The sequence below is a fragment of the Staurois parvus genome, unplaced genomic scaffold (assembly GCF_062004578.1).
Source record: "Staurois parvus isolate SC_StPar_1 unplaced genomic scaffold, SC_StPar_1.0 ptg000162l, whole genome shotgun sequence".
Lineage (NCBI taxonomy): Eukaryota > Metazoa > Chordata > Amphibia > Anura > Ranidae > Staurois > Staurois parvus.
This window is the reverse complement of record NW_028317958.1, coordinates 4,282,796-4,426,974: the sequence shown is the minus strand read 5'-3', so window position 1 is coordinate 4,426,974 and position 144,179 is coordinate 4,282,796. Positions and strand designations below refer to the sequence as shown.

The following is a 144,179-nucleotide window of genomic DNA, read 5'->3' as shown; positions in this document are numbered from 1 at the left end:
TCAGACTTCATAAGATAGCTTCAAACAGCAAAGTTGTTATGGAAGCCTTCTCTACTCAAGATCATGCCAGTGATTTGAAAGATCTAGACTTAGCGACAGACCCGATACCCATGCAACGCAGCCTAGGGCTCAGCTGGGACCTCAAATCTGACACCTTTATCTTTCAGGTCGACCAAGAGCAAAAGCCTTTCACACGACGTGGAGTGTTATCTACCATTAACAGTCTATATGATCCACTTGGATTTGCAGCTCCTGTGATCATCCAAGGTAAGACTCTGCTCAGAGAGTTAACCACAGATACGTGTGATTGGGATTCGCCACTTCCCTCAGAGAAAGAAGCACTATGGATAGCATGGAGAAACTCTCTACAGGCATTATCTAACTTACATATCTATAGGCCATATGCCCACTTCTCCCCTGCAGAAGTTCAGTCTAGGCAGCTGTGCATATTTTGTGATGCTTCGGTAAAAGCAATCGCTGCAGTCGCTTACCTTAAAACTATAAACATTAAAGGTCAAGTCCAAATTGGCTTTTTAATGGGCAAGGCAAAACTGGCACCAAGCCCTGAGATTACCATACCAAGACTGGAACTTTGTGCCGCTGTTCTGGCAGTAGAGCTGGCAGATCTCATTGTGTCAGAAATAGATATAAAACTTGTCAGTACAATGTTTCATACAGACAGCAAAGTAGTATTGGGCTACATTTACAATGAGACTAGGAGATTCTATGTCTATGTTCATAACAGAGTTCAAAGAATTAGGAGGTCAACACAGCCTACCCAGTGGTGCTATGTACTGTACCAACTGACCTCAACCCAGCAGACCATGCTACAAGAGCTGTTCCAGCAGCTCACCTTAAAGATACTACGTGGTTCACAGGGCCACCATTCCTCTACAAACCTGTACTTGACACCCTGGAGAAATACTCATTTCAGCTATTAGAACCAAATGCTGATGCAGAGATTCGTCCTCATATTTCTGTACTCACCACAAGAGTTTCTCACAAAGAGCTTGGATCCAAACGATTCAACAAGTTTTCTACGTGGAAATCACTGAACAGAGCTATAGCCGGCTTGATCCACATAGCCAGATCCTTTAGAGCCACACCTACAGGATCAGATCACTGCAAAGGTTGGCATTACTGTCACAAGGCCCATACAGTGGATGAGCTCGCACAGGCCAGAGACGTTATCATCCGTTGTATCCAACAAGAGGTTTATACTCAAGAATTTGAACTCATCCAAAATCAAAAGAGTGTTCCTAAAGACAGTTCCCTCAAGAGGCTTGACCCCTTCATAGATGCTAATGGACTGTTGAGAGTTGGGGGACGTATTTCAAATGCAAAGTTCGAGAGTAAAGAATGTAATCCCATAATACTTCCAAGCAATCACATTGCATCTTTACTTGTGCAACACTACCATGAGAAGACTAAACATCAGGGACGTTTGTTCACTGAAGGAGCTTTACGTACAGCTGGATTTTGGGTAGTGGGAGCGAAAAGACTTGTGAGTTGTCTTATTTTCAAATGTGTCACTTGCAAAAAACTACGTGGTATGTTTCAGTCACAGAAGATGGCTAACCTCCCTGCGGACCGACTCAGTATAGAACCTCCCTTTACTAATGTTGGTCTTGACGTGTTTGGTCCCTGGTCTGTCACCACACGGCACACTAGAGGAGGCCAGGCAAACAGCAAACGCTGGGCAGTTATATTTACATGCATGAGTATCAGGGCTGTGCATATAGAAGTTATCGAGTCTTTAGACACATCCAGCTTTATAAATGCTCTCAGACGTTTCATCTCCATCAGAGGCCCAGTTAAACTAATCCGCTCTGATAGAGGTACCAACTTCGTTGGGGCCTGCAAAGAACTGCATATCCCCTCAAACATTGACAGTGACCATGTAGAGAGATATCTTGCCGCCCAAGACTGTAAATGGACATTCAACCCCCCACATGCGTCTCACATGGGAGGCTCTTGGGAGCGTATGATTGGCATAGCTCGCCGGATCCTTGATTCTGTCTTTCTACAGCTGGGAACTTCGAGGCTCACCCATGAGACCCTCTCAACCTTCATGGCCGAAGTAGTGGCGATCATGAACGCCAGACCTTTGACTTCAATATCCAGTGATCCAGAAGATCCCTTCTTGCTCACCCCTTCCACTCTTCTCACCCAAAAAGTCGGTACAGCATCGGCTCCTCCTGGAGAATTTAGTGCTAAAGACTTGTACAAGTGTCAGTGGAGACGAGTGCAGACTCTAGCAGATACCTTCTGGGATAAATGGAGAAAACAATACATCTCTACTCTACAAGTCCGGAATAAATGGCAAACCAGCAAACCCAATATGGAGGTTGGTAATGTTGTTCTTGTCAAAGACTCTCAGTCAAGAAGAAATGACTGGCCTTTGGGACTGATAACCAAGGTGTTCCCAAGTGAAGATGGGAAAGTCAGAAAAGTGGAGGTCAAGGTCTGCAGACAACAGGAGCCCAAACTCTTCCTCAGACCCGTTACTGAACTGGTTTTGTTGCTCTCTCCAGGGGTGATTTAATGTGGTATCCTTTAGATACCAGACGGGGAGTGTCATGCCTTTAGCAATTTGTTCTTTGTTAATTAGGCATTATTAGTATGTTTTATCAGTTTGTAATTCTCTGTTCATTGTGTAACTGCTCCATCTAGTGGCTGTTTGTATACACTGCATCTTTTCACAGTAGAAGTTTGACCCATTTCAGCTTCCATAGCTTGTAGCCTATTAACTCTGATTACATCATCAGCCATGCTCATAGCAGCCATTTCCTCATCACAGACTCCATTCCTGTGGTATGCTGGTAGGATCCAACCCTCACATTCAGGTTCACAATAGCATCGTCGGTACGTCTACACACATGTCTATATCTTATGCATCTGTGTTTTATGTAACCTACATGTCTTACATGTGTTTATATGTGCATTGCCTTACTGTAATGTATAATATGCTTTGTCACATGGCAGACAGTGTTACTAAGCGCCTTATTTTCTGTTCCTCAGTTTCACCTCTTATATCTTTGCAATAAAGACAAAGTTGGACGTTGCTTCTTTGTCAACTCATTGCCGAGAAAGGTTTAGCTGTCTGTCAAGCTATGTACCTTCACACATAAGGAGGACAGAACAGTGAGTATACAATTTTCCATTTTGTGTACAGCGCTGCACGACTGCACAATTGCCAGTTAAAGTAGCTCAGTGTCAAATATCAAAAAAATGTCCTGGGCATGAAGGGAGTAAAAACTTCTGCATAAGTGGTTAAAATACCATCTCACCCTACATGCCAAAGTGCCAAAGTTATTAACATCGTTAGGACTATTTAAATAAAGCACCTAAAAATGATAAATGTAAAGTCAATGACCCAAAGCTGAGCAACGCAATACCCCTCTGTGTCTAATTTTATAATTACTCAGCAAAAAACATTGTTTCTTAGTTTCGTTGCAAGCAGTTTTGTAAATGGCGATCTCACTTATCATAGTACTAATTACTTTAGAAGTCTGCAAGCTGAAACTTAGTGGCAGAATGTGCTTGTTGGTGGTTTTTGGACGATCCCCTTTGGAAAACCACTAAATGAATAATTTTACAGTAAAGCAAAATTTGTTTAAAGTGTGCTTCTTTTTTACAACTAATTGATGAAATTAATGAAAAGGTTATAAGGGAGTTACAAAGAACTCCTAGAACAAGTGTCCAAAGACTTGTTTAACTCGTAAGATGTATGCAGAGCAGGGGTCCAGGTTTTATTTGCAGCATGCTTGTTCTGGGTCAGTGACTTAGAAATATATACATAGAGACAACTGGACCGGACATCTAACAGATTGAATTGTTTGGTTAAAATAATGTGTCTTCCCCACCGTGTGTGGAAGACTGACACACTTAAAAGATTGGAAGCAGAACTAAACTTTTATTTTTTGTAGCACCCTGCTAGATAGGATGCTAGTTAGGTTAGGGAAATTTAGTTCTTTTGCCCACCCTTGTAATCAGTGGAGCAGCTTGTGATTACTTTGAGCTGTTCTGATTTTCACTAGTTGTGGGTTTCACTGCTTCCCCCTGCCTTCTGGAGGATTCTGGAATGGGCTGGGAGAGTCAAATCCACAGCCTAAATATTTATATTATAATAATAGATACATAATATTTATGTGATCCTAGCCAATTTCTGGGAGAGGGCCCAGTGGGTGGCTGAAGGATACATACATAGTTTGAGGCCTGGGGCAGAGGGGTTCTTGTCCAGGAGGAGAAGTTACCACCTTGAAGGGCTGCTGCCCTTCTGGGCAGTCCAGCTGTGCTTTTTCATTTGCTCATTGAGGTCCCAGCAATGCCAAAGCTGGGGGGCTGTTCTAGTGCTCATTGGGAGAACTATTCTAGTGCTCATTTGTGATTACAGACCTGTGGGTAACATCCCAGTGAATGCATGCTGCTACCATTCCTTGTGAATCAGTGACAGTTTTTGCTGAAATTCAGACATTTTCTATGGAGTCCAAGAGTAGCTCAGTCCATTAGTTGACTGGTCTATGAAGCTTTGAGAAAGTGAGACGTGGCCTCGTGTTTCTATATTTGGTTAGTGGATTGTCCCACAACTTGCCTATACTCTGTCCAAGTTCAACTTCTAATAAAGCATCAAAATGAATAACTCTAGACTAGACTTTGTGCTTGGCTGCAGATACACTAGTTTGGGAAGAGAACTTTGGGACTATTCAGCAGGCCCTTTTGGGGGAAAGCTCTACATTTTTAAAGCGATCTCTGCTACATAATTGAAAAATATTTGCATGTATGGAAACCTGCAAATCTATTTGTCCTTTGATTTTTTTTGTAATGGTTAAAAATATGCTGTGCAGGTGCTGCAGGAGGACTCAATAATCTCTAAGACCACTGGGCTGAGCTTCACTGGTAGGGAGTCCCCCGGGGTCATAGATTATTCCTCACCTCTTCTTGAGTATGCCTGAGAAATGGGAACACTAGAGCTACCAACGGCCCATATCAAAGTTTTTATGGATCCCCACACCAAACAGAAAGTTAAAAAAATGAAAAAAACCCTTATTATCACATTCATGTGACACAGGCCCTGAGCTACAGCATATATTATTTTCGGCCATAACAGATTTAGTTTTAATGCCCTCTAACATTGGTGGCTAGGAGGACAAAAAATGTTCCCTTGAAATGATGGTCAGTGTGAGGAAGAACGCCTCTTTATGTTGAGAGTTAACCATTTCAATACCGGGCAATTTTACACCTTCCTGCCCAGGCCATTTTTCAGGTTTCAGCGCTCTCACACTTTGAATGACAATTGCGCGGTCATACAACATTGTACCCAAACTAAAATTTTATCATTTTCTTCACACAACTGGAGCTTTCTTTTGGTGGTATTTAATCACCACCAGGGTTTTTATTTTTTGCTAAATTAACAAAAAAAGACCAATTTTTTTTTTAAAAAAACATGTTTTTCTTTGTTTCTGTTACAAAAGTTTACAAATAAATAATTGTTCTTCATAAATTTAGGCCAAGATGTATTCTGCTACATGTCTTTGGTGAAAATAACCCAAATTAGGATGTATTTTTTAGTTTGTAGGAAAGTTATAGAGTTCACAAACTATGGTATAGATCTGAAAATTGATCAATCCTGAAGTACTGACAGCCAATCTAATTTCTTGAGGTCCAAGAATGTCAGAACAGTACAGATATCCCCCAAATGACCCCTTTTTGTAAAGTAGACAGTCCAACGTACTTCATAAGAGGCATGGAGAGTTTTTTGAAGTTGTATTTTTTTTGTCATAATTTTTCGGAAAATGAAAAAATGAAAAAAATTATTTTCACAATTTCCTTTTTTACATACTTACCAGTGCAGTACAGCATCATCATATAACTTGCATGGCGATGAACAGGGACACTGACTGGTGACAGTATGAAAAATATATATATATATTTTTTTTTTTTTTGTATTATTTTTTATTACATTTTTTTTTTAAGATTTTTTTTCATATTTTACTATGACCAAAGTAGTACAATGTTACCATAGTAACATTGTACTACTTTGGGGAAGTGATCAGTATTTTTTTTATTTTTATTTTTTTTTTACACAATTTGCTTATAGCAAAGAATTACTTTGCTATAAGCAAGCATTTACCTGAATGACATTGATTCATCCAGGGTTTTTTTTTTTTTTGTGCTTAGCTGTGATTTGGCCACAGCTAATCACATGACATGTGCATGTGACCTGCTGTGACCATTCACAGCTAGACACTAGTATACAATGGATGGCATGAATGAAGCCATCCATTGTATACAACAGTCACATGGTACCGGCAACAGGGGCCGGTACTCAGGTCTGTCATCGGCCGTGTCCGAGGTACATGGCCAGTGATAGATCGCGCCGCTGAGCGGCTCTGCATCCACGCAAACTGCACATGTGTGGAAGGACGCCAAATGGCGTATACCCCGGAAATCGAATGCATTTTTGCGGCCGCCAAACGACTATAGGCCGGGCGGCTAATGGTTAATAGATGCAAGAATACTCTCATAGGTTGGTGGTCTGTAGAAGGAAGAATTCTTCTCTACTTGGGTGGTCCGTAGAAGGAAGACTGCGTCTTTATGTTAGTCGCCAGTAGAAGGAAGAATTCATCTTTACTTGGGTGGTCATTAGAAAGAAAAATGCCCCCTTACTTTGTTGGTCAGTGGAAGGAAGAGTTCCTCTTTATATGGGTGGTCAGTAGAAAGAAGAAAGCTCCCTTATGTGTGTGATCAGTAGGAAGAAGAATGCCCCTTAATAGAAGAAAGAATAGGCAGAATAATGTTCCCTTATGTTGGTGGTCAGTAGGATGTACCCCATCCCTATACAGGTTGTGAGATATGTCCCTGTACATAGTGCCGGCAGGTGTTGATAGTGGACAGCTGTACAGTGAAAAAAAGTCAATGGCCACTTTCCTTGTACACTACTGTACACTGGGAACTTCAAGTAAACTGGCCAGAGAAGCCTTGGTGACTGCATATAGCAGTGGTGTCCAACATCAAAGGGCCCAAGGGCCACATTTGTATACACAAGTCATAGTTAGGAACTGCACTTAAACCAACCACTTTTTACAAATTTCACATAAAAATGTCAAAATCCCAAGGCTCATGCTCAAAAGAAAAAGCCAGTACAGGTGGTGACAGTATAAAAATTGTATATTGTATATTGACCACAAATCTTCCCCGCATCTCCAACTCTACTTTTGCCTTTTTTTGGCAGCTTTTTATGCATGATGGCACTTTTTATCCATATATCTCTATGTCTAATCAATCTCCTTGCAAGTTGCCCCCTATAATAGCATCTTTGTGATGTGTCTTGCTTGATAGCTATTCACAAGGTTTGGATAAGGTATCATATACACTCAAACACTCCCAGCTGCTGGCAAACAAATCACATCACTTATACTGTGGTACTTACATTCAGTCCAACACTGTGCCCTCAGAAAGTCTGCCCATTCACTAGATTTTGATGATAGATATCCATGGTTTGGCTAATACAGTGCATGGAAAAGAGGTTCTGGTAATCACCAGGGATACTAGCACCATGCTTACAACAAGCCCCTGCTGGGAACTATAAGGGTGTGTGTTTATGACATCCAAGCCAATGGTGAGTAGCTTAGGTGACATCATGCAGGTCAGAGGTTGAGAACCTACCATTGGCAGAGGAAAATGGTTGAAAAGATACCCACATCAAGAAGGGGAGGAGGAGCAAAAGAGCTGCAATTCAATACAAGACACAATATATTTATTTATTTCAGGTACTTATATAGCACCGTCAATTTACACAGCGCTTTACATATATATATTGTACATTCACATCAGTCCCTAACCCTCAAGGGGCGTACAATCTAAGGTCCCTAACTGACATTCATACATACACATACTAGGGCCAATTTAGACAGGAGCCAATTAACCTACCTGCATGTCTTTGGAGTGTGGAAGGAAACCGGAGTACCCGGTTCTGGCAGCTGTTCTGAACCAGGGTTTCCTCCAGGGGTTTCTAAGTTTCCAAGAATGACCTTCTTTTGATGGTGACTATATAATTTCAGGACCAACCAGGGGTGGACTGACAACTCATGGGGCCCCCGGGCAATAGGAGATCATGGGCCCCTGTGTCCTTGCCCAAACTCATAAAATCCTATGAAAAAGGTATCAGGGGCATCTCATGGGGCCCCCTACTGACCCCAGGCCCTTGGGCAGTGCCCGAGTTTCCAAATGGTCAGTCCGCCCCTGGGGCCAAAACCACTTGGCAGAGCCAGCTGCATGACACATATGATCTTTTTAGCTGTCTGTAAGGATGGTATTCTCACCACCAATGTAAAGGGCATTCTTCCCACTGACCATCATCGTAAGGGGCATTTTTCCCACTGGCCACCAATGTAAGGGCATTTTTTCTACTGGCCACCAATGAAAGGGGGATTCTCCCCACTGGCCACCAATGTAAAAGGTATTTTTTCTACTGGCCACCAATGAATTGGTTTTAGCAGGGGTTCTCCAAGACTTGAAAATTATTTCAAGGTTTCCTCTGGGGTAAAAAGATTGAGAAAGGCTGGCATTGAGGCCTGAATTCAGCTTTAAAATATCTATAGGCACAAACACTTATATATGTTGCATAGGTTCCTGATTTCACTTATATTACACCAGCAATGTGTATTTACAGACACTAACTTTCCTAGGATTACAACACTTGCCCAATTTAGCTGCAGTGTTGTCACCTTTTCCATCGCACTCGAGTTGGACTACAAGCAATTGTGCCAATGGTAAATGCGATACATTCTGCTGAAGGCATTGCAATAAAACCAAGTAATCAGGTGCCACTGGAGCATATGCACATCTACAGGATTTCCTTCACAGTACTTTTTGCAATTCCAAGTTCTCCTGGACCTGCCCCCATCAGCAAATGGGCAGCAAAATGAGTAGTAGTACAGTGATTAACACATCTGCCTATCACTCTACTCTCTCCTCCTATCAGCATGCTTTTTTCAGCATATGAATTAATTGTCTGCTTGTACTGTTCCTCTCTCTGACACTACAGCTTTGCTGTAAAAGCAGTGCAAAAGGTTGATACCAGGTCAAGTTCAGGTACGTTCAATGCTTGCATATAGGCAATATATGTAATGATGCATTAATGAACACAGAGCTGCTTTAATGTGTGACTTATATTTTTGCCCAGAGTTAAACTTTAAAGGAGATGCGATAAAACATGATGGCTAATGGATAAAGATCACACTAATACCTTGGAGTAAAATGTGTTTTTTATTCTTCACTTTTAAAAAGCAATCATAAAATGTTATATGATATGTATGAAGATATAATGATAAGAAACATACAATGCTGGTTATTATTTGATTGGCTCCAGCGTATTACATAATGTATCATTACAGCATATACTGTGTTATTGTCATTTATGTAGGCAAATACAAGAAGGAAGAAAAATGTAACACTATATATTTCTGTATTTAGAACATTTGCAATATGTCCATTGTGTAGTATCAATATGTTAAGCTTTCAAACATATCTAACTGGTAAAAAAAGGAATGTGAATTTTCAAAGGCCTCCAAACAATATATATGTAAAATCTGGTTCTCCAGCGTTCTTTGTTATTAAAGTGGATCTAACATCAGATGTCTTTTTTTGTGTTACATGCATTGCAAAAAATGTATTTAACGCATCCAGGAATATATTACGTTCACAGAGATTACTGGACTCCCCATGACAATGCCTTCATTTGATTTTTTTTTTCTCCAGAAGGACAGAACCAACTTTGTTCAAGCATCATCGATCGATGGGGCATTATTCCTCACACTGACCCCAAAGATTGGGCACTATAATTCCCACTGACACCAACAACGAAAAGTAGAAAAGACAAAAGCATACTCATAGACATGGCATGTGTGTAAAGCTTAGTATGATAATGGAGATGGCCACAACAATGGGCAGGGTGTTCCGACTGTCAATGTGGTCGGCTTACTGACGCGTTTCAGGGATGAATCCCTTTCCTCAGAGCAACTGACCAGCCTGCATGTGAATCGTTCTATAAATACTATGGCTAAAATCATTAAGAGCAATGCTTCTCCCCTTAGGCTCGTTAAAGGGGGAGGGGAGGAGCATTGCTCTTAATGATTTTAGCCATAGTATTTATAGCATGTTTCACATACAGGCTGGTCAGTTGCTCTGAGGAAAGGGATTTGTCCCCAAAACGCATCAACAAGCCGACCACATTGACAGTCGGAACACCCTGCACATTGTTGTGGCCATCTCCATTATCATACTAAGCTATACACACATGCCATGTCTGTCAGTATGTTTTCGTCTTTTCTACTTTTCAATAAACCTTGGATAATGCACTAGGTGTTTGCGCCACCTGTTTGCTCTTTTTCCAGTTGTTGACTTCCCCATCTGAGGAAGGTTGCATCCCCCACACACTATCCATAGGCCACCTTTTGCCCCGGTTGCCCTGGCCTTCCTTTGGCTATTGACTCCTGGAGCGCTGGAGGGCTGCATCCCCCACACACCATCCATAGGCCACTTTTTGGTTCCCCTGGCCTTCCTTTGGCTATTGACTCCTGGAGCGCTGGCGAGTACATACTTGACACCAACAATGGAACAGTATTCCTCCCGTTGACATCAATGATGGGGCACTATTCCTCCCTCTGATGTCATTGTTGGGGCATTTTCCTTTCTACTGACACCAATGAAGGGATACTTTTCCTTCCACTGATACCATTGATGAGGCACTATTCCTTCTACGGACACCAATGATAAACCACTATTTTTCTCATGGTTCTGTACTGTTTTTTGTAAAGCAGTCCACTACAACACATGGTACCAGGCATTATGGGGAGCTGTAGCTCATGTTTGTTGGAAGGAATAAATTACACCACATCACACCAATGCACAATATTAGAGTGAGAGTAGATAGACACTTCAAGAAGAGGAGAGAGATATGATGTCCAATGAGGTGGGGCTCTGCTAGGGAACTGACTAGCCAATTTTGCTATCAGGTTCAGAGGCACATTGCTGGCTTTGGCTGTCTGTTATATACGGATGTCTCTTTGCTAAATATACGGGGGGTGTCTCTTTGCTGTATATACAAGACATGTCTCTTTGCTGAATATATGGAGCTGTCTCCTTGATGAATATATGGGGTAATTGATACAGCTAATTTTTATCTTTTGAATGATTTTTTCCATTATGGGCGTGAGTGGGGCCTCATGTCTAAGTTTTGCCTGAGGCCTTACAAAACCTAGAGCCACCTCTGGGCATGGGTTAAAACATATAACTGGGCATGTTGGTGATAACGTGGCAAGAGACTAGTAAGGTCTGGATAGAGTGGATTAAATAGAGAGTCTACCAACTACTTTGTTTCATGAGTGCGCCTGGCAGACAGACTGATACTAAAGCTGGCTATACATGCATAGATTTCTTTTGTTCAGTATGAGTGAAAGAGATCTAACAGATTCCACCATCAGCGCTAAGCAGCAACAAATCTCCCCTGCTGGATATTGCAGTCTGAAAGTGGGTACCTATGTGGGTACCTATGGCTGTCAGAATACCCGAACAGCTAATTGGCTGCAGTCACGGTTTTGGCCAACAATTTTACACCAGGCTCCATTGATCGTTGGATCAAAGTTTGTTGAGCCAGGTGGAGCCAGCAGAGTCACTCATGGATTGAATTTTGGCTGATTTAGCAGGAAACGGCTGAGATTACATGGAAACACCAGGCACTTCCTTTGGACAATACATGATAATGTCAGACACGTGCACTGGATGTGTTCCATGACATCTCCTTTGCTTTAGCGCCCTTTACTCTCTTATGTCGGCCTTTGTGTATTATTCAAAGAAAAGTATTTCAACATTTAACTTCCAGGGAAAATCCCAAAAGAACTTTTGCAGGAAAAAAGTTCTAATTGTACATTTTTAAACCCCCCCCCCCCCCCCGATATGATTTACCACCTTATCACGGTTTGAAAAAAAGACGGCTGATTTTTTTGATGGGCTAGACTAAACCGTGACTTACAAATGAACTGCTGGTGTAAAGCCTCATTAATCACAGGATGAATCCCCAGGCCCCTAGCCTTACTAATTAATCTTCCTCTGCTGATATCTAGTCAGCAATGGCAGCACATGCATAGCACAGTACCGCTTTCCGCAATGCACAATGACATCTAGAAGTGAGAGGTGAGTGCACACACAATGCTGCGGGCCGTACATGCTCCTTCAAAGAGAACTCCATCCAAAGCTCAAATTAATGCTAGTATTGAATAATATCATGTTATTTCCACTTGCCTTTTGTTTGAAAGACCAACTCCAGACAATTCTCTTTTTTTACATTTCTGTCCGTGACCCCATTCTGGAGAATTTTCCTCACTTCCTCTCCCTGTGACACCCATGCAAGAAATGAGACACATGGTAGTCACCATAACACAGCACAGTGGCTAAATGGTTAGCATTTTCGCCTGGCAGTACTAGGGGTCGTTGGTTTGAATCCCAATCACGGCACCACCTGCTTGGAGTTTTCATGTTCTCCTTGTGCCTGCGTGGGTTTCCTCCAGGTACTCTGGTTTCCTCCCACACTCCAAAGACATGCTGGGAGGTTAATTGGCTCCTGTCTAAATTGGCCCTAGTATGTGTATGTATGAATGTAAGATAAGGACTTTAGATTGTACACCCCTTGAGGGTTAGGGACTGATGTGAATGTACAATATATATATGTAAAGCGCTGTGTAAATTGACGGCGCTATATAAGTACCTGAAATAAATAAATAACAGGAAGCCACAGGGCAGTAAAATAGAATGACCAGACATCCCTGGTTTCCAGGGACAATTCCCAATGTTAGGGGGCTGACTCCAGAAAAAAAAAGTCTCCAATTCTGTCCATGGTCTAAAGTATGTGGCTCCCATTTCTTTCCAGCTTTAACCACTTGCTGTACAGGGCAATGTTTTACCTGCCTAGGTTCACACCTAAGTGTTTTCTGCAGCATTTTGTGTTTTGCAGAAACACACTACAGTCTATTTAACATGATTTCATGGGGCACGTTCACATCTCCGCGTTTTCACCCAGTGCATTTTTTTAGAAAGGGCCAGGGACTTTTTTGAATGCAAAAAGTTGTGTTTTTGATTCTATAGACTTCAATGTAAACTCTGCGGAAAAGCATGTAGTGTGTTTTTGATGCATTTTGTTTTAAATCTGCCTAGTAACAAGAAAAATTGAAAACATTTTGAAAAAAAAACAAATATGCATCAAAAACAATGCAAAAATTAGTAAAAAAATGCAGGTGCAAAAACGCAACACAAAACGCAATGCAGAAACTGGTCAAACTCAAATTACATAGGTGTGAACCTAGCCTTAATTCTTCACATGCACGTTAAAATAAAAAATCAAAAAAATCAAAAGTTACTTAGAACTACCAAACATGTTTTCTGAAAGTGGGGGCCCTTGAGAATAAAATGGAATAATTTTTTATGTCCCATTATATTTACACGTTTGTTTCTCCAACACAACTGTGGAAAAAATACATTGAAATTAATTTTGGTGCACACAAACAAAATATAACACTTAATTTTTGGTAAAATATAAAATATGTGTCATTGAGTAACTAGATGCCAAACATGTCAAGATCCAAACTGCTTTTAAATGCGTGCATTTGGAGTGGTGCAGGCTTTTAAGGTTAACACAGGAGCTCAAATGATACATTGGGGTTGATTTACCAACTAGAGAGTGCAAAATCTGGTGCAGCTCTGCATAGAAATCAATCGGCTTCCATTTTTTGGTCAAAGCTTAATTGAACAGGCTGAAGTTAGAAGCTGATTGGCTACCGTGCACAGCTGCACCAAATTTTGCATGCTCCTGATTTAGTAAACTAAACCTATTGTCTCCCAGCTGCCCTCTTAAAAGTGATCCATGGTGGATTGTTTTTCAGAGAAGCAGGAAGGGTTGCCACAAATGTAAATGTGCCTTTAGCCACTTTTTTTAAGATTCATATGTAAGCTTTGGCCATAGATGTACCACAGATAAGAGGGAGGGGAGGGGTTAATAATACAACTAGGAGTACAAATAGGAGAAGAGGTAAAGGTAGGTTGGGGCACAGAGAGGAGAGTTGGTAAGGGTAGGTTGGGGTGCAGATAGGAGAGGGGGGTAAGAGAAAGTTTGAGCACAGATAGGAGAGAGGGGAGGGGGTAATACTAAGTTGGGGCACAGATAGCAGAGGGGTGTAAGGGTAGGTAGGGGTGCAGATAGAAGAGGGGGGAAGGGTAGGTTGGGGCACAGATAGGAGAGGGTGGGTTGGGCCCTAGATAGGAGAGGGGAGTGTGGTATGGGTGGGTTGGGGCACAGATAGGAGAAGGAAGAAAGGGTAGGTTGGGGCACAGATAGGAGAGGGGGGTAGGGTAGGTTGGGGCACAGATAGGGGAGGGGGTAATAATAGGTTGGAGTACAGATAGGAGAAGAGGTAAAGGTAGGTTAGGGAACAGAGATAAGAGGGGGTAAGGGTAGGTTGGGGGAAAGATAGGCGAGGGGGGTAAGGGTGGGTTGGGCCACAGATAGGACAGGGTTGTAAGGGTGGGTTGGGGCACAGATGGGAAAGGGGAGTAAAGGTAGGTTGAGGCACAGATAGGAGGGGGAAGAAAAGGTAGGTTGGGCACATATAGGAGAGGGGGTAAGTGTGGGCTGGGGCACAGATAGGAGAGGGGAGTGTGGTAGGGGTGGGTTGGGGCACAGATAGGAGAGGGGAGTAAGGGTAGGTTAGGGCACAAATAGGAGAGGGGGGTAATGGTAGATTGGGGCACAGATAGGAGAGGGTTGTAAGGGTGGGTTGGGGCACAGATAGGAGAAGGGGGTGTGGTAGGGGTGGGTTGGGATGCAGATAGGAGTGGGAAGAAAGGGTGGGGTGGGACACAGACAGGAGCGGGGGGTAAGGGTGGGTTGAGGCACAGATAGGTGAGGGTTGTAAGAGTGGGTTAGGGCACAGATAGGTGAGGGTTGTAAGAGTGGGTTGGGGCACAGATAGGTGAGGGTTGTAAGGGTAGGTTGGTGCACAGATAGGAGAAAGGAGTAAGGGTAGGCTAGAGCACAGATAGGAGCAGGGGGGTAAGGGTAGGCTAGGGCACAGATAGGAGCAGGGGGGTAAGGGTAGGCTAGGGCACAGATAGGAGAGAGGAGTAAGGGTAGGCTAGAGCACAGATAGGAGCAGGGGGGTAAGGGTAGGCTAGGGCACAGATAGGAGCGGGCAGTCAGGTGGGTTGGGGCACAGATAGGTGAGGGTGGTAAGGGTAGGTTGGGACACAGAGGGGGGTATGGATGGTTTGGAACAGCACTGGACAATGTGTACCATTAGTTCTCTTTGAAACATTGGACAGTATGGAGCACATTCATCCCTTTAAAAATCTTTTCATAGGTGAATATGGAAATATTTGAATTCTATACCTAGTGATCTGGTTGGAAGTGTCCTATAATTGTCACCTATTTGCTAAATGAGACACCACTAGCCATCACTAGCTCTCCTACCTCACATCTGGTCATATCACACAGCATATTTCGGCTAGCAAGACATATTTCCTATCGGCAGCCTCCATGCCAGCGCAGGCAGAGGAACGTCATTTGATCCCCGTAATATTATATGATTAACAGAGAAGCACTTGGATTTACATCTGTATTACAGCTTGTGTTGACTCAAAGTAAAAGTCATTACGTTCTTTTTTTTCCTACCAGAATATGTTGGCAAAAGCTGCTGCTGTTTTGGCTGCCTGTTTGGAATAAGTAAGATGCCAACGGCGTTCGTAACTGAGACCGAACTGATGTGAATTTACACACTGTGTGCTGCCAACTTCCCTTTTTTCATGTTTCAAAGAGGAGAAAGGGAGAAGGTAATGCATGCACGGAGCTGTATAATGCAGGCCTGTACCATTAAGGGATTTCCCCCAGACCCACCAGTAGACTTGCAAGTAATGAAGCGAGATGCGAGGCTGTAAAGTAGCTTATAATTCAGAATCTCGGTGCTGTAGAAAGACAAGAAACCGCCTATTTGTAGAGGAAACTGGTACTGAGAACAACTAGTATTTTCATATGGAGAGGTCAGCAATGGATACTTCTCTCAGCACATTTCCTTTAAAGTGGCCTTGTGACCCAATGAAAGAAGAGTTTCTAATCATAAAAATCTGCCTTAAAGGCTAACTTTACCTTTTGCAAAAAAAGAAACTAAATAAAATAAATGCATAAATGCTAGTGGAACCAATTGCCTTCAGAAGTCTCCTAATTAGTAAATAGAGTCCACCTGTGTGTAATTTAATTTCAGTTTAAATATAGCTGTTCTGTAAAACCCTCAGAGGTTTGTTAGAGAAGATTAGTGAACAGACAGCATTATGAAGGCCAAGGAACACACCAGACAGGTCAGGGATAAAGTTGTGGTGAAGGTTAAAGCAGGGTTAGGTTATAAAAAAAATATCCCAAGCTTTGAACATCTCACAGAGCACTGTTCAATCCATCATCTGAAAATAGAAGGAGTATGGCACAACTGCAAACCTACCAAGACATGGCCGGGCAAGGAGAGCATTAATCAGAGAAGCAGCCAAGGGGCCCATGGTAACTTTGGAGGAGCTGCAGAGATCCACAGCTCAGGTGGGAGAATCTGTCCACAGGACAACTATTAGTCATGCACTCCACAAATCTGGCCTTCATGGAAGAATGGCAAGAAGAAAGCCATTGTTGAAAGAAAGCCATAAAAATTTCTGTTTGCAGCTTGTGAGAAACCATGTGGGGGAACATGGCAAACATGTGGAAGAAGGTGCTCTGGTCAGATGAAACCAAAATTGAACTTTTTGCCTAAAAGCAAAACGCTATGTGTGGCGGAAAACTAACACTGCACATCACCCTGAACACACCATCCCTACCGTGAAACATGGTGGTGGCAGCATCATGTTGTGGGATGCTATTCTTCAGCAGGGACAGGGAAGCTGGTCAGAGTTTATGGGAAGGTGGCAATCTTAGAAGAAAACCTGTTGGAGTCTGCAAATGACTTGAGACTGAGGAGGAGGTGCACCTTCTAGCAGGACAACGACCCGAAACATACAGCCAGAGCTACAATGGAATGGTTTACATCAAAGCGTATTCATGTGTTAGAATGGCCCAGTCATAGTCCAGAGCTAAGTCCAATTAAGAATCTGTGGCAAGACTTGAAAATTGTGTTGTGGTGTGTTGTGTTATCACATAAAATTCCAATAAAATACATTTACATTTTTGGTTGTAACATGACAAAATGTGGAAAATTTCAAGAGGTATGAATACTTTTTCAAGGCACTGTAAACTTCAGGCAGACAACTAAACAAACAAATGCAATGCATATAATAGAGCTGGCAAGGCAGGAGACCTGATTTTTCTATACTGCAGGTCAGTAACACTTTCATGTAGGGGTGTATTTGCCGGCAAACAAGGCATTGACCTAGGGCGGCATTTTTCAAGGCGGCAACACCACCCCCAGCAGGAGTGACACAGTGGAAGCCAGTGACTGGGGAGCAGTGGAAGGAGAGGAACAGCAGAAGCTGGGATCCATGAAAGGCGGCTGGATGGTGTCAGACTCTCCTTCCCGGTCTCATCATGGCTTCAGAGGTGCCTGGTGGATTTCATTCTGTGAGCTGTGCCGGTGAGTGCTGGAACAAAGGAGGACACTGTAGAGCAGGTGAGTAATCCGCAACAGCCTGGGGGCTGCTGAAGGTACCCAATTGTCCAGGGTGGAGGGAGGTCGGGGAAGGGGAGGATTGGAGGTGGGGCGGCCTGGGGGAGGTGGGGCGACTGCTTTTTTTGTTGCCTTGGGCAGCTCAAAAACAAAAAACACAACTGCTTACATGTCTTCTCAATCCCCTGTCTGTGATTGGACAGTGAAAGGAAAAACAGCAGACTGAGGAGCTCATCCCTCTGTCACTCCTATCAGCATACTCCTTAAAACCCAATAGGGAAAGTTGCCCTCGTTTGCATCCTCCCCACCCTTAACAATTGGCACTTTTTAGGGGGGTGGGGGCAGCAGGTACCTGGTTTTGACAGTTACCTGCTACCACTTCCGGTCAGATTGCGGCAGCCATGGGTTAACGCACTTGCTATTTGCCTTGTTAAATAAGCCTGTTCCCAGCTAAATAACTTACTCCCTGATCTATAAAAAGTGAGGCACGCCAGGCTGATCTCTCTAGAACTCATACGCACGCTGTCGCTCAACTGTCGTCTTCTAAGTGATAACTTGGGGGCAGTAAAATTGAGAGGACCATCCATCATTATTCAGATTTCAGATGGCTGATAAGGATAAGAAGGTTTGTGATTAATGTACTTGTTTATACTCCCTGTACAGGACGCTGCAAGTGGAAGAACATACACGAGTAAACGCTCTTAGCAGGAAGATTTGACAAGCAACGGTGTAGCGGCTCTCAATAATCTGCTGTACTGGTCATTAATGATCACTAGCAATAACAAGGGAAGAGCTGACTCAATTAGTCTCAGTACAGCGACTTATCATTCTGGTCAAAATAAAGACAAACGTGGCATTCTCATGACCCAATAAAAAGGAAGTGAATGTGTGAGTTCTGTGCGTACATGTTCATTTATTCTAAAATTTATCCACAGTGTTTAGTATAGCCCATAGCAAAAAATAAATAAAAAATAGCAAAGGGCTGGTATGACTGGGGCAACAGGGGAATTGGGGTAGAGATAGGGTTAATTTAAAAGATGGTAGTGTAGGGGGGTACTTGGTGGTTTCAATAGGAGAGGAGGGGCTACAAGGAGGTTCTCCCAGGTGGGTCAGTAGTTTCCGGACATCTGGAAAAGAACCGTGGAAGAAGAACGTCCCACCTCCCCGCCCCTTGTATTGCATCCAGTTTCCTTGGTTGGTCTTAGCAGTGTGGCGGTTGGGGTCTTTGGAGGTGTTTTAAATTCTGCTCTGATTATCATATTAAGGGCCCATCTAAGGTATGGAGTCCCCAGTGGAATGCCAGTTAATGGTGGGTTAACTGGGAAGTTGAACTAAGAGATATCTGCAGAGGGTTTGGTTTGTCCCCGATCCGGTGTGGTGTGGCTGCCTACCGTGTAAGCAGTTATGCAGATACAAAAGTGGATGTTTGATATTTTGTGCCTCCAAAGACCGGCAACCTTAGGTCAATTGTTACTGTTATCATTAACATTGTTTCTGATTTAAGGAATGTTTGTTAGATATGGTTATCTGTTCATAAATGACAACTACAGCCAATTTTTCTCCACAAAAATGGTGTTGTGGTGGTTATTACAGTTGAGTCGGGGTCATGGGTTTGGGGCAGCATAGTGCTCACAATTACATAGGCACTGACATATGTTGTACCTTAGTCGTGTATTTCCAATAAAGGTATGTAATGACTTCCTCTAGGAGCCATCTGTGACTAGTAACGATCTTCCTCATTTGGGCACATCATGCACCTTATGTGTGCACATTCATGTGCACACGCATCTTTAATACCATCTTTCCTTTCCTTTTGGGATTTTTGTTTCTTTAGTTTTTTGATGCATAATTTTTTTGTTTTGATGCGTTGTTTTTCAATGCGTTACTTTTGATATATATTTTTTCTGCTGTTTTGATATATTCCGGTCTGAATATGTATGGTTTTTGTGATTTTCTGTAATTTTTTTTTGTACTTTATCCCAAGTAGACATGCATTTTTTGTATGTGCTTTTTGTATATATTATTTAAATTTTTATTATTTTAATTATTTACAAATGTGGCTTTTTAGCCCATATCTTCTAGGGATATTTACTCACTTTTATCTGTGTTTGTGAATGTTATTTCATTTATAGTTTTTTCATTATTCTTTTTCTCTTTCTTTCTTTCTTTCTTTCTTTCTTTCTCTTTTTATTCCACTTCGCTGTCCTTTGTCTTTTCCGCCTTTCTTGTTGTTCTCTGAGATCACTGTTTTTGATAAAATGGTTTTATATGTTTTGTACAATGTATTAGTAGGTGTATCCTCAGGATTCAGGAGTGCTGATAAGGACAGGTGTTCTTTATTAACTAATACCTATATAAGACCGCACTTTTGTTGTTTTCTTTGTTTTGATTAACCTCCCTGGCGGTGTAGCTCTGGGTAAAGTTTCAGTACCACAAGCGGTAACCCCGAGCTACACTCGGGCTTACCATGCAGCGCTGCTCCGCGATCCCTCGATCACTTACCTTGTCCTGCGCTCCTGCGATGTCCCTCCTGCAGTGTCCCCGGCAATGTAATCCGGCGGATTCCGGCATCTGTCATCTGGGTTCCCTCCCCTGCGAGCGTCGGGACGTACGGGGGACAGAACGGAAATTTGAAAATGACAAAAAGTGACATTCACTAAAATCACTAAAATCACATAGTAAAACATTACTGTATCAAACCATTTCACATACATTTTGTCCCGAGTGCTTTGTCCTGTGCCCTGCCTGCATTTTTACTGTTCTTTCTGCCTGGAAACTGAGAAACGTCCATGGCGTCCAAAAAGCATCCCTTTAGGTCAAAATCGGCTTTAGACCAGCTAGAGAACACCGATAGTAAATTAGAACTACTTGCAGAATTGAGTGATAATGATTTGTGGGGAAATTCCTCATCAGACACTGAAAACGATTTTGCGACTTTGCTCAGCGATGTGCAAATTTCAAATTTCAGTGTTTTTGGTTTGATTTTATTATTGAATTAAATTTAATATTATATTATTATTTTTTAGGATTATTTATTAAATTATAATTTATGATTTCGTGTTTCAAGTTTTATCATACCCGGGATGTTTACTAGACTCTTGTTCGGACAGATTTCAGTGAGTTATTCCTAAAAATGACAGGCCTACAATAAAAAAAAATACATATTTTCATGCAAAAAAATTTAAAACTTTGAGCACAGAAATATGGACATAATCAGACTGCTAGGGAGGTTAAGCAGGAGATCGTGTGAAACGCGTTAACAAGTCCTGTATTCATGTCCTGGTGTTTTGTGTGTCCTATGGATCAATAAATATACACTGTATTCATCTATCCTCGGGTGTGCAGCTGACCCTTCTTCCTATCGATCTTCTTCATTGCCCAGCAAGTCCTTGGTGACCAGCATGCAGCCCTCAGGGCGTCATGACCCGTCTTATATCCCTCACAACCGCAACAGTTAATAACACAATGTAGATGTGTAGTATAACGTTGCTTGAACCCTAAGGGCACCTTCATACTTTTGGCTTACTGATGCATTGCATTAAAGCACGAGTCCATGTGAGCTTTTTTTTTTGCATCCATTGTGTTGAGGGCTCATTCACATACAAAACTAGAGAAGCATGATAAGAAGAAACTATTTAGATTGGCCCAGAGTGCTGTAAATTTGAATACAGTAGAGATGAACTATAAATGTCTAGTAAGATGGTACTGTACAGCGAGTGTAGCACATAAACAACGATCACAACATTCACTGCTATATTGGAGGGGAGGTGGGTTTGAATGAACCATGGCACATATATGGTGGGATTGCCCTAATATCCAAGAGTTTTGCAAAGGAATAATTCAACAAATTCAGGTGATAACAGGAACAAGAATACCAAATAACTCTTGGGTGTGTATATTTCATAAAGGAGACTTCACGGTGAAGCAATATAAGAATACATCAATATTTCACTTAATAAATGCAGCTAAAGGGTTGATTCTGAAATTTTGGCAGAGTAAGGAAACCCCTAAAATAAAAGATTGGTTTAGCAGAGTGGAATATGTATATAGGATGGAGGAACTTTACCATGTTGGAGAAGATAAAACCAAAGAATTTAGAAAAACGTGGGAGGAGTGGATAATCAATAAAACAACAAGAGTTATGCAGAATTGAAAGGAATGTGAAGGAAAGAGAAAGGAAAAGAAGAAGAAGGAAGAGGAAGGAAGATGAAAGAGAAGTGGGAAGTCTGCGGTAAAAGAAGGAATGAGGTTAATTGAGGGTTAAGGTGACCGGGGAGAGGGGGGGTGTAGGGTTTTTTCTTTATTTGTTTAGTGTAAAAAATTTTGATATGGAAAAAATATTGTTGTATAATGTGAAATAATGCGTGTTATTTAAAATTAATAAAAGATATTTATTTATTTCAGGTACTTCTATAGCGCCGTCAATTTACGCAGCACTTTACATATATATTGTACATTCACATCAGTCCCTAACCCTCAAGGGGTGTACAATCTAAGGTCCCTAACGCACATCCATACATAAACATACTAAGGGCAATTAGACAGGAGCCAATTAACCTACCAGCATGTCTTTGGAGTGTGGTAGGAAACCGGAGTACCCGGAGGAAACCCACGCAGGCACAGGGAGAACATGCAAACTCCAGGCAGGTAATGCCGTGGCTGGGATATAATAAAAAACAAAAAAACAAAACATGAGCATAGAGAGCCATACACTTTAAAAAAATGATCATATGAGCAGGAGTGATAGTTTGTATATAGACACCCGTACGAATCAATGACAGACTGCAGTTGTACGCTGGTAACCGCACATCTAAGCATTTACTTAGGGACAGATGAACGTCCATTGATGCAACCTATCCTCGAGTACACAAGCAAACATATGGATGTGCAGCTAGTAGGCTACAGTCGTGGCCTGCCATTGATTTGCAGAGGGGGCTGTACACAAACGTTTGTCACTCCCAGGTGCAGTGATACTTTTGTTTATCACAGTGTATGGCTCTGTGCCTCTGTGAAGGAGTCCTAAGGCAGCCTAGTCAAATCAATGAGTTGGCAACGCAGCAAAATGTCAGAAAAAATGGCCGTGCATGATTTTTTTGCAATGCAGCACCACAATGCATGGTGGCGCCTTACAGTGCAGCAAGGTGCACTGCAATGCATGTTGGAGGTGTGTTGTGGCACTGCAGTGCACTAACACATACATAGTATGCTGTAATAAGATACATGCATTGCTTAAAACAATGGAGGACCTTTTTTTTAACACATTTAGCCTGGGTTCGCACTAATGCAATGCGGTATATTGCATGTGATTCGCACAGGAACTGCACCGGATTCCTGTGCAAATCACATGTAATTTGTGTGCGGTGCGATTGGAGCCATACGTTTGGTATGGCTCTAATCGCAACGAACCCGCTCCAAAAACGTGCAGGACCCTTTTTTTGGGTCCGCACTAGAATCAGATTGCATGGGTATTCACACCTTTGAGATCCGATTCTGAACATTGCACCACGTTTTCCGGACCGCTTTTGGGGTGTTGTTAACTTAACATACACACCAGCTGCGGTTCGCATGAACGGGGTGCGATTCTGATGTGGTGCGGAATTCGCACATAAACCGCTGTGAATTCCGCACTGCATCAGTGGGAACCAGGGCTGAGGCAAATTCACTTTGACCCTCTTGATAGGTTTACCAGATAATATTTTAATGAAAGCACTGATTTGAAGTGGCACCAAACAATATTGTTATTCTCCAAAACTAATCCATACACATCTACTACCTGCTATGTAATCTATTTATTATTCAATTATTTCTTACTGTGTTTCTTCTGCCTCCTTAAAATGTATGCTGGGCGTTTCTGAACCTCTCCTTCTGTTTGCTTGTGCACTTTAGTCGTAGTCATGTGTACTGCTCTGTGTCCCATAGTTCATAGTCTCTAGTCCAGTGGTGGTAAATTGGAAGAATAAAGAGGGCCCAATGTGTGGTTCCCAGAGGGCCGTACAATAGCTGCGTATTTTCCTGCATATTGTCAAGTTAAAGTGTTACTAAACCCACAACAGTAAAATCAGTCTGTATATGCAGTAAAGCATGCTTGTTATACTCACTGTGGAACCTAAGGGGTTAATCCTCTACATTGTGTAAAAAGGCCATTTGATCCTGTCTTCTCTTTTTTCTTTGGGAGGGTGCATGTGATCAACCCAGGGCCAATCAGCACTGTCCAGACAGAGGGTCAGGGGTCATACAGCCTCAGAGCAGAATGAAAACTCATCCTATAAGTTTTATCCAGTGCTCAGCTTGACACTGATAGAAGTCACAAAACTGCTATATACTGCTGATGAGAAAACACCAACACCAACTAACACCAACATTGGTGTCAGTGGATGCAATAATAACCCCCAACATTGGTGTCAGTGGACTCAATAGTAACACCTAACATTGGTATCAGTGAGTGCAATAATAACCCCCAACATTGGTGTCAGAGAGTGCAATAGTAACCCCCAACGTTGGTATCAGTGGACTTAATAATAACATCTAACATTGGTATCAATCAGTGCAATAATAATCCCCAACATTGGTGTCCGTGAGTGCAATAAAAAAAAACATCATTGGTGCCAGTGGACGCAGTAAAAGCCCCCAACATTGGTGTCAGTTGACATCAATTATAACCCCCAACATTGGTGTCAGTGGACGCAATAATAACCGCCATCATTGATGTCAGTGAGTTCAATAATAACCCCCATCATTGATGTCAGTGAGTGCAATAATAACCCCCATCATTGATATCAGTGAGTGTAATAATAGCCCCCAACATTGGTGTCAGTGAACGCAATAATAATAAGGGATCAAAGAAGGGACATGCCCACCATGGGAACCAGGTGGGATCTGATAGAGGCTACGGGCTGCTTGATGGTGTATGTAGAGCCTGACTCTCATTCTCGGGGATGTCAGGAGCTGTGAACATGAGTGTCTTTCTCTCTATCACCTGGGGGAGGTAGTGGAAGGCTCTCCCAGGTGGGGGCAGGGGTGCTGGTCAGTGTCCGCGGGGGCAGACGATTTTTGTCTTGCCTAGGGCAGCACAAAACCTAAATACACCACTGGGCTCATGGGTAACGTAATTTTAAAGGGGGTTGCTAATCGTAGCTTTGAGTGGGCAGTGGGTCTATGTGCACCGGCCCAGCCTGCCAAAGAAACAGACCATTTTACCGACTTTTTCTGTAAGGCTTTTTCAAATCAGCACCACTTATAATTGTCTTCCAATTATGTACTCCATTTTACAAGCACCTGCTGGCGGTAATAATATCCATTCAAACCTGGTCCTGCCATCCAAATTTGATTCACACGCAGGGCATTTATCAAAGCACAAAGCCTCATCTCCATAATAAAAAAAAAATCCTCCAATGTATGGCGACACATTGCAGCAAGTCGTTGTAAGCTGCTGGTAACTGATACATATAATGACCCTCCTTTATGGGCTGTGTCTGTCTTCTGCAAGATTTGTAGAGATCTGTCCCCATGTAAGAATTCCAGACCTCGGCAGATATTGCAGCTTCTGTAGCCAACTTGGCTTCTCAGTACGAGGATCCAGAACCAGCTGTCAATGCAATAATTGTATGAACGCCCCCCTGTCCAGAGCCGGTGTTATCACTCACCCAACGCTCATTTCATTAAAACACTTTGGCTGCTGTTTGCATCTCTCGTTGAGTAAATCTTAAGGGCCTCCTCTATTGTATTATAATGCCCAAATCGCTTAGTTCCGCTTGAAGCGAGACAGCGGGCGCCAAGAGATGGCACATGCCAAGGATTGTTATTTGCTGCTCAGATGCACATAGCAGGAGACCAGCTAGTTTTTATAATATGACTGATTTACTAAACAATGGGTGATTGTTTACTTTGGGGTGTATTTATAAAAAAAAAAATTCTCATAGCTGTTTGTGAAACTAAATGTAAGTTTGTTCTGTGCCAATTGATTGTTTTTCAGCTGCAATTCTAATGTGTGACTGCTGAAAATACTGTGTTATGGCCACTAGATGGCGCTGAGGAGCATTTAGATCCTGCAATAGTTAGCACCACCTAGTGGCCATAATGCAGTATTTTCTGTCTTCACCCTTCACCAGAGAATATAGCCTGAGAACATTTGATGTTTCCCCATTCATACAAAACAAATCTACATGCAACTTCGAAGGACAAAGAATTATTTAATTTTTTGCATAAGCAGAGTGGACACGGACCTGCCATCCGCCTGTGACACTCTGTTCAGCAGGGGATCAATGGACAGATTCCTTGCTGAGTGACTGGAGTGAAAGGGGCCTAATGTCACTTCCGCTTGACAGCACTAGGGTCATTGGTTCAAATCCCAACCACGGCAACACCTGCCTGGAGTTTGCATGCTTTCCCTATTCCTGTGTGGGTTTCCTCCAGGTAATTCAGTTTCCTCCCACACTCCAAAGACATGATGCTAGGTGAATTGGCTCCTGTCTAAATTAGCCCTAGTATGTGTATGTATGAATGTAAGTTAGGGACCTTAGATTGTACACTCCTTGAGGGTTAGGAACTGATGTGAATGTACAATATATATGTAAAGAACTGCATAAATTGACAGCACTATATAGTACCTGAAATAAATAAATTTGTTACAACTTGCATGGATAATCAAAGAAAATGCAGCTGAATCACAGATGTATACTGTAGGCTTGAATTTTTCTTTAACATGTCCTCAAGGTAGTCGAATTTCCTATACTGATGACCTTTTCCGTTTAACCCTTTTGCAATGTGTAAATCTGTTAAACAAACTGTCAGTGGTCAGGTGGAAGTGATTGGGTGGATCTACAGCTGCCTGATCACTTTCATGCACTATCATCCCACATCCATGTATGGGTGCCACTGAATAGAGGGGAGGGAGACCAGAAAACATCCATTTACTGATCCCCCCTACCTAGTAAGAACTTGGAAGTGATGTGCCAAGGACAGACTTCACTGTCCTTGGTAACTGTGTCCGAGGAAAAAGCTGATGGAGCACATTCTGCACTCCAGTAGGTTCAGTGAATTATATGGGAGACATTGGGGGTCTAATAGACCCCCGATGTCTCATTAAAGAGAACCTGTCAAAGCAAAAAAAAAATCTAATGAGAACACCCAAACACTTAAACCCCCCAAACATTTTTGAGGCACCCAACGTACACACACATAAATGTTGATTGTGCTGCACATGATATATCACTCCATACATGCAGGAGTGAGAGCAATCATTCTAGGGTTATTTTTCACATCTAACTCTAAGCTGATGACCTGTAGGGGCTTTTTAAAGCATTGCCTGTGGAAAGTTTAGGGTACAGAAGTTTGCAGCTGTTCTGTGGAACGCGTGTCATTTTAAGGCTTGCCATGTTGGCATGTTTATATTTTACCAAAAATTGGATAATTGTGTGTGCTAAAATGAATTGTAACGTATTTTTACTGACATTTTGCGCTTCATAAACCCTGACACCTCTATCACACTGCCACCATTTTATTTTCCAGGGTCTCTGCTTTCAGAATATATATATAATGTTTGGGGGCTTTGCATAATCTTCAGGCCTAAAATATTTTTTAAATGTTTGCAAAGAAAAATAATGCAAAAGAGGTCCTGGCAGTAAAAAGGTTAAACAAAAAAGACAATCAATTTTGCCATATTTAAGTATTTTTTTCAATGTCTAGAATGAAGCTGATTGCTCCTTTATAAATATGGGGACATGGCAAAAGTACAAAAAAACAAAACAAACAAAACAGGAAAAGTTGAAAAAAAAAGAGGATAAAAATGATGAAAAAAAGCACAGGGCCCACTTATTTTATCGATAGGTTTTTAGACATTTTGAAGATCACGGTTACCACTAGCAAGTCCCAAACTGTTTACAATTAACTTTAAAAATTAGCATTCGCCAGATTTGGGTAAATAATGCACTTTGTAATCAGTTCACTGTGTTCCCTGGGGACAGTGCCCTATAAAGTGCTGCAGGGCTTAGCAATGTATATTTAATTATTGCTAATTAGAAATGGAATTACAAATGTGAATAAAATCACTTGGAATCTAATCAGGTGTATGAAAATAGGAAACAGCTTAAATAAAAAGAAACATTAAAAAAAATGCAGTCCCTTGACTTTGTTGTCTTAGCTCACCCACAGTACAAGGCTGCCCCCTAATGGCCGTTCTGAGGTATTGCCTGTATTTGGAGGAACTGCAGAATGGCAGAAAATCATTACCTTATTATTTCACTGTAAGGAACACATCATTTGCAACGTTCTGTTTGCACAAGCATTTAGAGAAATTAATTAAAGTAACAGCTGACTGCACAGCAAAAAGCAATAACAGAACTTCAGTAAAGAGCTACAGATTATGACTTCTGCATTATTGGTATGTTCATATTAATTAATACATGTATTGTGTTGTTTTCAGGCAAACTATTCATTTAGACTGGATTTCCAATGCATGACAATCGGAGAAAACCCAGACTTGCGCCATGTGTTTAATGCAACGCAATACACTTGGTATGTATGTTGTGGAGCGTGGCAGTGTAGGTCTGTAGGCATCTATTGGACTGCGTGTTGTTACAAATGAATGGCTTGACATTGCACCATCCAGAGTACCATTACTGTGCGTTGTGGGAAGGTGCCGTAAAGTGCAAGTTTAACGCACATAAGTATGAAGGTGGAGCTATGTAGCCAAAAAAAGTAATCAAGAAGTAACCGGAGTCACTGGGGTCATCAAGTCCCACCACTTGTGTAACAGCGGACAGCCCCACTTGCAGCATGGTGCCAACCCCCACCCACCAGAACAACCAGCTACCCCTTCTACCACAAGATCCTCTCCACTGATGCTACTGGACAGGTGAGAGCTGTCCCACTGCCCCCCTCCTGTGATGCAGCCCTTCCCCATCTATCCCACTGCCCCCCGATCTATCCCACTGCCCCTCTCATGTGATACTGCCCCCCATCTATCCCACTGCCACCCTCCTGTGATACTGCCCCCCATCTATCCCACTGCCCCCCTCCTGTGATGCAGCCCCCCATCTATCCCACTGCCCCCATCTATCCCACTGTCCCCCATCTATCCCACTGCCCCTCTCATGTGATGCTGCCCCCCATCTATCCCACTGCCCCCCTCTTGTGATGCAGCCCCCCATCTATCCCACTCATGTGATGCTGCCCTCCCATCTATCCCACTGCCCCCCTCTTGTGATGCAGCCCCCCCATCTATCCCACTCCTGTGGCGCTGCACCCCATCTATCCCACTGCCCCCCCCATCCTGTAATGCTGCCCACCCATCTATCCCACTGTCCCCCTCCTGTGATGCTTCCCCCCATTTATCCCACTGCCCCCCCATCTATCCCACTGCCCCTCTCATGTGTTTCTGTCCCCCCCATCTTTCCCACTGCCCCCCTCCTGTGATGCAGCCCCCCCCATCTATCCCACTGCCCCCCGATCTATCCCACTGCCCCTCTCATGTGATGCTGCCCCCCATCTATCCCACTGCCACCCTCCTGTGATACTGCCCCCCATCTATCCCACTGCCCCCCTCCTGTGATGCAGCCCCCCATCTATCCCACTGCCCCCCATCTATCCCACTGTCCCTCTCATGTGATGCTGCCCCCCATCTATCCCACTGCCCCCCTCTTGTGATGCAGCCCCCCATCTATCCCACTCATGTGATGCTGCCCTCCCATCTATCCCACTGCCCCCCTCTTGTGATGCAGCACCCCCATCTATCCCACTCCTGTGGCGCTGCACCCCATCTATCCCACTGCCCCCCCCTCCTGTGATGCTTCCCCCCATTTATCCCACTGCCCCTCTCATGTGTCTCTGTCCCCCCATCTTTCCCACTGCCCCCCTCCTGTGATGCCGCCCTCCATCTATCCCACTGCCCCCCTCCTGTGGCACTGCACCCCAACTATCCCACTGCTCCCTCCTGTGGTGCTGCACCCCATCTATCCCACTGCCCCCCTCCTGTGATGCTGTCCCCCATCTATCCCACTGCCCCCCTCCTGTGATGCTGTCCCCCATCTATCCCACTGCCCCCCTCCTGTGATGCTTCCCCCATTTATCCCACTGCAACCCCTCCTGTGATGCTGCCCCTCCATTTATCCCACTGCCCCCTCCTGTGATGCTGTCCCCCACCTACCCACTGCCCCACCTATCCCACTGCCCCCCACCTATCCCGCTGGTGCCCTCCTGTGACGCTGCCCCTCATCTGTCCTGCTGCCCCCCTCCTGTGACAATGCCCCCCACCTATCCTGCTGCCCACCTCCTTTGACACTATCCCCCACCTATCCCTCTGCCCCCAATGTAGCTCACTGCCCCACTCCTGCGATGCTGCCCCCACCTGTCTCGTTGCCCCCCTCCTGTGACACTGCCCAGCTGCCCCCCTCCTGAGACAATGCCCAGCTGCCCCCCCTCCTGTGACATTGCACCCTATCTGTCCCACTGCCCCCCTCCTGTGATACTTCCCCCCACCTATCCCACTGCCCCCCACCTATCCTGCTGTCCCCCTCCTGTGACGCTGCCTCCTCACCTCTTCCACTGCCCCCTGTAGCAATCATGCACACCGAGATGGATGCGGTCATCCATCTTGTTAAGAATCTTCCATTTTGTATCATCTCTCTCCCAAATTAGGCTTCCTCCTCAAATTTCCCCCCTCCCTCAGGAATGTGGTCTGTGTGTGTTTGCTGAGTTCAAAAGGCAACAGGCCCCAGTGGGAGAGCTCCAGGGCTGTAAATCCCACACTAGCTAGGTGCCCCTCTGTCTGCAAGACCCTTGCTGGAGAAGGGGTCATCAAGTCATAAACCAGCCCTCACTGAGCTTCAAAAGACATTCCAGGTGGTCATAAAAACAGACTTACATTTTAACACCCAAAGTGTTAGCCCTATGTCAATATTTGCTGTGCAAAAAGGCATATGTAACGGGAGAATATATAGATTTTTTGTAAGTGTCTTGAGGTTTTTGTCTCTGTGAGATATATGTCTGTAGCAAAGTGATTATAAGCACACTGTATTTTGAGGGTTCAAGGATTGCAGCATATATGTACCCTAGGCTCGGGTTGTATTGAACCGTGTCCCTTTAAGCCAAACTCACTATTCAGAATGGTGTGGCCCCTTCGTACTGAGGGCCAGCTTTCCCCTCCTTAGGTGGGTACCCCAGATCTTTCATAATACTGCTTGAAGAATGCTAGTGTTCAACAGAGACTTATTGTAGAGATAAAGATTCATTTTAGGCAGATTGCTGTCACATATATATATCTAGAAGTATTACCAGAATGATATTTCCATCAAGGTGCGGTGTAATCTGCAGTGTATACCCCTCACTGTATTGATCTATCACATGGGCGATGGATGCGACCAGACAGCAGTCACATCTATATCTGACCACTCCTTCAATACAAACAGACACTTTTCTCATTAACCTTTTGGCTGGCAGTGATGGCCACACAACTGCAATATGATGTGACACCACCATTAATTGAGAGTATTTCTCTCTGTCTCTTTAGTGTTGTGATGTTAAATGTTTTCGCGACCTCCCAGCCCTGTCTGCACACGAAGATCAGATTCCTCTTAATAAACATGTCAAACAATTTGTGTGTGTATTTGTATATACGGTGTATACTTGTGTACATATATATATAAATGTTTGCATATTTTTTAATATAACCTTTTTTTGCATTTTTTAATACTGTGTATATATATATATATATATATATATATATATATATATATACACTGTATATATTATATATTTGTATATATAATTTTTTTGCATATTTTTTAATAGACATTCGTACTGTGTATAACTATATACTATATATATATATATATATATATATATATATATATCCTGTATATATAGTAAATAATTAAAATGGAACTCCAGCCAAAACCTTTTCTTTTTGGTTAAATAATGTGGTGGGTGGACACTTACAATTTGACAGTGCAGGAGGAGACAAGGGAGCTACCATACCGGGCAGCATCTTCTTGCTCATTTTCTGGCTTTAGAATCAAATGACTCCAATGCCTTCTGAACCACTAATCCAGAAACTGCATTTGGATCTGAGGTTCTGAATTCACTTGGCCTTGGTCTAGGTCAGTGAAAGCATTAAAGCCTCAGACAGCCAGGCCTCTAGCATTATTTATTACAAGTACTTATATAGCACCCTCAATTTACACAGCGCTATACATATATATTGTACATTCACATCAGTCCCCAACCCTCAAGGGGTATACAATCTAAGGTCCCTAACTTACATTCATACATACACATAGTAGGGCCAATTTAGACAGGAGCCAATGAACCTACCAGGATGTCTTTGGAGGGTGGGAGGAAACTGGAGTACCCAGGGGAAACCCACGCAGACACAGGGAGAACATGCAAACTCCAGGCAGGTGGTGCTGTGGTTGGGATATGAACCAACAACCCTAGTACTGCCAGGTGGACGTGATAACCATTTAGCCACTGTGCTGCCCTGAAAGAGGTCTGCAACAACAGCTCCTACGTATCTCTCAGCACAGGTTTCCTTTATAAAAAAAATGATAATTATTATTAAATCTTACAAACATAAAAAGCGGCCTGCAAAACTGTTTGGCCACCTTTTGTAGGTAGTGGTAGGGTTGCAGGGAGGGTTAGTGTTAGGTTTACAGGGATGGTTAATGTTAGGTTTACAGGTGGATTATTGTTATTACCGGGGGGAGTCAGTGTGATTTGTACAGGTTTGGGTACTGTTAGAGTTAAAGAGTTAAAGGGATAAAGTTAAAGGGATAATTAGTATTAGAGTTAAAATTGCAGGGAGGGTCAGTGTTAAGGTAACAGGGAGGGTCAGTGTTAGGGTTAAAGGACAGTTTATTGTGACAATTACTGGATGAGTTAGTTAGGATTAGTATTACAGGAACTGTTAGATTTACAGTGAGGGTTAGTGTTAGATTTACAGTGAAGGATAGTGATAGGGCCCTGTGCTGATCACATGCACTCTCCCAAGAAAAAAAAAAAACCTCTCTAGCAATACACACTAAACTGAGCATGTGCTACAGGTTCAGTCTTTCTTATCAGGAGATAAGACATGGACATTTGAACAAGAGGAGGCGCAGAGAAGACAGGATCAAACATCCTTTTTACACAATGCACAGGATTAACCCCTCAGGTTCCACACTGAGTATAACAAGCATGCTTTACTGCATATACAAACTGATTTTGCTGTTGTGGGTTTAGTAACACTTTAAATATAGTCCATGTTGATTGAGAGAGTGAAGTTCCACTTAAGGATAGTGTTAGGATTACAGTGAGGATTAGTGTTGGGTTAAGGAGAGTGTTAGTTTTAGTTAAGGTAAGTGTTAGGGTTACTGGGAGGGTTAATGTAGGTCACTGGCCTGGAACAAGTATGCAGGTCAGGATTTCTGATTTCCATTGTTGCTAGCTTCATCTAAACAGTTAGTTCTAATAATAATAATAATAATAATAATAATAGTAATAATAATAATAATAGTAAGAAGTATAATAATAATAATACAGCAGGCAATAGGAAACCTTTCTGAATAAGGGGCAGCTTCCACTTATAAACACTCCTGACAATTAGTGACTCTCTCTGCTGATTCATATTCAATACACATGCGGAGTTAATAAATACTATTTTATTTCCTCGTAATATTTGATGGCAGTTTTTTTTTTTACCGTGTTCCTACATTGTCATTGACTGGTCTCATAAAACTCATGGCTATAAAACTAAAAGGGCACACATTCCGAAACCAGTGGGAGACCACGGAACTACTGAAGGCACAGTCCTATTAAATACTGTGTGTTAATTATCCTGAGACACCAGCATGAACGATTTCTCAATGGTGTCCAGATTTCCTCAAGAATACATACAAATATATTGTTTTCTATGATACCCGCAACTGAAACTGCAGATAGATGAAACCTGATTGGAAAAAGATGATATCACGTTCTGTCCATCCTCCTACAAGGCTGTATTTACTGTAATCATCCTTGTGGGCCAGTGCCCAATTTATAAACTGTCCTACATTCTTCTAATGTTGTTTTCCTCTTAAGGTTGTAAACATCTGAAATGAAAAATGAAAAAAAAAAGCATATTCTTCCATAGTGTGTACTTGCCTGAATCCAAAGCATTGTGATTGTGCTGTGTCATTCCTCTGCTATCTGCATGAGTCCCTTTTTACAGGTGATGTTAACTCCAAGGAATCAAGAGGGGTGGGCTCCAGCACACAGCCTGGGATTATCAGCCTCAGCTGTGCATGTTACCTATGATCTGTGCAGGTGTAAGTGTTTCCATTACCTCCACTCAGGTCTCAGATTACAGTCAGCTCCCTGCTTTATGCTGTGCAGTGTGTGACATCAAATCCCTGACCCCTGTCTTCTGAAAATCAGAAATGCTATGTAAACTCTGTGCTTTAGAAGGCTATAGAGAAGAAAGTACAGCAGATAAACAGGTACAACTTATGTAGGAGGATTGTTTTTCATCTCTGTGTGTCACCTGAGGCCAGTCACTTCACTTGGTATATGTCAGGGTTTAAAACCACTCTAAGTTAATCTCTGTAACTGTGGTTAAAAAGGATCTCAATAGGGAAGGCAGTGCAAGGGATGTTAAGGGAAGTTACGAGGCTCTTTATCATTCAGGAAACATGAAACCATTTCTCTGTTTTCTTGTTTAGTGGTTCTTCATATAAAGCAGACCCCATGCAATAGCACATTTGAACATTATTTTTTCCATAACACAAGGGGTGGACTGTGTAGCCACCATATGCCTAGGGCTGCCTGGGGCATCAAACCCAAACCATCAGCTTTTATTCTTCTATGTGCAATAAAAGGTTCCAGTATGTGCACTTTTATTAGTGGAATATTGTACTGACAGCTCCTTATTGACCCACACTGGACCCTAAATGCTAGCAGAGTAAGGTGACAGTTTGGGATAGTCTTCGAGCAGTTAGTTTTAGGTATACTGATGTAGAGCGGGCAGACTGCCTCCTTGCCCCCATCCTAGGGGTACCTTGCACAGCTATGACCTCTCCTTGTTAGTGTGATATTAAGGGCTTTTGTAGACAATCTTTTCCACCTGATGAAGCCGTGTGACCTGGTGGCGTAACACGTAGGGGAGGGGCTCTGACGTCACAAAGCTTAAAGCGATGTACATCAAGTATTCAGCAACACTGACAAACTTTACTGTGGATTCAAATTTCACCAATTTTATGCGTTTTTAACTTGTAAGACATGTGAGTGCACCACTTTATTTAATAAATTAATTTTAAAGAGGATAAGGCACTGTATATTTTTTATCACATTTCATAGCTGTTACAGCTATGGAGAGAAATCCCTAAGGAAGCAAGGAGACCCCCTAGTGGGAAGAGGGATATTTTCTTCCATCTGTTCGGCTCCAGGAAAATCCATAAGGAAGCGAGGAGACCCCCTGCTGGAAAAAGGGAATACTCCGTCCTCAAGAAAAGACATCTCAAGAAAAGAGGGATAATCCTATCCATTTACCACTAAGTCCAATTAAAGGGACACAAGCTTTGTATGACCTCACTTAACGGTTTGGACATATACATCAGGTGAGAGCACAACCGGTGAAGGTGATTTTGTATAATTGGTGGACTGCACAGTTATTATTTCGTATCACAGAAGTTTCAAAGTCACGAACTTAATGAGGACAGTTTGGCAGCAGTAATATAAGTGCAGTGATATATATATATATATATTATTTTATTTTTTTTGTATGCTGGACTATTATTTATTTAATTTCTATTTAATATTCATTTAATCACAATTTTTTTATTCTAATTGGTAGTGGAGCGCGACAGTATTTCTGACAGTATAGACAATCTTTCTATACTGCATTCGACATGCTTTTGGAACACTTATCAAACACAGATCATCGAGATCCTATTGATGGTATGTCAGTGGTACACATGGCAGTTCAGATGCCACATTTGACCTGCTTTACATTGCACCAAGTTTCTTTGGACACAGCATGTCCTATGTATGTGAATCGCAGGCAAAGCAAGTTAAGCACTGCCTCTTCTTGTCAAATGCTGCATCATTGAAACACATTTGAATAGCAGATGCAACATTTGACAAGAACGTCCTGTGATATAAGTCTTAATGTATAGCCAATCACTGGGGTAAGAGAAGAGATTTTGGCTTGAGAGAATAGAAAGAACAGAAATAATAAATCTGATCCTGGGTTTGTACGAAATGTCACCATTCAAGGCAGCATGTGTATACACTGCTTTTCCTACTTGTGCCTCATTTCAAACAGAATCCCCAACAATGTGTTGGAATACAATGTTCATGTATTTTATGTGCAACAACTACATCAGCATCAGTATTCAGTAGAGATATATTTTTCAACCAGTAGATAGGAGTGGTTATACATTTGTAGCTGCATGCTCCATTTGCGCGGTAGGGCTGCGCAATATCACTTGTATATGTACGTGATTTGCATTGCCGGGTAGGGGTGGCGCTGCCCTACCCGCACCGCCATTGGCGGCTAAGGTTCTGGCTGGAGATTTCTCACCGTGTAGAACTGACAGGAAAGAGAACTGTGTGTAAACAACACAGGTCTCTCTCCTGCCAGCAAGGACATGCTGCTTTGTATTTCTCTGCAAAGAGAAATACAAAGCAGCATGTCTCTGTAGTAAAACAACACACAGCACACACAGTAAAACACACACAGCACACAGTTAACCCTTTGATCACCCATAAGTTATCCCCTTCCTGCCCAGTGCCATTAGTACAGTGTCAGTGCTTTTTATTACCACTGATCATTGTATTAGTATCACTGGGGATGTCAGTGGCAGTTACTCAGTTGTCACCCAGTGTCAGAATGCCCGCCGCTGTCCCGCTATAAGTCACTGATTGCCGCCATTACTAGTATAAAAAAAATATATTTCCAGTATATATACGGCCATTTGTAGACGCTATAACTTTAACGTAAACCAATTAATATACACGTATTGGGATTTTTTTAGCAGACATGTCACAGAATACATTTTGGCCTAAATTTTTTACGAAATTGGATCTGTTTTATAGTAAAAAGTCAAAAATCTTGCTGTTTATTTTTCAAAATTGTTCTTTTTTTGCTTATAGTGCAAAAATAGAAAATGCAGAAATGATCAAATACTACCGAAAGAAATCTCTATTTGTGGGAAAAAAGGACAAAAATTTAATTTATGTACAACATTGCATGACCGCGCAATTGTCAGTTAAAGTAACGCAGTGCCATATTGCAAAAAATGGCCTGGTCAGGAAGGGGGGTAAATCCTCTGGAGGGCAAGTGGTTAAATTCTTCTATGTCTTTTCTCATAATAAAGTTCCTGTTTCCAGTTAGCAGAGAAGCAGCAGATAAACACATATGGACTGCACTGTCTGTTCTGTAGGGCTATGAACAGAATCTCTAACACAATGCAATCTCCACAGTGGTCTAAAACTGGAAGTGGTTCAATTTTGGAACCATTAGGCCAATGCTAAAAAAAAAATCAGCCACATTAAATTATCTTTAAAATAAACAAATAATGACGTATTATTAACAACCTACCAACATCTTTAAAATTTAGATATACAAATTGTTGGTGGCATTAGGTTGTCTAGGTCCATTCAGCCATTATTGCAACTGAGAGCTACAGTCATGGGCAAAATATTGGCACCCCTGCATTTCTGTCAGATAATGCACCACTTCACCCAGAAAAATGTTGCAATTACAAATGTTAGGGGATTCTCATGTTTATTTCTTTAGTTTGTATTGGTAGTCCACAAAAAAGTGGAAAACAAAGAGCCAAATTTAAAACATTGCACGCTAAACCCCAAAAATGGACTGAACAAAATTATTGACACCGTCAATTTTAAATTTGGTAGCACACCCCTTAGAAAAAATAACTGAAATCAATCCCTTCCTGTAAACATCAATACGTTTCTTATACCTCTCTACTGAGACTTTGGACAACTCTTCTTTCTCCAACTGCTCCAGGTCTCTCAGGTTGGAAGGGTTCCTTTTCCTAACTACTGTTTTGAGATCTCTCCACAGGTGCTCTATGGGATTGAGATCTGGACTCATTGCTGGCCAGTTCTATACTCTCCAGCACTTTGAAACCATTTCTGGGTGCTTTTTGGTGTGTGATTTGGGTCATTGTCCTGCTGTAAGACCCATGACCTCTGATGGAGACCCAACTTTCTGACACTGGGCCCTACATTACACCCCAGAATTCTGTGGTAGTCTTCAGAATTCATAATGCCTTGCACCCCATCAAGACATCTAGAGTTTGAATCAGCAAAGCAACCCCAAAACTTCAGTGAACCTCCACCATGTTTGATTGTATTCTTTTCTTTAGAGGCCTCATTGCTTTTTCTGAAAACAGCAGAATGATTGGCTTTACCAAAAAGCTGTAGTTTTGTTGTTTCATCTGTTCAAAGCGCATTCTCCCAAAAGGATTTTGGCTCCCTCAGGTAAGTTTTGGCAAACTCCAATCTGGCTTTTTGATGTTTCTGTGTCAGCAGTGGGGTCCTCCTGGGTCTCCTACCATAGCGTCTAGTATAGTGCGAGCGGACACAGTTGTAACCTGTGCCTGTAGTCAGCTTGAATTTGTCTGGAAGTAGATCAAGGATCTTTAGCCACCATTTGAACAATCCTTCGATGAAATCTTTGATCAACTTTTCTCTTTCTTCCACGTACAGAGAGATTAGCTACAGTGCCATGGGCTGTAAACTTCTTGACGTTGTTGTGCACAGTGGACACAGGAACATTAAGATCTTTGGAGATGGACTTGTGACCTTGAGATTGTCTATACTTTTCCACAATTTTTGTTCTCAAATCCTCAGACAATTCTTTGCTGCTTTTTCTCTTCTCCATACTCCATGTGGCATGCAGAGACACACAACAGGAAAACTGAGTAAATTTTTCACCATTTTAACGTGGCCGGTGTGATTTCTATATTGTCAGCACCTGTTAATTGATACAGGTGAGTTTAATTACACATTACAGGAGCATCACAAACTTGGAATGCAATTATTTCTTACACATATGAGAAGGTGCCAATAACTTTGTCCAATCCAGTTTGGGTATTTTGCGTGGAATGTGTTAGATTTGGCATTTTGTTTCTCCACTTTTTTGTGTCATACCAATACAAACAAGTATTATACCACCTAATCAGTGCGGCTAAGGGGCTTATTCCAAAATTTGGCAGTTACAAGAGCCTCAAACAATGAGAGACTAGTTATTATTATTATTATTGTTATACAGGATTTATATAGTGCCAATGGTTTGCTCAGCGCTTTACAATATAGTGGGGGACAATACAGTAACAATACAGTTCAATACAAGAGGGAGTTGAGGGCACTGCTCCTTGGAGCTTACAATCTAGGAGGGAGGGGTGAGTGGTACAATAGGTAAAACTGTGGGGGATGGAGTGGTTGGAAACATAGAGGATACCAGTATTAGCAGAGGGCGGGATAGGCTTCCCTGAAGAGATAGGTTTTCAATGATCGCCTAAAGGTAAGTAGAGTAGGTGATAGTCTGATATATTGGGGTAGGGAGTTCCAGAGGATGGGTGACACCCTGGAGAAGTCTTGGAGACGAGCATGGGAGGAGATAAGGGAGCTAGAGAGTAGGAGGTCTTGCGAGGAGCTGAGTGTATGGTTTGGGTGGTATTTAGAGATAAGATCGGTTATGTAAGTTGGGGCAGTGTTGTGGATGGCTTTATATGTCATTGTTAGTGTTTTGAATTTTATCCGTTGGGCAACTGGGAGCCAGTGGAGGGATTGGCAGAGAGGGGTGGCAGATACAGAACGGTTAGTAAGGTGGATGAGCCTGGCAGCAGCGTTCATGATAGACTGGAGTGGGGATAGCCTGCGATGAAGTAGGCCGTTGAGGAGGGAGTTACAATAGTCGAGGCGAGATATAACAAGGGAGTGAATCCTCACAAGACCTCCTTCTCTCTAGTTCCCTGGTCTCCTCCTCCCATGCCCGCCTCCAGGACTTCTCCAGCGTGTCACCCATCCTCTGGAACTCCCTGCGCCAACCCATCAGATTATCACCTACTCTCCTCTCCTTTAGGCGCACCCTGAAAACCCATCTCTTCAGGGAAGTCTACCCCACCCCCTGCTAACTTGCCGACCTCCTCCACTCTTCCTACCACTCCATCCCCCACAGCTATCTCCTCCTGTACCACTATCCCCTCCCTCCTAGAATGTAAGCTCGAAAGAGCAGGGCCCTCAATCCCCTCATGTTTTGCATTGTATTGGTATTGTTCTGTCACATGTTCTGTCCCCCTTTGTAATGTACAGCGCTGAGCGAACTATCGGTGCTTTATAAATACTGTATAATAATAATAATAATAAGTAGCTTAGTGGTGTCCGGGGTTAGGAACGGTCGTATCTTTGAGATGTTGGTTAGATAGGGTGCAATATATAAACAGGATGGAGGAGTTATACCACACAGACAAAGGTAATATGGGTAAATTTAGAAAGGATTGGGGAAGATGTTCTGCTTTCAAGGCATCAGGAAAATATATGGACGTAGTGGGAGACCCAGGCATCTGATTGGAGGTAGGAGAATAAAGGAAATGTTTTGTAATGCAGTAGCAGGAATAGAAGGGAAAAGAAAGGTTGTAGGGAAAGAAAGAACAGTAAGAAAAAAAGGAAGAGTTGGAAGAGAGGATTGAGGAAAAAGATCATTGGTATCAAACGGAAAGTTGGAAAGAGAAGGAAATAGCTATATGGACCGGGGTAAATCGTTAGGGGGTTTGGGTGAGGCGTGGGCTGTGAGGAGATGGGTTTGGGAATTTTCAGGGGAACGTTTGTATTTTTGGATGTAAATTATATTTTGCTGTGTTTTTTGTAATGGAAAAAAAAGTTTAATAAAAGATGTAAATAATAAATAAAATAAATACCAATACAAACGAAAAAAAATAAACATGAGAATGCCTAAACATTTGTAATTGCAACAATTTTCTGGGTGAAGTGGTGCATCATCTGACAGAAATGCAGGGGTGACAATATTTTTGGTCATGACTGTACTTATTAAAATACCTGGATGTATGACTCCCAACTTTGTGTGTGCAGATAACGTGTGTGCAGATAACAGAAATCCATGTAGCTGAATGCAATTGTGCAACTTACAAAGATATTGGATTTTATTTTTCAGGATCAACAGGTGTTTTCTGAACCTAACCCCAAAAATAGACTACAGTTGTGGCTTCTACACCTAACAGTGGATATACTTTAATTCAAATCTTTACATTTCAATCAGAACTAAACCCATCGATTTAATAGTTTCAAAAAACAGTTACATTCCCAGCATTGTCACATTTGCTTGTGCCCTCAACCAAACTGTCAAACCATCAAATGGCCAGTGTCATAACTGATCATATTTGCAGTACCATAGCAGATGAAGATCAAACAGAGGCTAAAATGGCAGCTTCCTTGTCTGGGAAAGATAAGTGGGTTTAGTTCCTCTTTCATGTAAACAGATCTTTTACCGACTTTCTCTGAAGACAATACACTTGTCTAGGTGGTTTACATCAGCTATTTACCAGAATGCTAATCACACTAGATTGCCATGCCAGAAATGGATCTTCTGTGAATTTTGTGTTAGTAATATAAATATTATTTACATATTTGAATAATTGTATTATTTATTTAATTTATTATTTTATTACTTTAATTAGCATGTTATTCATTATCTTAGTTTAAAATGGCTGATTTCAATTTTGTAAATATTTACCTATAATGTTTTAATATTTATTGTTTTATATATGTTAATGTTTAAATGTTGTCGTCAGTATTGCAAATTGTCAAATTGAGTTATCTATCTTAATTTAAATAGTCTATTGTCAGTGTTTTAAATATTGTTTTACTCAACAATTCTTTTTATTCAGTTTAATATTTGTTTAGTCATTTTTATTCCATTTACCTTAATATTTTAGCATTTAATATTTGTTGTCTGTATTGCAAATTGTGAAATTGAGTTATCCATCCTTTTTTTTAACTTCTTATTTTCATTTTAGTATTTAGTATGCAAGTTACAAAACAGAGCTTCATGGGCACACCCCAGCTGAAGGCACTCACAATATAAAACCTAAAACAGCGGTTCTCAACCTGGGGGTCGCGACCCCTTTGAGGGTCGAACGACCCTTTCACAGGGGTCGCCTAAGACCATCGGAAAACACATATTTCCGATGGTCTTAGGAACCGAGACACAGCTCCTCTATCTGTCTCCAGGTGTGGGCGGGATGACATGCCGCCCCTGTCATCTGGACACACCCCCGGGATCAATCCTCGCCGGTGATTGGCCGCCGGAACTGTAGCTCAGGAGAGGCACACAGGCGGCCAATCCCCGGCGAGGAGGTGGAGCTTGGAGAGGAGGAGCCGAGCGGCTCCGCGAAGATCGAGCGAGTGAAGAGGAGGAGAGCGGCCGGAGAAGGAAGACAGCTGACCGGTAAGTGTCTGTACCATGGGAGAGGGAGGGAGGGAGCGAGCAAGCGAGCCCTGGAGCAGGGGTCAGCAAGGTAAGTATCATTGGTGTCAGTGGGAGGAATAGTGCCCAATCATTGGTGTCACTAATACCAATGATGGGGCACTATTCCTCCCACTGACACCAACGATGGGGCACTATTCCTCCCCCCACTGACACCAACGATGAGGCACGATTCCTCCCTCAAATGACACCAACGATGGGGCACTATTCCTCCCCCTACTGACACCAACGATGGGGCACTATTCCTCCCCCCACTGACACCAATGATGGGGCACTATTCCTCCCACTGACACCAACGATGGGGCACTATTCCTCCCACTGACACCAACAATGGGGCACTATTCCTCCCACTGACACCAACGATGGGGTACTATTCCTCCCCCTGATACCAGTGATGGGGCACTATTCCTCCCACTGACACCAGTGATGGGGCACTGTTCCTCCCACTGACACCAGTGATGGGACACTTTTCCTCCCACTGACACCAGTGATGGGGCACTATTCCTCCCACTGACACCAATGATGGGGCACTATTCCCCCCACTGACACCAATGATGTGGCACTATTACTCCCACTGACACCAATGATGGGGCACTATTACTCCCACTGACACCAATGATGGGGCACTATTCCCCCCACTGACACCAATGATGGGGCACTATTCCTCCCACTGACACCAATGATGGGGCACTATTCCTCCCACTGACACCAATGATGGGGCACTATTCCCCCCACTGACACCAATGATGGGGCACTATTCCCCCCACTGACACCTATGATGGGGCACTATTCCTCCCACTGGCACCAATGACGTGGCACTACGCCTCCCACTGCAAAATTACAGTTATGAAGTAGCAACGAAAATAATTTTATGGTTGGGGGTCACCACAACATGAGGAACTGTATTAAAGGGTCGCGGCATTAGGAAGGTTGAGAACCACTGACCTAAAAGAAAAAACACAGTAACAACTTACTGAGCATCCAAAACAGCAATAAAAAAAAAAACCAAGTAGTGCGAGTAGAGGAGAAACGATCAAAGGGACTATCATGTCCATCAGAGCCACTGCAGAAAATACATATAAAGCTACTACGTGGCACACTATTTAGGATACCCACATTCAATTACAAAATAGTAATGCCTGAGTTATTTATCTTAAATACAATTGTCTACTGTCAATTTTAAAATATTATTTACGGATTATTTATATTCAATGTAATATTTATTTTTTGTACTTATATATTACATTTTAATCTTCTTGATAATTCAGTATTTAATACTAGTATTTATTTTTGTTGTCAATATTATAAATTGTCAAATCGAATTATCCTAAGTCGAAACTTTCCCTGAAAACACTGGAAAATACACATGCCTGGGTGGCTCAAGGCATTTGTTAAGCTGAATGATCATTACATTGTTTAAAGTGTTACTAAACCCACAATAGTAAAATCAGTCTGTATATGCAGTAAAGCATGCTTGTTATACTCACTGTGGAAACTAAGGGATTAATCCTCTGCATTGTGTAAAAAGGCTGTTTGATTTGGTCTTCTCTGATCTTCTACTTTTTCCACTATCCCCAATCCATCTGCTGATAGTACAGAGCTCTAGGAGTCACTCTGCACATGCTCTGTTTGGTGTGTATGCCTAGAGAGTTTTTTTTTTCTTTGAGAGGGTGCATGTGATCAACACAAGCCCAATCTCCACTGTCGTGACAGAGGGTCAGAGGTTATGCAGCTTCAGGCTGAGAGCAGAATGAAAACTCCTCCTACAAGCTTTAACCAGTGCTCGGCCAGACACTGATAGAAGTCACAAGACTGCTATATACTGTTGATGAGAAAAGGTATTTAGCAGTTTATATTTACTAAAATGATTGCATTTCCATGTTTTGTGTACTGTGGGAGACCAGATATAGTGAATTCTGGGTCCTGGGAGACCAGATATAGTGAATGCAGGGTCCGGGGTTTAGTAACCCCTTTACATCTAGATTGCTAAAATAATATGTCCCTACCTCTGTAGATTAAATTTAATCTTGAAAATATAAAGCAGAATGCTAATTCATATTTATTGATTGAAGCAAAATTCTGCACAAATGATTGGTGATTACAACATTGTGCACCAAACAGAACAAGTCGTATACCTCCTATCAGTGTCAGCGATGTTACAGGCAGACAGTTTGTCAGAAGCAGTGAAGTGTGTGAAATTAATTATAGATGGATGTTTAATTACCTTCATTACTCAATTCAGTCCTGCCATGCGGGCATGTGATTGGAATGAATGATGAAAGGGAAGTCTTGTATTCTGCAGTCAGTGGACAATACGGTCAGGCTTGGGTAGGGGCCTGACATGATTGGGGACAATTCTGTCATTTTTGGAGCGGGAAGCTCTATAATGCTCTGGACTTAATTTAATTTTTCATCAAAATGATAACATTCAGGGCATCTCATGTTTGAAAAAATCCCAGTATTTGCCTAAACAGAAAACTTTATTACAGACTAGCTCCAGCTTAGACAAGGATTTACTATTACAAACCCCAGTAGCTTCTCAACTCTTAAAGAGGAAGAAGAAGAAGGTGTAAAGAATCCAGGACATTGTTGGACCCGGCCTGACTCAAAAACAGCTATACAGATCCACAGGCTACCTCAGCAGGGCAGCAGCCCCCTTGGAACCCTGCTGGGGGAGGAAGAACAATCTCTCCAGGGCTTCAGACAATTTATCACCTCCCCATCCACCTTCTGGACACTCCTTTTCAGGGATTGCCCAGGAGATAATTTATTACTAAACCCACAATAGTAAAATCAGTCTGTATATGCAGTAAAGCATGCTTGTTATACTTATTGTGGAAACTAAGGGATTAATCCTCTGCATTGTGTAAAAAGGCTGTTTGATCCGGTCTTCTCTGATCTTCTACTTTTTCCACTATCCCCAATCCATCTGCTGATAGTACAGGAGCTCTAGGAGTCACTCTGCACATGCTCTGTTTGGTGTGTATGCCTAGAGAGTTTTTTTTTTTCTTTGAGAGGGTGCATGTGATCAACACAAGCCCAATCTTCACTGTCCAGACAGAGGGTCAGAGGTTATGCAGCTTCAGGCTGAGAGCAGAATGAAAACTCCTCCTACAAACTTTAACCAGTGCTCAGCCAGACACTGATAGAAGTCACAAGGCTGCTATATACTGTTGATGAGAAAAATTCATATTCAGCGGATCATTTGAATCTCTTTCCCTATGCGCGGGAAGCTTCTTCTAGAGGCAGGGGGAAGCAATCCAACTCTCAGCCTATAAAAACTTGAACATGCCAGAACAAACAATCACTTTTTCCTTGACTACAGAAGGAGGAAAAGGCTAAATTTGCCTATCATACTAAACAAAATTCTGGGAATCCTCTGCAAAATGCAAGCCATAGTGCCTGACCAACAAATTTAGAAATGGTGGTGGGTGACACCATACATACTATGGTCAAAACTAGAGAAGAAATAGGTACTGACACCAACTTAGGCTTCCGCTACTTTATTCAAAAGTTGTAACAAAAATACACGATGTAAACAACACACCTTAATCCAATTCCTTGTTCCATCCCTCCCAAATTCACCCACCTGCCCCTGGATGTCCCCTTCCTCTTAAACACCCAGAGGACAAACACCCCCTAGACTAAAAGCCCCCCTGAACTAGTCCGCCCATTCCACGTGGGTCAGAAACCTCTAGGAATACTGGTAGCTGTAAAAATAAAAAAAAAATATTCTCCACAATGGTTCTGGCACCTAATCCCAGACCACCAAGGGCTCCCTCCCACACACTGCAGCGTGACAGTACTGGATAACTGTGAGGGACCAACTATCTAAGGCGACCCAAGTGCCTATTAGATGGAGATGGACGTTCCATAATATGCGGTCTTGACCATCCACAGTTGGGTGCTTGCAGGTATTAGATGAATACGGTAAATGTCTTAAATGTGATCACTCCCAAGGGGGAAAAATTCCCGTCAGTCCTCAGCAGTGTTGCCAATCTACCAGACTGAAATTTACTGACACGACACCCAAAATTTACTGTCACAGCCAAGTTTTTACTGACATTTCCAAAAGTTAAAACCATTACAGTTTTAAGTGCAAATTTCAGTATTTAGGCTTCAAACAAGTACAATATGCAATTAGCAATGTAATTTAAGGTAGATATTAAACCAGAAATCTGGGCAGAACATTTTTTGTACCATGCAGTGGGGCTGTGCCCGCACTACATGGGCCATCTACTCGTTTTTGTCTAGGAGTCATAAGAATGAAGATATACTTACTGAAATCGCCCAAGACTTCCACCCTGCACGCTAGCAGCCTTGTGAATGGACTGTTCCGATGTCATCAAACCCCTAGTGCATCATCCAAGGTTTATTTAAAAGTAAAAATGCCGAAAACATACTCACAAGCATAACATATATTTAAAGTAGAGATGGCCATAACAATGTCAGGGTGTCCAAGTGTCAGTGTGGTTGGCTTACTGACGCGTTTCAGGGACGAGTCCCTTTCCTCAGAGCTAGTTATGGCCATCTCTACCTTCTTACAAAGCTTTACATACATGCTATGTTTGTGAGTATGCTTTCGTCATTGTTACTTTTAAATAAACCTTGGATAATGCACTAGGGGTTTGCGCCTCCTGTTTGCTCTCTTCTAATACTGAAGTTAATTCATCTTTGTTTCTTTATGGCAGAGATCTTATAAAATGATATGGACAGCCCGCCGGTCAGTATAATAATCCTCAGTGTACTCTTCGGTAACCTAATGTTAGTTCTAAATGAAAACACAGCACACATGCCAGAAACACGCAGTCTGTCACAGCGTCAGTGTCACACAAGGCGCCATCCGTTTGACTCAGGAAATGTCTATGACGTCATCACGCTCACAACTCACTTTGTTGTGACTCATACAGAGCCTCCACCAGACCTGCCTCCCTCCAGCCGAAGTTCGCCGAACACACTTGGATGGTCTTGGAGACTCTTGGGACTCGTTGGGCGGCTCAGGGTTCCAGAACTGCACAATAGGAAGAAAGGTCAGCCGCACACTGGAGGATAGATGAATACAGTGTATATTTATTGATCCATAGGACACACAAAACACCAGGACATGAATACAGGACCTGTTAATGCGTTTCACAAGATCTCGTGCTTAATCCCAGAGTTCTGAGCTCAGCTGTTCTAGCCATTTCTCACTGGCACTTTTCTCCTGTTACGGGCAGGAGAAAAGTGCTGGGTTTTTACTGGCTGTCTGTAAAAATACAGATGGTTGGCAATACTGGTCCTCAGCAAAAGCTTCACACCAGACTGTAATAATGTGCAGACAAAAAAAGTCCCACTGATAGGTGTGTGTCTGGATACTTCGGCTCTCCGCAAGGCACTAGGTCTAGCCCGTGTCATCTATGAGCCTGTATGTGAGGCTTCTCTGATATGTGAGCCCAAGTGCAGGATAACTGCCAATAGGGGACACGGCTGACTTGACCAATAGTATACAAGTGCAGCCTACGCTAGGAGGAAGCCACCTTCCTTTTATTTTTCTTGGTCACAAGGGTGCTCCATAGGGTGAAGTGAGGGCTATTCCAACTTAGGGCCGGTTCACACAATAGAAATGCAGTCCAGATGCATTCCGGATGCATTTCTGCATGCGCATTTTTGGCGTGTTCCAGTGCATTTTTGATGTGTTCCAGTTCATTTTTTCCCTTCTCTTTGTCTTCAATTTATATAGGGACATGTGCATTCCAGTACGTTTTTGGTGCATTCCAGTGTGCTTTTGATGCGCTTTACCGCTTTCCAGTACAGATCTTTTCTGCACCCGGAACGCACTGCAACTGCAAGCACTGATGTGAACTATGACATTGACAACCATATAACCTACTTTCTGTGCATTTTGGATGCAGAAAAAAAAGCAACTGAAATGCATGTAGTGTGAACTGGCCCTAAGGCTAAGGCTTAGACTGAAACGCATCAGCTTTCTTCATGGTTTGTTTGGATGTCCCAGGTCACTTATCTTTTACCAATTAAAGTACTGAGAAGGATTGTTATCAGACTCCAGCTCTCTCTTCAAATTCATGCTTATGGGGGCAGGGGCAGGAGCGGACTGGGAACTAATGGGGCCCCCGGGCAATAGGGGATCATAGGGCCCCTGTGTGCTTGCCCACACTCAAACCACCCCCAAAACAGCCTATGAAAGGTACCAGGGGCATCTCATGGGGCCCCCTACTGACCCCGGGCCCTCGGGCAGTGCCCAAGAGCCAGAATGGTCAGTCCACCCCTGGGCAGGGGTTACAAACAGACCCGGGGACATGAGTTTTGACTTTGGCTCTAAAGGTTTCTTTAGACAGATGACAGTTTTCAGCTAGATCAGTGATGGACAATCTATGATTCACCTTCAGGCAGTAGCGTTAGCTTTGTAAAGACGCGTTAAAAATGCACATTTTCAGCGGTTTTGCATTAGCGTTTAGCTGCGTTTGCGTTGTTAATATTTTTTACACCACAAAAAAAATGTTTGCTCAAAAACGTCCAAAGATGCTAGTTTGCCGTGTTTTACCATATTTGTCTGCATTTTTCAGCGTTAAAGTGTTTTTACAGCTAAAAAAGCTCTTCTAGAAACCCACTAGTTCTGGGTTTTTCTTCCAGCCAAAAAATGCCCTTGCCAAAAAATGCCAATTAAAGTCTATGTGTGCATGGACACATAGGATAACATGCTGGGGAGTTTACTAGCTGTTGAAAAAATCGTCAAAAACAGCCGCTGTAAAAAAATTCAGTGTGTATGAGGACTTAAGGCTGACAGAGTAGAGAAATTTTACTGACACTATTGTTCTCCTTAGGATAAGCTAGAACTGGGACTGCCTGCTCCCTGTGAGGCCATGCTTTCTCCTCCATCTTCATTGCCCCTATAGGAACACTACCGGGGGGGGGGGATTAAGTTGCCCCAGGAATCATTAAAGTCCAAAAACATTTTTGTTTTTATATTGCAGCTTGCCAGCTTTCCTTATGTGTGGTGGATGCATTTGTTTTCTATTTTCAGCTGTGAATAACACATAAAATGTCCCTTTATGTCTACCCTAACTTCTCCATGTACATACCAACATCCTAGTCCCTATCCCAGGACACTGTTAAACCCACCCACAGTCTCCATTGCAGCCACTCAATTTTCAGATGGGCACAACCACATCATGCTCACTTTACAGGTTAAGCCTGCTTAGGTCCCAGATCTAAATAGAACTAGAATAATAATGTGTTGCACTCAATAACCTCACTAGCAATAACACCAAACTGAGCATGTGCAAAATGCCTACTGTTCAGTCTGTCTTGTCAGGAGATAAGAGGTGGTCACTTAAAAAGGGGGAGGAACAGAGCAATCAGGATCAAACAGCCTTTTTACACAATGCAGAGGATTAACCCCTTAGGTTCCACAGCAGGAGCGGACTGACCATTTAGAAACTCGGGCACTGTAGGGGGCCCCATGAGATGCCCCTGGTACCTTTTTCATAGGCTTTTTTGAGTATGGGCAAGGACACAGGGGCCCCATGATCCCCTATTGCCCAGGGGCCCCATGAGTTGTCAGTCCACCCCTGTTCCACAGCGAGATAACAAGCATGCTTTACTGCATATACAGACTGAGTTTACTGTTGTGGGAATAGTAACACATGAGACATGGCCCAGGACACAGCACCAGTTGAACAGAGGGCCAAGATGGCGGACTGTCCTGGCAATTTAGGGATAGTTGGCATCTATGCATGTTATCTATGGAAGGAGTCAAGACTGTTACACAGGCTGAACGTCAAACTTTTGTTCATCTCCATTACATGGTGGATTGAAGGGACTAGTAGTATACAAAAGAGAGATGACATTGTTTATGCTGCCTTTTCAGCGCACAGGAGGTGACAGCAGGTATCAACAGATCAACAGGTATTTTCTGTACTAAAAATGTTCAAAGCCTGAAAAAAAAGAAAACTAATGCAGCCACCACACATAAGGATTGGTAAACTGCAATATGCTACCTTTTCAGCGCACAGGAGGTGACAGCAGGTATCAACAGATCAACAGGTATTTTCTGTACTAAAAATGTTCAAAGCCTGAAAAAAAAGAAAACTAATGCAGCCACGACACATAAGGATTGGTAAACTGGTATTTTCTGTACTAAAAATGTTCACAGCCTGAAAAAAAAGAAAACTAATGCAGCAACCACACATAAGGATTGGTAAACTGGTATTTTCTGTACTAAAAATGTGCAAAGCCTGAAAAAAAGAAAGGAATGCAGCCACCACACATAAGTATTGGTAAACTGGTATTTTCTGTACTAAAAATGTTCAAAGCCTGAAAAAAAAGAAAACTAATGCAGCAACCACACATAAGGATTGGTAACTGGTATTTTCTGTACTAAAAATGTTCAAAGCCTGAAAAAAAAGAAAACTAATGCAGCAACCACACATAAGGATTGGTAAACTGGTATTTTCTGTACTAAAAATGTGCAAAGCCTGAAAAAAAGAAAACGAATGCAGCCACCACACATAAGTATTGGTAAACTGGTATTTTCTGTACTAAAAATGTTCAAAGCCTGAAAAAAAAGAAAACTAATGCAGCAACCACACATAAGGATTGGTAAACTGCAATATGCTGCCTTTTCAGCGCACAGGAGGTGACAGCAGGTATCAACAGATCAACAGGTATTTTCTGTACTAAAAATGTGCAAAGCCTGAAAAAAAAAAGAAAACTAATGCAGCCACGACACATAAGGATTGGTAAACTGGTATTTTCTGTACTAAAAATGTTCAAAGCCTGAAAAAAAAGAAAACTAATGCAGCAACCACACATAAGGATTGGTAACTGGTATTTTCTGTACTAAAAATGTTCAAAGCCTGAAAAAAAAGAAAACTAATGCAGCAACCACACATAAGGATTGGTAACTGGTATTTTCTGTACTAAAAATGTTCAAAGCCTGAAAAAAAAGAAAACTAATGCAGCAACCACACATAAGGATTGGTAAACTGCAATATGCTGCCTTTTCAGCGCACAGGAGGTGACAGCAGGTATCAACAGATCAACAGGTATTTTCTGTACTAAAAATGTTCAAAGCCTAAAAAAAAAGAAAACTAATGCAGCCACGACACATAAGGATTGGTAAACTGCAATATTCGAGGGTTCTTCAAAAAGTTTCCACACTTTTTTAAACATACTGTATATATATAAATATGGATCAAAGTGTGGAAACGTTTAGGAGACCCTGAAATGACATTTTTGGTGTTGTGATTAGATATGCTTTAAAGCTGCCAGACTGTACACACTTGTTCATCTGTTCTCTGCTGTGATAAGCTTTAGCTCAGAGCTATGTGGGTGATTTTCTAATCTCAGAGACTGGAAATACCGACAGATAAAACTGCTCTTTTGTTCTACTGCAGGAGATTCTTGGGTGATTAGTGATAAGTGTCATGAGCTTAGGTTTACAGGAATGTACTTGATTCAGAAAACCTGCCAAAAAATCTCCAAAATGAGTGACTGTTGAGTGATTAATCTCCCAGATCCATTTAACTCTATAGAGAACAGATCCATCGCTGATAGTTTCTGCTATGTCAGGGAATTGAGGCGGTGTGCACTTGTGAACATCTCTTCTGTAACAGCTCACATTAAATTGGTTGTAAACCCCAGGGGCGGACTGACAACTCATGGGGCCCCGGGCAATAGGGGATCATGGGGCTCCTGTGTCCTTGCCCAAACTCAAAAAAGCCTATGAAAAAGGTACCAGGGGCATCTCATGGGGCCCCCTACTGACCCCAGGCCCTCGGGCAGTGCCCGAGTTTCCATATGGTCAGTCCGCCCCTGGTAAGCCCTTATATACAGTATACCCAGTGAAGTGACTGACCTCAGGTGATACACAGGGACGAAACAAATCTTCCTATATAAGTTGTACCTTATGGCCTCAGGTGACACACAGAGATGAAACAGCGCAGGCAACTGTGAGTGAGGCAGCACAGTGACTAAATGGTTAGCACTTCTGCCTGGCAGTACTAGGGTTGTTGGTTCAAATCCCAACCACAGCACCACCTGCCTGAAGCATGCATGTTCTCCCTGTGCCTGCGTGGGTTTCCTCCAGAAACACCAGTTTCCTCCCACACTACAAAGACATGCTGGTAGGTTAATTGGATCCTGTCTAAATTGGCCCTAGTATGTGTATGAATGTCAGTTAGGGACCTTAGATTGTACACCCATTGAGGGCAGGGACTGATTGTAAGCTCGAAAGAGCAGAACCCTTGTGTATTGTATTGTTATTGTCTTGTGTCATGTTCTGTCCCCCTTGCGACTGTAAACCTTTTGGCGCTATATAAATACTGTATAATAATAATAATGTGAATGTATACTGTAATATATATGTAAAGCACTGCATAAATTGATGGCACTATATAAGTACCTGTAATAAATAAATGAAACACATCCTCCCACATAAGTTGTACCTTGCAGCCCTCTTTCATCTAGAGCTGTTCACAGTGCAGCATTTCTGAGCTTTGGAATGCAGGGGGTGGCGATCTGATGTCATGCACTGCAGGAAGATGAGTGTAATCTGAGCTCTGAATGGAAGAAATGTACACAGACTCATAGGGAAACATGCAAAGCTGAGGCTGTCATTCACCTACAGGAGGAGGTAGGGCTTTCTCCCAGGATTGCTTGGTGTTGGGATAAATGATCAGAAGTGACTCATGCAGATAGCAGAGAGAAAAGCCAGAAATCATGCTAGGTGCTTTGGATTGAGACACGTACACACTACAGAGGGATATGCTTTTGTAATTTATAATTTCAGAGGTTTACCCTTAAATTTAATTTCCTACATTCAGAAACACAATATTCAATCCTACATTCTGTCTTTCGACGCTGAGAAAGCCTTTGACAGTGTCAGCTGGGCTTTTTTTTACGTCTTTCCCTCCAACAAATTTGCCTAGGTCCCAACTTTATTACTAACGTTATGGCACTCTATTCCTCTCCGTCAGCATTGGTTTTAGTAAATGATACCTGCTCTGAGCCTTTAAGATCTCAAATGGAACCAGACAGGGCTGCCCCCATCTCCCCTTCTCTTTGTACTAGTCATTGAACACTTAGCACAGGCCATCAGACAAAACGATAGTATTATTATTATACAGTATTTATAAAGCGCCAATAGTTCGCTCAGTGCTGTACATTACAGAGGGGGACAGAACATGTGACAGAACAATACCAATACAATGCAAAACATGAGGGGATCGAGGGCCCTGCTCTTTCAAGCTTACAATCTAGGTATCCCTACTTTGACTGCTCACTATAAACTTTCCCTATATGCCTACGATCTGCTCCTATATATTCAACAACCCCACACCAGTTTGCCGTCTCTATTCCATGAATTCAAACGGTTTGGTGACCTCTCTAATTTTAGGCTTAATATCTCCAAAACTGAAGCCCTTAATATCTCGCTCCCTTCTGCCTCCCTCTGACTTTTACACTCTAATGTATCCTTTCATTGGTCAGACCAGGGGCGGACTGACAACTCATGGGGCCCCTGTATCCTTGCCCAAACTCAAAAAAGCCTATGAAAAAGGTACCAGGGGCATCTCATGGGGCCCCCTACTGACCCTGGGCCCTCGAGCAGTGCCCGAGTTTCCAAATGGTCAGTCCGTTCCTGGGTCAGACAATTCTCTCCAGTATTTAGGCACTGTCATCCCCGCTAGTATTTTAGATGTTTAGTCTCTCAAATACTTTTCTCTTTTATCTCAAATCCGTAGAGTTGATGTTTGGCATGTCAAACCTATTCCCTAGTTTGGAAGAATAAATGCCCTAAAGATGGACACACTCACAAAGCTTCTTTACCTTTTTCAAACCCTACCCATTGTACTTCCATCTTCCTTTTTCCACACGCTTTGTTTGCTTTCCTCTCAATCTATTTGGCGTAAACAAGTATCTTGACTTAAACTCCGCACTTTATATTTACCTAAACACGTTGGTGGAGCTGGACTTCCGGACTTTGAATGTTACTACATAGCCACAATCCTATAGCACGCTTACCTGACTAGTTTATGTACCCATATTCCAAGGCCTCTCCTTGAGACTTAAATATCCCCGTATGATCTATTATGGGGCTATGAACACTCCTATATGACCTTTTCAGGTCTTTGCCCCCTCACCTCAGCAACTCTACACATTTGGTACAAGCATAGGATTTCCCATGCCTTATCCACAGACCTTAGTCCCCTCTCTTCTGTCTTTGACAACCCAGCCTTTCCAGGGGGCTATGGTGTACAATCTGTAGGCAGCATCCATCGTACAACATGGCCTTAAGCAAGGCATCTTCTCTCCTCTCCCCAGGGGTGGACTGACCATTTGGAAACTCAGGCACTGCCCAAGGGCCCAGGGTCAGTAGGGGGCCCCATGAGATGCCCCTGGTACCTTTTTTATAGGATTTTTTGAGTTTGGGCAAGGATACAGGGGCCCCATGAGTTGTCAGTCCGCCCCTGGTCTGACCAATGAAAGGATACATTAGAGTGTAAAAGTCAGAGGGAGGCAGAAGGGAGCGAAGGGAGCGAGATATATTTAAATCCTCGCACTTCACTAGATGACCCCTAACAGACCTTCAATGACTGTACTCTCTCTAGGAACCGTTGTGTACTTATGTGCAAATACGTGCACTTACCGCTCATACTGGCATCAAATGGATTATTTAAGTGCAGCAACTGTACTAGGTAATTGCTGTCTGATCTATTCCCTGTGTTCCTGTGCCAGTTCTTGTACTTGACTTCTGTGATTGATCCAGCTTGTCTTGACCACACTTGAACGCTTCCTGCCCTGACCTCAGCTTGTCTCTGTACCCTGCTCTGCTGTCCTACTCATCTGCCTGCTCTATGATATTTTTCCAATCTAGGTGGCTACAGTATTTGATTTTTATGAAGGGGGAGTGCTGAGCCCCTGAAACGCACTGGCTGTTGCAAAATAAAAATCTTTTAAACAGGGACAGACTGACAACTCATGGGGACCCCGGGCAATAAGGGATCATGGGGCCCCTGTGTCCTTGCCCACACTCAAAGCACAGCCAAAAAGCCTATAAAAGGTACCAGGGGCATTTCATGGGGCCTCCTACTGACCCCCGACCCTCGGCAGTGCCCGAGCACTCGAATGGTCAGTCGCCCCTGCTTTTAAAATATCTATATAAGCTGGTGTAGTGCTCGCATCCTTTCAAAGCTTCAATGCTCCGTGATACTTACCTTGGACTGTACACTGACCATGCTCCTGCCTGCTTTCCATGCCAGATCTGACCGTGTTACTGACTTGGCTCGCCTGACCACATATACTGTCTTATCCGTCTGCTCAGCATCTCCTAACCAGCATGCTACTTACCTGGGCCCTGCCAGGAATCTGCCAGCTACTGCCCACCAGCCTATCCGGCACCCACTCAATTGTATTGAGATCTGGAGAATTTGGAAGCCAAGTCAACACCTCAAACTCATTGTTGTCTTCCTCAAACCATTCTTGAACTCATCAGACCAGGCCACCTTCTTCCATCGCACTGTGGTCCAGTTCTGATGCTCAGGTGCCCATTTTAGGCACCTTTGGCTGTAAATATGGGTCAGCATGGCCACCCTGACTGGTCTGTGGCTACTCAGCTCCATACGCAATAAACTGTGATACACTGTGTGTTTTCTATTGGAACCAGCATTCATTTTTTTAATCAATTTGAGCTACAGTAGCTCTATTGGATCAGACTACATGGGCCAGCCTTGGCTCCCCATTTGCATCAATGAGTCTTGGCCACCTACAGTATAGCCCTGTTGCCAGTTTGTCACCTTGGACCACTTTTGGTAGGTGCTGACCACTGCAAATCGGGAACTTGCCATAAGAGCTGCAGTTTTGAAGTTGCTTCGACCCAGTCACCAAGCCATTTATAATTTGGCCCTTGTGAAGGTCACTCAAATCCTTATGCTTGCCCATTTTTTCTGCTGCCTAATATATCCCTTCCAATTTCAGATGTCATTGTCACAAGATAATCATTGTTATTCACTTTACCTGTCAGTAGTCGTAATGGTATATCTGATCAGTGTAGATAATGTTTGGCTTTGTATTGTCTTCTCAATGAATATGACATCATTTTATAGATATATGATGTCGTGAAGTTATACATTCATCACAGACGCTGATGACCCACAGTGCGCCTGGAAATTTCTTTCAGTTTGACGTACATTCGGAGACAGTTATATTCTAACCTATCACGGGTCAATGGAAGCATCAAGATGCATAGGAATACATGATGAGGTCTTTCAAAGAATGAATGATAAATGCAACAATACTGGGCTAGTATAACGTGGATCCAGCATCAGATGTTTCATTTGAAGTGTATGTACAGTACTGTGCAAATGTCTTAGGCAGGTGTGAAAAAATGCTTTAAATGAAAAATGCTTTCATAAATAGATGCGCTCAAAGTTTATTTTTACCAATTAACAAAATGGAAAGTAAATGAACAGAAGAGAAATCCAAATCAAATCAATATTTGGTGTAACTACCCTTTGGCTTCAAAACACCATAAATTCTTCTAGGTACACATGCACACAGTTTTTGAAGGAACTTCGCAGGTAGGTTGTTCCAAACATCTTGGAGAACTAATCACAGATCTTCTGTGGATGTAGGCTGCCTCCAATCCTCCTTTCTCTTCATGTAATCCCAGACAGACTCCATGATATGGGGAGATCAGGGCTCTGTGGGGGACAAACCATGACTTCCAGAACTCCTTGTTCTTGAGTTCTCTGAATCCACTGTATTGCAGTGGCGTGCAGTGCGCACTGAAAAAAAAAAGTAGGACATACACAACTTATTTTCAAAACATAAAAACAGAGAGGGTGCAAACGCCTATCGCATTGTCTTTGACACTTTATTGAAGGATTAGGAAGACAAATGTTCTACTCAGCCATAGCTCTGAAGAAGGGGATTGGGTCCCCGAAACACGTCAGTGTTATTGTCATCCTGTCTGCAGTTGGAAGTGGAGAGCAGACTCTTACATTTTGTGGTTTACGCATTTACATGCCTTTAGCCCACTTGGCCTGCGAATATAACATTTGTCTTCCTTATCCTTCAATAAAGTGTCAAAGATAATGCGCTATGCGTTTGCGCCCTCTCTGTTCTTGTGTTTGTACAGTGTTGGATTTCCCCAATACGAGGAGGGCTGCACCATCACTAATTTTCAATTTGGGTTGCGAAAAGACTATGTGATATTTGATTTATGCCTCTACCTTTTTTTGAGAGCCAGAGTATCAAGTTTGAGTTCTTTTCCTTTTATTACTTATTTTCAGAGCAGCATGCTGCAGTACACTGCATTACAATCCCCTGCCGTGAAAAAGGAAGAATGAAATGTCGCTTTGTGACATTTCAATAAAGTTGAAAAAAAAGTTAATAGTTTAATGTGTCACTATTAACTTTTTTTCAACTTTATTGATGTTAGAAAGCGACATTTCATTCATCTTTTTTCACAGCAGCAGATTGTATTGTATATTGGTGTGATTCCTCTTATGGCTTGTTCAAGGACTGCCACTCCTTTGAAAAGCAATCCACACTGGGATAACTTTCCAGAAGTGATTGACAAACGGTGAGGAGGCGATATAGCGGGTGTGGCGGGGTCCCACCTGGACCTGTAGGTTTTTTTACTGCTATTGTTATCTTATTAGGTATTAATGTGTATAATTGATCTGGTTCTTGGGCAGGCGGCTTCTACACCCCAGAGGATCTCCACTGTCTCCTTGGCTTGTAGTGTAATGTAAACAGAGTTGAAATTGAAGCTATAATTTTACATGTTTATTCCATTAAAGGTCAGGGGAACAATTAAAAAAGGATTCAACGTGTTTCAGGGGTCTAAGTGCCCCCTTCATCAGGGCTTCACTTGCAATAAAGTGAACACACCAAAGGTGAACGGAACCTACAATGGTATTTTTCCCATTGTGAATAAAAAGCACAGGCCTAAACAGCAGCCCTGATGAAGGGGGCACTTAGATTCCCGAAACACGTTGGATTCTTTTTGAATTGTACCCCTGACCTTTAATGAAGTTGTATCTGGACCTCTTAGAAGTGGTGTGGTTCTTCTATTTCAAATCATTTCTCCTAGGTGACTCGCTTTATTATTTTGTCACCTATTCAACAAAATAATGTAAATTTGCTGCAATTGTAAATAAACACATTTATTTCTGAGTACAGAATTCATGAACATGTATGCAAATTACCATAAATAATAAAAATCGCTTTTTACCGAGGTCAGTGGTTCACATTCAGGGTTACTTCTTGTAAAATATATGGTCCAACAGGTATAAAATGTGATCTCTACAAACCAATAATTCAAGCATGACTTACTATAATGAAAATTGGAAGAGAATGAATGGAATGACATCTCCGCCCAAAACAGTGGATGGACTGTGGTAGGTTGTTATCATCTGCAGGCTTCTTAAAGCCCAACTCTGGGCAACTTGAAAACTCTCTTTTGCAGGGGGGCTGCACCTACACTGCAAAGGGTTAACTGCTCATTTAAAGCGGTTGTAAATCCTTACATATACCCAGTACAGTGAGTGGCCTAAGGTGAGATTAAACAAATCCTACATACGTTGTACCTGTTTATCTGCTGTTTCCCCTTCTCTACATCTGTTTAATTTCCAGAATTGTTAACATTTGTGTGAGCTATCAGAAAAAAGGGGTGGAGAGCTGAAATTACAAAAATGGCAGAGGGAAGAGACACAAAACTGAGGCTGTCAATCACAGGCTGTGTGCTGGCGCTCCCTGTTAATTTTTTTTTCTATTGGTGTCAGGAAAACTTGTCAGAAGTTATTTATGCTGATAGTAGAAGAACAGGACAGCAGACAGAAATTAAACTTAGTGCTCTGGATTGAGACAAGTAAACACTATAGAGGCTGTGTTCATGTTTTATATCTGCGGTTTATAACCAGTAAACTTGGGGGCATGAAAAAGTAGGTTTCTCTCCTGATCCTCCATTCCTCAACATTGCTAGATTGGCCCCCCGCAGCATCTTCTATCCCTTGCTCCAGCAGTCTGATGTCATAAAAGACCCATGACACCAAGGGACAGTCCATCGCCGAAGCATGGGGGGAGCGCTGTCTGCAAGGGGAGAAGAGGATCAGATAAGTAAAATTGCTTTTACTCTCCCCTAGAATAAAGCGGGAAGTTAATCTTTTCGGTGCAGAGAATCCCCACTGCAAGGGAGATTGTTAAAATTTCCCACAATTGGGCTTTAAAGTAGACCTAAACCCTTCTATTGTTTTCAGCCAAGGAAGCTGCCATCTTAGCCTCTCTTTGATCTTCAATTGCCGTGATGCTGCACATGGGATCGGTTATGATATCAGCCATTTGATGGTTGGACAGGTATGTTGAGAGGTATGCTGGCCATACACGGTTAGAAAATTGTTTAAAAAAACGGTTGGATTTTTAATGATCTGTCAAATGTGCATGCGATAATGCCATCATTGTATCAAAATATTTCCCACAATTATCGACATATTATCAATCATTAACAACATAAATGGTACATTTTTTGTTGATCGGTAGAAATGATGTTAAGATTTTCTGACCTCTGTGAACCCTTCCACTCGCCAACTGTATTTAAAAGAAAGATCTTTCTTTTCATTGCTTGTACGTTCCAACGTTACATTTTAACAAACGCATCTGCTGTATATTTTTTCAAACTGTTTTCCATTCCACTAATAATATCTAGAAAATTTTAACTAAAAAAATCCAACATGAGGGTTCCTTTTTTTGCCATAAAGCTTTGAATTTCAATTGAAATTAGCTCACTAGCGTTTTGAAAGTCAAATGATCCAGTGTATCGAACGCTTTTTTAACCACTTGGTAACCGTGCTATAGCTGAATGACAGCTACAGCATGGTTATTCAGTTGTGGGAGGGCGTCATATGACAACCTCCCAGAATGCACCCTCCCGTGCGCCCCCAGTGGCGCGCACCCGGCAATCTCCTTGATCACATCACCCAGACACAGCTGATCACATCATGAGGTAAAAGGCCAATCACAGCATTTTTTTACCACGTGATCAGCTGTGTCCAATGAGTAATGAGTAAATACAGTTGCCAGTTATCAGCAGCACTTTCCTCACGCTGGCCACTGAAATAACGTTCAAGTGCTAAATGCGCATTTAGATGCATTACACGTGCCAAGCGTTTTTATGTCAAGCTCTTGCATGCACTGGCAGTGGGGTTTTTCCTGCCTTTAAATGCCCCTGCAAGCCTATGTGTGCAAGGAAGCATAGGCTAACACACAGGAGTATTTAGAGGAAGGGATAAAAAAAAAAAAAAAGGTAGATGCCCCTAAGAGCAGCTGAAAAAAACCAAACATTCAAGTGTGCATGAAGCCTTGCACCCCGGTCACACCGATTGCAGACAATACGGTATGGCTTGCCATGTGATTTGCAACCCGCATGGCATGGCAAATCACATGGCAAGTCGCACCCGGTGTGACTGAGCTGTTAATCAACTAAATGTATCAAAACAAAAAGGTGTCCAAAGTATTAGGCTCCATGCACACTAGCATTCTTTTTCTGCTCCTAGAAGCGAAATAGATTCATCCTATGTGTCCATTCACACTACTTTAGGCTTTTAGCGTTTTTGGAGCTTCAGTGTCTAGGAGCAGAAAACAATTGTTTTTGTAGAGTTTTTTGGAGCGTTTTTCCAGCAGAAAAAAAACATTAAACGCTCCTAAAACTTTACTAAAAGCCTTTTTCTAGCTTTTTTTTTCTACATGTACTGTAAAAACGCTAATAAAACGCTAATGCTCCTAAACACTCCTATACGCTACTAAAAACGCTATTACCAGCGGTTTTTCATCCAGCATTTTTTCCAGCTTTTTTTAGCTTAAAAAGTGCTAGTGTGCATGGAGTTATTACCTTTAACAAGCAGCCACAGTCTGAGAAGAAAAGCCTGCTTCCTGCCAGCATGCTGCAGAGCAGGACACTTGCTCTCTGTGTGGAAGCAGTGATCTCTGCAGAAATCCGACATACCCCCTGTTGAGTCAGCACATGTTTTGTAAGAAAAAAATCTGTTTTGATGTACCTGGAATGTAGCTAATTAAAACTGAAAGTTCAGTTGGGTTTTAAAACTGATTTGTTACTCTGGGTTACTGTTCATTGCAAAATGTAATCTCTCTTTGTAGAGCCTTGTTGAATAAACTCAGTTCAGTATGTGTCAGATTTCATTTTGCTTCCCCCTCTACCAGGGGCGGACTGACAACTCATGGGGCCCCCGGGCAATAGGGGATCATAGGGCCCCTGTGTCCTTGCCCAAACTCAAAAAAGCCTATGAAAAAGGTACCAGGGGCATCCCATGGGGCCCCCTACTGACCCCGGGCCCTCGGGCAGTGCCCGAGTTTCCAAATGGTCAGTCCGCCCGTGCCCTCTACTTAAAGCGGAGTTCCACTCACCCTGTCAAAAAATAAAAGTCAGCAGCTACAAAAACTGTAGCTGCTGACTTTAAAAAAACAGCCACTTACCTGTCCCTCGGTCCCCTGGTGTGTCCCCCGCAGCCCATTTCACTGGCCGTCCTGTATTCCAGGAGGCCGGCATCTTTAATGTGGGCACTCGGCTGTGTCAGCTTGCGGCTTCATAGCCGGGTACCCACTGTGCATGTGTGAGTAGCGCTACACTTCATGAATGGTCCTGTAGTCTTCTGGGACCTGTCACGTGTCCCAAAAGACTACAAGGAGGGAGGGAGGACACCTTCCGCTTCCAATCGCCTAGGCGATCAGACCCGGAAGTGGGAGCGGGTACCTGTCATATTCGGGTACCCGCTCCCGCCCCTCAAAGGTGCCAATCCTTAATGGGGAGCGGGGAAGCAGTCCATAAAGCGGAACTTCCCCTTTTGGGTGGAGCTCCGCTTTAACGTGGTGTCATTTTCTCTGGCCACACCCATTCTATGACATCACACTTTGGGGGGGTGGCTTACATTACAGTACAAACCAGACTGCCAGCTGCAGCCCTATGAATCACAAAGGCACATCAAGCCTATAAAAAAGATTTTCTAAAGTTCTTCTAACACGTGTGGCCTGATCCATTGGCTTCATTTAGTGTCTCTGCTTTGAATTTCGTGGTTGGGGTTTCACTGCCGTTTTTTGGCTTTTCTTCAGTGGCCACTTGATTGTAGTCAGCGTTTGTCTGTCCAACACTTTCCTTAATTTCCAACTCTTTATTCTGTTCATTTTTTTCCGCCTTGGCCTCCTTCCTGAGCAATCGATAGTTGTAGAAGTTGCCGACCAACAGAAAGACACCAGCAAATACCATGATGGCTCCGCACTCTAAAAACATATACTTATAATCTCCTAGGACATCCACAATGGCACCTGCAAGGGAAGAAAATCGATATTTAGAATAATTATATTTTAAGGATTTTAAGGATTTACCTTCCTTTAAACCTCCTATTTTTAGCTCTCTGCTCATTAGTAGTCATTGGGGTCTATAAAAAAATGCTGTGCGTATATCGCAAGCATTCGCACAGCTGTCAATAATCGCTGTAATGTTTGTAATATGTTTAATTCCTATGATCGGCAGCTCCATCTAGTGGACATGATTCAGTTTTTCCTGAAGTATCTCAATGGGGAAAATACTGCCTTATGACCACTAGAAGGAGCTGACAATCATAGGAAGAAAACATTACACAAATTATGGTGATTATTTGTGCCTGCACATTTGTATAAACAGATTCCATAGAGCCACTAACATTATAGGATGGGTAAAAACTATACAGGAGCCCTAGCACAAAGGGGAAATCAGGGTTTTCTACCCACTATTGTTCTCCATTTTGCTGATGTACTATGAAATAGATATCAATTCACAATTAATAGTGTGCATCGATAACTCGTAATTTGTTACAAGGTGGTGATGCAAGTAGGGTTCTTTCAACACTTGTTTATATAGTCCATAAAACAGCAGTACAAAGTAAACTCCTGGCTTGATAAAGAACTGTTAGGACTCAAAACAGCGTCACACCAAAGGGTTTTGGCTTTCAGCTTCATGCTGCTGTATGGACTAAATGAAAAAGTCAATTGTGTAAATTGTGTAAGTGTGAATCACCTTCCTAAGACAAGATTTATAGGTTTCTTACAATCACCATTAAAGGAAAGTATGATCGTTTTAGAACCGCATTGCTGTTATATGTAGATTTGTGGTCTGTGCCTTCACCCCAAATTTTTTGTACTAACAGAAAAAGTACAGGAAATGCCATGTTCCGGTGAACAACCACTATTATGAGAGTCAAGAAATTCATGAATGGGATGTATAGGGTTCAAGAGAAGGCTGCTCTACAAGTGGGCAAAGATAAATAGATTAAAAAAAAATCAGTGGGACAAGATTGGCATCACCAAACCTGGATTTCACTAATGTGAAATGCTGGCAGGTTAATTGGATCCTGTCTAAATTGGCCCTAGTATGTGTATGTATGAATGTAAGTTAGGGACCTTAGATTGTACGCCCCTTGAGGGTTAGGGACTGATGTGAATGTACAATATATATGGAAATTGACGCCGCTAAATAAGTACCTGAAATAAATAAATAATGTTGAGCTCTGTGTACCATTACTCATCTGGTTATATAGTTTGCATATGGGTACTTTGATGGGTAGGTGATGGGCCCTTATCCCTTATTATAATAAAAATCAAACATATTATGTGAGCAGTATGGGAGGATATCATTATGGGACATGCCCGTGGAATACTAGCTTGTGCTGGCATCAGTGATGTTCTCCCCTTTGCCTTGATTCACATCACAAGAGGAACCAGTGATCTGACGTTTGTGGCACATGCATATAAAAGTTGATGAAGCTCTTCAAGCAAAACGTGTTGAGTCTCGACTTGGTCTATACTCGTGTTTATATGAAAAAGTTGAATTAAAAAAAGAATATTGTATAACTAATGACAGACTGGACAACCCAGAGAGACAAGTCATCTGAGACTTCTATTATATGCTATGGGTCTTTTTTTTTAATCATGTGTTGGTGTACACTATTTTATCATGATATTTTAACCATATTTGTTATAAATATACATTTTATTGAATACCTTGTGTTGTTAGCTTTAATTTGGCACCATTAAAGTCCCATTTTTTTCTATATTTGATTATTTTGGTTATATACAGTATTATTATATATATCATCATCATTACGTTATTTCTGTGCACATTTTGTAAATTACCTCCAATTGGTGGTCCTAGTAGAAGAGGAACACACTCTACCATTGTGACCAATCCAACAGCACTTGTAAATCGCTTGGCTCCAACTAGATCCATAAGGGTTTCAAAGAGCAGGGCACATACCATGCCAAAGCCTAAGCCAAAGAACACACAGTATGTGACAAGGCCCATGTAGGAAGTAGCCAGTGGGCACAGAAGATGGCATACACCATTAAATATTACAGAAAAACTGAAGAAGTACTGGATTCTCGGCCTTATCCATTTTGAGTTGGCTATAATTCCAGTTAATGGCCTGGCAAACATATCAACAATGGCGAGTATAGACAAGAGAAAAGCAGCTGAATATTCGTCAATACCACAATGTTTTCCATAGGGAGCAAGAAACACAATGGGGGCATAAAAGGCAATGAACATCAGGACGTTTCCGATGAGGTAGATCAAGAAACCTCGATGCTTAAAGAGTGTCAAGTCCAGATTTCTGTTAAACCGGGTTAGACAACTTTCTTTCTCCTTTTTTGAATCTGCTGTTTTTCCTGGTTCAGTGAGACCTATGTTAACTTTTTCTGGGTCTTTCTCCTTTTTGTTTTTAGTAGCCATTGGTCCAATGGGACGGTAGAGTGCACCTGCCACACAGCAGTTCAGAAGAAGGGCTCCCAAGATGAAGAAACTGCCCCTCCATCCATACTTGTCAAAAAGAAACTGATTCAGTGGAGCAAGGGTCGATAGCACAACAGGACTTCCAGCCATTGCCAAGCCGTTGGCCATTGGTCGTCTTTTCAGAAAGTACTTCCCCACAACGATGACGGAGGGTTGAAGGTTCATAGAGAAGCCAAACCCTACACAGAAGGAAAAATTACACAAGAAATAATGTCATTACAAAATGTAAATTGAAAAAAAAAGCATTGCAAGTCATCCTAGAGTATGGCGGCCACCCTGAGAAGGCCCTACCACCTTGCCTGCTTCATAGGACACACGGAGATATGGTAATATCATGATGTTGAGCAGGTACATAATTTGCAAGGTAGTTCACATCTGTCAATTTTTTTTTTTCACCATGACACAGTTACCCTTTAGTAAACAAATATAACACGTTTGTTATTTACAGAGGAGTCCCTACAAGCAAAGTTCAAGTTGACCTTCTCTGGTTTTAAACAAACAATAATATGTTGTACATATGGTGCAGCGCTAAAGATAAATAAACAATACAAAATAATACAGTAATAATAATAAAACTATAAAAAGATCCTAAGGGATCTAAAATAAAGTGCAAAGAATTAAAGTGCAACTTAGTGAATATAACAAAAAGGGTCACAAAATCAGACCCTGTATACAGTGAAAAAACCACAACCCAATCCCAAATTGGGATGATACATACCAAATTGTGTCAACAAGGTGGATTCCAAAAATGGGATAATCGTAAAGTGACAAGTGCTAAATCACAATATATATATATATGGTGTATACACAATACACACAGTGACAATAAAAAATGCAAAAACAATAAATATAATATATCCTGAAGAAGTCACGTGGGATATGTGACGCAATGTGTCGATACTCTACGTGGTGATGTCATTACGCTGGCAGCCATCTTGGTACACCTAAGGATACATGTGAATACACCCATGGTATGAGGTGGAATGCCAAATCAATACTGCAACAATGTGAGTATATTTATTCCATTTATCTAACAGTCTTCACCTCTGGATTATATACTATCACCACAGACAGGATCCTGCAAGATTTATGATATATATCTTGTGATCTGGACATTATAATTTACTGTGATCATTAATTACATTACACACTGCGCCTTCTATAACGGTTTTGCATATTACTCATAATACTTCAGTTGCCATTTGCACTATATTTCCTAGAGCTGCACCTTTTTATCGTTTGAATCTTTTTGAAAGGTCTGTTGGTTCCTTTTGGTGTTCTAGTGGCTTTTTACATTTCATGTGATTACGTTATCTACAGGTAGAGCTTGCTATACAATCTATACATATTAAAAAAATACCTCTATGTGTAAGCTTTACTAGAAGAATGTAGTATCAGCCAAGCACTCATATTGGGGCATTGTGCAATCATGTGCTACTTGTGCAGTTAACCCGAGGGGGAGTCATTTGTTCCACCTGGTGAGCAATCAATTGCTACTATTAGAGTCTAATCATTAGCTGTATTAATAGCAGAAACTACTAAAAATCCCCTTCATAGCTTTAGCCTTAAATAATGCCAATTTCATATACCCAACAACCTGGAGTTGTGTACAAATGTGAATTATGGAATAAATGGTATTTCAAGGACTATATTTTATAGAACTTTTGACATTTGCAAAAAAGTGAACACTTTTATCATTTAACACATTTTTGGAGGCACACTGGATTTATGAAATGTAACATGTTATGCAAATTTAGGTTGAATGCCAACCACTAGGTTGAATGCCAACTACCCGTTTAGGTAATAATCAATTAGAGCTCCCTATTATCCCATCATTAATTTTGCTCTGACACAAATCTAATTTATTATCATCTCATTTTACTAGCATTAATTAGTATGTGATCGCATCCTACTCAGCTCTTCTCTTGCTGACTTGCCATTAAAATGATTTGAAGTCACAAACAAAATTCTTTTTCGCAAATTTAACTCCTTTTCTCACTTAAAGCTGAACTCTAGGCAGATATAAAGGAGACAAAATAATGAAGCTCTGTATTCATTAATAGCATAATTACATTTATTTGTTTTAATGCAATAAGTATGAGTACCTGAATTAGACTACTCCGCCTAATCAGCCTCTTGGAGTCACTGTACAGCAGCGCTCAGACTGGGAGTTGAAAAAAACCTGCGATTTTGATGTGCCTCAAATTTGATGTGACTTTTGGTTGTGCTTTGGATGCAGTTTGCATATTTTATGGGGTCAAATTGCACCAAATTAACACAGGACCCTTTCACAGACTGTATTGCAGCTGTTCTGCATTGATGTGAATGGGTACCATTGGAAGCAGAATTATTTCCTATGTCATGCGATTCAGTGTGACCCTAGTTGCATCTGAAATCGCATTGGTGTGAACCAGGCCTTACTGTGCTAAAACGCAGCTGCTGGTCTGTGGTAGACTGGAACCGATGATGGCGCATTGCACAGTTTACTTTTTTTTGTTTTTTAATGAACTTTGTTAAAATGTAACAATGTGACATTTTATTGAGTTCTATTGGCTGCAGCGCAGTGCAAAGTGATGATTGTGACACACTGCAAAAAAATACTGCATGTTCTACTTTTTTTTCAGTGCACACCACTACAACCCGGGGGTGTGCACAAATACGAGTGCTTCACATGCCCTTGTAAATAAGGCCTGATACAACTGCAAGCACTTATTTTACACGGGATCTTCTGCTAGAACCGGACATTTTTTTTTTTTGGTCTAGCCTGCCCAGTCCTTCTATTCTATCCTAGGCCTCTATTTGGCTCCAGAAGCCTACTGGGATATCCACATCAAAGATCCCAGGAAGCATTTGCTTACACACAGAGGACAGAAAAGAATGGACCTGGTAATGTCCCATCAAGAGCCAGTTTCAAGACCCCGGATGAGACTTGGCTCCCATTGACATCATAGAAGAAGATGGTGGTGTGGGTCCCAATCAGGGGCGTATTTGCCACAAGGCAAACAAGGCACTTGCCTAGGGTGGCATTTTTCAGGGGGGGGGCAGCACACCCCTCCAGAAGAAGGGATGAAAGAAGGAACACGCGCACCATGGGAACCAGCTGGGATCTGAGAGAGGCTTTGGGCTGCTTGATGGTGTATGTAGATACTGACTCGTGTTCCCGGGGATGTCCGAAGCTGAGAAGATGAGCATCTCTCTAGCGCCGCGGGGCAGTAGTAGAAGGCTCTCCCGGTTGGGGGGCAGGGTTGTTGTTGGTCAATGTCAGGCTTTCTCCGCAGAAGGGGGAAGGGGGGGTTGTGTTGGTCAGTGTCTGTTGGGGGCAGACAATTTTTGTGTTGCTTAGGGCAGCACAAAACCTAAATACACCATTGGTCCCAATGAGTGACAGATCACAGCAGGGCAACGCTGGATACCCGGAGCCTGTGAGTATGTTATGTGTGCTGAATGTGTGAGTATGTTATGTGTGCTGAATGTGTGAGTATGTTATGTGTGCTGAGTGTGTTGTGTGTGAGTATGTTATGTGTGCTGAATGTGTGAGTATGTTATGTGTGCTGAGTGTGTGAGTATGTTATGTGTGCTGAGTGTGTTGTGTGTGAGTATGTTATCTGTGCTGAGTGTGTGAGTATGTTATGTGTGCTGAGTGTGTGAGTATGTTATGTGTGCTGAGTGTGTGAGTATGTTATGTGTGCTGAGTGTGTGAGTATGTTATTTGTGCTGAGTGTGTGAGTATGTTATGTGTGCTGAGTGTGTGAGTATGTTATGTATGCTGAGTGTGTGAGTATGTTATTTGAGCACAAACCATTTGGTAAGGTAAGAAGGAAATAAAAGTTAAAGTGATTGTAAACCTCAGGCATGAAATATGAACAAAGCATATCCCTCTATTGTGTGTGTCTGCTGCTTCATTCCTCTGCTATCTGCATGAGTCACTTCTAACAAGTTTTCCTGACACCAAGAGAAAAAAGGTGACAGGGGAGGGATCTCCAGCACACAGCCTGTGATTGATAGCTCCAGCTCTGCTCCTGGGTACTGTGTGAAGGGAAGCCAGTCCCTTTCCCTTTTCACCAATCAGATCTCAGAGCTCTCCTCCCTCAGCTCTTCAGTGTGTAATTTCAGCTCCCCACCCCCTGTTTTCTAAGATCTCAGAAACGATCAGGGGCGGACTGACAACTCATGGGGCCCCCGGGCAATAGGGGATCATGGGGCCCCTGTGTCCTTGTCCAAACTCAAAAAAGCCTATCAAAAAGGTACCATGAGCATCTCCTGGGGCCCCCTACTGACCCCGGGCCCTCGGGCAGTGCCCGAGTTTCCAAACGGTCAGTCCGCCCCTGGACACGATTTATAAATACTGCACTTTGAACAGATGTAAAGAAGAGAATACCGCAGATAAACAGGTACAACTTATGTAGGAGGATTTGTTTCATCTCTGTGTATCAACTGAGGTCAGTCACTTCACTTAGTATATGTAAGGGTTTACAACCACTTTAATCCTGGGGTCAGATGAGATTCCCCTTTATCGGGAACACAGACAGCAATAAAAACCTGACAGTGGTTCTAATCCTTCACAATGCTATCCAAATCTGCAAAAAAACATTTTGCCTTTAGTTCTACACAAATAGCAGTTGCATAGACAAAATAACCCCGACCATTAATGGCCAACATTTATTACATAAGCAACATCATTACCCTAATGAACATATAGATCTCAGAAATGCGCGGTACAATACCAGATCCGTCACTTGTTAATGTGAAAATCTGACTAACGTCAATACAGTTTCCTGCATGCGACTCCTTTCATAAAATGTACGTCATAAATCTGCCCATCGATTGTCCTGTCAGCGCTTCAGTGACAAATCCATAGGTTACAGCAGATTACATAGAGTAACCGAGGAAATAATGGCTCATTACCTGCAAGGACTCCGACGAAGATGTAAAGCTGTAAAATGCTGGTACTGAATGTGGCCAGGATCATGCCTACTCCGCTAAGGAGACCCCCTGCGATGACCACAGGGCGACTGCCATACTTGTTTACCAAGATGCTGCTGATGGGACCTGGATCAATGAGAGAAGAATGGAATACATAGATTGCTTTGCCAAGTCTGAAAACGCTGCTAACATGAAAACAATAAATGTGATTAATAGCATATCACTAAAGCAAATGGAAATAAAACACAAACAACCATCATAAAACCCTAATGCAAGGGAGGCTCTGATGGGAACCCTGATGTAAGGGGGCTCTGATGGGAACACTGATGTAAGGGAGGCTCTGATGGGAACCCTGATGTAAGGGGGCTCTGATGGGAACCCTGATGTAAGGGGGCTCTGATGGGAACCCTGATGTAAGGGAGCTCTGATGGGAACCCTGATGTAAGGGAGCCTCTGATGGGAACCCTGATGTAAGGAGGCTCTGATGGGAACACTGATGTAAGGGAGCCTCTGATGGGAACCCTGATGTAAGGAGGCTCTGATGGGAACACTGATGTAAGGGGGCTCTGATGGGAACACTGATGTAAGGGAGCCTCTGATGGGAACCCTGATGTAAGGAGGCTCTGATGGGAACACTGATGTAAGGGGGCTCTGATGGGAACCCTGATGTAAGGAGGCTCTGATGGGAACACTGATGTAAGGGGGCTCTGATGGGAACACTGATGTAAGGGGGCTCTGATGGGAACCCTGATGTAAGGGAGGCTCTGATTGAAACCCTGATGGAAGGGGGCTCTGATAGGAACCCTGATGTAAAGGAGGCTCTGATGGGAACCCTGATGTAAGGGGGCTCTGATGCGAACCCTGATGTAAGGGGGCTCTGATGGGAACCCTAATGTAAGGGAGCTCTGATGGGAACCCTGATGTAAGGGGGCTCTGATGGGAACACTGATGTAAGGGGGCTCTGATGGGAACCCTGATGTAAGGGAGCTCTGATGAGAACCCTGATGTAAGGGGGCTCTGATGGGAACCCTGATGTAAGGGAGCTCTGATGGGAACCCTGATGTAAGGGAGGCTCTGATGGGAACCCTGATGTAAGGGAGCTCTGATGGGAAACCTGATGTAAGGGGGCTCTGATGGGAACCCTGATGTAAGGGAGCTCTGATGGGAACCCTGATGTAAGGGGGCTCTGATGGGAACACTGATGTAAGGGGGCTCTGATGGGAACCCTGATGTAAGGGAGCTCTGATGGGAACCCTAATGTAAGGGAGCTCTGATGGGAACCCTGATGTAAGGGAGGCTCAGAAGGGGGCCCTGATGTAAGGGAGGATCTGAAGGGGAACCTGATGTAAGGGAGGGTCTGAAGGGGACCCTGATGTAAGGGAGCTCTGATGGGAACCCTGATGTAAGGGGGGCTCTGATGAGAACCCTGATGTAAGGGAGCTCTGATGGGAACCCTGATGTAAGGGAGGCTCAGAAGGGGGCCCTGATGTAAGGGAGGCTCTGAAGGGGACCCTGATGTAAGGGAGGCTCTGAAGGGGACCCTGATGTAAGGGAGGCTCTGAAGGGGACCCTGATGTAAGGAGGGCTCTGATACTTGTTTACCAAGATGCTGCTGATGGGACCTGGATCAATGAGAGAAGAATGGAATACATAGATTGCTTTTATTAGACTTTGCCAAGTCTGAAAACGCTGCTAACATGAAAACAATAAATGTGATTAATAGTATATCACTAAAGCATATGGAAATAAAACACAAACAACCATCATAAAACGGGTGATGAAGTGCGATATTGGCTCCAATTTATTCTGCTGTATATACTGTACTGTAAAAAAACGTGTGTGTTCATGATTCTATAGCTTTTTACTTTCACCAGTTATGCTATAGTGCAGGGGTCTCCAACTATGGCCAAGGGGCTATCCAGCCCACAGCTATAGTCAGGTTCTTCCTTCCCTTTGCACAGTCTTTCCTCAAGACAGTCAGTTTCTAGGACAGCCAGCATTCTGGCAACTTATAACATGCTTGCCCCAGTTCTAGGGTAGACCACTGATAGGGAATATGAAGTAAGGGGGCTTTGATGGGGATCAGAAAGTAAGTGGGGCTCTAATGGGCATCCTGGTGTAAGGCTGCTCTGTGATAATCCTTATGTAAGGGAGGCTTCGAAGAGGACCCTGATGTAAGAAGGGCTCTGAGGAGAGCCCTGATGTAAGGGGGCTCTAATGGGAACCCTAATGTAAGGGGGGCTCTGAAGAGGAACCTAATGTAAGGGAGGAACTGAAGGGGAACATGATGTAAGAAGGGCTCTGATGAGAACCCTGATGTAAGGGAGCTCTGATGGGGAACCTAATGTAAGGGAGGCTCTGATGGGAACCCTGATGTAAGGGAAGTTCTGAAGGGGACCCTGATGTAAGGGAGGCTCTGATGGGAACATTAATGTAAGAAAGGCTCTGATGGGAACCCTAATGTAAGTGCTCGAATGGTCAGTCCACCCCTGTAAGGGGTTAATCCTCTGCATTGTGTAAAAAGGATGTTTGATCCTGTCTTCAATAATTCTTTTCCACACTCCCGAATCCATCTGCTGATAGAACAGAACCTTGGGAGCAAGCTGCATATGCTCAGTTTGGTGTGTATTGCTAGAGAGTTTTTTTTTTCTTGGGAGAGTGCATGTGATCAGCACAGGGCCAATCAGCACTGTCCAGACAGAAGGTCAGGGGTCCTGCAGGGTCAGTAGGGGGCCCCATGAAATGCCCCTGGTACCTTTTATAGGCTTTGAGTGTGGGTAAGGACACAGGGGCGCCATGATCCCCTATTGCCCGGGGCCCCATGAGTTGTCAGCAGCCCCTGACCCCTTATGTTCCACAGTAAGTACAACAAGCATGCTTTACTGCATATACAGACTGATTTTACTGTTGTGGGTTTAGTAATACTTTAATTACTTACTTCCCTCTTCTCGGTAACAAGGGGGAAGAATCGTCCTGATCACACATCTTCCAACAAGCTGGAAAATATTACCCCATAGACTGCTTCCAACCCCAAGCATCATCATCATTAACACAGTCTATGATAGCTTTGTGTAGCCCGATCCTCACTGGAGTATCAGTTCATGCCATTGAATTTGTGAAGGAGGTACTGAGCAGTTTGAAACTAACCTTATTAATAAAACTTAAAAAAAAGTCAGATTATGAATGACTGAGACAGTCAGAAATATTTGCAGGGTGAATGCAGGAGAAATCAATTCAGTTCTTAGGTTTTTCAGATTGTTCTTACTTGCTTCGCTGATAGCAGCCGAGCATCATTACCCCCAGAATAAATGACTTCTCTGTTCCCTGTTCAGCAATTTGTACCAGAGCTGCCCAAATACACCGACATAGAGAGAAAAATGCCCGGTCGGCATCTCCAATAAATAAAGCACAATTTAAAAATATATAGCGAGGGGATTTCCATACCAAGGTGAAACCGTTCTAAGTAATGAGGAAATAACATTTCTCAAGAAAAGGATAAAAAATTCAGGGGACAATTTGTGTGGTGTTATACTGGTATTGTATGTCGTTTGGTTTATGGACTGCACTGCGCCTGAAAACAACTGCGGGAAACCATTACGCTTAAACAATGCAATCACACATTCTCCAGAACCAAAAAATGAAGGTGCTGAGCGCAGTAAAGTCCCAATTAGTTGTGTATAATGTACAAATAAAACTTCAAGGATTACTAGGAGAAACACAAGGTACAGCACGCTCCATTCCGATCGGTGTGTCATATAGCACAGGAAGAACAGAAACAGAATTATCATAGATCAGCCACAGATAATTCCTAAAAAGATGTACAGAGCTATATTGACAGACAGTAAATTCTGGAATAGGAGGCATACTGAAAGATATAAAACAAACAAAAAAAGATAGATTATATGTAGTGCTACCACATAGGGGACAATAGTTAGGATGGGTCCTCTGTTCTTTGCCTCAACCTGTTTAAGAACTTCTGCCTCCCTTACACTCCGGGCTGAGTGTCAAAGCAGGGGCGGACTGACAACTCATGGGGCCCCCGGGCAATAGGGGATCATGGGGCCCCTGTGTCCTTGCCCAAACTCAAAAAAGCCTATGAAAAAGGTACCAGGGGAATCTCATGGGGCCCCCTACTGACCCCAGGCCCTCGGGCAGTGCCCGAGTTTTCAAATGGTCAGTCCGCCCCTGGTACAAAGCATGCAATATCACAGAAAATCACTGAAAGCAATACTTAGTGCCCAGTGGTAGTAATATATCAGAGGAAACAGACAGTGAACCAGTTGATAAAGGCAAACTTGGTATATTATCACCTGATATGGTGGGTAAAGAAGTAAGCAAAGAAATGGGTGAACAATGGTAATAACGCAGTTTGGCATACAGGGTGGTTAGTAATAAGGACTAGGCATAAGATGATACTTGGCGTCAAGATCAGCATAGACAGTAGCAAGGCCACCTAAAGTGCAGCAGTGAGCAGTAATAAAGCTTGATTTGCCGAACACAGGAACTATACTACCAAAGTGCATTAACAACGACATGCTAGGCCTAGTCTGACTGGATGAGCACTGTCCATAGAAATTAAGGAAATGGGAGAAGGGAACAAAGGGGACTTGCAGGATGGTTTTACAGGAGGGGGCAGTCCTTTATGTTGTTTTCCTGCCAGCTGACGTTGGGGCCCTTTAAGAAGCGTTGATGCACTTAACAACAGTTATAGTAAACCAGCATGCAGTACAGGTGTGGTAATGATGCAGTAAAGGTGCAATATATATGTGATACAGGTGCACTTTTCCTGTGGTATACTTAATATCCTGCCTCCAGTTCCTGCTAGCAGTGTGGACAATGAGCAATGGGCCCTTTCACCAGTCCTTGTGGTTTGGCTATGGATTCTCACCGTAGGGGCCCCCCTCAGCCTCACCACAAAATGCCTCCAGAGATTCAGCAGTGGGAAGTAGAGGGTGAGAGTATGCTCTGGTCTCCATGCAGCAACGTTGCAAATGTGATCACTGTGGTCTGTGCTGCTCTGCTTCGGGTGTCTCTGCTGGTATGGCCTATCAGATCTGGTTAGTATACACCAGATGTGCTCTTAGGGCTGCCCTTGGCACCAAGAGGGAGAACCTAATGGAACAGTCTCAGAAAAGCAGCTCCACTCCTCCTTCTCCCTGCCCCAGTGTCTCTTGGGAATTACAGTGCACAGGATCTATAAGCGCCATTATCTAGCTACCGCCTTGAACTACAATGCCCATGATCCTCATCGCTCTGCATAGAGCTTTATGGGCTGCCTTGGATATTGCCCCCCCCCTACTGGCTGGAGGGGATAGTGCAGCATAACAGTAGATGGTGAAAAGAACAAAAAGCAATGTCACCTTCTCCACATTTCTGTAGTCTGGCACCTGGCTATATACACACACAGATAGAAAGAAATTTTGATAGAAGATATATAGATGGGTAGATAGATATATAATAAGATAAAAGATAGATAGATATACAGACACTGTTAACTCCTTCCTGTGAAGATGGGAAGTTCTGGGAAGCAGCACTGAGAGAGCTTGAGCAAGCAGCATTAGATGCCGTAAGTGCTGGGATAAGAATGTTAAATAGTTTACCAAGGAATGTTTATTTTATTGTCATCAATGTGTTAAGCTAAAATTCACTGAGGATTTAATTCTACTTTCATGCAAGGCTGGATTTCCTTACATCTCTGGAATACAGTGTATTTAGCTATTTGTAAACCACTGGCTTCAAATCCACAGACAACAACGTCTCCTGACCAGGGGCGGACTGACAACTCATGGGGCCCCCGGGCAATAGGGGATAATGGGGCCCCTGTGTCCTCACCCACACTTAAACCACACCCAAAAAAAGCTTATGAAAGGTACCAGCGGCATCTCATGGGACCCCCTACAGTGCCCGAGTTCCCAAAAGGTCAGTCCGCCCCTGCTCCTGACTGGTGTTATACAATGTCATGAATTGATGAATTCTTGAATACAGATAATAGGGTTTCTATCTGTCACTGTGTCTGTCTCTGGCCAGAATCACAGCATATTACATTATCAAAGTCAAGGCAGCTTCTCTATCATGTGAGTCAGATGAGCCATTCATCAGTCTGGTCGGGTCACACACTTAGTAAACAATTACTAAGAGCACACCAGAAAAAAAAGCCACATTATTGATCCCAGCAGGTGTCATTCTATTTCTATATTTCATTTGCTTCTATCTCTCACATGCAATATTGGATTATAAAATCCCTTACAATGTGATTCAATTTTTTATATTTGCTGGTATTAGCAATCAGACATGTGAAATTCGCAATATACATCGTAACCTTGTAGTTAAGCGGTAGGCGACAAGTAAAATCAATCAATAAAGTTCTAATTCAGTCCACTGCGAGGGAATTTAAAAAAAAAAGTAGCTTAATTTTCTATTTAACTAAATTTATAATAGTTACTGCAGCCAGATTCAGCAAACCTTTTACAGTCTGAGCCCATCCCCACACAAGTCAATGGCTGCACGTGGCCTTAACCACTTCAATGCCGGGCACTTTTATCCCCGCGCTGCCCAGGCCAGTTTTCAGGTTTCAGCGCTCTCACACTTTGAATGACAATTGCGCGGTCATGCAACACATACTCCAACTAAAATTTTATTCACACAACTAGAGCTTTTTTTGGTGGTATTTAATCACCGCTGGGGTTTTTATTTTTTGCTAAATTAACAAAAAAAGACTGAAAATTTTGTAAAAAGAAACTCCATGTTTTTCTTTGTTTCTGTTATAAATGTTTGCAAATAAATAATTGTCTTCATAAATCAGGGCCAAGATGTATTCTGCTACATTTCTTTGGTGAAAATAATCCAAATCAGTATTTATTATTTAGTCTGTAGGAGAGTTATAGAGTTGACAAACTATGGGATATATCTGAAAATTGATCAATCCTGAAGTACTGACAGCCAATCTAATTTCTTGAGACCAGAAAATGTCAGAACGGTACAGATATCCCCCAAATGACCCCTTTTTGCAGAGTAGACAGTCCAACGTATTTCATAAGAGGCATGGCGAGTTTTTTTAAATTGTAATTTTTTTGTCATAATATTTCGGAAAATTAAGAAATGAAAAAAATTATTTTCACAAATTTTTTTTTACATACTATCACCAGTGCAGTTCAGCATAAAACTGGTGTTGCGGTGATCAGGGGCACTGACTGGTGACAGTACGAAAAAAAATGTTTTTCAATTTTTCTTTATTTTATTATTTATTTCATTTTTTCTCTTTTTTAAAGATTTTTTTTCATATTGCCCCATGACCAAAGTAGTATAATGTTGCCATAGTAACATTGTACTACTTTGGGGAAGTGATCAGTATTTTTTTTTCCTATAAGCAAGCATTTAACTAAATGAAATTCAAGTTATTTTTGTTGTGATTAGCTGTGATTGGCCACGGCAAATCACATGACACAGATGGGCTGTGATTGGCCCAGCCTGTGCATGTGTTCGCTGTGACCATTCACAGCTAGACAGTTGTATACAATGGATGGCATGAAAGGAAGCCATCCATTGTATACAACTGTCATGTGACTTGCTGTCATTGGTCACAGCAGGTCACATGGTACTGGCATTGGGGCCGGTACACAGATCTGTCATCAGCCGTGTCCAAGGAACACGGCCGGTGACAGATCTTGCCACAGTGCGGCCCTGCAGGCACGCGCAAAGCACGATCCGGGAAGGACGTCATATGACGCCCTCCCGGAGGGACGGCTGGGCAGCAAGTGGTCAAATGACGACCGGACAGCAAGTGGGTAAAGTGGTTGTAAACCTCAGACATGAAATATGAGCACTAGAGTACTAAGTGTAATTTTTGCCTGCTGCTTCGTTCTACTATTAGCATGAATCACTGACAAGGTTTCCTAAAACCAAAAGAAAAAAAGTGATAGGGGAGGGAGCTCCAGCTGATTGATAGAATTAACTCTGTTGCTGTATGCTTTGTGGAGGGGGGTATGTCCCTTCCCTCCAATCAGCTCTCATAGCTCTCCTCTCTGAACTCTGCTGAGTGTAATCTCATCTCCCCCTTTTTTTCTGACAGCTCAGACAAGCTTTATAAATTCTGCACTTTAAACTGCTGTAGAGAAGAGAATACAACAGATAAACAGGTACAACTTATGTAGGAGCATTTCTTTCATCTCTGTGTATCATCTGAGGCCAGTCACTTCACTGGGTATATGTAAGGGTTTACAACCATTTTAAGTTTTTAAATGCCGATGGCTTCTGCATTTACATGAGCACCCAAGGGTGGTGTTTTTTCCTCTAAAGCACCATTTTTGCATTTGGGGATGTATACCATATGTGCCAGGGGCGGACTGACAACTCATGGGGTGCCCGGGCAATAGGGGATCATGGGGCCCCTATGTCCTTGTCCACACTCAAAGCACACCTAAAAAAGCCTATAAAAGGTACCAGGGGCATTTCATGGGGCCCTCTACTCACCCCGGGTCCTCGGGCAGTGCCCGAGTGCTCGAATGGTCAGTCCGCCCCTGATATGTGCATGCACGGGTAAATGCAGATGTGGAAGCCACCGACGCACACAAGCGTGAGGCAAGATACAGCCATTCACTTGTATAAATGTCTGTACGTGGCAGGCACTGGAAATTTTACACTAGAAGACTTTAGCATGTAAGGCTCCATGTACACTGCAGCTGATAGACTCACGTTTAGGAGCTTTTCTGTGTTTTTTCAGCAGCCTCTGAACTCTCCCTGATGTTTTCCTATGTGTCCATGTACACATCGTCGTTTACAGTCGTTTACAGGCAGTTGAGTTTACAGTCGTTGTTTTGAATGCACCAAACTTGTGTTCAGGAGTAGATTTTATCAGCATTTCAACCGCCAAACGCTTGTAAACGCGGCTAACCGTGTTTATAAGCATTTGGAATTTTTTGTTAACCCTATCATTTTCAGATGCTGTCCAGAGCCTTTTTTCATCACGAAAAATGCACGCAAAGCATTTTCCTGGTACTCAAATGGACCCGGTACGCCATACTTTGAAGTTTCTCATGAAAGAAAATATGTTAGACGCTGCTGCAATAAATTCTGCACAGAAATGAGCCGGAACACATCCAAACACCACAAAAAAAAAAGACAGCTAATCTCAACAAATACTGCTCTCTCTGCTTCTGTTCTATTTCTCTCAAAAGGTCTGAAATAGTTAATTTTTTACTGTTTTTCAGTGCATTCTGGGCATTTTGGAGTATCTCCTGAGGTTATCTTTAAAAAATGCTTCTAAACACAAACACTCCTAAATGCAGTATGCAAACGCAGCTAAACAGACTTTTTTTAACCTAAGTTTTCCAGCAGTCAGTTTCCATCATTCAGAAGTGCCCGTATAAAAGGAGCCTAAATGTCCATGGCATAAGGTGTTAAAGTGAACCTGTTCCTCTGCCCTATATGGGTGAAGAACAGTCTGGCTTTCAATCACCAGGGTGGCACAGTGGCTTAGTGGTTAGCATGTCTGCCTTGCAGTAAATGGGTTCAATTCCTAACCGTGGTGCCTCCTGCCTGGAGTTTGCCTTTTTTCCCCTTTGCTTGCGTGGGTTTCCTCCAGGTGCTCCAGTTTCCTCCCACACTCCAAAGACATGCTAGTAGGTCAATTGGCTCCTGTCTAAATTGGCCCTAATATGTGTATGTATGAATGTAAGTTAGGGACCTTAGATTGTACGCCCCTTGAGGGTTAGGGACTGATGTGAATGTTCAATATATATGTGTGAAGCGCTGCGTAAATTGACGGCGCTATATAAGTACTTGAAATAAATAAAGCTGGCCATAGATGGATCAAAATTGAGTCAGTACTCAAATTTTGATCCATATGTTGGTGCCCATGCAGGACAAAATTCGATGCTAGGTCAGCTTCTGTCGAATGTTGGAAATATTTTTCTCGATCAGCAGCTGTAGCCAATCAGCTGTGGCCACTGAATAGTATAGAGTCCTGCTGTCAGAATACAATATCCCAGCAGAGAGGACGCCTCCATTCACCTCGCTATTGTGGATGGGGGAATCCAGTTTATTATTCTTTCCTTCAGCACACAGGCAGTGAACTTTAGTCCTCTCTGTGATGTTCCAGAGACTAGGGTCAAGCATGACTAATCTTACAGATAACATTCACTAAACACCCAAAAACATGCCTGTAATGAGCCTGTATTTACCTTTCATCAGCTGCAAAGTTGGGAGTTTCACAAGTAATAGAAGTAAAACTTTTACAGAAGTCAAACTTACTTTCAAAGCCAAATGTCATGGAAGGTCAATTGAGCTATCATGTTATTGCCTTGACTTGGTTCAAGGTTCAGAAATGGACACAGCTTGGTTTTATATCTAATATTGTGTTCCAGCTGTTCTAGGAGAAACATACAAAAATTATTTTCCTTCTATGGCTACTTTTACACGGGGAGGACTCTGTTTGACTCCAGTTTGCTCAACAAGGGGATCTGTCCGCTAATCCACTGCTGATCAGAGGAGATCCTCTACTGTATAGCCGGTCAGATGCAAACGGATTGTCTGTCCTCTGACCCGGAAGGTGAACGGATCTCCTTCTATTTGTTTTTAGTGGATTGGATTACAGCTAGGCGGGTGTAAATGGACACAAGTTTACATCCACCGTTCTAAAGAAGAGAATGGAGGGTCCAGTCGGATCCGCCTAAAAAACAGGCAGGCGGACCCATCCGGACTGATCGTGTGAAAGGGGTATAAATGTTATTTGGTCAGTTTACAATTATTTAAGTTTCAGAGTATTTTTAGTTTATATTCAATGAACCTTTCGTGCCATGTTTCATATTACACTTACTGTATATTTAGGGCAGCACAGTGGCTAAATGGTTAGCACATCTGCCTGGCAGTTGTCAGGAATGGACTTGCCAGTGGTGGTGGGACTCACCTGTCTTGTGGACTGCAGTACCAGGGCTGGCCAGCGGGTGCTCTCAGCAACCAGAGGCTTACTCCTGCAATGAGCCATCACCTGAAGCTGATTACAACAGGTGTATTTAAGGAATGGCCAGGCCTGTGATCAGGGCCTTGGTGTATGTTTCCCATGGGCCCCTGTACCTGCATCCTGTCTGCTTTCTGCCTGATCCAGATTCTGCTTCGATCCCTGACTCTGCATGAACTCCACCTATCCTGACCTCGGCTATTCCTGACTATTCTTCTGCCTGCTCCTTGTGCCCTGCCTGCCCATTTGCTACTGACCCGGCCTGCCCGACTACGCTTAGTATTGTTTCTATTGTTATCTGTTGGAGGTTTGGGTTGGTTTGTTTGCACTGTGTTGTTGTTTAGTCTTGCACTGCGTCTATGTTTTGTTTAGTCTTAATAAATTGTCTTATTCACACTATACCTGAAGTCTGCGTTTCCCTGTGTCAGTCCACACAGTTCTGGTCATACCCGGATCCCTAACAGCAGTACTAGGGTTGTTGGTTTAAATCCCAACCACAGCATCAGCTGCCTGGAGTTTGCATGTTCTTTCTGTACTTGTGTGGGTTTCCTCCAGGTACTCCAGTTTCCTCCCACATTCCAAAGACATGCTGGTAGGGTAATTGGATCCTATCTATATTGGCCCTAGTATGTGTATGAATGCAAGTTAGGGACCTTAGATTGTACACCCCTTGAGGGTTAGGGACTGATGTGAATGTACAATATATATGTAAATTGACAGCGCTATATAAGTACCTGAAGTAAATAAACATTCCCCTATCCTAAAACAACCTCTGCACTTCAACCTGCAGTATTTTGTATATTTTTTAATTTGGTGCAGGTCTGTGTGGCTTCACTCTCTGGTCATCCCCTGTACTATGTCTGCAGACTCTGGTCATCTCCTGTACTATGTCTGCAGTCTCTGGTCATCTCCTGTACTGTGTCCGCAGTCTCTGGTCATCTCCTGTACTGTGTCTGCAGTCTCTGGTCATCCCCTGTACTGTGTCCGCAGTCTCTGGTCATCTCCTGTACTATGTCCGCAGTCTCTGGTCACCCCCTGTACTATGTCCGCAGTCTCTGGTCATCTCCTGTACTATGTCCGCAGTCTCTGCTCATCTCCTGTACTGTGTCCGCAGTCTCTGCTCATCTCCTGTACTGTGTCCGCAGTCTCTGCTCATCTCCTGTACTATGTCCGCAGTCTCTGGTCACCTCCTGTACTATGTCCGCAGAATCTGCTCATCCCCTGCACTGTGTCCGCAGTCTCTGGCCATCTCCTGCACTATGTCCGCAGACTCTGGCCATCCCCTGTGCTATGTTCGCAGTCTCAGGTCATGTCCTGTACTGTGTCCGCAGTCTCTGATCATCTCCTGTACTGTGTCCGCAGTCTCTGGTCATCTCCTGTACTGCGTCCGCAGTCTCTGGTCATCTCCTGTACTGCGTCCGCAGTCTCTGGTCATCTCCTGTACTGCGTCCGCAGACTCTGGTCATCTCCTGTACTGCGTCCGCAGACTCTGGTCATCTCCTGTACTGCGTCCGCAGTCTCTGGTCATCTCCTGTACTGCGTCCGCAGACTCTGGTCATCTCCTGTACTGCGTCCGCAGACTCTGGTCATCTCCTGTACTGCGTCCGCAGACTCTGGTCATCTCCTGTACTGTGTCCGCAGACTCTGGTCATCTCCTGTACTGTGTCCGCAGTCTCTGGTCATCTCCTGTACTGCGTCCGCAGACTCTGGTCATCTCCTGTACTGTGTCCGCAGACTCTGGTCATCTCCTGTACTGTGTCCGCAGACTCTGGTCATCTCCTGTACTGTGTCCGCAGTCTCTGGTCATCTCCTGTACTGTGTCCGCAGTCTCTGGTCATCTCCTGTACTGTGTCCGCAGTCTCTGGTCATCTCCTGTACTGTGTCCGCAGTCTCTGGTCATCTCCTGTACTATGTCCGCAGTCTCTGGTCATCTCCTGTAGCACATCCACAGTCTCTGGTCATTTCCTGTACTATGTCTCCAGTCCATTGGCATATATTGTACATTCACATCGGTCCCTAACCTTCAAGGGGTGTACAATCTAAGGTCCCTAACTTACATTATACATGCACATACTAGGGCCAATTTTAGACAGGATCCAATTAACCTACTAGCATGTCTTTGGAGTGTGGGAGGAAACAGGAGTACCCAGAGGAAACCCATGCAGGCACAGGGAGAACATGAAAACTCCAGGCAGCTAGTGCTGTGGTTGGGATTTGAACCAACGACCCTAGTACTGCCAAGTGGAAGTGATAACCATTTAGCCACCGTGCTGCCCATTGCTCAAATATATTGGAAACAGCCATACTGAACTCCCAATACATACAGTATTTTCCTGATCCACTAGCTGTTCTGTTGATCGTCAGTTGCTATCAGGTCGCTAGTTGCTAAATGAAATAGCTGAATCCATTGTGTATGAATGCCAGGTACAGGTTAATATTCAATAACAGCTTCATTTAGTTGTTGATCTTCTATGAGGCAGGGTCAGACACCTTGCTAATCAACAGCCCGCAGTTGTTTTCTCTGTCTGGCCTTTGGTGCCCAATCAAACCCGATGAAATAAGTTTATATAACAGTGCAAAGGTCAGACCATTCATTCCATGCACAATTGGCAGGCAGAGTGGTTGTAATGATCAGATTAATTCCTTGGGAGTATTAACCTTTTACCTTTCACAAACCGTAGGATGATCCCACTAAGTATCATATTAATAGGCTGCAGAGTTTTGTTCTCACATGCTGAAGAACGTATGCATTAGAATTAAATGTAATAGTACTTATCTTGTTTACTGAGGTGTATAATTATATTGAATTCATAGATAGCAACAATCACCAATCCCGAGCTAAGTGGACTAGTCACTCCATATAGGGGATCCTTCCAGGTAATAATAAGGACATGCTATTTAGACATAGAATGTCTTTTTAATCACTGAACCTATCCTTCGTCTTTCTTTAGTTTGGCCACCATGACTTTACCAGATAATTATTCATAAGAAAAACATGTCACGTATCATTGGCCAAGCTCATTACAGATTTCACACTTTATAAATCCTTTTTAATTTCTGCCTTGATGGAATTGGCCCTCCTATTAAAACTGAATTATGCTGCACGGGCTGTTAAATGTGTTACAAGATCAAGGAGAAGTACAGGTAGTACAAAATTTAAAGTAAAACACTGAAATTATGTAGGAAAAGGATAATCTAGTTGGCCACAGAATCATGTGTGTATAGCTAAGCTGCCTCTTGGGACAGATGCAAGTTGTATATTGAATTTACACTCTTCTGTTCTGTTCTGTTTTAACCACTTGCCTGCGGGGCAGTTTTACCCCCTTCCTGCCCTGGACAAATTTTCAGCTTTCAGTGCTATCACGCTTTGAATGAAAATTGCGTAGTAATGCAACATTGTACCCATATGAAATTTTTATAATTTTTTTTCACACGCAGGTGGTATTTAACCAGCACAATTTTTGCACTATAAACAAAAAAAAAATAAAAGAGCAAAAAAAGTTTTTCTGTTTCTATTATAAAATTTTGCAAGCAGGTCATTTTTCTCCGTCACTGATGTGCATTGATGAGGCTGCACCGATAGGCAGCACTGATGAGGTGGCACTGGTGGGCATTGATGAGGAGGCACTGATGACGCTACACTGATATGCAGCACTGATGGACACCGATAGGCAGCACTGATGGGCTCTGATAGGCAGCACTGATGAGGTGGCACTGGTGGGCATTGATGAGGAGGCACTGATGACGCTACACTGATATGCAGCAATGATGGACACCGATAGGCAGCACTGATGGGCTCTGATAGGCAGCACTGATGAGGTGGCACTGGTGGGCATTGATGAGGAGGCACTGATGATGCTACACTGATATTCAGCAATGATGGACACTGATAGGCGGCACTGATGGGCGACACTGACTGGCAGCGCTGAATGGCGGAACTGACGGGCGGCACTGATTATCAGTGCCCTGATGATCAGTGCCGATCTGTTCTGTGACATTTGCCGGTTATCAGCAGTACTTTCCTCACGCTGTGACAGTGTGAGGAAAGTGCTGCCGATAATCGGCAACTGTATTAACTCATTGGACACAGTTGATCATGTGGTAAAATGCCGCTGTGATTGGCCTTTTACCTCATCATGTGATCAGCTGTGTCCATAGGACACAGCGATCATGGAGAGTGCCAGATGTGTGCTGCTGGGGGTGCGCGGGAGGGCGCAATCTGGGAGGACGTCATATGACGCCTTTCCAGAACTGGACAACCATGCTGTAGCCATCATTTGGCTATAGTGCGGTTTTGGAGTGGTTAGAAAATGACTGTCTGGGTCAAGGGGTAGCAGAAACTGCTGGTGACATTAAATTAGGTATAGCACCCTCCTAGTTTAGCTAGGGGGAGCTAGATCCTAATGGTTAGACAGGGCCTGAATAGCAGCTCGGGTGTAATATTTAGAGCAGTCAAATTTGGGCCAGGAGCTAGAAGGCACTGCAGAACAGTCTTTAGAGCTGGAATTTTCCAGCTGCTTGTTGGACAATCTACTTGCTAGTCTTTTTTCTATAAAATAACTTACTGTCTATATGCAATAGGTATGTACATTTCCTGTATACAGAAGATTGTTCATGAAAATGGTGAGTGCTCTTATTTCTACAGTGTCTCTGTAAAGGGCCCCCACGTTATACTTCCCTGACCTCAACTCGCTTGCAGCTCCTTCCCCTCTCCAGCCGGTGAAACTACCCAGTGCTTTCTAGCCAATCGCTAGGCCCAAATACTTTCAAATGAAGGAGGAGATGGTGCCACTGCTCTCCTGGGTCTCCAACACTGCTGATTTCAGCACCATTGCTTAGTAAACACAATGAGGATATCAGACAAAAATACAGCTTTCAGAGCGATCGTCTAATAATCTGAACGTTCATGCACAGCTTTTGAGAGCCGATCATGACCATTACTGCGAAATTATCCAAAAGGACAAGCACGAAAATTTTTCTAGTATGATACCAGAACTAACGATTTTCATTTAATCAGTGCAGTATTCGTTTTTAAAAATTGAGTGACCAAGACTGCCATGATGAGAAATTAAAGAATATATTACATCACTTCCGAAGTATTCTGCCGTATGAGAATTTTTGTAACTTTAGTAACCTCTTCATTTTTTATATTAGACTAGCATGAAAAAAAACACGGATGATCATTGGTCTCATATTCTCATTGTGTGCAGGGCTGAAATAACTAATTGACCTAATTGATTATAATCGTTTATGAAAATAGTCGTCAATTATTTTCATAATTGATTACTTGGTCAGTCGATTAGTTAGCCTGCATACGGAATGCATTATTTGTTTTACATATCAGAAAATACAGTGCAGCACACATACAGCTCAGTACACTGCTCATACATGTCATTAAGTGCCTGAGAACTGAATGTGTGAGGAGCAATGCCTTGTTGGACATGTAGTCCTGGGCAGGAGACATAAGTGATACTAAAGGCAGTTTTTTACCTTGATATAGGGGCACTCTATACTAAACTTTGCGGCTTGTTATGAGCAGGGGCATATTTGCCACTAGGGCAGCATTTTTTAGGGGGGCAGCTGCCCCAGCCCCCTTCCAACGGAAGGGACACTAAGTACAGGGGCGGGCAGGGGGGAATAGTTCCCCATCATTGGTATCAGTGGGAGGAATAGTGCACAGTCATTGGTGTCAGTGGGAGGAATAGTGCCCCATCATTGGTGTCAGTGGGAGGAATAGTGTCCCATCATTGGTGTCAGTGGGAGGAATAGCTGCCCATCGTCAGTGGGTGGAGCTCCAATAGAAAGAGGTGGGGCCTAAAGAGGAAGGGGCGGAGTTTCCAGGTGAAAGGGTGGGGCAAATTTAGAAGCGGGGGGGTGCCCGATTTTAGTCTTGCCTAGGGCAGCACAAAACCAAACTACACCACTGGTTATGAGGGCACTCTGAAGGCAGGAGGAGCCAGAAGCACCTATGGAGGATCTCAGAGGAAGAGATTTAGGGCTGCTCTGTGCAAAACCATTACACAGAGCAGTTAAGTATGACAAGTTTGTTGTTAAAGAAAATAGATATATGTTGCCAACCAGGACTAGCGGATTGGCAAAGAGAAAGACAGGACAGAGCTCTGTGAATGTAAACAACACAGAGCTCTGTCCTGTCAGCGAGGATGTTCCGTTTTTTATTTCCTTGCAAAGTAGGGGATAAAAACCGGCACATACCTTAGTTAAAACAGCACACAGTGAATGCACCAAGCACTGTTAGGCACACAGTTATTGGGATTTTTGTAACCAAAAATAAGTAGCAGAATACATTTTGGCCTAAATTTATGAAGGAATTTGATTTTTTTATTTTTATTTCATATGGTTTATAGCAGAAAATAAAAAATATTGTTTTTTATTTTTTAAAATTTTCAGTCTTTTTTCGTTTTTATATTAAAAAATAAAAATCCCAGTGGCAATTAAATACCATCAAAGGAGAGTTTGTTTTGTGAGAAAAATGATCTAAATTTCATTTGGGAACAGTGTTGTATGACCAAGGTTAAATTTTACAGATTAACTAAATTATACACCACACTTTTTTTCAGGTTTTTATCTGATTAATCGAAAGAATAATCGGCTAACTAATCGATTATGAAAATAATTGTTAGTTGGTGTCCTAATCGTGTTTACGAGGCTTAAGTGTGTCAAGGGCCACCCTATGCATGGGCAAGTTGACAGTGTCTCTTTAATGAAATGTGAAGTTTTGTATACAATATCAGACAATCTTCCTTCCAACCAGAAGCGAAGTATCAATTGTAACAAATTCCATCCATTCCCCAGACTTTTGTTTGTTTTTTAATTTTTAATTCTATTGACATCAGTAGATTTAGATCTACCCCGAGGTTTAGCACACCATCTATGGCAACTATTTTCTGCTAATTACACAAACTTTTCCACTCCTGTGTTGACCTATACATAACAATTCTACTACCCCCAAAACAGAACAGCTTCTATATTGTCAAAACACTGCTAAGAAGAATAAAGGTGAATAAGTGTGCTGGTTGGTTCCTCAATTTGAGGTGGACGAAGGAATCCCTCACACCGGGAGATTGTTCTCTAATAGTAGCACCCCGTATATGAAGCAGCGGCTGCTCAAGAAAAAATTCACATGTTCCTTAGGCTGCATTTATACGAGCCTACCCTGATTGCCAGCCGCAGGAAAACACAAAACGCGGCAAAACGCGGTACCGCGATTTTGCGTTTTCCCACAGTCGACAGTCAAAACATTCCTATTCTTCTGCGTTCAGGAGAGGGAGGTTTAACTTCACCTAAATGCGGAAGCTCCTAAACTCTGCTAAAAGCCTATGTGTACATGGACGCATAGGCTTTTATGGAGTTGAGGAGCTTTGTCAAAAAAATGCCAAAAGCTCCTAAACTCGAGTTTAGAAGCTGCCCGTGTACATGAAGTCGATTAAATGACTTCTGTCTAGCTGAGATGGGCACACAGAGATGAAAATTAGATCAGTCCCTGTTGGACCGGATGAATTTCGATCAGATATGACCAGCTTGACTCTACCACACTTGGATGACATCTTGGGCAATCAAATATAGAACAGCAATAACAAGAGCAACAAACTGAAATTGGTGCTGTAAAACTAGCACTTGATAAAATGACAATAAACTTATTGGCCTAAACCCAGTATAACCCAGCGCAGAGCTTTCCCAGCCGACAGTGCCAGCATAGGTAGAATGAAACAGCATTCTTGCTTGAAAGGATTGCCCATAACTGTTCTGTAGGTTCTGAGATTATACCATCCCTAAATATCAGTACAGCCTGATTGATGTCATACACGGGACAGTCTGCCAGTTTTCCTGCTTCTCCTTGGCCTTGCACACTATTTGGTGGTCCTTCTACTGCGTGTGCATACAGTATATACACAATCAGGGGCGGACTGACCATTTGGAAACTCGTGGAGAAGTAAGGGTAGACATAAAGGGACATTTTATATGTTATTCACACCTGAAAATAGAAAACAAATGCATCCACCCAGGGGCGGACTGACCATTTGGAAACTCGGGCACTGCCCGAGGTCCCGGGGTCAGTAGGGGGCCCCATGAGATGTCCCTGGTACCTTTTTCATAGGCTTTTTTGAGTTTGGGCAAGGACACAGGGGCCCCATAATCCCCTATTGCCCAGGGGCCCCATGAGTTGTCAGTCCGCCCCTGTACACAATAGAAGGACAAACAAGTAGCATGCAAGGCCAAGGTAGTAATCAAACAAACCAGGGTAACTAGTAACCCAAAGTAACCCAACTAGTAACCCAAAAGGAAGTTTCAAAAGGAACCCTGGTTTGTTTGATTAGCACTTTGCTGAGTTTCGGTGACCACATTAATTTATAGAGATGGTGAAGTCAGCGGCAGAATGGCTTTGGGTATGATTGCAGGTGGATATGTACATCTACCAACTTTTGAGACTGACTAAATGTGGCCCTTGGCGTAATTTTATCTGATGTTTTTTTAAGGCCAAGGTAGTAGCAGGAAACATGGTGGTATATTGCAAAGCTGGCCTCCATGTGTATGAAATCATACCGTGCTATACTAATGACAGGTCCTCCATAGACCCTTCCCACCCTTCTACTATACAGAAGAAATACAAACAAGGGCCAGTTTCAGGTTATAGGGCTATCTGTTCAAAAGTTTAGTATAACACCCTTCCTAGTGGAAAGGAGCTTTGCTCAATCTCCCTGTAACCACTGCTAATGAAGCACCACAGAAAGGGCACCGGCACTGTGGGACATCCTCAACCTTATTATATAATGTAGTATTATTTATTTATTTCAGGTACTTATATAGCACCGTCAATTTATGCAGTGATTTACATATATATTGTACATTCACATCAGTCCCTAACCCTCAAGGGGTGTACAATCTAAGGTCCCTAACTCACATTCATACATACATATACTAGGGCCAATTTAGACAGGAGCCAATTCGCCTACCAGCATGTCTTTGGAGGAAACCGGAGTACCCGGAGGAAACCCACGCAAGCACCGGAGGAACATGCAAACTCCAGGCAGGTGGTGCTGTGGTTGGGATCTTTTATCATTCACAAAGCTCTGAGAAAGAGTTTCCACCGTTAAAATGCATTAGCTAGAACTCACACTTTAGACAGTGACTACACACAGCTTAACAGATCCTGAGTATCCAGTTGGTAGAGCAGGTCTCACCTTTGATGGCTTTTTGTGAAATATGCTATAAAATATTATTATAATAAAGTAAGCTATTACTATTACATTTTAATACTGCTATTTTTTAGAAATGATTGAAGACAAGATGTAGATTCTTTTAGGGTACTGCTTAAATACAGTTAACATTTTAGATGTTCCCTATAGGATAACGAGTCTTCACTTTTTGAGTTCCATCTACATTAACCTCCCTGGTGGTCTAACTAATCAATATTTTTGAATGTCAAAGCAGTACATTGTTTTGCATGGAAATTTGTTGTTTTATATTGCAGGCTTGTAATTCTTAGGAATAACTCACTTAAATCTGTCCAAACAAGAGTCTAGTAAACATCCCGTGTATGGTAAAGTTTGAAACACGAAATCATAGATTATAATATAATAAATAATTATAAAAAATAATAATATAATACATTTAATTTAATAATGTCAGTGTCTGATGACGAAGTTCCCCATGCACACTGGGTATTTTAATAACGCTGGTAACGTTAGCCCTGTAAAGTCATGTTAAAAAACTGAGTTTTTCAGTGTTTTTATAGCATTTTTGCATTAGCATTTTTTTTTTGTTACCCAAAAAAAAGATTTTTTTTCTTTTGCTCAAAAAACGTCCAAAAAAAGAAATTTTTCACTGTTAGAGCATTTTTACAGCTAAAAAACGCCTCTAGAAACCCACTAGTTCTGGGGGGTTTTTCCAGCTAAAAAATGCCCCAGCCAAAAATGCTGATTACAGTCTATGTGTGCATGGACACATAGGACAACATGCAGAGGAGTTTACTGGCTGTAGAAAAAAATGCCAAAAGCCAAAAACAGCCGCTGTAAAAATGTCCTGTGTGCATGAGGACTAAAAACTGGGAGCGGATTGGTTTCTATGCAGAGCTGCACAAGATTTAGTAAATCAAGCCCAATGACTTCAATTCACCAACACATTAGTTTTGGCAATAGCGTATTGTAGCTTAGTAAGTGAAGGCTCCCCTTCCCATCACAAATATGCGTCATGATTTAAATCTGCGCCTTACCTGTCTGTCTGTTTTCTGAAAACATGCCTTCACACTAATCCACTTTAAAACCTAATAATTCTTGAGAATGTAATAGAATTCCTCTGCAGCTGTAATATTCCTGAGTGACAATGGCTCCATTTATAACAGGTTTTGTGAAAGAACATTTAGAGATGCATTTCTCATGTATTAGAGGACAACTCCGGTGTAAACAAAAACATTTCTATAGTTTTAATGGCAGAAATGTACAAATCCCATAAAGATATCATATATACAAATCTGATGCTGGAAGGTATGTTAAAGCGGAGTTCCAGCTGATATAAAAAAAAAAAAAAGTCAGCAGCTTCAAAAACTGTAGCTGCTGATTTTTAAAATGCAGACACTTACCTGTCCCTCGATCCCGTGGTCTCCTCACCACCGCTGGTTTCACCGGCCGTCTTCTCTCCCTGGCACCTCAGACTGTCCAAGAGCTCAGTGATCCCCTGGTCCAGATCTGCAAGAAAATACCCCAGGACACCATCCGTCGGCTCATTAGGCCAGATGCGATTTCTCCTGCGCTCTAGGGCCAGGACCGGTGGCAAATGGAACCAACACCAGAACAGGCGTCCATCAGTATATTTCAAGGTTGTGCAGCTCCAAACCAGGGCTGGGGAAGCCTGATCGATACTGCAAAGTGAAACAAAAAACAAGAAGCGCACCAACCTTGCGCATTACCTCATTAACAGAATTTATTAATAGAAGATAGGTACTCACATACAGCGAATAAAATCAGGCATGTAGTCCTCAAAAGGGACTTCAAAGATAAGAAGCCAGCGCGAATCCCATCATGGTGGTAGACGCTCAGTAAAGCTGATGCGTTTCAAAGGCTATGCCTTCTTCCTCAGAGCTCATTAGGAGCATCCCCCGACCTTGTCAGGCATGTATACAAGCACCTCGAAACGCGTCAGTCATTTGGAGGCCTACAGTCCCCCAATAGCCACCATCTAGGGAGATTGGACCATGCTGTCTGTTTTGTGATGTGCCTTTGATTTTATTCTTTTGTGAGTATACTATTTTGTATTCAATAAATCTCATTTTTAGAGGGTAATGCATTAGGCCCGTGTGCCCTCTGTTTGTTTCTTTGCACACAGCTCCTTTGGATTTCCCTGGTCCATTTAGGGCAGCAAGGCTTGCATTCCAAAAAAAGTACTCCATGAGGAGTTATTGACATCGTGGAGCTCATCGTCCAGTGCAGGAGTTTCAGCATTCATTTGCTCATGCTTTTTTATCATGCATACAAGCACATGGGATCCATAGAGACTACTGAGTACCATTTTGAGTTGCTGCAATGCAATTTCAACAAAATGGACTAGCCTGCTGCATCATTTTTTCACTTTGATTTTCGGGTTGTCTTTAAATTCAGTCCTCTGTAGGTTGTTAATTTTCATTTCCATCAAACGATGGGGCATCCTGTGTTCCTAAACCATTACCCAGTCCATATCAGTATAGATATCCAGCATGAGATTTTTCCCCATTGAGATCTGATGTGTTTTCAAAGTGTTCCTTTATTTTTTCTGAGCAGTGAGCATATATATATATATAATATATATACATACACACACACATACATATATACCCACACCTTTACAACCACATTAATGGGCTAGTTTGAGTACTACCTGTCAAACTCTGCATCCCAAGTTAAAAAGCAAAGAATGGCTACATGTGTGTGGCCCCAGCCAGCTGTATTGGAGCAGTTCAGGTGGGTCGCTGGGGGTGGTCACCTCTTTTTACCCCCCCCCCCCCCCCCCATTCCTCCAGGCCGCTGTCTAAAAGAGAACAAAGATATCCTCACTTTACAGCATTTTTTCACAAAAGTTTGATCAGTACTGTACATTAAAGTGGACTGTGATGCAAAAGTACGGATCCTCTTGCCCACCCCTATTTTTTTTTTTTTGTATAAGGAGCAGGTACCCATTTCTGACAGTGACCTGCTCTGACTTCCTCAACTCTCACCTAGGCATCACACATCCCAGGAGACTGCAGAATCAGTCTCACTGCGCCCTGTGATCTCAAGCATATGAAATGGTCACAGGTGGCTTCCAAGATGGCGACTCTGGAAACCCACAGCAGAGAGAAAAATTGGCCATGGGATGACACCATGGACTAGTATTTAACTCACAGTATTAACAGCTGCTGACTTTCAATTTTTATTTTTTTTCCAAAGTTGAAGTTCCTCTTTAGCAAGTCATCTGGGGTTCTGCTTTAAAGCAGCCCTCCTCTTATAATTTTAGAGATTATGTAAAGCTTTAGCTCCAGGGAATCACCCAAATGGCGCTCGTTGAGAGATCAAGTTGTTGGTATGAGAAATATTTTGCTTCAAAAAAGTGTTATCTTCTTTAAAGAAATAAAAGGTCAAAGCTCAGCTCCACTGAACATAAGAAGGGCCAGTGTATGAAGCTTAATTTTTTTCATTATGTGTGGTAATCCCTTTAAATGGATTAACCTCCTCTATATCCACAATTACTTCCAGCTGTGGAAACATACATAAGACAAGCTGATTAACTTTCCACCACCCAGAGCCACACTGCGTCTGCTGGAACTTTTCCACCAACTTTACCACTAATCAATCGGACTGCTTGATACTCGTGTAATGTATATAGCGCCAATTAATTATTTATGCTTACAAATTAATTAAGAACTGTAAATCTGACCGCTGAGATAATAGTTTAGCCTAGAAAACTCATATGAGACTGCTTACTGCGGAAAATGCAACTGCCTACAGAAGTTCTTGAGAAAGAAAGTTTTTGTTTTAAAGGAATGCAGGCTGCTGTTGCCAACCTCCATCTGAAAATGCTAGTTGCCTTGCTGTTATGCTGACCCTTTGGCTTTCAAAACTTCTAGGGGTCCATTCCCACCAAGTCTATTGCATTAACTAATTTGAACAGAAATGTGCCGCGCTTCACAAAGGGTGTCAGTATGGAACCATCGAGCGTCGTGACGTCAAAGCCCATTCCAATCATTCCCCCTGATGACGTCACGACGCTCGATGGTTCCATACTGACACCAGCTGGACATTTTAGAATATTAACCACTGAAAATTATCCGGAGGACACATTTTGTGCACAAGCTGTTTATATACAGAGCATATGTGAGTGCATTTCTTTTATTAATAAAATGGTTTTAAAGGATAATACACAATGATCTGATTATTCCTCTGTATAAACCACTGTGGGAGCCTATCATTTGAGTGGAGAAGGACCCCAAACATCAGGATACCATCCCATCCATTTTGACCCATTCAAAGGGACACAAGCGTGCTATGACCTCACTTAACGGTTTGGTCATATATTTGAGGTGAAAGCACATGTGGTGGGGGAGCACAATGAATGCAAGTTTTCTCACTTAAAAAAATCAATAAAAGAAGCACGGGATATTTTATTATAAAAGGAACTGAGCACGGTTGAAGAAGCATATATATGGATTCTTCCTTATAATTTGTACTTTATTTTTATTATTTTTTAATGATTGCATCTTTTTTGCTATGGATATGGACATTACTACTAATTTTGGCAATTAGTTTTTTTGATCATAACATGTGTATGCATATTGGTTTTGCATATTGATATTTACTGTGGCAACTGTTATATTAGCACCTGGTTGCACTTATTATTTAATATTGATTTATTTTGATATATATATGGATTCTTCTTTATAATTTGTACTTTATTTTTATTATTTTTTTAATGATTGCATCTTTTTTGCTATGGATATGGACATTACTACTAATTTTGGCAATTTGTTTTTTTGATCATAACATGTGTATGCATATTGGTTTTGCATATTGATATTTACTGTGGCACCTGTTATATTAGCACCTGGTTGCACTTATTATTTAATATTGATTTATTTTGAGTAACCTTTGTGAAGCGTGGCACATTTCTGTTCAATAGTATTGGTTAGCACACTAGTATGAGTATGTGTTAGGTGCAGGCCATTCACAATTAGCACTTAGTACCAATTATCATTTACATAGCAGCTCACAAGCTTTCACTTTTTATTTTTCACTTTTTACTATTGCATTAACTGATTTGAGCTGATGTCCATCTGTTTTACATATGGTGTTGCTGTGCTTTTTTTTAACACATTGAACTGATCTCTTAGATTGTAAGCTCCCAGGATCAGGCCCTCCTAACCCTCTTGTATTGATCTGTATCATTGCTGTATTGTCTTCCTTTATATTGTAAAGCGCTGAGCAAACTGTTGGCGATATATAAATCCTGTATAATATTAATAATAATGATGTTCTGGCTTTTTTGTTCACAGCAGCAGCCAAAATATTTTTTCTTTTCTTAATGTAGTTCTCACCCCCAAAGGAGAGGTCCAAGGTCCTGAAAGTCCACCACCGCAGCATGGGGGAGAATCATTTGCCAGGGGAGCAGAGGATCAGGCAAGTAAAAGTGCTTTTACTCTCCCCCTGATAAAATGAGTAGTTAACCCTGGCAGTGCCAGCCCAGATTCTAAGAGTACAATACATGTTACCGCATGACAAAATAATACATGTAAATGGACTCTTAAGAAACAACAACCACCCCACTTAAAGTGTAAGTAAACTCTAACAATGAACCACTCCTATTTCCTCCATTTGGGTCTGTTAAATATACTGTTGAAAGTTGTTTTCTAATATTTTTTAATGTTTTTTACTATTTTTTGGGCAGCACAGTGGCTAAATGGTTAGCACTTCGGCCTGGCAGTACTAGGGTTGCTGGTTCGAATCCCAACCCCGGCACCACCTGCCTAGAGTTCTCCCTGTGACTGCATGGGTTTCCTCCAGGTACTCCTGTTTCCTCCCACACTCCAAAGACATGCCGGTAGGTTAACTGGCTCCTGTCTAAATTGGCCCTAGTATATGTATATTTATGAATGTGAGTTAGGGACTTTATATTGTATGCCCCTTGAGGGTTAGGGACTGATGTGAATGTACAATATATATATATGTATGTAAAGCGCTGCGTAAATTGACGGTGCTATATAAGTACCTAAAATAAATAAATAACTCTCTTCAATACCTGCAAAAAATACCTGTCCATTCTGGCAGAAATCTATTGCGCTCATAAATTCCTATACACTCTACCTGTGTTGCATTCTCATCAGTTAACATTGTTTCCAGTTCACTTTGGACTATAGAACAGCTCCCAGCTATGTTATTGAGATGGGAGGCAGTTGTGGTAGGGTTGCCACCTCATCCCTTTAAAACAGAATGCATATTAATTACACAAGTTATGTGGCTGATTTAAGGTGGTAATTAAAGGGATGAGGTGGCAACTCTAGGTGGGTGGGGGTCTGTAGTCCTGTCCTAGGGTGACAGTGCTGCTCCTCCATAGATATAGTGAGTGAGCACTGTCACTCTAGGACTGGAAGCACGTTATTTGCAGGATCACCAACTGAAAATAAAGGAAACATGTCTAGAAAGGTACTAATTCATTGCAAATATCTATTGACAGAGAGGGGTTTATTTACTAAAGCTGGAGAGTCCAAAATCAGACTCCCTTCTGCATAGAAACCAATCAGCTTCTAACCTCAGCTTGTTCAATGAAGCTTTGGCAATGAAACCTGGAAGCTGATTGGTTTCTATGCAGAAGGGAGTCTGATTTTGGACTCTCCAGCTTTAGTAAATAAACCCCAGAGTGTCCAGAAGAACACAACATGATGCCAGGGTGTGAATGGATCCTATATGGAACTTGGAAAAAAACGAAAACCAAATATACGTGGCAATATTAACAAGAATGCAGGAAGCATATGCATGTTCTACGTGGTCCCACAAACATTCTCCAACATTTGATCCAGCTTTATGTGCATATTCCTTTAATTCTGTAAATGAATTTTGCATTTCTCTTTCATCTGGTAGCAAGATGTTTTTTCAAACTTGAGTTGTAACAGTATACATTTGTCATAACCTGCAGATACAAGGTCAGTGTTTTTGTTTTTGGTTTGCAGGAACAGACAAGGCAAAATCTGATAAGCCAGTCAAACGTCTTTCGGAACTCTGAGTGGAATACATTAAAAAAAAAGAAAATGTTGTGTACTAAACAAAAGGACAGTGTTAGCCAGTGGTGGTCAACTTACAAAATATTGGAGACCTTAAAGCGGAACTACAAGACATTTGAGCATCACAAACCAAAAACACTATTTCATTCATTTGTAAGATTCAAAGAAAACTCACCCATCCACCCATGTCTCCATGCTTTATTTTGTTGAGAAATCACCTTGAAAAACACCTCCAAGCATTTTTGGCCATAGCTATTGGAAGTAAGGGGAGATGATTCATGTAGAATTTGCTTCCTGGAATTCATCTGCCCTTAGCTCTGGCATGCAGATAGAAGGGTGTACTTAGTGGAGAAAACCCCTCCTCCCCTCCTGAAGACTCCTGGGATGTATGACATAATTTGCTTAGGCATGGAAACCAGTTAGTGACATAATTAAGAAAAAAATAGTCAATGTTGATTGAGAGAGTGAAGTTCTGCTTTAAATATCACCCTTGGCATTACAATAGGATTACACATAATATTCAGTAAACATAACAGTGCAGAAAACCGGCAGAGACTACAGGCATGCACCAGGAGTTGGTACAAGACTACAGGCATATTAGAAGAGATAGCCAAAGACTATGTACATAATGTAAAAGATGGTCATAGACCACATGCATGATACAAGAGATGGTCAAAAACTACAGACATGCTAAATGAGGTGGTCAAAGGCTACAGACATGCTAAATGAGACGGTCAAAGGCTACAGGCATGCTAGAAGAGATAGTCAAAGACTACGAACATGCTACAAGACATGGTGAAAGACTACGCGCATGCTACAAGAGATTGTCAAAGACTACAGACATGCTACAAGAGATGGTCAAAGACTGCAGGCACGCTAAAAGAGATGGTCATAGACTATGGACATGCTACAAGAGATGGTCATAGACTACAGGCATGCTACGTGAGATGGTCAAAGACTATGGGTATACTACAAGAGATGGCTGTAGACTACGGACATGCTACAAGAGATGGCCATATACTATGGGCATGCTACAAGAGATGGTCATAGACTATGAACATGCTACAAGAGATGGTCAAAGACTATGGGTATACTACAAGAGATGGTCATAGACTACGGACATGCTACAAGAGATGGTCATAGACTATGGACATGCTACAAGAGATGGTCATAGACTATGGTTATACTACAAGAGATGGTCAGAGACTATGGACATGCTACAAGAGATGGTCATAGACTATGGACATGCTACAAAAGATGGTCATAGACTATGGACATGCTACAAGAGATGGTCATAGACTACAGACATGCTACAAGAGATGGTCATAGACTACAGACATGCTACATGAGATGGTCAAAAACTACAGGCATGCTACAAAAGATAGTCAAAGACAACAGACATACTATAAGAAACAGTCAAGGACTACAGGCATGCTACAAGCAAGGCTGTTTTTCAGCAGGAATGCAGGGAAACGCAGTTCCGGCACCTCCAGCACTGAATGTACTGTATGTAATGACAAGGGCTTCTGGGGTGTGCAAGAGGGTCTATTGATGCTGGCTACTTAGGGATCTATTGTTGCTGGGGGAGTAATTTTGATGCGGAAGGGGTCTGTTGCTGAAAGATCAATTGTTGCTGGGAGGGATCTACTGTTGAGGGAAGGGTATGTTGTTGCTGGCTTCTGGGGGATATATTGTTGCTGGAGTGGGTCTATTGTTGCTGGGGGGTATTTTGTTCCTTGAAGTGCTTTTGTTGCTGGCAGCAGGGGATCTATTTTACTGCTGTTGTATGTTACGTTAGCAAATTCAATACAAATTACTTTACAAAATGATACTTGGTTCTGTATTCACTAAAAGGGGTGATATTAATAAAGGATGGTGCTTGTAGGTTTGTAGGGGGCAGAGTCAAGGGGGGAATTCCTGCATCTATTCTCTGAGAAAAAAGCCCTGGCTACAAGAGATGGTCAAGGACTACAGGCAAGCTACAAGAGATGGTCATAGTCTATGGGTATGCTACAAGAGTTGGTCATAGACTATGGGTATGCTACAAGAGTTGGTCATAGACTATGGGTATGCTACAAGAGTTGGTCAGAGAGACTGCAGACATGCTTTTGGAGTTTTGGACAGTAAATACATGCTTCACATGGGGATACCTTACATGAAACTGATAGCGCTTACTACTATTAAAGCTCCTTTACAAAATCAATGCTTCCACATCTGTGCTCCCTACAGCCCCCCTAAAAAATACCTTTGATATTTTTTTCAGCAAAATCCATTATATAAGACAGGGGAAAAAAAAACACATTAAAAAGGTAAAAGAATGTACAGCAGCGAAAATAGCAAGATAATGTGAAAGAACTTCACCCAGGCCACAGGTTGGGCACCAAAGTTATAACAAATACACAATACCATTTTGATATCTCAGATCTCACATGTATTAATGAGAAGGTGGTGGTTGGGGGTGGGGGGGGGGTATTAAATAACCTGGCCAAGACTCAATGAAGTCACTGGGTACAAAACACCATAGACTCTGTACATGTGAATGTATATGTACACCACAATTATTTTTAGTGTTTAATAAAAGTTAATAGATCTATGAGCATGAGCTTTCTTTTCCTTTTTTATGTTGAGGTTTTAAAGAAAGTTGCAGAGTAATCTAGTGTTGAAGAAGGATTAGACATCCTTTAATACTGCTTGTTCCCCACTGAATACACCCAGGTCTGCATAGGCTGGCCAAAGTTAGTAATTACTATTGTTATCTCTGGGTCACTGGTCCAGAACCAATATGTAAATAAAGAAAATCTTAAATGATCATACACGTGCCAATTAAACAGCGATCAAGCTTTCAGTTCCAAATGGAAATAGGAAAGCAATAAAAAAAAAACATGGTGGTTCTGACTGACTGACTGACTGCAAGGAGATGGGATTGAAATTGTTCTATTTGAACCTGACGGAAACATCTGACTGCTTTTGATGAAATTGCTGTAGTGTTTTTCAGCTTTAGGCTTGATCTTTCAACACATAGTATTGAAACTGTCAAAGATTAAATAATATTTCTGGGTGGAGGTGACCTTTAAATAAACCTTTTATGAAGAAAAGGTAAAAAAAAGAAAGAAAGATGCACAGCACAGGCATGTATCTCTGCAAGAGAATTGCACACATCAATCTGCTGCAGTTTCTGTATGAAGTGTACTTACCTCCAGCATACATGCAGGCAAGCAGCAGAGAGGATATCCAAGCTATTTCACTCTTAGAAGCCCCAAAATACTCCTGGATTTCCTTGAAGAACACTGTGACGGCTTTGCAGAAGGCATAGGAGAACCCCATGGATATGAAAGCCCCAACAACAACCATCCATCCCCAGCCTCCATCTGGTGGGGTGTAACCCAAGTCTGTTCCCACTGCTGGAGCCATTCTTTAATAAGGATACACCTCTCGTAGACCTAGAAGATAATACAAATAGTTTGTAAATGCACAGTTCAGTCACCATACCTAGAAACATAGAAGAGCAACTACAGAAAAAAACCAAGTGGTCCATTAAGTATGCACCATTTATTAATTTTATTTATTTACTTTTTTTTCTGAGTATAGATCTATGTTTGTCTGAATTATTGTTTATAGGTTTCAGTCATGTTCCCCTTTTCCTCTCTTTCCTCAAGAGTGTACATAATAAAGAGTGTCTCTAACTCCCAGTTTTCAAGTGCTACCGCACCCCACTGCTCCCCACGGTGCTCAATACAATTAAATACAAATTACTATTTAAATACCCATTTGCTTGATTTTCTAAGCAGCCACATGACTGAAAATCCCAGGTCCGTCTATGTCTTGTATGGCTGGTGGGATGAGACTCTCTCCTTCTTTGACAAGAGCAGGGGTCTCCAAAGGGCCAGTTTACTGTCCTTCAGACTTTTTGGGGGGCCGGATTGTGGCCTGTGGGGGTAGAAAATGTCCCATTCCCCACATCAGGGAGCATAAACAATGCCTCATGTGTGATGTTCAGATGAATAGTGCCTGTGGTCAGTAGGAGGAGGAATAGTGCCTCGTCATTGGAATTATGGGGAGGAATAATGCCATATTGTTGGTGTCATTGGGAGTAACAGTGCCCAGGGGCGGACTGACCATTTGGAAACTCGGGCACTGCCCGAGGGCCCGGGGTCAGTAGGCGGCCCCATGAGATGCCCCTGGTACATTTTTCATAGGCTTTTTTGAGTTTGGGCAAGGACACAGGGGCCCCATGATCCCCTATTGCCCACGGGTCCCATGAGTTGTCAGTCCGTCCCTGATAGTGCCCCATCGTTGGTGTCAGTGGGAGAAGTAGTGCCCCATCGTTGGTGTCAGTGGGAGAAGAAGTGCCCTGTCATTGCTATCAGTGTGCACATATGGAAGGAGCACCAGACCAAAATATAAGAGTGCAAATTAATTTATTGATGTTATGTTAAAAGACAGCCAATGCGTTTCGGGGGTCAAAGGAACTTCCCTTTCATCAGGGCTTCAGTTAAAAATGAGAACCTTAAATGGACTCAAAGAAAGTCTTTCCTGTTTGAACCTATCCAGGGCAGCTGATTGCTGGAGTAGAAATCCTGACCAGCAGTGTCTGCATCAGCATAACATAACATCAATAAATTAATTTGGACTTTTATCTTTTGGTCTGGCACTCCTTCCATATGTGCACACTTTTTCCTGGTAACCTGCTGGAGTACCCACAGTAGGGTGGTCATGCCTATTGTGAGCAGCCTAGCCTGAGCCACTGAGCTCTTCAAGTGTTTTTTGCCCTCCTACTACCTTGTTTAAACTCATATCAAAGTCCCAGCACCTCTTGGATGCCCTTTTTTACATTGCCGTCATTGCTATCAGTGGAAGGAATAGTGCCCCATCATTGATCTTAGTGGAAGGAATAGTGCCCCATCATTGATCTTAGTGGGAGGAATAGTGCCCCATCATTGATCTTAGTGGGAGGAATAGTGCCCCGTCATTGGTGTCAGTTGAGGGAATTATGCCCCACTATTGGTGTCAGTGTTAGGAGCAGTGCCTCAAATCAGTGGAAGGAGTAGCACCTCAAGGGCAGGATAAAATCTAGCAAAGGCCTACATTTGGCCCTCAGGCCTGAGTTTGGAGAGCACTGGCCTAGATCAATGGAGTTGGCTGACATAACTTCTCTAGGGAATCTTGCCCTGTTATCAGCCCTGCACATTACACAAAGAGGCCAGGGCTTTGCAGTCACATGAGTACACAGAAAAGAAAGCAAAAAAAAAGTATTTAAATTGTGATTTGTGCTTAATTGTATACAGCATGATGGCAGGCGGTGGGAGCGCAGCAATTAAAGGTAGGCGTTATACAGACTAAACTTCTACTTTTAATTATTGCAGTCTCTCCTGATGTGTGTTATCCCTGAGAACGTTTACCATTTTTGTTGCCCATCGCTGGACTCATTCTATCTTTATAATATCTTTTGGTAAGTGAGATCTCAAGAACGGTATTCTTAATGAAGTCTAGCTAAAGATCTACTGTATAGGGTATTCAGGGCCTCCTTCTTCATGCTGGTGATCACTCTAGCGATAACTAGTGATCCATCTAGGGGACTCAAGACCTCCTTCTTGATGCTGGTGATCTCTCCAGTGATAACTAAAGATCTATTTAGGGGGATCAGGGCCTCCTTCTTCCTGCTATTGATACATCTAAATTAAGGTCTATATAGGGTAATGAAGACCAGAGGCGTCCCTAGGGTTGGTGTCACCTGGTGCAGTAACACTTGGTGACACCCCCTCTGATGATCCCCGCAGAATGGATTAGATCTGCGGATTGAGCATAATGGATTGGACTCCGACCCATTATGCTCAATCCGCAGATCCGATCCATCCTGCGGGGATCGTCGGCTTTCTTTACAACTTACCTTTTCTTAGAGTGGGTCCGGTGTCACCCCGTATAGGTTGCATGCCGGCGATCCCCGCATCCTATACGGGGTAACACCGGACCCGCTCCAAGAAAAGGTAAGTTGTAAAGAAATCCAACGATCCCCACAGGATGGATCGGATCCATCCTGTGGGGATCGTCGGCTTGCTTTACAATTTACCTTTTTGTGGAGCGGGTACGGTGTCACCCCATGCAGTCGGTGTCACCTGGTGCGGGCCGCACTCCCCACACCTGCCTCTGTACGCCACTGATGAAGATCTCCTTCCTTCTGCTGGTAGTCCCTGTAGTGATAAATAAAGATCTATATAGGAGAATCATGATCTCCTTCCTCCTACTGGTGATCCCTCTAGTAATAATTAAAGATATATATAGGGGAATCAAGATCTCATTTTTCCTGTTGGTGATCTCTCTAGTGATAACTGAAGATCAATATAGGGGAATTAGGGACTCCTTCCTCCTGATATTAATACCTCTAAATAAAAATCTATGCAGGGTAATGAGGACCTTCTTCCTCCTGTTGGTAATCCCTCTAGTGATAAAGATCTATATAGGGGAATCAGGACCTCATTCATCATGCTGTTGACGCCTCTAGTGATACCTAAAGATCTATATAGGGGAATCAGGACCTCATTCATCGTGCTGGTGATCCCTCCAGTGATATCTAAAAGATCTATATAGAGGAATCAGGATTTCCTTCCATCTACTGGTGATCCCTCTAGTGATACCTAATGATCTATATGGGGGAATCAGAACCACTTTCTTCCTACTAATGACCCTTCTACTGAGAACTTAAAATCTACACAGGGGAATAAGGTTTTCCTTCCTCCAGCCTGTGATTCCAGCATTGACCCATGCATTGAAAAAACTGGTAACCTAAAAAGCCCGTTCCCAGGTTTGTGCCAGGGTGCAAAGTGCAGTTTTGCGGTAGTGATAAAGCAGCCAGTTAAAAGGAACCTGTCACTTTACTGTGTTCTCCCACCACCCCGTTTTTTAGAGCCCTTGGAAGTACATATGAAGATCATCTGGGAAGCACAGTGGCTAAATGGTTAGCTCTTCCACCTGGCAGTACTAGGGTCATTGGTTCAAATCCCAACCACATGACCACCTGCCTTGAGTTTGCATGTTCTCCCTGTGCCTGTGTTGATTCTCTGTGGGTACTCTGGTTTCCTCCCACACTCCAAATACATGCTGGTAGGTTAATTGGATCCTGTCTAAATTAGCATAGTATATGTATGTGACTTAGATTGTATACCCCTTGAGGGGGAGGGACTGTTGTGAATGTACAATATATATGTAAAGCGCTGTGTAAATTGACAGCACTATATAAGTAACTGAAATAATAATAATCTAACATCTCCCTCCTCATTAAAGCAGTCAATCTCCAGGTTTGAACAGTACCATGTGATTAGGTTTAGGGCTGTGTGTGGATGGTAAATATTGGTGGGTGCGGGCTCTCAAAAAAACTTTTCATTTTGCCTTGAGTTTTCACCCAAGATGTTGTATACAGTGGTGTGAAAAGCCCAATTCCCAAACATGGCCAGGACTTTGTGTAGCATTGAAATGTGCCAGGAAATTGGTAGATGTAAGCAAGGATCAAAGGAATAATAAAGGTATGTCCTTTTTCATCATTGTAATGCCAATAATCTTATCAATAAACGTTGATAAGCCAGTTTTGCTGGACGAGGATGCTGTTTGTCATACTGAAGATTTCAGGTATAATTAATACAGCTCTACACAATAATATCTAAGGGACTGTTCTTGAACATGCAAAAACCAATTCATAGTGGCTCATTGTGAACTTTTTGCATCAATTTGTTTATAGCAAGTATAACAACAATCTCATTGAACAGCTATAGATCTAGGCAGGCAATTTACAGTACATTAGATATTGTCCATTTGGGATGTGACACATCATATTGACTTTTTTATGCTAAGAGTATTGACTATACAAGCTCCATCTGTCACACGTGTTTTATTGGATTAAAAGATAAGACTATGTGGGATTCAGTGTCATTTGATGTGGCACAGGAGAATATATTCACCTAATTTGTGCTGTGAATTTGATTCTGCTGTTTTCATTCAAAAATTGCTCCTGAAAATGTTTGTTTTTATATATACACACCGGCCACTTTATTAGGTATATCTATTCAATTGTTTGGTAAAACAAATTGCTAATCAACCAATCACATGGCAGCCACTCAATGCATTTAGGCATCTAGACGTGGTGAAGACGACTTGCTGAAGTTCAAACCGAGCAATAGAATGGGGATTTAAGTGACTTTGAACGTGGCATGGTTGTTGGTGCAAGACGGACTGGTCTGACTATTTCAAAAACTGACGATCAGCTGGGATTTTTATGCATAACCACTTCTAGGTTTTTACAGAGAATGGTCCAAAAAGGAGAAAATATCCAGTGAGCGGCAGTTGTGTGGACAAAAATGCCTTGGTAATGTCAAAGGTCAGAGGAGAATGGGCAGACTGGTTTGAGATGATAGAAAAGCAATGTTACTGTTACAACGTTACAAATAAACACTCGTTACAACCAAGCTATGCAGAATACCATCTCTGAACCAACAACACATTGAACCTTGAAGCAGATGGGCTACAGCAGCAGAAGACCAGTGTACCCATGCATCATAAAGTTCAAATCATCTCAAACTGGTTTCTTGAACATGACTACAAGTTCATTGTATTCCAATAGTCTCCACAATCACCAGATCTCAATCCAATAGAGAAACCCTTTTCAACCAGGGTGCCCAGGCAAAATAGGTGTCCCCAGGGGTACCTTGACAAAATGCTTTACAAATACCCAAGAATTGCTTACATGTGAGTGGAACAGGCCTACCCAGGGCGGACTGACCATTTGGGAACTCGGGCACTGCCCCAGGGCCTGGGCTAATCAGCCAATCATGTCAGCAACTTAATGTATCTAGGCATCTAGACGTGGTGAAGATGGCTTGCTGAAGTTCAAACCGAGCATCAGAATGGGGAAGAAAGGGGATTTATGTGACTTTGAATGTGGCATGGTTGTTGGTGCCAGACGGGCTGGTCTAAGTATTTCAAAAACTGCTGATCTACTGGGATTTTCATGCACAACCATCTCTAGGGTTTACAGAGAATGGTCCGAAAAAGAGAAAATACCCAGTGAGCGGCAGTTGTGTGAACAAACATGCCTTGTTGATGTCAGAGGTCAGAGGAGAATGGACAGACTGGTTCAAGATGATAGAAAGGCAACCGTAACTCGCTACAACCAAGGTATGCAGAATACCATCTCTGAACCAACAACACATCGAACCTTGAAGCAGATGGGCTACAGCAGCAGAAGACCAGTGTACCCATCTTCTGCTGGCTATTTCCAGCAGGATAATGCACAATAATGCTAAAATCATCTCAAACTGGTTTCTTGAACATGACAACGAGTTCACTGTATTCCAATAGCCTCCACATTCACCAGATCTCAATCCATTAGAGCAGCCCTTTTCAACCAGAGTGCCCAGGCAAAATAGGTGTCCCCAGGGGTACCTTGACAAAATGCCTTAAAAAATGCCCAACAATTGCGTACATGTGAGTGGAACAGGCCTACCCAGGGGCGGAGTGACCATTTGGGAACTCGGGTACTGCCCGAGGGCCCAGGGTCAGTAGGGGGCCCCATGAGATGCCCCTGGTACTTTTCATAGGCTTTTTTTGGGTGTGGTTTGAGCATGGGCAAGGACACAGGGGCCCCATGATCCCCTATTGCCCAGGGGCCCCATGAGTTGTCAGTCCACCCCTGGGCCTACCTGTTAGTTACACAACACCACACTCCACTCTTCCTACCACTCCATCCCCCACAGCTATCTCCTCCTGTACCACTATCCCCTCCCTCCTAGATTGTAAGCTCGAAAGAGCAGGGCCCTCGATCCCCTCATGTTTTGCATTGTATTGGTATTGTTCTGTCACATGTTCTGTCCCCCTTTGTAAAGTACAGTGCTGAGTGAACTATTGGCGCTTTATAAATACTGTATAATAATAATAATTGTGCACCATTACAACCTTCTAACTACCAATCACTCACTGTGTTCATTCATAGCTGAAGCATAGTAAACTTTTTTTTTTTGGGGGGGGGCCTGTCAGGTTGGTTGTATGGGGCCCCTGTGGTTACTAACAGCAGCCCTGCCCACATGTGGCAAGGTATAAATCTCATAGATCACATTGAAATTTAAAATAAAGTGCTCATTCTAAAGTGCATATGTAATTTATGGAGAACGTCCATGAATGCATGCAGTGATTATAAAATAAAGTCCATGTGCTGTTCCAAACTCATGAATATGTGCATAATCCTCCGCCATTCAAAGTCCGCTCACCTCCACTATGTGGCCTGCCCTCTTACAGATCAATGTGCTTATTTCCTTATAATTGGAATCCTGGAGGCAATCCCTCTCTCATATATAGTCTCTCCCAACCAATAGCGTGCTCTCAGTGATTCAAATGGATCCTTCTATTTTGTATGTAACTGGCCCTTTAAATTAGCGATCTCTGGTCTACGGTGAAAACTCACACAAGAGACGGGGCCCCCATAGTGTGGTATGTAAAAGAATCACATTTATTAAATAAAAAAAATATACTTACAAGCCGTTAAAAACAATTTGTATATCTATGAATCATGGAGCTAGCGCTCTTCGCATCCCTTTTAGTCCCAAGCTTCCTGCCGCCTGGCTCCGCCCAAACGCGTATTGCCACGGGCATGTGACTTCCTCAGTAGTACACATACAAATGTACACATTTTAAGTGTGAAGATTCGGTAAATGGAAGAGAAACTTCACCCCAGCCCAATAATTTTTCTTCTATTCCCTCTTCTCTTAGATTGTAAGCTCCCAGGATCAGGCCCTCCTAACCCTCTTGTATTGAACTGTATTGTTGCTGTATTGTCTCCCGTTATATTGCAAAGTGCTGAGCAAACTGTTGGCGCTATATAAATCCTGTATAATAATAATAATAATCTGGATTTCTGGGTTGTCCCCAATTCACAATACTTACATGCCTGGCAAACCCAGAGATGTACTGATGGTATCACCGTTCCGCTGCTGCAGACCATCATCTTCCTTTCCTGCGACAAGTGACATGCGTATTCCAGGACGCGTAGGCACAGGGACACGTCATACTCACCTAGGCTAGAATAAAGCAGGGGGTGGAGGGACTGAGAAAAAAAAAAAAAGAAAATACACAAACAATTGTGGAGATAGATGCATTCCAGTGGGGCGTAATGTTTCTGGTGAGTGATGGTCCGCTTTAAGGGTTTATTCTAGGCATTTTAGAAGGGGTTCTTAACAGTAAGAGTGGTTTAGCTGTGGCTTGTTTTCCCATATGAGGCAGTAATGGCAAAATTAATATTTATTTCAGGTACTTATATAGCGCTGTCAATTTACACAGCACTTTGCATATATATTGTACATTCACATCAGTCCCCAACCCTCAAGGGGTGTACAATCTAAAGTCCCTAAGTTACATTCATACATACACATATTAGGGCCAATTTAGACAGGAGCCAATTAACCTACCAGCATGTCTTTGGAGTGTGGGAGAAAACTGGAGTACCTGGAGGAAACCCACAGAGGTACAGGGAGAACATACAAACTCCAGGCAGGTGGTGCCATGGCTGGGATTTGAACCAATGACCCTAGTACTGCAAGGCAGAAGTGCTAACCATTTAGCCACTGTACTGCCCCAAAATTGATGCAAATGAATGATTTACTTATAAGTCCTCATACACACAGGACGTTTTTACAGCGACTGTTTTTGGCTTTTGATGGTTTTTTCTACAGCTAGTAAACCCCCCAGCATGTTATCCTGTGTCCATGCACACATAGACTATAATCAACCTTTGTGGTTGGGATGTTTTTTGAGTGGAAAAAAAACCCAGGACTAGTGGGTTTCTAGAGGAGTTTTTTAGCTGTAAAAATGCTCTAACGCTGAAAAACTTTTCAAAATGTGGTAAAACACAGCAAACCGGCATTTTTGGACTTTTTTTAAACACAAAAAATATATATTTTTGGGTTAAAAAAAAATATTTTTTATTAAAAAAACGCAAACGCAGAAAACGCTGCTAGACAAAGGCTAAACGCTAATGCAAAAACACTAAAAAAAGCTGAAAAACTCAAGTTTTTAACGTGACTTCACACAGCTAATGTTACCAGCGTTATCAAAAGGTCCCGTGTACATGAGGGCTGACAATGAACAGTTATAAGGGGATAATATGGAAACATTTTGATCCAGGGAATTTATCAGATTTTCTTTTGGGTGGAGGGGCGTCGGATGGAAAATGTTTTCCACATAGGTGGCAAAAGTGTTAGCAATTCTCTTCCTGAGGACAAAAACCATGAAGTGACTGAACCTGATGGATACAAGTCTTTTTTCTAGACATGTGCAAAACAAAAAAATGTGTTTCATTTCCAAATCTAACAAATTTCGTGTAGTTGGATTCGGTAAATTCGTTCAATTCGTTTTGGGGATTTGTTTCGGTAATTCGTATTCGAATTCAATTGGAAAACATTTCGACCAAATTCGAAAAGTCATTCATATTCTAAATTGGTTCAACTGAATTCGAAATTGATTCAACAAAAATTTGAAAAGTCATTCAAAATCGAAAACATTTCAACCGAATTCTAAAAAAATTAGAAAAATAATGGTGACCAGTCCTTAAAGCGTAACTTCCCCTTTTGGGTGGAGCTTTGCTTTAAATTTGTTTTCAAATGTTTGTTCAATTTTGTTTTCGCATTTGTTTTCGAATGCAAATTTGTTTTCAAATCAAATTTCAGACAAATTTTGTTTCGTTATTTCGGATTCGTTTAAATTCGTTATTTTTGTAATTTGTTATTCATATACATCAGAATAATGAAAAAATGTGTCCGAAATGCGATTCGGAACGAAACGAACCGCACGTCTACTTTTTTCAACCTAGGAACTATGTAATGATATGTAATATGCAGCTTGCATACATTTCAGGAAGTGTTTGTAACTGAATCTATAGGAAGTTACAGAGCTACTGAGGAAAGACATTTCCCGGCGCACAGCTGATGTCCTGTCAGTGATTCCACTACAGACAACTAGCCCTCCAGCACACAGATAATATAAATACAACCTCAAAAGATCACAAGTTCTCTACAAATAAAGAACCTTTTGTAGACTTTTTTTAAAGCCAACTTTCCTCTAGAACTTGTATTGTTGGATTTCATAGTTTACTCCAGTTATTGTTCAATCATTCATCACACGTAAGGCCCTTGTCACATGGGGCGGACTCTGATTACATCGGCAGGGGAACCGTCTGAGCCCCCCGCTGAACGGAGCAGAGTGGGAGGATGACAGGTCCATGTCTGCTCAGTTTATGAAGAGCGGACAATGACAGAGCCCACTCTGCTCTATGGGCAGCCTGCGATTCTTGTTTTTAGTGGACCAGATCGGATTGGAGGTAGGTAGGTGTAAATGGACACATGTCCGTTTACACCCGCTGGTCCATAGGGGTGAATGGAGGTTCTGATCAGGTCCACCTCAAAAACTGACAGATGGGTCTGATTGGACCCTTCGTGTGAAAGCGGCCTTAAGACTGAAGTGTAAATCCACTTAAACATTCTTTTTTGGGGGAGAGACTGGGGAGGGGTTAGAACCCCAGGTTAGGTTTTCTTTCTATTCAGGGCTCCATTAGAAAGCTTTCATGTGACAATAGTTTATATATATATACACACACATACAGTTTTTCTCTGACTTCCTTTCTGCTGAAACCATCGTCACTGTGACAGTAATCAAGGAGAAACTCCCGAATACTGGCCATCAGGCCCAGATCTAGGGGGGTGCTGGGGTGGGATGTGCCCCCCAACCAGATTTAATTGTGCCCCCCCCCCCAGGTTTTTAAGAGTGCATCCATTGATCCATGAAGCATTCTGATGGGGAAAGTTGATGTAAGAGGGTACTCTGATGTGGACAAATGATGTAACGGGGCGTTCTAATGGGGCGGTTGATGTAACGGGGCGTTCTAATGGGACGGTTGATGTAACGGGGCTTTCTAATGGGACGGTTGATGTAATGGGGCGTTCTAATGGGACGGTTGATGTAACGGGGCGTTCTAATGGGACGGTTGATGTAACGGGGCGTTCTAATGGGACAATTGATGTAATGGGGCATTCTAATTATTATTATTATTATACAGTATTTATAAAGCGCCGGTAGTTCGCTCAGCGCTGTACATTACAAAGGGGGACAGAACATGTAAGAGGGTACTCTGATGCGGACAAATGATGTAACGGGGCGTTCTAATGGGGCGGTTGATGTAACGGGGCGTTCTAATGGGACGGTTGATGTAACGGGGCTTTCTAATGGGACGGTTGATGTAACGGGGCTTTCTAATGGGACGGTTGATGTAATGGGGCGTTCTAATGGGACGGTTGATGTAACGGGGCGTTCTAATGGGACAGTTGATGTAACGGGGCTTTCTAATGGGATGGTTGATGTAACGGGGCTTTCTAATGGGACGGTTGATGTAACGGGGCGTTCTAATGGGACAGTTGATGTAATGGGGCGTTCTAATGGGACGGTTGATGTAATGAGGCGTTCTAAAGGGACGGTAGACGTAACGGGGCGTTCTAATGGGACGGTTGACGTAATGGGGCGTTCTAATGGGACGGTTGATGTAACGGGGCGTTCTAATGGGACGGTTGATGTAACGGGGCGTTCTAATGGGACAATTGATGTAATGGGGCATTCTAATTATTATTATTATTATACAGTATTTATAAAGCGCCAGTAGTTCGCTCAGCGCTGTACATTACAAAGGGGGACAGAACATGTGACAGAACAATAACAATACAATGGAAAACATGAGGGGATCGAGGGCCCTGCTCTTTCGAGCTTACAATCTAGGAGGGAGGGAATGGTGGCACAGGAGGAGATAGCTGTGGGGGATGGAGTGGTAGGAAGAGTGGAGGAGGTCGGCAAGTTAGCAGGGGGTGGGGTAGGCTTCCCTGAAGAGGTGGGTTTTCAGGGTGCGCCTAAAGGAGAGGAGAGTAGGTGATAATCTGATTGGTTGGGGCAGGGAGTTCCAGAGGATGGGTGACACCCTGGAGAAGTCCTGGAGGCGGGCATGGGAGGAGGAGACCAGGGAACTAGAGAGAAGGAGGTCTTGTGAGGAGCGGAGTGTGCATGTTGGGTGGTACTTGGATATTAGGTCAGTGATGTAGTTCGGGGCAGTATGATGGACAGCTTTGTACGTCAGTGTTAGGATTTTGAATTTAATCCGTAGCGCAATCGGAAGCCAGTCGAGGGAATGGCAGAGGGGGGTGGCGGAGATGGAGTGGTTGGAAAGGTGAATGAGTCTGGCTGCCATATTCAAGATCGACTGAAGCGGGGATAGCCAGTGGCGAGGCAGGCCAGTAAGGAGGGAGTTGCAGTAGTCGAGTCGTGATATGATGAGGGAGTGGATGAGCTGTTTAGTGGTTTCTGAGGTTAGGAACGTGCGGATTTTGGCGATGTTGCGGAGGTGGAGTCTGCACAAGCTTATTAAAGATTGGACTTGGGGCTGGAAGGATAGGTTGGAGTCCAGAATGACACCAAGTACTCTGGCCTGGTTTGATAGTGGCGTTGTTGGACATGATGGAGAAGTCAATGGGGGGTGGTGTCCGGGCTGGGGGGAAGACAAGAAAATTGGTCTTGGAGAGGTTCAGTTTAAGGAAGTGGAGCGACATTCAGTCAGATATGTCGCTCAGTAGGTGTTTGATTCGGGCGGAGACCGAGGGGGTGAGGTGGGGGGTTTAGAGATAGATTTGTGTGTCGTCGGCATATAGGTGGTAGTTGAAGTCGTGAGAGTGTATGACTTGGCCAAGGGAGGAGGTGTAGATGGAGAAGAGAAGGGGCCCGAGGACGGAGCCTTGAGGGACCCCAACAGAGAGGGGGAGTGAGGGGGAGGTGGTAGCATTATAGGTAACTAATTCTAATGGGACAGTTGATGTAACAAGGCATTTTAATGGGACAGTTGATGTAACAGGGCGCTCTAATGGGACAGTTGACGTAATGGGGCGTTCTAATGGGACAATTGATGTAACGGGGCATTCTAATGGGACGGTTGACGTAAAGGGGCGTTCTAATGGGACGGTTGACGTAAATGGGCGCTCTAATGGGACGGTTGATGTAACGAGGCGTTCTAATGGGACGGTTGATGTAACGGGGAGTTCTAATGGGACGGTTGATGTAACGGGGCATTCTAATGGGACGGTTGATGTAATGGGGCGCTCTTTGATGCAGACAGTTGATATGTATATAGGCACTCTGACGGGGGCACCTGATGCAGGGAGGGACTCTGATAGGGACACTTGATATAAGGAGGCACAAGTTGGGTTTAAGCATCCTAATCTAATGACAGCCTGATACGTACTAGTGTTCCCTGTTCTCTTCTGCACTGCCTCTACCCTACCTGTCAGATGATATTTCCAGGCTGCGACTCCTGGTACAGAAGTGAACAGGGAATACTGGTTTCCTGCATCTCTGTCACACTGTTGACATTATTCCCCCTAACCTTTTATACTGTGCCCTCAGATTAGATCTGGCCCTGCTGCCCATACATGTATCAAGCAATTGAAAACAAGAGATTCTTCATTAACTGCAATATCGAACAATGCAACACATAAGGTATCAATTGAAAATATGATCCATCAAAAACAATCTAATAAAAAAAATATCATTTAATCGATCTCTTTTACGATCAGTTCTTTAAAGAGGTAGTAAACTCTGCTGTAAAATTTATATTCTGGGCCCCCCAGGTGTGTTATGCCATAATGTGCTAGTATGCATGGCATATTAGTACATTATGGCAGACTTACCTGACAAACAGTGCCTTCCAGCGCTGCAGTGGGTTCCATATGGAGAGCCCCCGGCACTTCCATCTTTACTCGGTCTTCCTTCCAGGTCCTGTGCCTACGGCCATGCGATAGGCCAGGCTGCGATGACTATTTATTTGCAAAATTTTATAAGAAAACCACTTTTTTTTTCAAAATGTTTGGACTTTCTCATTTATACAGCAAAAAAAACCAAAAATCCCAGTGGTGAATAAATACCACCAAAATAAAGTTTTATTTTATCTGTCTAAAAAAAATGCAAAAAAAATTCATATGGGTAGAGTGTTGCATGACCGCGCAATTGTCATTCAAAATGTGATAGCGCTGAAAGCTGAAAATTGGCCTGGATAGGAAGGGGGTGAAAGTGTCCAGATTTGAAGTGGTTAAAAAGGACCCACACATCAGTAAAAGCCCAACAGGGGTTCTAATCCTTCACCCTTGTATCTAAAATCAAAAGAAAAACTATTTTGGCAAAATATAATGGCTAAGATGGGGAAAATATACCTATTCCCTACCAGCAATAATTTACCCCATAAAAGCTGACTCTTGTAAAACTCTGGCTGGAAATAAATACAGATTTATGTTTACATGAGCCTCTTTGGTTTATTGTGCAGAGTCATGTCAGAGTTTAATCCGCTGTGACCGTACTGTAGCTTAGCCTACCCTGCACTCCTGCATTACACACTGATCCACATTACTGCTGACTGTCACATGTTCAGTATAAAAGCTTTCAATGAAACCTAAAAAACTCAGATAAAAATAATTTTCATTAGTTAAAGCTGAACTCTCGACATAAAAACTTGTATTTAACTCTGTTCCTCAATAGACAGAAAGGATATACAATAAATCCTCTTTTGTGTGCACCAAATGCCTTTGTAGATCCAGATATTACCTTGTAAATATGGCAATGACATCATCGCTGTGCTGCACATAGTCTGTTCAGAGAGAAGAGCTGAGGGAGGGGCCCAACAGTCTCCACCCACTACAGTGTGCCTGTAGAAAAGCACAGAAGAGGCGGAGACAAGACCAGTCACCCTGCACAAGGAGAGAGAGCAGCAGTGAGCGCTCTTTATTAGTCCCCATGCACACGGGACGTTTTTACAGCGGCTGTTTTTGTCTTTTAACGTTTTTTTCTACAGCTAAACCCCCCAGCATGTTATCCTATGTGTCCATGAACACATAGACCGTAATCAATGTTTTTTGGCTGGAAAAAAACCCAGAACTAGTGGGTTTCTGGAGGAGTTTTTAAGCTGTAAAAACGCTTTAACCACTTCCAGTCCGGACACTTTTACCCCCTTCCTGTCCAGGGCAATTTTCAGCTTTCAGCGCTATCACACTTTGAATGACAATTGCGCGGTCATGCAACACTGTACCCATATTAATTTTTTACCATTTTTTTGAGACAGATAAAGCTTTATTTTGGTGGTATTTATTCACCGCTGGGATTTTTATTTTTTTTGCTATGTAAATGAAAAAGTCCAAAAATTGTGAAAAAAAGTGTTTTTCTTATAACATTTTGCAAATAAATAATCTTTCATCATAAATCTTGGCTGAAATGTATTCCGTTATCTTTTTAGTAAAAAAAAAAATAAGCCAAATTAGTTTATAACCACAAATTATAATTTTTAAACATTTTTTTAAAATTTTTATTTTATATTTTATATATTATTTATGGGTTTTTTTTTGTTTTTTTACATACTGTCACCCTAGCAGTACAGTGTCACCATGGTGATACTGTACTACTTGTGGAGGGTGATGAAGATTTTTTTTTTTTTTTTTTTTACAGTGATTGGGTGTAAAAGCAATCATTTCTCCTTCTCTCTGTCTGCATTCCTGCAGCCATTGAGAAATACTGAGTGAGCTGTGATTGGTCACAGCTTGTCACATTTTACAAGGCTGTTGTGAATAGCCTTCTACCATGTGACTTCTGTGATCATTCACAGATTTCACACGTAGTAAGCAAGGATGTCACAAGTGACATCTTGCTTACTACTTTGCATGTGATCACTGATTGGCCAATCAGATCACAAGATCGGGATCCTGTCCGACAATCAGTGTTTCAGTGTTTCTGGAGGACACAGTGGGCACCGGATCGCGGTGCTGCGCGCTCCCAGGGAGCGCGCACAACTAGAAATGGCGGGTGCCGTTTATAAACAGCAACCTGCCCCTGGAGTGCCACCGCCCTGCCGTTTATAAACAGCAGGTGGACGGCAAGTGGTTAAGGCTCCATGTACACTGCAGCTGATAAACACGTTTGGGAGCTTTTCTGCGTTTTCTTCAGCAGCCCCTGAGCTCTCCCTAATGTTTTCCTATGTGTCCATGTACAATATGTCATTTACAGTCGTTTACAGGCAGTTGAGTTTACAGTTCTTTTTTTGAACGCATCAAATTTTCGTTCAGGGGTAGATTTTATCAGCATTTCAAACGTCAAACGCTTGTAAACGTGGCTAACCGCGTTTATAAATGCTTGGAAACATTTTTTAACTCTTCCATTTCCAGATGCTGTCCAGAGCCTTTTTTCATCACGAAAAAATGCATGCAAAGTGTTTTCCCGGTACTCAAATGGACCCGGTACACCATACTTTGAGGTTTACATGAAAGAAAATATGTTAGACACTGCTGCAATAAGTTCTGCACAGAAATGAGCTGGAACACATCCAAACACCACAAAAAAAAAAGACAGCTAATCTCAACACATACTGCTCTCTCTGCTTCTGCTCTAATTCTGTCAAAATGTCTGAAATAGTTCAATTTTTACTGTTTTTCAGTGCATTCTGGGCATCTTGGAAGATCTCCTGAGGTCATCGTTAAAAAACGCTTCTAAACGCAAATGCGCATAAACGCGGTATGCAAACGCGGCTAAACAGACCTACGTTTTCCAGCAGTCAGTTTCCATTGTTCAGAAGGGTCCCGTGCAGGGGTGGACTGACAACTCATGGGGCCCCCGGGCAATAGGGGATCATGGGGCCCCTGTGTCCTTGCCCAAACTCAAAAAAGCCTATGAAAAAGGTACCAGGGGCATCTCATGGGGCCCCCTACTGACCTTGGGCAGTGCCCGAGTTTCCAAATGGTCAGTCCACCCCTGGTCCCGTGTACATGGAGCCTAACGCTGAAAAATGCAGCAAAATGCGGTAAAATGCCGCAAACCAGTGTTTTTGGTCTTTTTGACCCCCCCAAATTTTTTTTTTGGTCCAAAAACACAGCTGATCATGGCAAAACGTCACTAAACGCTAAAAAAACTGAAAAACTCACGTTTTTAACGTGACTTTAGCCAGTTAATGTTACCAGCGTTATCAAAACGCCCGTGTGCATGAGGACTTAGGCTGGCCATACACTATACAATTTTCTTTAGAAAAGTGCTTTAGATTTACCAAAAACCATATAATAGGAGGTCAAACTTAAACAACACTTTCAATTGTATCCAATTAGGGAGGCCCTTGTACTACATAGTTGAAGGTAAATCTAAATGAAATTGGGCAGACATTGGACAGAAAATTGTATAGTGTATGGCCAGCTTTACAAGAAGCTCCTGCACAGAGGTAAAGTCTCACACTGGATTATTGCACAGATCTGGAAGAAATACACAAAGCACACCATGATTTATGGAAGAATACACACGCCTATTGTACTGAATCAATATTTGCTTATCCTGGAGTTCAGTTTTAAAGCATGTTTAGCAAAAATTTTTTTTTTAGGTATGCATGGAGTAGGAAAAATTACGCCTGAAAATGTTTTTTCTTTGCTGTTTCCCAGCTCTGGAAATTCATTAGTCTCTGTATTTGGAAGGATGGGAAATCCAGCATGTTACAATTGTTACCAGCGGTGAGGGGAAATCTTCCAATCAGATCAACTATCTAATTTTCTTTTAGATTTTCTTTCACTTCCTGTTGCATCTCTGGGACAGAAAGTGGCGAGAAATCTCCCCACTGGAACACAGGCAAAAGGATAAGACCGAATTGTGCATGGCCATCATAAAGTTGATTTTCTTCCAGGGGCGGACTGACAACTCATGGGGCCCCCAGGCAATAGGGGATCATGGGGCCCCTGTGTCCTTGCCCAAACTCAAAAAAGCCTATAAAAAAGGTACCAGGGGCATTTCATGGGGCCTTTGTTAAAGATAGTTATTAAGAGGTTGTTGAATAAATTACCGTATCACCCAGTAAATGGTCTCCATTCAGTAGCCAAAAAAGGCATGCAAAAAGAGGGGGGTTGTGAAAAGAGATTCACAAAGAAAGCGGCTACATTATGAACAGAATGTGATACTCAGAAAAATTTCCAAAAATTATGCTTTATTACACATACAAATTTGACATATGGGCAATCGCCCTGGTTTACCATCACCTCAGTATGAGACAATACACACAGACCTAAAACCATATAAAATGACACCAAGACCGGTCTGAATGCATGTGCAACAAGGACAATGACTACAAGAGTCTAAAGTCCCTGTAGCACTGGCGCATAGGTGAACACTTCCCAAAGGAGGTGTATGCAAAAATTATACCATAGGTATACCATAAAACGTGTTATAAATGTGTAGATAATGCTACTACCAGAATGGTTATATACCAAACAGGGAGTTTCAAAAATTATACTATGGATATAGGTATCACATGTATGCAATACAGCAAGTACAGTATGCGTCAAAAAGAAGGCATGCCTCTAGGCCTATATGAGACAAAACATAAATGTCATATAAATGATGCAGTACATTCCTATGCCGGCACAAGTGGTTGGGGCCCATTCATCTGTGATATTACCAGCTGTTTCCTAGGGCTCTTGAATAAGAATATGCCCCATTTTTTACCAGGATGGAAGGATAGATGCATAAAGCAGCGCACTGCTTGAAATGGTTTCTTCACCACTACATGTGGACTATACACCACTTTCTGTAAGAAAAACAAGACACATCCCAATAGATCTTCTGCCTGTTGAAATACATGTGGTATATCTTGTTTCCTATATAAAGCACCCTTGATGTCCCCATCCTGTAGTGAAACAAACAATATGTGGAAAGTCACTGAAAGAGCTTTCACTCTATATAGGATATATAGGTCATATAGGTCACATAGGACCATATATCTAGTGTCCTGCAACAGTCCACTCACCACCTGTGCAATGGATAATAGGAGAGGAAAGGATATCCTTCATAGGTACTGCCATACAAGGCCAGGGAGGCCAAGGAACCACCGCTGACATCCGCCGATATACCGCGGGTTCCAGCCTCTTCTCAGCGCCTGTGCTGCCTAGGCTTGCCTCATGGCATGTGAAAATGGCTTCCTCCTTGTAGGTCAGCGTGTGTTCCACCTAATGCGCATGACCGGAAGTGACGTATCTGACGTATGACGTCATACGTCAGATACGTCACTTCTGAGTGAAAGCTCTTTCAGTGACTTTCCACATATTGTTTGTTTCACTACAGGATGGGGACATCATGGTGCTTTGTATAGGAAACAAGATATACCACATGTATTTCAACAGGCAGAAGATCTATTGGGATGTGTCTTGTTTTTCTTACAGAAAGTGGTGTATAGTCCACATGTAGTGGTGAAGAAACCATTTCAAGCAGTGCGCTGCTTTATGCATCTATCCTTCCATCCTGGTAAAAAATGGGGCATATTCTTATTCAAGAGCCCTAGGAAACAGCTGGTAATATCACAGATGAATGGGCCCCAACCACTTGTGCCGGCATAGGAATGTACTGCATCATTTATATGACATTTATGTTTTGTCTCATATGGGCCTAGAGGCATGCCTTCTTTTTGACGCATACTGTGCTTGCTGTATTGCATACATGTGATACCTATATCCATAGTATAATTTTTTGAAACTCCCTGTTTGGGATATAACCATTCTGGTAGTAGCATTATCTACACATTTATAACACGTTTTATGGTATACCTATGGTATAATTTTTGCATACACCTCCTTTGGGAAGTGTTCACCTATGCGCCAGTGCTACAGGGACTTTAGACTCTTGTAGTCATTGTCCTTGTTGCACATGCATTCAGACCGGTCTTGGTGTCATTTTAGGGCTCGTTCACACTAGGCTGTTTTGCCAATGCTTGCCAAACGCCCCTATAGCGTTTGGCAAGCGTTGGTCCGGCGTTTGCGGAGCGTTTTTTAACGCTCGGCAAACGCTCCGCAAACGCCGCATGCGCGGTTTAGCGGCGGTTGCTAGGCGTTTGCCGAGCGTTAATAACGCCCCACAAATGCCTATAATGCAGTTTGAGTGGTGTTACCGCTCCGCAAACGCCCCGCAACCGCGTCGCAACCGCACCGCAAACGCCGGCCGGGCGTTTGCGGAGCGGCACCATAGACAAGAATAGTAGGCTTCAAAGCCTCCTGACTCGTCCAGAGGCGTCCGTTTTGCCGCGACGCGACGCAAACGCTCCCGTTAGAACAGCACCATGTGCTGTAATGTGCAGAATTGGCAGAGGCGTTTGGGAAGCGGTAAAAACGCTTCCCAAACGCCTCTCTGCCGCCTGCACACAAGGCTAGTGTGAACGTAGCCTTATATGGTTTTAGGTCTGTGTGTATTGTCTCATACTGAGGTGATGGTAAACCACGGCGATTGCCCATATGTCAAATTTGTATGTGTAATAAAGCATAATTTTTGGAAATTTTTCTGAGTATCACATTCTGTTCATAATGTAGCCGCTTTCTTTGTGAATCTCTTTTCACAACTCCCCTCTTTTTGCATGCATTTCATGGGGCCCCCTACTGACCCCAGGCCCTCGGGCAGTGCCTGAGTGCTCGAATGGTCAGTCCACCCCTGTTTTCTACAAAGATGTAACAGTCGTATTGTAACCTGCATGGTGACCCTAATAGAAAGACAAGCATTTAACCTTTGCAGTGGAGGGGCGGGGGGTCGGAGTCCCCACAAGGTTTCATTTTAAAATTTCCCCCAGGTTTCAGCTTTAAAGTGCATCTCTTGCTTTGTTCTGAGCACTGCACAGGCTTGCTTTAACCACTTGCCCTCCTGAGGATTTACCCCCCTTCCTGACTAGGCCATTTTTTTGCATTACGGCGCTGTGTTACTTTAACTGAAAATTGCGCGGTCATACAACGCTGCACCCAAATGAAATTTACATCCTTTTTTCCCCACAAATTGAGCTTTCTTTCGGTGGTATTTGATCGCCTGTGCGGTTTTTATTTTTTGCACTATAAAAAAAAAATGTTTGACAATTTTGAGAAAAAAAACAATATGTTTGACTTTTTGCTATTAAACATATCCAGTAAATAAAATTTAAAAAAATCAAATTTTGTCATAAATTTAGGCCAAAATGTATTCTGCTCCATGTCTTTGCTAAAATAAAATCCCAATACGTGTTAATTAATTAGTTTACGTTTAAAGTTATAGTGTTTACAAATGGCGGTATATATACCTGGATTTATTTTTTATTTTTTTTAATGTTTACTAGTAACAGTTCTGACATTGGGGGGAACTGACTTGGTGTCACTGACATCTCCAGTGACACCAATACAAAAGAGCACTGACACTGTACTAATGGCACTTGGCAGGACAGGGTTAACATGAGGGGTAATCAAAGGTTTAACTGTGTGCAGGGTGTGTTTTACTATGTCTGTGTGCTTTAAAGTAAGCACACTGCTTTGGTTGGCTGTGCTGTGCACAGTCATCCAAAGCAGTGTGCCTGAGCTGACAGGGAGGAGAACTGATAGTAAACAAAACAGTTCTCCCTGTCGGTGATCCTCGGTAATCACCGGGCACCGAAGAGTTATCACCAGCTGGGACCTGGTGATTGACAGCTGCGGCCGCAAAATATATATGTGATTTTGCACACCCGTGCCGCCCTGTCGCAGTATTTCTGCTATAGGACGGTCGGGAAGCAATTAAGGTTTGGTACAGGTGTGATGGTGTACATATTTTTTCATGCATTTTCCCTGTGTTCCAGCACACCCCATGTAGGGCACCCCATCCATTTCAATGGGCTACCCTATATGCGAGAAATGCAAAAAAGAAGTCCCCAACCCTTTTCCAAAATCACATTGCACTACACTGTATGATGCTGCGGCACCATGTGGTTTGGTATGCACAAAAAGGCAAGCGTTAGCAGACGCATGGGGGCAACGCGCTTACAACACGCATGGTGTGATCTCAGCCTTACAGTTATGTTCTGATGTTATATGTATAACGAATATAACGAAATTGCATTGTATTGTTTGCTATGTTTAAAAAAGGAAAGCCCTCTGTCTTTTTTCTTTGATGGCATAAGGGAAAGTTTTAAGCGCTGTTTAATATTTGCCATCTGTGTCCCATTGGAGAGACGTCCCTTCACTTCCTGTCCCATAGCCAAAATAGGACGTGAAAGGAAATCCTTCCAAAGTGAAGGAACCCATGGTTGTCACCAGAACTAGTGTCCCCATTGGAAGATTTCCCCTCTATTACTATTCTAAAGAAAACAAAAAATTTGGGATTTTTTGAATTTCACTTTTGGTGATAATGGTAAAAGGCGCCACAGATTGGGTTGCCACATCATCCCTTTAAACCCGAACACAGATTAATAACACAGGTTCTGAGGATAATTTAATGCCGATAAGGCTCTAAATGAGTTTCATTGCCACCTTAATCAGCCACAAAAGCTGTGTAATTCATATGTGTTCCGTTTTAAAGAAATGAGGTGGCAACCCTAGCCACAGACATCAAAAGAAACTGATTGGGGTTCACTCTATTCAAAATTTTAAAAAATGTTTTGTTTTTAAATGCACTTTAAATGAGGGTTGGACCAATTCCGATTACAGGGATTGTAAAGTTAACCTCCCTGGCGGTCTGATTATTTCAGATTTTTGGTGCTGAAAGCGGTACCATTATTTTGCATGGAAATATGTCGTTTTTTTATTGTAGGCTGTAATTTTTAGGAATAACTCACTGAAATCTGTCCGAACAAGAGTCTAGTAAACATCCCCGGTATGATAAAATTTGAAACACAAAATCATAAATTATAATATAATAAATAATCATAAAAAATAATAATATAATAATAATACATTTAATTCAATAATATAATCAAACCAAAAACACTGAAATTTGAAATATAGCGCCAAGTTCGCACATCACTGAGCAAAGTTGCAAAATCGTTTTCAGTGTCTGATGATGAATTTCCCCACAAATCATTATTTCTCAATTCTGCAAGTGGTTCTGATTTACTATCGCTGTTCTCTAGCCGGTCTAAAACCACTTTTGATCTAAAGGGACGCTTTTTGGACGCCATGGACGTTTCTCAGTTTCCAGGCAGAAAGAACAGTAAAAATGCAGGCAGGGGACAGGACATAGCACTCGGGACAAAATGTATGTGAAATGGTTTGAAACAGCAATGTTTTACTATGTAAAATTCGTTTTGAAAAAAATGACATTTTTTTTAAATTTTCAAATTTCCCACCGCCGGCGGCACCCGTACGTCCCGACGTCACAGGGACCGGAACACAGAAGCCGGATGCCGGCATCAGCCGGAGGAGATGGCCGGGGATGCTGCAGGGGACACATCGCGGGAGCGAAGGACAAGGTAATCTCTGCAGGGAATCCCTATGCAGCGCCGCATGGTAAGCCCGAGTGTAGCTCAGGGTTACCGCTTTTGGTACAAAAACTTTACCCCAAGCTACACTTGGGAATACTGCCAGGGAGGCTAATTTTTTTTTTAACTAAAACAAACATGTTATATTTAACTGCTCTGTGTATTGCACAGAGTGGCCCCAAATCTCCTCTTCTGGGGTCTTCCGCCAGCACTCTTGGCTTCTCCTCTTCTGAGTGTCCTGCAGGCTCAATCCCAAAATGGGCTGTGTGTATCTATTAACACACATAGCATGCCCCCCCCTATTTTCACTGGATTTGATTGACAGCAGCAGAAGCCAATGGCTCCCACTGCTCCCAGCCAAGCTCGTGGATGCAAGAGGTACACCTGTACAAATACTACATATGTATGAATGTGAGTTAGGGACCTTAGATTGTACGCTCCTTGAGGGTTAGGGACTGATGTGAATGTACAATATACAGGCGTACCTTGGTTTACAAATTTAATACATTCTCCGGGATGTTTCGTGCTGCGAAAAATTCATAAACTGAAACAAGGTTTCCCATAGGAGAGCATGGAAAACCAATTAATCCATTCCAGAGGTCAGAAAAAAGTAAAAAAAAAAAGTATTTTATCTGTTCAAAACTCTTTATAAAGTGCACTTCAAAGGCATAAATACTGTACAGGGACATGATAAAAAATTTCCAGAATGGCTCCAAAACCACTCCAACACCTCCACACTCGACGCCACGTGCTACCCACAGACTCCAGCATGCACGGGGCTGACACTATAAACCTCCCAGGAGCAATTCATCCTGGGGAAACTTGCTTCATATTGCAAAAAAAACTTGTAAATGCATTGAAAACCAATGAATCAATTCCGGAGGTCAGAAAAAAGTAAAAAAAAAAGTCTTATCTGTTCAAAACTCTTTATAAAGTGCACTTTAAAGGCACGGGGCTGGCGCTATAAACCTCCCAGGCGCAATGCATCCGGGGGAAACTTGCTTCATATTGCAAAAAAAACTTGTAAATGCATTGAAAACCAATTAATCTGTTCCGGAGGTCAGCAAAAAGTTAAATAAAGAGTCTTATCTGTTCAAATCTCTTTATAAAGTGCACTTTAAAGGCACGGGGTCGGCGCTATAAACCTCCCAGGCGCAATACATCCTGGGGAAACTTGCTTTGTATTGCGAAAAAAATTCATAAACCGAGGCATTATTTTCAATGGATCTTCATTTGTAAACCGAAAATTACATTAACCGAGGCGTTCATAAACCGAGGTACGCCTGTATATGTAAAGTGCTGCGTAAACTGATACGCTATATAAGTACTTGAAATAAATAATTTCCAATCAGATCTGGAAGGGCTGAGTCCTGCCAGGGAGTTGGTTGGATGACCTCTCATCCTGCCTTTTGTACATCAACACAGATTGAATGTCTTTGCAAAGTTGTACAAAACATGCGGGTTCTGTGGGCTCGTTTTCTAATCTCTGTATAAATTCCACAATAGTGAAATCCATGGAACAAGGAAACCTGCAAGACGAATGCATTACTAGTTTCATTCACATTCCTGTTCTCTCAGATACAATTGAATGTAAAGCACTGTGTACATTGACAGAGCGACCGTATTTTTTGCTCCATAAGACACACTTTTTCCCTCCATAAAAAGGGGGAAAACGTCAGTGCGTCTTATGGAGCGAATATAAAGCGGCCGGTCCGGTATTTCTGCCACCACCATGTCAGAATACCGGGCCGGCCGCTCAGCTCTTCTCTCCTGCAGGGCCTTACCTGTTCCTCGCTCCAGCGCTGCACAGTCTTCCCGCGCTGGCTTCTCTGACAGCCGGGTGCCCACTGCGCATGCGCTGCGCTTTGTGAATGGTCCAGTGTTTTCTGGGACACATGACAGGTCCCAGAAGGCGCAGGGCCATTCACAAAGCGCAGCGCTTCTCGCGCATGCGCAGTGGGCACCCGGTTGTCACAGAAGCCGGCGCGGTTAGAAGAGGGAAAGACAGCGCCGCAGAAGTGGGAGCGGGTACCTGTCAAATTCAGGTACCCGCTCCCCCTCCCTCCCCAAAGGTCAGCAGTCTCTGGTCATCTCCTTTACTGTCTGCAGTCTCTGGTCATCTCCTGTACTGTGTCTGCAGTCTCTGGTCATCTCCTTTACTGTCTGCAGTCTCTGATCATCTCCTGTACTGTGTCTGCAGTCTCTGGTCATCTCCTGTACTGTGTCCGCAGTCTGGTCATCTCCTGTACTGTGTCCGCAGTCTCTGACTGTCTCCTCTAGTTTGTCTGCAGTCTCTGACCATCCCTGTACTGTGTCCGCAGTCTCTGGTCATCTCCTGTACTGTGTCCGCAGTCTCTGGTCATCTCCTGTACTGTGTCCGCAGTCTCTGGTCATCTCCTGTACTATGTCCGCAGTCTCTGGTCATCTCCTGTACTGTGTCCGCAGTCTCTGGTCATCCCCTGTACTGTGTCCGCAGTTTCTGGTCATCTCCTGTACTGTGTCTGCAATCTCTGGTCATCCCCTGTACTGTGTCCGCAGTCTCTGGTCATCTCCTGTACTGTGTCCGCAGTCTCTGGTCATCTCCTGTACTGTGTCCACAGTCTCTGGTCATCTCCTGTACTGTGTCCGCAGTCTCTGGCCATCTCCTGTACTTTGTCCGCAGTCTCTGGTCATCTCCTGTACTGTGTCCGCAGTCTCTGGTCATCTCCTGTACTATGTCTGCAGTCTCTGGTCATCTCCTATAGTACATCCGCAGTCTCTGGTCATTCCCTCTACTATGTCTGCAGTCCATTGGTTCAGAATATTTTTTTTTCTTGTTTTTCGCCTCTAAAACCTAGGTGTGTCTTATGGAGCGAAAAATACGGTATATAAGTACCTGAAATAAATAAACATTGTGCCATTCTATAGTCCACTATCCTCCAACCACCTCTGCTCTTCAACCTGCAGCATTTTGTATATTTTTTAATTTGGTGCAGGTCTGTGTGGCTCCAATCATAGAACTGCATCACCCATTCACAGATCCATTCACAAGGATCTGTGAATGGAACAACTACAAGTCCCATCAACAACCGCGGCAGACAGACTCACGGTTCTCAATAAAGTGAGAGAGATTCTGCACAACAGAATCAAATGATCAATAAATGGGTTTACACTATGGGGCTTCTCTCTTTCTGGATCCTCACTATATGGTCCATACGGAGGAGAATTTAACCAGATAGGATGGGGAACATATATCCATTACTCTGCCACCATCCATCCCATTTGGAGATTCTTAGCAATAATTAATTAATTAGCGGGATATGACCCGGGGCAGGGGCGGACTGACCATTTGGAAACTAGGGCACTGCTCGAGGGCCCGGGGTCAGTAGGGGGCCCCATGAGATGCCCCTGGTACCTTTTTCATAGGCTTTTTTGAGTTTGGGCAAGGACACAGGGGCCCCATGATCCCCTATTGCCGGGGGGCCCCATGAGTTGTCAGTCCGCCCCTGATAGCGCCGTCAATTTACGCAGCATAATGAAGTATATGTGACTTGTGTCCATAGTAAGAAACCATGAACTACAGTGCACCTCCCTCTAAACATACAATTCCTTGAAAAGTATATATCAGATAAATCACCATTGGGTACATATCATAGTGGGTAAACGTGTTAAATCCACAGAAAAGTCTTTGAGTCTTGTGAAAGAATGTCAAGGAATTGTATGTTTAGAGGGAGGTGCACTATAGTTCATGGTTTCTTACTATGGACACAAGTCACATATACTTCATTATGCTGCGTAAATTGACGGCACTATTAGGGGCGGACTGACAACTCATGGGGCCCCCGGGCAATAGGGGAACATGGGGCCCCTGTGTCCTTGCCCAAACTCAAAAAAGCCTATGAAAAAGGTACCAGGGGCATCTCATGGGGCCCCCTACTGACCCCGCGCCCTCGGGCAGTGCCCGAGTTTCCAAATGGTCAGTCTGCCCCTGGGCACTATATAAGTACCTGTAATAAATAAATAATAATGCAAAGACAAGACAATTTGCCTTGAGTCCTATGAGATTTGTTCACACTGCTGTGCTTCTGTCAAAAAAAAAAAAGTTGCATTTTTGTGTAGTGCGTCCTGACGCGCTGTAATGCATCGCAATACGCCGCAGTGCATAAGAATTACATACAGCCAGGAGAATAAGCAACAGAAGCGTGGGATCACAGCGCACACCGACGTGCGGGTTATACATGCATTATATTGTGCGCTGTGGTGTAAATGAGTCCTAAATGGTCTATAATATCAGTTTCTTTAGTAGCGGCCACCTTTTCAATAGAATATGATAGGACAGAAATATTGGCCATCCTAGTGCTAAGGATGCATTGTAATATTTGATTGCTACAGAAGGCTCAGTATAGGTGAGGTCCCATGTCCCAGCCTTGGCCCCGCTCATCCAAAGACCCCCCTCAACGCAGCGCTCCCACCGGGGACTCCAGCACAAACTTTAAGTCAGCAGAAAGTTCAGCCGGGGCTTTGCTCACTCACCCTGTCCTGGATGACGTGGAGCTCCCAGCAGAAGAGACGGGAAATAAGAAGCATGGGGAGAGGGAAAATGCTTTTTAACAGATCCTTTATCTGGGAGAGGAGAAGGCAGGATCCAGGGAGGAGTCTGGGACAGTCACACCACAATGACTACAGCCTGGGTGACTCTGATCACCTGAGGGTTGGCTGCAAACCTTTTTTTTTTTAAATGGGGCCAGCTTAACCTGATTGGCCCTTTAGTTGTCCTCTGCTTGAATTGAAACATCTGGAAGGAGGAGCCGTTTATGCTGGGAGGGACTTTGCACCCCTCAGCTCTGGCAGCACATCTGGGAAAGCAGAGGCTTGCTAGCATTGCGAAGAGAATGATGTATGAAAGGCAAATTCCACCTTCTGCAATAAAGAAAAAAAAACTTGCACCCCGATTGATTCATAAAAAATGTGCATCAATGGATTGCGGGAGCAATGCAAAGACCCCTGCAGACTATTCCTCCAGCCACAGGTCTGTATGGCGATACGGAACTTCAGATGTTTGCGGGTGCAAATCTCAGGCTCCTGCAGACTATTCCTCCAGCCACATGTCTGTAGGGTGATACAGACCTTCAGATGTTTGCGGGTGCAAATCTCAGGCTCCTGCAGACTATTCCTCCAGCCACAGGTCTGTAGGGTGATACGGAACTTCAGATGTTTGCGGGTGCAAAGCTCAGGCTCCTGCAGACTATTCCTCCAGCCACAGGTCTGTAGGGCGATACGGAACTTCAGATGTTTGTGGGTGCAAAGCTCAGGCTCCTGCAGACTATTCCTCCAGCCACAAATCTGTAGGGCGATACGGACTTTCAGAAGTTCACGGGTGCAAAGCTCAGGCTCCTGCAGACTATTCCTCCAGCCACAGATCTGTAAGGCGATACAGACATTCAGAAGTTCGGGGGTGCAAAGCACAGGCTCCTGCAGACTATTCCTCCAGCCACAGGTCTTAAGGGAGATACGGACCTTGAGAAGTTCACAGGTGAAAAGCACAGGCTCCTGCAGACTATAAATAAATAAATAAAGAAAAAAAAAAACTTGCACCCCGATTGATTCATAAAAAATGTGCATCAATGGATTGCGGGAGCAGTGCAAAGACCTCTACAGACTATTCCTCCAGCCACAGGTCTGTATGGCGATACGGAACTTCAGATGTTTGCGGGTGCAAATCTCAGGCTCCTGCAGACTATTCCTCCAGCCACATATCTGTAGGGTGATACAGACCTTCAGATGTTTGCGGGTGCAAATCTCAGGCTCCTGCAGACTATTCCTCCAGCCACAGGTCTGTAGGGCGATACGGAACTTCAGATGTTTGTGGGTGCAAAGCTCAGGCTCCTGCAGACTATTCCTCCAGCCACAGATCTGTAAGGCGATACAGACATTCAGAAGTTCGGGGGTGCAAAGCACAGGCTCCTGCAGACTATTCCTCCAGCCACAGGTCTTAAGGGAGATACGGACCTTGAGAAGTTCACAGGTGAAAAGCACAGGCTCCTGCAGACTATAAATAAATAAATAAAGAAAAAAAAAACTTGCACCCAGATTGATTCATAAAAAATGTGCATCAATGGATTGTGGGTGCAGTGCAAAGACCCCTGCAGACTATTCCTCCAGCCACAGGTCTGTAGGGCGATACGGACCTTCAGATGTTTGCGGGTGCAAAGCTCAGGCTCCTGCAGACTATTCCTCCAGCCAGAGGTCTGTAGGGCGATATGGAACTTCAGATGTTTGCGGGTGCAAAGCTCAGGCTCCTGCAGACTATTCCTCCAGCCACAGGTCTGTAGGGCGATACGGACCTTCAGATGTTTGCGGGTGCAAAGCACAGGCTCCTGCAGATTATTCCTCTAGCCACAGGTCTGTAGGGCGATACGGACCTTCAAAGTTTGCGGGTGCAAAGCTCAGGCTCTTGCAGACTATTCTTCCAACCGCAGCTCTGTAACAAAATTCTGACCTTCAGTAATGGGGCTGGCAGAAGTATCAATGGACTACAAGTACGGTCATATCACCATTGAAAACTACGAGCCCCTCTGTTGTGGTGGTAGATGGGATTTGTAGTTCTTGCAGACTCCTGTGAATACATGATGCAGCCAAGCACAGCAGCAGCAAATAAAAAAAAATTAAAAGAGGGGAGAAGAACCCCCCCCCCATCCTGTAAGGAAGTGGGGGGGGGGAGAACAGTTTGTTGGTTGCTGTAGACTGTGACTAGATATGTGCAGTTCATTTAATTACAAATCAAATTTAGATGAAATTTTGTTTTTCAGAGATTCGAATGAATCTGAATTTCCAAATCACAATAGTAACGAATTTTAACGAATCCCAAATAAATTATAACGAAACAGATTATTTGAATTTGAAATAGAAACATATTGCAATAAACACAGTAAGGTGTATAAGTGAAATAAGATGACTCCTACTTAGGCTGCACTCTGACTGGGGGGGGAGGAAGTGGCAGAACCAGAAAGCAATCGGGTGTACTGCATGTAACTACTATGCTGACAAAGAACATGATGATAGGAGTAGAGAGCAGAGTGAGCGGAGGGATGACTTCATTGGTTTCCAGCTGCTCTTTCACTGCCCAGCCAGAAATGGTGGACAGTTGGCACCACTGTACCCATTACAAACTCCATGACTGTGACAGAGAAAGTGGTTTCCTCTGTCTGGCTGTACTGCCTCCAAACCAACATACTCAAAGAGGACCTGGAAACTTTCAGACTTGCAAGTGTAGTCAGATCAAAAGGTAAACTTCAAACAAGCTTAGTAGATCTGTTGAGGTGGCTCCCACACAGCAAGATTTCCTCGATGGGCACCAGTGGTGTGTTTTGGTTTTGTCATGCCCTAGCAAGTCTAAAATCGGGCGTCCCTCCTTCTAAATTTGTCCAACCCCTTCCTGTTCCTGTTTAAGATATACCCATTCATCTGTAAACTTCACCCCTTCCTCTTTAGGCTCCACCTCTTCCTATTAGCGCTCCACCTCTTCCTCTCTATACATTAAAAGCGGATAATGACTGCATATATTTTGTTGTTTTATGTATCATTCCAAATATTGTATATATTATTTTAAGATATATTTATATAACATAATGAAAAGTGTAAATTCAACAATTTTTACTTTATTTTAAAGTGTTACTAAACCCAGGACCCTGCATTTACTATATCTGGTCTCCCACAGTACACAAAACATGGAAATGCAATTATTTTAGTAAGGAAGTAATTAAAGTATTACTAAACCCACAACAGTAAAATCAGTCTGTATATGCAGTAAAGCATGCTTGTTGTACTTACTGTGGAACATAAGGGGTCAGGGGCGGGCTGACAACTCATGGGGCCCCGGGCAATAGGGGATCATGGAGCCCCTGTGTCCTTGCCCACACTAAAAGCCTATAAAAGGTACCAGGGGCATTTCATGGGGCCCCCTACTGACCCTGCAGGACCCCTGACCTTCTGTCTGGACAGTGCTGATTGGCCCTGTGCTGATCACATGCACTCTCTCAAGGAAAAAAAAAACCTCTAGCAATACACACCAAACTGAGCATGTGCATGTGAGCAGGGGTTCAGTCTGTATCAGGTGGTTATTTCAACAAGAGGAGGGGCAGAGAAGACAGGATCAAACAGCCTTTTTATACAATGTAGAGGATTAACCCCTTAGGTTCCACAGTGAGTATAACAAGCATGCTTTACTGCATTAACAGACTGATTTTACTGTTGTGGGTTTAGTAACACTTTAACCTCCCTGGCGGTCTGATTCTTTCCGATTTTTTGTGCTGAAAGCGGTACCATTTTTTTGCATGGAAATATGTAGTTTTTTATTGTAGGCTGTAATTTTTAGGACTAACTCACTGAAATCTGTCCAAACAAGAGTCTAGTAAACATCCCGGGTATGATAAAACTTGAAACACAAAATCATAAATTATAATTTAATAAATAATCATAAAAAATAATAATATAATAATAATAAATTTAATTCAATAATATAATCAAACCAAAAACACTGAAATTTGAAATACAGAGGCAAATTCGCACATCGCTGAGCAAAGCTGCAAAATCGTTTTCAGTGTCTGATGATGAATTTCCCCACGAATCATTATCACTCAATTCTACAAGTGGTTCTAATTTACTATCGCTGTTCTCTAGCTGGTCTAAAACCGCTTATGACATAAAGGGACGCTTTTTGGACGCCATGGACTTTTCTAAGTTTCCAGGCAGAAAGAACAGTCAAAATGCAGGCAGGGGACAGGACAAAGCAGTAGGGACAAAATGTATGTGAAATGCATTGAAACAGCAATGACAGCAAAAATGAAATTTTTAAAAAATTTCAAATTTCCCGCCGGTTCCGGCCCCCGTACGTCCCGATGTCACAGGGACCGGAACACGGAAGCCGGATGCCGGCATCGGCCGGAGGAGATGACCGGGGACACTGCAGGGGACACATCGCGGGAGCGAAGGACAAGGTAAGTGCTGCAGGGACCCCCTGAGCAACGCCGCATGGTAAGCCCGAGTGTAGCTCGGGGTTACTGCTCTTGGTATTGAAATTTTACCCCGAGCTACACTCGGGAATACCGCTAGGGAGGTTAAGTAAATAAACATATAAATATTTTAAATTTAAATGTAACTAGTTGAATCTGAGAGGATGTCATTCAGTGTAGTTTCATATACAAGGCCACTTGCGTTCTATTATTATAATAAATATTATTGTCCAGTCCTGTGCCTCTCTTTGGATGTGTCTGTCAGAATCCTGTGCTCCTTTATCTGATAGAGCAATACAATAAAAATAAAAAACACCTACAAAAAACAGAAAGCGCATTCTCTTGTGTAATTAGCCTTTAGCCAAGAATGTGATAGTAATCACACTGTCAAAGATAAAAACAAAGACAACTTCTTTACAGTACTCAGCAGGTCTGTCTCAGTCCTCATGCACACTGGATGTTTTTACAGGGGCTGTTTATGGCTTTTGACATGTTTGATGTTTTTTTCTACAGCCAGTAAACCCCCCAGCATGTTATCCTATGTTTCCATGCACACATAGACTGAAATCAACATATTTTAGCAGGGACATGTTTTGGCTGGGAAAAAAACCCAGGACTAGTTGTTTTCTAGAGTTTTTTTGCTGTAAAAACTCTCTAACGCTGAAAAACGCTTCAAAACCTGGTAAACCAATGCAAACCAGCGTTTTTGGATTTTGACCAAAAATATATTTTTTTTTGTAAAAAAAAAACCCGCTGAGGACCACAAACGTGGAAAAGCGCCACTAAATGCTAATGCAAAAACGCTAAAAAAAAGCTGAAAAACTCACATTGTTAACATGAATTTACACAGCTAACATTACCAGCGTTATCAAAACGCCCCGTGTGCATGGAGCCTCAAGTCTACAAAAACAATAACAGTATGCCCAATGTGCATGATCCGCTCACCAATCATGCTGGATACCAAAAGCCACATGGCTGAGCGCTTTCCAGGACCGTCCCCCTACAAGTCCAATCTTTAACAAACTCATGCAGACTCCACCTCCGCAACATCGCCAAAATCCGCACGTTCCTAACCCCAGAAACCACTAAACAGCTCATCCACTCCCTCATCATATCACGACTCGACTACTGCAACTCCCTCCTCGCTGGCCTGCCTCGCCGCTGGCTATCCCCGCTTCAGTCGATCCTGAATACGGCTGCCAGACTCATTCACCTTTCCAACCGCTCCGTTTCCGCCACCCCCCTCTGCCAATCCCTCCACTGGCTTCCGATTGCGCAACGGATCAAATTCAAAATCCTAACGCTGACGTACAAAGCTTTCCACCATACTGCCCCGAACTACATCACTGACCTAATATCCAAGTACCGCCCAACACGCGCACTCCGCAACTCACAAGACCTCCTTCTCTCTAGTTCCCTGGTCTCCTCCTCCCATGCCTGCCTCCAGGACTTCTCCAGGGTGTCACCCATCCTCTGGAACTCCCTGCCCCAACCCATCAGATTATCACCTACTCTCCTCTCCTTTAGGTGCACCCTTAAAACCCATCTCTTCAGGGAAGCCAACCCCACCCCCTGCTAACTTGCCGACCTCCTCCACTCTTCCCACCACTCCATCCCCCACAGCTATCTCCTCCTGTGCCACCATCCACTCCCTCATCATATCACGACTCGACTACTGCAACTCCCTCCTCGCTGGCCTGCCTCGCCGCTGGCTATCCCCGCTTCAGTCGATCCTGAATACGGCTGCCAGACTCATTCACCTTTCCAACCGCTCCGTTTCCGCCACCCCCCTCTGCCAATCCCTCCACTGGCTTCCAATTGCGCAACGGATCAAATTCAAAATCCTAACGCTGACGTACAAAGCTTTCCACCATACTGCCCCGAACTACATCACTGACCTAATATCCAAGTACCGCCCAACACGTGCACTCCGCTCCTCACAAGACCTCCTTCTCTCTAGTTCCCTGGTCTCCTCCTCCCATGCCCGCCTCCAGGACTTCTCCAGGGTGTCACCCATCCTCTGGAACTCCCTGCCCCAACCCATCAGATTATCACCTACTCTCCTCTCCTTTAGGTGCACCCCGAAAACCCATCTCTTCAGGGAAGCCAACCCCACCCCCTGCTAACTTGCCGACCTCCTCCACTCTTCCCACCACTCCATCTCCCACAGCTATCTCCTCCTGTGCCACCATCCCCTCCCTCCTAGATTGTAAGCTCGAAAGAGCAGGCCCCTCGATCCCCTCATGTTTTGCATCATATTGGTATTGTTCTGTCACATGTTCTGTCCCCCTTTGTAATGTACAGCGCTGAGCGAACTATTGGCGCTTTATAAATACTGTATAATAATACTTCAGAGCCAAAATAAATAAAACTATAAACACGTCTAACGTAAAGGATAAGTTCCAGTTTCATATCATGTTACATGTTACACCCTGAATATGTTATGATCAGACCGGCCCCTGCTAGCGGGGGATCTTCTGCAAAAAAAGTGCATTTATTATTTTTCTGTATAAAGGTGAACTTATCCTTTAACCGCTTCCCGACTGCCCTATAGCGGAAATAATGCTACAGGGTGGCAGAGCTACACAAAATCACATATATACATATATATATTTATATATATATATATATATATATGTGATTTTGTATTTCCTGGTGGCTAAAGCTGTCGATCACCAAGTCCAGAGATTTCCCGCCGGCACCCAGCGATCACCGAGGAACACTGACAGGGGAGAGGTCTGTATGTAAGTAAACAATACAGATCTCTCCCCTGTCAGCACCAGCACCCTGCTTTGTATTACTCTGCATAGCAGAGCAATACAAAGCAACATGCTTGCACTGTAAAACGCCCCAGATGTTAACCCCTTCCTGCCCAGTTTCATTAGTATAGTGTCAGTGCTTTTTATTAGCACTGATCACTGCATTAGTTTCACTGGGGATGTCAGTGACGGTTAGTCAGTCCCCCCCCCCAGTGTCAGAATGCCTGCCACAGTCCTGCAGTCCCTTTATAAGTCGCTGATCGCCACTATTACTAGTATAAAACAAATTAAAAATTCCAGTATATATACCGCCATTTATAGACGCTATAACATTCACGTAAACCAATAAATTTACACGTATCGGGATTTTTTTTGGAAAAGACGTAGCAGAATACATTTTGGCCTAAATTAATGATGAAATTTAATTTTTGTTTTACTGGATATGTTTTATAGCAAAAAGTCAAAAATATATATTTTTTTTTTCAAAAGTGTCGGTCTTTTTTTGTTTATAGCGCAAAAAATAAAAAACACAATCAAATACCACCTAAAGAAAGCTCTATTTGTGGGAAAAAAGGACAGAAATTTCATTTGGGTGCAGCGTTGCATGACCGTGCAATTGTCAGTTAAAGTAACGCAGCGCCGTATTGCAAAAAATGGCCTGGTCAGGAAGGGGGGGGGGGGTAAATCCTCTGGAGGGCAAGTGGTTAACCACTTGCCCTCCAGAGGATTTACCCCCCTTAATGACCAGGCCTCTTTTTGCTACTCGGCGCTGCACTAATTCATCTGATAATTGCGCGGTCATGCAATGCTGCACCCAAACAAAATTAACGTCCTTTTTTTCACACCAATAGAGATTTCTTTTGGTGGTATTTGATCACCTGTGCGCTTTTTATTTTTCACGCTATGAACAAAAAAAGGCAAAAAATTTTGAAGAAAAACAATATTTTTTACTTTCAGCTATAAAAAATATATAGTAAACTCAAAGTTGGTTATAAATTTAGGCCAAAATGTATTCTGCTACATGTTTTTGGTAAAAAAATCCCAATAAGTGTATATTGATTGCTTTGTGTGGAAGTTATAGCGTCTACAAACTATGGTATAGATACTGCAATTTACGCCATTTTTTTGCTATACAGCGCTGCGCTAGTTTAATGGACAATTGCGCGGTCATGCAATACGGTACATAAATGAAGTTTACATCCTTTTTTTTCCCACAAATTGAGCTTTCTTTCAGTGGTATTTGATCGCCTGTGCGGTTTTTATTTTTTGCGCTATAAAAAAAAAGGCTGACAATTTTGAGGGAAAAAACCTATATTTTGGACTTTTTGCTATAAAACATGTCCAGTAAAAAAAAATGTAAAAATCAAATTTAGTCATAAATTTCTGCCAAAATGCATTCTGCGACATCTTTGCTAAAAAAAAAAAAACAATACGTGTAAATTAATTGGTTTACGTGAAAGTTATAGCGTTTACAAATGGCGGGAAAGATACTGGGATTTTTAGGTTTTTTATATACTAATAATGGCGGCAATCAGTGACTTATGGCGGCGATCAGTGACTTATGGTGGCAATCAGCGGCTTATGGCGGAACTGCGGGACTGTGGCGGACATTCTGACATTGGGGGGTACTGACTTGGGGTCACTGACATCCCCAGTGACACCAATACAGTGATCAGTGCAAAAAAAAAAAACACTGACACTGTACTAATGGCACTGGGGAGGAAGGGGTTAAGTTTATTTTTCAGGGAAAGGGTTAACTGTGTGAGGGGAGTGTTTTACTAGGGGGCGGGGGTGTGTGCTGCAGGGAACACCGCTGATCGGGAGAGAGAAACGCTTCTGTCCCGATCAGCATGTCTTGGAGCTGTCAGGGAATTGACAGAAAGCACAGCTACTGCAGCTGTGCTCTCTGTCAGCGATTGCCGCCGATCGCCGGGACATAGCCGGTAACGACCAGCTGTGACCCGGCGACTGACATCTGCGGCTGTGATCGGCGGGACAGGTAGGGCGGGGACGCGCCTCGCGCGCGTCTCCTACCTGTTTACAAAACGCACGTTTTAAAACGTGCTTTTGCCCAGCCGTGCCACCCTGCCGCCATATTTATACTGTGGCTGGGCAGCATGTGATTAAATAAATGCAAACTGTTTAATGTTAAACTAAAGATTTTATGTGGAATATCTAATTCAAACCTGTAAACTAAAGTGACTTTTGACGAACTCTCTGTGTGGCAAAGCTGTTGATAAGCTCATCATAGTCCAAAGATTTTGTGAGTTCAGACTCAATTGCCAGCACAGCCAGGGAGTTCAATCTTTCCTCTCCCATTCTGGATTGCAAGTAGTTTTTCACATGTTTTAAAATTGAAAAAGAACGCTCAGCTGAGCAGTTAGTTGCTGCTGTGCACAAAAACATTCTTAGAACAATGTCCGCATTTAAATAAATACTTTGCAATGCTCTCTGATCATTCGGGACATAGCTAGAACAGAAGTATGTTCTGCAGAAGAACTTATGAGGTATGAACGAAAGTGGAGGCACTCATCAACAAAACATTCCTGTTCCAAGTCTTTGCTGTAGAAATTACAAAGGTTATTTGCATTCTGTGATATTGCTGATGGTTCAGTTTTTGATAGGTCGGTAACGAATATAACATTTCCAAAGAAAGAGTCATATGCAATTTTTCTTCTTTCAAGCTCGGCAACCAGGTTGTCACAAATTATATAAAAGGGGATTATCTAGAAATTTTCTCCAGCTTCCTCTGCTTGTGTCTTGATGGAAGTTGCTGAACCTCAATTGTTTACCTTCCCTCTTGATCCCACACCATTACACCACCACCACCCTGAACTGTTGATACAAGGCAGGATGGATCCATGCTTTCATGGTGTTTATGCTAAATTCTGACCCTACCATCTGAATGTCACAGCTGGAACCGAAACTCATAAGACCAGGCATCGTTTTTCCAATCTTCTATTGTCCAATTTTGGTGAGCCTGTGCAAATTATAGCCTCTTAGCTGACAGGAGTGACACCCGGTGTGGTCTTTTTCTGCTGATGTAGCCCATCTGCTTCAAGGTTCGACCTGTTGTATATTCAGAGATGGTATTCTGCATACCTTGGTTGTAACAAGTAGTTATTTGAGTTACTATTGCCTTTCTATCATCTCCAACCAGTCTTCTCATTCTCCTCTGGCTTCTGACATCAACAAGCCATTTCTGTTCACACAACTGCTGCTCACTGGATATTTTCTCTTTCTTCGGACCATTCTCTGTAAACCTTAGAGATAGCAGCACAAGAAAATCCTAGTAGATTAGCAGTTTTTGAAATACTTAGTACCAAATTAAAAAAGAAAAAAGCGCCATATTACAAAAAACACCAAAGTGTCAGCAGCATATCCCACCCAAAATAAATTTTGGCAACAATAATCCTAATTAAAAGGTATGGGCTAATAACAAACTTATACAAAGGTGTATATCATCATCCAAAAAAACATTTAGTGTTTTAAATAAATAATTATAGTGTCCAAACATAAATTAGTGTCCAAAAAAAAAAATATATATATCTTCAGTGACTTGAACCAATGAAATACTTAGGCCTGCCCGTCTGACACCAACAACCAGGCCAAGCCACTTCAATCCCCTTTCTTCCCTTGCCCCCCGCTTAATTTGAACATCGGGGAGTCATCCTCACCACATCTAGATGCCTAAATGCATTGAGTTGCTGTCATGTGATTGGCTGATTAGCAAATTTTGTTACCAAGCAATTGAATAGGTGTACCTAATAAAGTGGCAGGTGAGTGTATAATTAGAACATGTAAATAATTATAATCTAAATAATAAAAATCCTAATATGTAAATAATAACATATAAATAATAAATAATATTTAATATATGTACATAATAAATAAAAAATAGTAAAAAATCACAGATCACTATTATTTTGGACTGTCATGAATAGAGATGAGCGAAGTATTCAAAAATTCGATTCGACTGATTCGGCGAATTCGTGGAAAAATTTTGATTCGAGTCGAATATGTTCGCTGCGAATTTAACTTATAAAAGGGTGTTTCTAGGCTTCAGAGAGCCTTTATATTAGTGCAGAACACTGTACCTTTAATTTAAATGCCCTTGGAGTCTGCTGGGGAAGAGAAATAATACTGACAGTCAGTATGACATGCAGATGAGTGCCGTCGATCTTAGAATCACCGCACACTTCACTCATATGGGCAGTCACGGGGCCAAAACCAGAGTGTGGAGCCACAGTGTGGCGGTGGCGGCAGCAGCAATGGGAGGCCATACAGCACCCTATGACAAAAATGGAAACCACCAGCAGTGTGAGGAGACCTGAAAGTGGCACATGGCAGAGTGTGGCGATGGAGACAGCAGCAATGGGAGGCCGTACAGGGACCCATGACACACTCTGGACCTGGCAGCAGCATGAGGAGGCTGTACAGGGGCCCATGACAGATTACGGGCCTGGCAGCAGCATGAGGAGTTGGTACGGGGGCCCATGGCAGATTACGGGCCTGGCAGCAGCAATGGGAGGCCGTACAGGGACCCATGACACACTCTGGACCTGGCAGCAGCATGAGGAGGCGGTACAGGGGCCCATGACAGATTACGGGCCTGGCAGCAGCATGAGGAGTCGGTACGGGGGCCCATGACACACTCTGGACCTGGCAGCAGCATGAGGAGGCGCTATAGGGGCGCATGACAGATTACGAGCCTGGCAGCAGCAACTTGGACAGGAGGACGTTCAGCTTCTGCACTGTCGGGTGCGTGCTCGCAAACTGTTGTCTCTTGGAAACGGATTCCAAGAAAGACTGCTGACGGAATCCGTGAAGAGGAGTAGCAGGAGAAGGAGCATCTGAACGAGCGGAATATGCCAACAAGCGACAACAGGGGCCCATGACAGATTACGGGCCTGGCAGCAGCATGAGGAGTCGGTACGGGGGCCCATGGCAGATTACGGGCCTGGCAGCAGTGGGAGGCCCGTAATCTGCCAGCACCCTATGACAAAAAATGGAACACACCAGCAGTGTGTGAGGAGACCTGAAAGTGGCACATGGCAGAGTGTGGCGATGGAGACAGCAGCAATGGGAGGCCGTACAGGGACCCATGAGAGACTCTGGACCTGGCAGCAGCATGAAGAGGTGGTACAGGGGCCCATGGCAGATTAGGGGCCTGGCAGCAGCTATGGGAGGCCCGTAATCTGCCAGCACCCTATGACAAAAAATGGAACCCACCAGCAGTGTGAGGAGACCTGAAAGTGGCACATGGCAGAGTGTGGCGATGGAGACAGCAGCAATGGGAGGCCGTACAGGGACCCATGAGAGACTGTGGACCTGGCAGCAGCATGAGGAGGCGGTACTGGGGCCCATGGCAGATTACGGGCCTGGCAGCAGCAATGGGAGGCCCGTAATCTGCCAGCACCCTATGACAAAAAATGGAACACACCAGCAGTGTGAGGAGACCTGAAAGTGGCACATGGCAGAGTGTGGCGATGGAGACAGCAGCAATGGGAGGCCGTACAGGGACCCATGACACACTCTGGACCTGGCAGCAGCATGAGGAGGCGGTACAGGGGCCCATGACAGATTACGGGCCTGGCAGCAGCATGAGGAGTTGGTACGGGGGCCCATGGCAGATTACGGGCCTGGCAGCAGCAATGGGAGGCCGTACAGGGACCCATGACACACTCTGGACCTGGCAGCAGCATGAGGAGGCGGTACAGGGGCCCATGACAGATTACGGGCCTGGCAGCAGCAATGGGAGGCCGTACAGGGACCCATGACACACTCTGGACCTCGCAGCAGCATGAGGAGGCGGTACAGGGGCGCATGACAGATTACGAGCCTGGCAGCAGCAACTTGGACAGGAGGACGTTCAGCTTCTGCACCGTCGGGTGCGTGCTCGCAAACTGTTGTCTCTTGGAAACGGATTCCAAGAAAGACTGCTGACAGAATCCGTGAAGAGGAGTAGCAGGAGAAGGAGCATCTGAACGAGCGGAATATGCCAACAAGCGACAACAGGGGCCCATGACAGATTACGGGCCTGGCAGCAGCATGAGGAGTCGGTACGGGGGCCCATGGCAGATTACGGGCCTGGCAGCAGCTATGGGAGGCCCGTAATCTGCCAGCACCCTATGACAAAAAATGGAACACACCAGCAGTGTGTGAGGAGACCTGAAAGTGGCACATGGCAGAGTGTGGCGATGGAGACAGCAGCAATGGGAGGCCGTACAGGGACCCATGAGAGACTCTGGACCTGGCAGCAGCATGAGGAGGCGGTACAGGGGCCCATGGCAGATTACGGGCCTGGCAGCAGCAATGGGAGGCCCGTAATCTGCCAGCACCCTATGACAAAAAATGGAACACACCAGCAGTGTGAGGAGACGTGAAAGTGGCACATGTTTGGGGCATGATTCATGGCGGATTTAGTCAGTTGTGTCAGGAACTGGTGGTTTGAAATCCAGACTAATCCACGCCTGATTCATTTTCACAAACGTGAGTCTCTCCACACTTTGGGTGGACAGTCGTGTCCTCCGCGGAGTTACAATACCTCCTGCCGCACTAAACACGCGCTCCGATGCCACGCTACTGGCCGGGCATGACAGCCTTTCAAGGGCAAATTCAGCTAGTTGGGGCCAAAGGTCAAGTTTCATTGCCCAGTAGTCAAGGGGATTGTCTACCTCGGTTGGCAGGGTGCTGTCCAAGTAGGCCTAAGCCTGTTGTTTGAGGTCCTGCTCCAGGTCCACCTGATGCTGCTGCGGCATCGTTAGTAGTTTCCTCACTGCGCTGGTGAAGAAAGCTACTCATCATCGACTGCAGACTGAGGCAGCCGCTGCTGGTGGAGCTGCCACTGCTCCTACCACCCCACCCCTCCCCTGCTGCCATGGCAGCGGAACGCGAGCGCACAGGGCCCACAGTGTCTGAGGATGGACGTTGGCGCAGAAAGGCAGAGACCAGCTGACTACATAGGTGGTTTTTATAGTACGTTATTTTGGCCTCCCTCTCAGCAGGTGTGAAAAAGGCCACCATTTTTGAACGGTAGCGAGGGTCCAACAAGGTGGACAGCCAAAAGTCATCCCTCTGTCTGATGGTTATTATTCGGCTGTCGCTACGCAAGCAAGCGAGCATGCTATGGGCCATTTGTGCCAAGGAATGCGAGGGACTCCCTGTCTCCATCTCCACAGCATACTGCCACGGTGCGTTTGGGTCCTCTGTCTCCTCCTCCTCCTCCTCTACCAGATGCTCCTGCTCCTCCACTGCTGTCCGCTGAGTGGAAAAACCACCCATTTCACTCAATAATTCCTGAGCACCAATGTCCTCCTCTACCTCCTCCTCTTCTTCCTGTCCTGCCCCCACAGGGGTCATGTGGCGTTGAGATCTGTGCGCCACGTCTACCGCACCCTGACCAGCCATTGTTAACAGCATTTGTTCCAGGACGTGCAACAGAGGAATGACGTCGTTCATCCCATAGTCCTGCCGACTCACGAATAGCGCGGCCTCCTCAAAGGGCCTGAGCAAGCGCAGGTGTCACGCATTAGCTGCCAATGGCTGACATCTAAGTTACACAGGGAGTACCTTTATCCGCTTGTAACATCAGGAAATCTGTGATGGCCTTTCGCTGTTTGTAAAGGCGGTCTAACATATGTAGGGTTGAATTCCACCTTGTTGCAACGTCACAGCATGAGGAGTCGGTACGGGGGCCCATGGCAGATTACGGGCCTGGCAGCAGCTATGGGAGGCCCGTAATCTGCCAGCACCCTATGACAAAAAATGTAACACACCAGCAGTGTGAGGAGATCTGAAAGTGGCACATGGCAGAGTGTGGCGATGGAGACAGCAGCAATGGGAGGCCGTAAAGGGACCCATGAGAGACTCTGGACCTGGCAGCAGCATGAGGAGGCGGTATAGGGGCCCATGGCAGATTAGGGGCCTGGCAGCAGCTATGGGAGGCCCGTAATCTGCCAGCACCCTATGACAAAAAATGGAACACACCAGCAGTGTGAGGAGACCTGAAAGTGGCACATGGCAGAGTGTGGCGATGGAGACAGCAGCAATGGGAGGCCGTACAGGGACCCATGAGAGACTCTGCACCTGGCAGCAGCATGAGGAGGCGGTATAGGGGCCCATGGCAGATTAGGGGCCTGGCAGCAGCTATGGGAGGCCCGTAATCTGCCAGCACCCTATGACAAAAAATGGAACACACCAGCAGTGTGAGGAGACCTGAAAGTGGCACATGGCAGAGTGTGGCGATGGAGACAGCAGCAATGGGAGGCCGTACAGGGACCCATGAGAGACTCTGGACCTGGCAGCAGCATGAGGAGGCGGTATAGGGGCCCATGGCAGATTAGGGGCCTGGCAGCAGCTATGGGAGGCCCGTAATCTGCCAGCACCCTATGACAAAAAATGGAACACACCAGCAGTGTGAGGAGACCTGAAAGTGGCACATGGCATGAGAGACTGTGGACCTGGCAGCAGCATGAGGAGGCGGTACAGGGGCCCATGGCAGATTAGGGGCCTGGCAGCAGCTATGGGAGGCCCGTAATCTGCCAGCACCCTATGACAAAAAATTGAACACACCAGCAGTGTGTGAGGAGACCTGAAAGTGGCACATGGCAGAGTGTGGCGATGGAGACAGCAGCAATGGGAGGCCGTACAGGGACCCATGAGAGACTCTGGACCTGGCAGCAGCATGAGGAGGCGGTATAGGGGCCCATGGCAGATTAGGGGCCTGGCAGCAGCTATGGGAGGCCCGTAATCTGCCAGCACCCTATGTCAAAAAATTGAACACACCAGCAGTGTGAGGAGACCTGAAAGTGGCACATGGCATGAGACACTGTGGACCTGGCAGCAGCATGAGGAGGCGGTACAGGGGCCCTTGGCAGATTAGGGGCCTGGCAGCAGCTATGGGAGGCCCGTCATCTGCCAGCACCCTATGACAAAAAATTGAACACACCAGCAGTGTGTGAGGAGACCTGAAAGTGGCACATGGCAGAGTGTGGCGATGGAGACAGCAGCAATGGG

At 43.2% G+C, this 144,179-nt stretch overlaps 1 protein-coding gene across 1 annotated transcript; it reads right to left on the bottom strand.

Annotated features, from left to right (window-relative positions):
- Nucleotides 1–58,318: 58,318 nt before the first annotated feature.
- LOC149463035 (monocarboxylate transporter 2-like) lies at nt 58,319–128,008 on the bottom strand. Its single transcript, XM_089676015.1, has 5 exons — nt 127,925–128,008; nt 100,311–100,556; nt 69,908–70,051; nt 64,348–65,181; nt 58,319–62,502 (listed from the first exon to the last, which is right to left on the bottom strand). The coding sequence occupies exons 2-5, from the start codon at nt 100,525–100,527 to the stop codon at nt 62,195–62,197; spliced, it is 1,503 nt and encodes a 500-aa protein (XP_089532141.1). The 5' UTR covers nt 100,528–100,556; nt 127,925–128,008; the 3' UTR covers nt 58,319–62,194.
- Nucleotides 128,009–144,179: the final 16,171 nt, after the last annotated feature.

What these genes read in the sequence shown, in the direction of transcription:
- LOC149463035 (XM_089676015.1), bottom strand. Translation starts at nt 100,527, where the DNA reads ATGGCTCCAGCAGTGGGAACAGACTTGGGTTACACCCCACCAGATGGA. An exon ending in TGCCTGCATGTATGCTGGAG is followed by an intron (nt 70,052 to 100,310) that starts GTAAGTACACTT and finishes TCATTGATCCAG; the next exon opens with GTCCCATCAGCAGCATCTTG. An exon ending in ACTAGGACCACCAATTGGAG is followed by an intron (nt 62,503 to 64,347) that starts GTAATTTACAAA and finishes CTTCCCTTGCAG; the next exon opens with GTGCCATTGTGGATGTCCTA.